The 134947-nt window shown below is 50.3% G+C and overlaps 11 protein-coding genes across 16 annotated transcripts in view; 10 read left to right on the top strand and 1 right to left on the bottom strand.

Annotated features, from left to right (window-relative positions):
* Positions 1-3052, top strand: part of PTMS (parathymosin) — a 3257-nt gene extending 205 nt beyond the window's left edge. The window contains exons 1-5 of the mRNA XM_064464564.1: positions 1-425; positions 1104-1175; positions 1950-2031; positions 2182-2246; positions 2863-3052. The exon at positions 1-425 is cut by the window's left edge and continues 205 nt beyond it. Of these exons, the coding sequence (XP_064320634.1) occupies positions 378-425; positions 1104-1175; positions 1950-2031; positions 2182-2246; positions 2863-2913 (318 nt within the window). The 5' untranslated portion in view covers positions 1-377 and the 3' untranslated portion in view covers positions 2914-3052. The remainder of the gene's footprint in view (positions 426-1103; positions 1176-1949; positions 2032-2181; positions 2247-2862) is intronic.
* A 16655-nt stretch (positions 3053-19707) lies between these two features.
* Positions 19708-25056, top strand: LAG3 (lymphocyte activating 3). Its single transcript, XM_009500779.2, has 8 exons — positions 19708-19762; positions 19939-20110; positions 20275-20501; positions 20775-21032; positions 21215-21508; positions 21856-22149; positions 22419-22534; positions 24946-25056. Exons 1-8 carry the CDS (start codon positions 19708-19710, stop codon positions 25054-25056), a joined length of 1527 nt encoding a protein of 508 aa, XP_009499074.2.
* Positions 25057-40277: 15221 nt separating this feature from the next.
* CD4 (CD4 molecule) lies at positions 40278-46992 on the top strand. The gene is made up of 9 exons (XM_009512683.2): positions 40278-41070; positions 42795-42953; positions 43043-43186; positions 43420-43695; positions 44139-44501; positions 44621-44863; positions 44954-45063; positions 45302-45369; positions 46608-46992. The coding sequence occupies exons 1-9, from the start codon at positions 41010-41012 to the stop codon at positions 46621-46623; spliced, it is 1440 nt and encodes a 479-aa protein (XP_009510978.2). The 5' UTR covers positions 40278-41009; the 3' UTR covers positions 46624-46992.
* An 8504-nt stretch (positions 46993-55496) lies between these two features.
* Positions 55497-62083, top strand: GPR162 (G protein-coupled receptor 162). 2 transcript variants are annotated; one of them, XM_064464585.1, is made up of 6 exons: positions 55497-55742; positions 57503-58019; positions 58548-59286; positions 60113-60302; positions 60878-61029; positions 61188-62083. In XM_064464585.1, exons 2-6 carry the CDS (start codon positions 58015-58017, stop codon positions 61713-61715), a joined length of 1614 nt encoding a protein of 537 aa, XP_064320655.1. In that variant the 5' UTR covers positions 55497-55742; positions 57503-58014; the 3' UTR covers positions 61716-62083. The 2 variants fall into 2 exon arrangements, with proteins under 2 accessions (XP_064320655.1, XP_064320647.1); XM_064464577.1 differs by having other exon boundaries at positions 55498-55742; positions 57503-59286.
* Positions 62084-63196: 1113 nt separating this feature from the next.
* Positions 63197-74134, top strand: P3H3 (prolyl 3-hydroxylase 3). Of its 3 annotated transcripts, XM_064464497.1 has the most exons (16): positions 63197-63693; positions 63996-64148; positions 64881-65070; positions 65199-65330; positions 66232-66365; positions 66654-66743; positions 67087-67139; positions 67345-67403; positions 68262-68309; positions 68602-68726; positions 68847-68942; positions 69923-70073; positions 70248-70365; positions 72786-72861; positions 73283-73423; positions 73719-74134. In XM_064464497.1, the coding sequence occupies exons 1-16, from the start codon at positions 63277-63279 to the stop codon at positions 73926-73928; spliced, it is 2193 nt and encodes a 730-aa protein (XP_064320567.1). In that variant the 5' UTR covers positions 63197-63276; the 3' UTR covers positions 73929-74134. The 3 variants fall into 3 exon arrangements, with proteins under 3 accessions (XP_064320567.1, XP_064320579.1, XP_064320574.1); XM_064464509.1 differs by lacking the exon at positions 68262-68309 and having other exon boundaries at positions 67349-67403; positions 68619-68726; XM_064464504.1 differs by lacking the exon at positions 68262-68309.
* Positions 74135-80908: 6774 nt separating this feature from the next.
* GNB3 (G protein subunit beta 3) lies at positions 80909-86669 on the top strand. Its single transcript, XM_064464485.1, has 9 exons — positions 80909-81003; positions 81573-81611; positions 81784-81890; positions 82002-82065; positions 82182-82344; positions 82446-82512; positions 83423-83624; positions 84796-85012; positions 85840-86669. The coding sequence occupies exons 1-9, from the start codon at positions 80947-80949 to the stop codon at positions 85944-85946; spliced, it is 1023 nt and encodes a 340-aa protein (XP_064320555.1). The 5' UTR covers positions 80909-80946; the 3' UTR covers positions 85947-86669.
* A 740-nt stretch (positions 86670-87409) lies between these two features.
* On the bottom strand, positions 87410-90056 carry CDCA3 (cell division cycle associated 3). Its single transcript, XM_064464469.1, has 5 exons — positions 89857-90056; positions 89639-89768; positions 89336-89542; positions 88200-88321; positions 87410-87794 (listed from the first exon to the last, which is right to left on the bottom strand). The coding sequence occupies exons 1-5, from the start codon at positions 89959-89961 to the stop codon at positions 87657-87659; spliced, it is 702 nt and encodes a 233-aa protein (XP_064320539.1). The 5' UTR covers positions 89962-90056; the 3' UTR covers positions 87410-87656.
* Positions 90057-90385: 329 nt separating this feature from the next.
* Positions 90386-105479, top strand: USP5 (ubiquitin specific peptidase 5). Of its 2 annotated transcripts, none has more exons than XM_064464285.1 (20): positions 90386-90545; positions 92003-92128; positions 92425-92491; positions 95388-95521; positions 95826-95971; positions 96274-96458; positions 97055-97149; positions 97687-97880; positions 98043-98114; positions 99371-99452; positions 99641-99766; positions 100201-100354; positions 100751-100925; positions 102293-102381; positions 102590-102712; positions 103292-103435; positions 103594-103739; positions 103826-103979; positions 104629-104713; positions 104875-105479. In XM_064464285.1, exons 1-20 carry the CDS (start codon positions 90438-90440, stop codon positions 104966-104968), a joined length of 2499 nt encoding a protein of 832 aa, XP_064320355.1. In that variant the 5' UTR covers positions 90386-90437; the 3' UTR covers positions 104969-105479. The 2 variants fall into 2 exon arrangements, with proteins under 2 accessions (XP_064320355.1, XP_064320349.1); XM_064464279.1 differs by having other exon boundaries at positions 102590-102781.
* Positions 105480-105690: 211 nt separating this feature from the next.
* Positions 105691-108592, top strand: TPI1 (triosephosphate isomerase 1). The gene is made up of 7 exons (XM_064464441.1): positions 105691-105867; positions 106716-106839; positions 106917-107001; positions 107132-107264; positions 107481-107566; positions 107674-107761; positions 108018-108592. The coding sequence occupies exons 1-7, from the start codon at positions 105756-105758 to the stop codon at positions 108134-108136; spliced, it is 747 nt and encodes a 248-aa protein (XP_064320511.1). The 5' UTR covers positions 105691-105755; the 3' UTR covers positions 108137-108592.
* Positions 108593-112687: 4095 nt separating this feature from the next.
* Positions 112688-119342, top strand: LRRC23 (leucine rich repeat containing 23). The gene is made up of 7 exons (XM_064464407.1): positions 112688-113189; positions 113266-113378; positions 114253-114506; positions 114602-114732; positions 117816-117952; positions 118511-118733; positions 118994-119342. The coding sequence occupies exons 1-7, from the start codon at positions 113070-113072 to the stop codon at positions 119030-119032; spliced, it is 1017 nt and encodes a 338-aa protein (XP_064320477.1). The 5' UTR covers positions 112688-113069; the 3' UTR covers positions 119033-119342.
* A 194-nt stretch (positions 119343-119536) lies between these two features.
* ENO2 (enolase 2) lies at positions 119537-129320 on the top strand. Of its 2 annotated transcripts, XM_064464213.1 has the most exons (12): positions 119537-119701; positions 122786-122877; positions 123815-123910; positions 124192-124250; positions 125282-125351; positions 125525-125658; positions 126343-126565; positions 127023-127220; positions 127349-127550; positions 127742-127850; positions 127988-128046; positions 128378-129320. In XM_064464213.1, exons 2-12 carry the CDS (start codon positions 122793-122795, stop codon positions 128445-128447), a joined length of 1305 nt encoding a protein of 434 aa, XP_064320283.1. In that variant the 5' UTR covers positions 119537-119701; positions 122786-122792; the 3' UTR covers positions 128448-129320. The 2 variants fall into 2 exon arrangements, with proteins under 2 accessions (XP_064320283.1, XP_064320293.1); XM_064464223.1 differs by lacking the exons at positions 119537-119701; positions 124192-124250 and having other exon boundaries at positions 122793-122877.
* Positions 129321-134947: the final 5627 nt, after the last annotated feature.

Genomic DNA, 134947 nt, shown 5'->3' with positions numbered 1-134947 from the left:
GCTGCGGTGAGTCCCCGCTGTCGGGCGGCCGCTGGCCCTTGCAGAGCGCCGAGCCCACATTGTTCTGGCTGCCGTGTTCCCCGCGGCTCGGCTCGGCTCGGCCCGTCCCTCCCTCCTTCCCTCCTCCGCCTCCCGTCCCTCTCCCCTCCCTCCCCAGGTCCCTCCTTCCGTCGTCACCGGGCGGTGTATAAATCCCCTTCCCCGCCGTATCCCCCCACCGCGGGAGACCCTGGTAGTTTGGCCCCCGGGGCGGGAGCCCGCCGCCTCCGCACCGCTGGGACCTTGCGCTTCTCGCCGCTGACAGCCCCCCTTCTCTCCCCGCGGGGCTCCCCTCGGACGGTTCCCACCGGCCTCTTCCCTTCACTGCCCGGGCCAGGATGTCGGAAAAACGCGTTGAGGAGGCGCCTGCGGAGCTGAGCGCTAAGGTGAGGTTTCGCCGGCCCGCTCCCCGCGGCGGAGGGATAGGGGGCAAAGGACACCAACCACCCCTATGCCTCACCCGGGGCCGCGCAGCAGCGTATGATGTGCCCGGCCGGCGGAGGGCGCGCGCGCCCAAGGGCCCTCGCGCCGTCCGGCCAATGGGGGGGGGGAGGCGGGGCGGGGGGGAGGGCTCGAGGGCCCTCGCAACCCCCGCCCCGCCCCCGCCCCCCCATTGGCCAGTCGGCGCGCGCGCTGGGTTCGCCTCAGCTACGATGGGGGGAGGGGATCCCGCCGGCAGGTCTCCCGTCTGGCGGCAGATCCGTTAGGGAACGGTTTAACGGCGGCGGGGTCACCGAGGGGCGGAAAGCTGTGTGAACACAAAGCACAGGCTACCCGGGTGGTGGTGGTAGGAGGGCCGGAAACCTCCATCCTACGGACGAGGTTCTTTTAAAGAAAAAAAAAAACTCTTACGTACTGCTTGGTTGCCACAAGTGTGTTGTCTAAAAGTAGCCCTCATGCGTTTTTGCTGCTTTTTCTTTCCCAGGAAGGGCAGATTTAACGCCTAATAACGCCTTTTCTCTCCTCGCCGTTATTCCACATCTCCTTTAAACCCTTTGTTTAGCATCCCAGTCTTATTTTCTTGCCACTGACCACCAGAATGTTTTTTCTGGTCTCACGTACAGGAAATGAAAGAAAAGAAGGAAAAACTTGATGAGAAAACAGTCCACAAAGAAAAGAAGAAGGAGATAGTAGAGGTGAGGTCCTCCTGGGGGATAGATTTAGAGGCACCGGGGAGGGTTTATAAGGGGTGGTTATCCTGGCTCGCTGCAGGTAATGAATATGAAGGGAATATGGGAGATAAAGAGAACTTGTAATGGCCAGGAGAACATGTAACGGAGAGGGGCAAATGAAGAGCAAGCTGCAGAATATATGTGGAGAATGAGCCTTGAAAGACAGCACAGTCAGCATGGCCCAGTGAGAAGAAGAAAAGGTCAAAGAAGGGAATTGAGGCAAGGGCAAGTAGGAGTTAGGAGGAAGGTGACACAGGAGATGTGGTCCTACACCTACTGAAGTATCCTGGGGTGCTTAAGGAGTAATAAGTTGAAGAAGGTGGGAGGTGGAACAATGAGGAAGTGCACAGATTGATGAAGGTCAGAAGGGTTCTGGAAGCGGATGTACTACAAGCATAGGCTAAGCCATTAGCCTGTAACCAGAGAGATGTTCTAATTGTTGGGATGGGATGGCAGCACCTTGTTGCGATGTAAGCTTGTGGAAGTCAAGGAGGTTCGTGTTGGTGGGGAGGGACTGGAAGGATTGGTTTTGGAAAGAAGGCAGGTTGGGAGGAGGGTTTTGGCTGGGATGGTGGAAACGGTGCTGTCTGAGTAACAGTGCAGAGGTCACTCGATGCACATCTGAGATGAGCATGAAGTGGTTGTAGCTGTGGAGGTTGTTCTTGCACTTGCAGCAGCAAGCACATGGTAATGTCATCCTGACGCAGGTTTCTGCTCTGACCAATTTGTTTCACTCAGGATGAGGAAAATGGAGCTGAAGAGGATGAGGAGGAGAACCCTGATGATGTGGATGAAGAAGAAGGTGGTGATGAGGATGAAGGTAGGAATAACTGGTGTAGGGAGAATGGGAGGAATCAGGCTATGGGGGAATAGAAGACCATGGAGGGAAATTCTTCCTCTGACTGTGAGATTACATTCCCTTAAATGCCACTTCAGTTAACCTGTGATTTCCTCTCTTGCTTGTGCTTAGAGGGAGATGAGAATGGGCAAGAGCAGGATGGTCATGCAGAAAAACGATCTGCAGAGGAGGAAGAGGTGAGTTGATAGAGCGGGAGAAATGGCAGTGAGAAGGAACTAGGTTACCTGCTATGTGCTGATCAAATCTGCCCGGATGCTGTTGCTGAACATCTCAAATTGGCCTCAGGTCTCATTGCTGCTTTAGCAGCAGATGGATGGGTAAACAAGCCTGACATGGCAAATGGATAATAAACCCCTGTAGGCTCCTTGTAGGATCCAGGTCCTTCCACTAGCAGTTGCAGAGCTGAGTGTTTGAGAGTCAAGGTGCTTGAGATCATGCTGGGCGATGGCCCCTCAAACACTGGTGATTTATGGGCTTCAGGCCAGAAGATGGACTTGTAAGGGCAGATCTCAGAATCTGTCTGAAGTGATGTGAGCCTGGGCTTATGCCTCTCGAAAGTAACGGTGCAGATGTCTGTCCAAATGGAGCTGTCCATGTCTTAACTATGACTGTCAACAGAATAGTTTTGTCAGGCACAGAAGGATCCTTTAAAGAGGAGTGGGTTTAGGGTGGGCTTAACAGAGTTTTCGATATGGAGGGAAGAGCAGCAGTAAGAATTTTGTGGAGAGATGAGCTGCCTTGGTGTGGTGGCTGTCCAGTTGTAAATCCTTTTTCTCTCTGTGTCCTGTGTAGGATGAAGTGGATCCAAAGAGACAGAAGACAGAAAACGGGTCTTCAGCTTGAGTCCTCCCCTCCCATCTCCTCTGTTCCGTCCATCTCTCCTCCTCCATTCCAGCCTGTGCTTGCACTGTCCATTAGCCTCTGGCTTCACACAATCTCAGATGAGGAAAGATTAGAAAAGCTCTCAAACAGGGAAGACAGCAGTTTCCTTCTCACCCGAAGATCTAGCCCATCCGTGGCATTCCCCAGCTGAAATTATCCCAGTCCCCCACATCCTTTCAGCTGTGCCTCATTTACAAATTATCCTCTTTCCTCAAGAATCTCATTGTTTCCTGGAGCCCAGTATGTAACCTTGCCAGGCCCGTGTACCAGGCTCTTCACGTGGCAAGCACTTCTCCTTCCGTTTTCACTTACCCTTCTTTTTTTCTCAGTAGTATGACTGAGATTCTCGACAGCTTCTGCTCCCCAGACCTGCTGTCAGACACCCTCCCTGAGTCCAGGAGGCTGCGGGCACAGAGCTCATGATGCGTTTTCCAGTCCTAGGCCTCCTCTCCTCTGCTTTCCTGTTGAACCCTGAGAGACAAAGAAAAAGAATATCACAAGCAAGTAATGGTTCTATTAAACCACACATGGAGACAGAATTTATTTTAAGCTTTTTTTCTTCCAAGTTTACATGACAGCAAGCTGGCCCTCGTGAATTTTTCAGAAGATAAGGGTTGTTTTTATATATGAATTTCATCTGAACTGTGTATTTTTTTAATTTGGAGGCTTTTTTAAAACAAATCAAGAAAGAAACAATTGGGGACCAAACTTTGATTTCCATGATTTCCCTTCAGATTTTCTTGTGACCATTTTGTAAATTAAAGGCAATATAGCCACAGCATTTTCTATGGCACAGACATCACGAGGATGATAGATATAAATATATATATTGTTTTCAACTAGCACTGTAAATAAAAGCATTTAAAAATATTTCAAAGGGCTTGTGTGGCCAGTTGTGTCTGTATGCTTTGGGTTACGTTCTGATCGGACAGGTAGAAGTTGGGTTGTGGAAAGGTGGGATGGTTTGACCGACAGCAGGTAGAAAGGGGGACTGTAACTTAAGTCAAAGGACCCACGTTAATAGTTCGACGAACTGCTGCATGCTGGAGACCAGTGTGGGTGGGTCCTGCTTCCACCCCCTGGCGCTGCTCCATCGGCCAGGCAAAGGCGAGGGCATGGCGCAAACATGAGATAAAGCGCCAGGGCTATCAAGAAGGTCTCAAAACTGCAATCACACCTCGGGGGTTCAGAAAGGGAGCCCTGGCTGCGGTTGCTGGATGCAGCTGAGTGCCGCTCTGACTATGCACTGCCCCGCGGCCTCCCCACCCCACTGGCTTCAGGCATGACCCACACAGTGTCAGTGGCAGCAACGGGGAAGTGCTTTAAGAAGTAAGAGCTTCAGTTCTTTGTCCCACTGGCTACTTAGGAGAGATCTGCCAAGCGTTTGTCTTTTTATCTTTGCAGACCTTTAAAGTTGCTGCTAGTGTTTGTTCCTTTTCAAACTCCTACCTTGGCAAGCACGCAACGGGCCACTGAGAGCGGCAGCTGTAAATAATGCCATCTTTTCTCTGAGCATCAGTGGCATTGTGCTTCTCCAGCTGTAACAACAGTTCAGATAGATACTGGAAGTGCAAACAGTTGCTTGTCTCCGGAGGGGCAAAGTGTCAACTGTCTTTTTCTCTAAGTGTCTGTGCTTGGCTGCAGGACTGCCACGAGGGCACAGAGGGACACAAGCGTGGTGCAAGCGGGTCAGCCCCTGCTGAGCCCTTTCCCACCTGCGAATGTCTCCAGGGGCACGTGCCAGCCTGGTGGGATCCCGCTGCACTGCAGAGTGTGGGTGCACCGCTCCCCCTGCACCCGTTTGCTGGTGGAGCCTTTGCTGGGTCTGGAGCCACTTCAGTGCAGGGGCCACCACAGCCCTGGTGCTCCTGTCCTGGCCTCTTCCTGCCTTCCCAGCTCGGTGTCAGGGAGGCGATTTGGGGCCTTCTTCTCCAGCAGGGATGGGCCTGATTCAGGCAGGCCCCTCTGGTCCTGGGACATCCCTGCCTCCAGCTGGAGCCAGCTGGGCTCCGCGTTCAAGGGCCTTTGCAGCACAGCTGTTGCAGACATGCCCTCCCTCTGCCGCCCAGGGTCAGCCTCAGCCATGTTTGCTGCGGCCCAGTAGAGCTCACTCGGCAGCTGGAGCCAGTTAGGGTGCCTTCCCCTGTGAACAGCATTTCAAAAGCAGGTAACTGCTGCCTGGGATTGACTTGCAACACCCCTCCCTGATCCTGCCCACCTCAGGCACTGTGATCAATGTGCTGCTTCAACCTGTGTGTATCCTTTAGCTGCGCTTTCGCAATTTTGTATTCCTGCTGTTGCTCCATTTTAAAAATGATGGATTCTAGTCTCTTTTGCGTTGGAGCAGGTCCTCAGAACTCCCCCAAACTTTCTGCTGACCAGTTGCGTGTTACTGTTCGGTACTGAAGATAAATTATTAGCGGATGATACAACCTCTGCAGAGGCTGATGACAGTTTTCACGCTTCTTCCCCACCACTGCAACAGTGCCTGACTATGAGTAGTGAAGAATGTACTTGCCAGTGAGAAGTTGTGGAGACATAACTCCACCTCTGCTTTCTACATGGGTGCAACACCAGTACCTCTGGCTCTATCCAGCCCATCATCCAGAATGAAGTGAGGCAGCACCTGATTGTTAGGCCAGCACTAGCTGTGTGAGCAGCCATCCCTCATTTCCTCTGAGGAAACACTGCAGCGCAGAGGGAGGTGACAAAGGGCTGCCAGGCAAGTTCCCAAGGTCTCTATGGACCCCTTGACTCCACAGTTTCTACTAGTTCTTCCATCTTATTCCATTTTATTGAACACCTTTGTCATCATCTATGGATAGTTAGAAGATACAGATATAGAAATAGAAGAATGTCTGCTTTGGTATTTTTTCATCTCAGTGAGCTGTGGGACATCATCACTGACTTGAGGTGAGGGCTACAGATAACATAATGGGAAATTGCAGTTTCTTCCCTTTCCTTAGATCTGCAAAGATCCATGATGTATCTGGTGGTGTTTTAGCTGACAAGGCGATCACTACAAGAAGTTACGTAGATTTCCAGAAAAAAATTGAGGATACAGCGTTCTGCACTGCACTTCATCTCAAGCCTGCCTGTGTGCTTGATTTGCACCCAAACTTGAAGATGCTCTTTACGATTCAGTCTAATTCTTCTTCCACAGTGAGATCAACGGTGTTGTGCTGGTGTCATCAAGGTAAGAGCAAAGCCCATCTTCACCAGTGATTCCTCAGAAGTAATGATACCATTCAGGGGCCTTATCCACCTTTCTTGGCTCTGTGCTAATTCTCCACTCATTTATTTTAATTTCTGTAACCTCATCAGCTGGGGGCAGAACTCCCTCAACTGTCCCTTCCTTGCTTCCAATGGCACCTGCTCCTAGCAGCTCTGGTCCTGCCAACCGAGTGGCACTGGAGATTTCCTTCTTTGTTGTTCCCCTCCAGGGCTACTTGCTTTGAGGGAGTTGTGGAGGTGGTGCAGTCATGCTCTTGCAAGCTCTGCTACACTGCCCTCTAGACTGACAATTTCTGCTTCTGATGGCCCTTTTGTGTAATTTAGAAAAGCAAATTCAGATGCCAGTGCAGGTATTGCTGCCTACTAGGTCTTAGCTGGGTCCCTGTCCTAGCTCTGACGAGTGAGTGACCCCTTGCTCTCTGGCAGGGACCACCTGATGATCCTGGACCCACCAGGGCTGTGATCTCACCATCTGAAGGCTGTGGCAGGGTGTGCCAAGCCTGCTGGGAGAGTGCTGGTGGGGTGTGAGCTGCTCCTTGTTGGGTGACCATGCAGGTGCAGCCTCCTGAAAGGACAGCTCTGACTGCAGTGGTGAGCTGCAGATGGCAAGCATGCCATGAGGAAGCTGATCTCTGTGTTGGGTGAATAAAATCAGTTAACACTTCCAGTTAAGCAGAGCAACCTGACCTAGCTTTGGAGTCAGCTCTGCTGTGACCAAGGGGATTGGGCTAGAGATCTCCAGAGGTCCCTTCCCACCTATATCTTTCTGCGATATATGAAGAAATGGAGGTCTGCCATGGAAAGTTTGAGCTGAGTCTGAAGATATTTTCAAGGGCTGAGCTCAGAAGTGAATGCTCTTTGCATCTTATAGCTGTCACCTCCTCATTTCCCCCTTAGGCAAATGATGCCCTCTGCCCAGCCTCTCTGGTGGTCTTTCACACCAGTTTTAAGCCGATAAATCAAACAAAACCAGCATAATCAAAACCATCACATGGGCAGAATCATGAACCCTCCTTCAGACCTGGAAAAAGTGAGCCCTCCAGCTGCTGCTGGTCTGGGAGGAAAACCCTTCTTGCTTCAGGAAAGTCCATAATCACCCTGTTGTACTAGCTTTAAAAAAACAGCAAAGACAAATTACTTCTCCCACCACCACCCCTTCCTCTGGGGTCAGGGGCTTCTTTAGGCCCTCTGGTTAGAAGACACATTGCTCAGTTTCTTCCCATATGCCATATGGGAAACTGAAACAACTTGCCTTCCCAGATTCTTAAGAAGCCCATGTACTTTTCCCTCCCACCTCTCTCCCTTATTTCAAGAGCAAAGTCAAAGACAGACACACTCATGGCTGATCCAGTCCGTGTGTTTTCTCAGGGAAGAAGTCTGTGTTTACATGTGTGGGCTCAGACTGGGGACATAACACAGATGGGCAGGACTGGAGCACTGCATATGAGTGGATAAGTTTGGGGGTTGTTTCCTGGTGAGCTTTTACGTTTTAGCAAAACTTGACAGTCACAGGCGTGAGGAGAGACCTAAGGTGTTAGTATTCAAGGGTCTCAGCCACACAAGATGGCTTATGGACCAAGCGTGGTGCCATCAGGTACAACTTCACCCTTGTGGGAGGCATTTTCTATCAGACACAGAAGAGGATGCTTTCCCATCTGAGGCTATTCAGGAAGCCTGAGTCCCAGCTGGAAGTATCTGTGCACAGCAGTAGCTCCTTAGCTGAGCCTCAGAGAACTGGGATATCAGAACAGCTATCCCCTTCACCTTGTCAGGTGTACCTGCACAGGCAGGCTATGGCAGATGACCAGGTGACTTGCTGCAAATCATCCATTAAAGAAGATAGAAGAGCATGCAACCTATGTATGTGCTGTGAGCGATATCTAGCTGACGCTACTTGTTGCTGGTGGGCTGTAGGAGCTGCACATGCTACAGATCTCCAGTGCTTTTTACAATGACATTTATTGTTCCCATTCTCTACTGTGGATCTTAAACACACTGTCACAAAAAGTCCAGCTGAACGTTTCCAATATCCTTGTGGGATTCAAGATGCTTTATTCTCAATAGAGTCGCTTAATTCATGAAGTGTCAGCAGGGTGTTTGGCCACATGTCCTGCAATGAAGAATCTTGTCCCTAAGTCCAAAATGTTACTGCAGCTTTGTGTGTCCAAGATGGAGGATCCTAAAATCAGTAAAGGCTGCAAGATGTAGCAGAAATAGTCAGCTGCCAGAGCTCTGCGATTACACGTATCTGCCAATACCTCTCTGGCAGCTCAGGTAGACTCATGTCTTAGACTTCCCTAGGTCTTACAGCAATTCGTCCATCGTTTTGGGATGCATTTATTAGGCTGCATAATTTGTAATGAAAATTTCAAAGACCCTTACCTGAAGTGTCCTTCAGCAGCTTTTCTGTTGTTGCACATCCAAATGACTTCACAAAAAGGTCTTTGCTAGATAGCACTCCACAGCATGAACTCAGGTAGTGCTCTGTTAGGCTCATCCCTAAGCACACCAGAAATCCCATCTGAAAACTTACAGCTAGTTGCTGTTTTCTTATGTGAAGGACAGTTTCTTAAATAGCATTTCTAATTTTTTTCCTATGTCAGATCCAGTCTTGAAAACAGCTGAGACTGTTGTATATGGCTCCAACAAACCTGAGCTTCCAGGATAGTAGCATGGTGGATATGGACGCAGATTTGAGCTGGGAATTTGCCAGTTCTCCACAAGGTAAATTTCACAGAAGATTCAGTAGGGAAGTTTGGGAAAACCAGTCTTGCAATTCAAATGAGTCATGAGGTTTTGCTCATAACTGAAGAAAATACAGACTGCTTCAGGGTCTGTGAACCCTTTTTCATAGCTGTAGAAATAAGCATTTTTGTAGACCACTGCTAACAGTGTGCTGTGTTGACTGTAGTTTCTTGTTGGGAGAGGATCATGTTCCACCTCAGCTTCTCTATGTTTTAAAGGGTTTCCAGATCAAATCCTGACTTAAGGTCTCCTATCTGTGGCAGGATTCCTATAGGTGTTCCCGGTATTCCCCAGTGCTGCTTTTGCTTTTCCTTCCAAGAGTGAAAAACCTACAGATAGATGACGGGATCCCAGACTGCAGACAAGAAGGAAGACTGCTGTCATGGAATTGGGATACAGTGGTGATACCTGTGGTGTCCCAATTGCTATTCAGTAGAACATCCCAGCGCTGTATGTGCTCTCATAGCTGAAGACTCCAAGGGAACCTCCAGCAGGACCCAGTCCTTCTGCATGACTGCACAACATTCTGCACAACAGCTGAGCCCTAAACTCTTCTGTCAAGACCTCTGCTTGTGCTGAAAAAGAGCACCACTCGGGGAGAATAGGCAGCACAACCAAATGCAGCTCAAACTGATACTTCTTTCAGCTTGGAGGGTGCACCTTATATTGCTTTCCTTGATCCTCTCGAACAGATCTATTACTCTGGGAGTAATCTCTGGAGTCCTTTAAGCATAGGTCTATGGCTTTCCTGCCTCAAGGGCCCCCTGGTGGCACCAAACTTGACATGTCTGTAAATACTTCACAGAAAGATTGTGAGCAGTCGTCATCCAAGTTTCTCTGTACCTGAAATGCCTGGCACAGAGCATGCTGTGAGCTGTCTGTTAGAGTGGAAGAACCAGGAATGCCTCTGATCACACCACCAGTTTTATGAGAGGCCTAACTCAAACCTGGAGAAACAAGAAGTACCTGTGTGTTCAATCAGCATCAGATTTGTCTTGGCTGAGTGTCCACAGTGTGATTTGAAGAGACACAAGGTGCTCTCTGGTTTCCAGGAGAAACAGTCCTTTGCCTTGAGAGTTCAAGGCAGGTCTAGGGGACCTGGAAGGAGATTCCTCCTCCCTTGTATCCACTCCTTTAAGTGGGACACTGTATTATTTTCCCAATATCTGCTCAAAAAATCTCTCCTGGCCCAGTACAGCTCTTACTATGTTTTGGGTTTTTTTGTCTGGAACAAGAACAATTCTGGGACAGAAAAGGGATATTTCATCTGGTGGGTCCTTTCTGAAAAAAACCAGCCTTTCTGGGTTGTACCATACTATCAAGTGCATCAGGCGGAGTGCAACCATACCCTCCTCTCATCTGTTGTTCTTATATGCTGTCAGAAGAAGGTTACCTGGAAGGTAAGGCTGGACAGAACAGCTCCTGTGAGCCTCTTGCACAACTTCAGGAGCCTTAAAGGACTTGTGGGAAGGCTCTAGTAATCCCAGGACTCACAACTCTTCTGTGGCCGGGGTTGATTCCACCCATGCAGGTTCCAAAGCTCCTCCACTAGAAAGGCATATAGACATTCACTCCACTGACAGTCTTCTCAGCTGTAGGTGATTTTGGACCCTTTCCCAGTAGCATTCCCTCCCATATTGGATCCCCTAGATAGAGCCTTAGAGTTTGACTGTCCTCCCTTAGGAAGTTAGGGGCCTGTTTTCCTCATTGTCTACAATTCCAGATAGTTATCAAGAACCTGTATTGAATGCCCAAGAGCAGTCCCAGTAACTGAGATCACTGCAACTTCTTGGAGAACCTGTTTTAGGGTTGTGAGTTGTAGAATTTTCTTGGGGAAATAAATTGCTGGGTTTAGCTGGCAGGTCCACAAGTTCTCAAGCAACCACAGCAACTGCCCCAGGTATCTTAAAATCTGTCAGTGCTGCACTGTCAGCTGGGTTTAGAATACTGCTTGGATAGTCCACTTTTCCCAGAGCCATTTACAGACATCAGCCAGCCATCCAGAGTGTAATTCTATGTGACAGTGATGGTATTTTAAAAGTTTTCTATACTTTCCACTCCTCAGCACAGTTTCTCATCACAGTTGTGCTAGGGCAGTGCCTGTAGGAACCTGCCATGGAAGTAATTTGATGTATTCTCTAGTCTAATTACACACTCACCTTTTCTTCTCCTCCACCTTTCAAACCAAATGTTTACATTGGTCTGGCTTATGGCACCATGAAGGACCATATTATCACAAATTGTGCAGGGGGGGATGAGAATGTAGCCAGGGGCAGTCATTCCCAGTGTCACTGAGACAGGAAAGCAAACCTGGGAGAGAGTCTCTTGGATCAGTTTCCTCATGACAGCAGCTAAAAGGTGAAATCCCACCCTCAGGCACCTGGGAACCTTCCAGGTCATCTTCCAACCCTTCAGTGAGCATGCCCCTTCACTTCAAAGAATTATCTGCTTTTTATATCCACCCAAAATATTTGTTTTTCACAAACCAGGGCAGGAACTGCTGTTAGTCTTGGTTGGTTTGTTTGTTTGTTTCTTTTGAATAACTACTCTTGGGCCAGTATTTTGACTGTAGCCTCCTTTTCCATTATTAAGGCTTGTGAACTTTACCTTGGCTCACGACTGGATCATTTGTCTGTATTTCTCCTCCTGCATAAGCTGATCTGGTCTTACCGTTCAGGTGGGGGCACACAGAACCCTTGAGATGACCAGTCTTTCAGAGTGACTTTTATTTTGACTTAATAAGCAACACACAAAAGAAAAATTATAATAATAAAAAAAAAAAAAAAAAGAGAAACCCCATACCTCCTTCAAGTCTGGAACAAGTGAACCCTCTGACCACCTGTAGCTAGGGAAAAAACAGCACGTCCTTGCTAAACTCAGGGGAAAGTCCCCACACCCACATACCCCCACCACCTCATTTCATTTGAGTCCAGGAGCCTTTTCCTTCCTTTTCCCTGTGGGTTATATGCCTCAGCTCAGTGGTCATGTCCTCTGCTGTTTCACAGCCCTGCACTGGAGTTTTCTTGGAGAGCAAGACCAGCTGGCTTTATTCCTGAGTCCTGAAAAGGACCCACATGCACTCTTAGGGAAGCCCTCCAGTCAGGGCTGTAAGTAAGTGAAAAGCCTGGGGAAATATGAATAGATAGTGGTTTATTCTCATTATGGTGATCAGCTGGCTTGGCTTCCTCATTCCTGCAGAGCTCCATATCCTAGGGCAGAGCAAGACGATGTCATCTACCATTTTTCACGTCAACAGTCTGCAGGTGGTGGAGAGGCCACCACAAGAGTTCTTCCCATGAAAGAACCTCACTGTGAAAAACATGTACCTCATTTCCAGCCAGATTTTGGTTTTAATTTCAAGCCACTGGTCATCCTTATGCTACTCTGCTGGAGCAGAGAATCTGCCACTATTTCACATCTTCTCCTCATGGGGAGAAAATATCAAAGATAGATTATGAATGTAAGCGTAAAAAGGGTTGTACCAATGGTCTCTCTAGCCTAGTGCTCTGCTATGGCTGATACAAGATTCCTAAGGAAAGGCACTGAGAGACAGGACATCACATAGAAGCTTCCTGTAAACAAGAGCTGAGGACATCCTGAGCTGGCAGGCATACCCAGGCCATCATATTCAGAAGCTAGTGAGGAACTGATCCTCCACAAATTACCTAATCCCTACTTGAACTCATTTATACTCCCAGTCTCTACAACATCCTCTAACAATAATTCTATGATCTTTGTGACATGAAAAAATGTATTTTCTTTTGTTTGCAGTGAAATCACTGCCTGAGCTTACCATTGCTTCCGTTGGATTAGGTAAAATAGGTCGTGTTTGTTCTGTACATTTGAAAGCAAGATCGCCAGGTCCCAACTCAAGTTTTTTTGTACCACTTTTCTAAATCCTTTTCCATTTTTTCCACATCCTTTTTCAAATCATGGACACATTCCAGTAACTTGTGCTGTAAACAGAGGTAACACAATCTGTTCACTCTTTGAGATCCTGTTTTATAGAGCATGCTATCATGCATCTCCCTCCCAGGAGTCTTGTCTTCCCAGGATACTGTATTCTGTTCTGGAAGTGTGATGCACATACTTTGTTCCTCAACATATAACCTTATGTTTTAATTCTAAGTGTGATTTTACCAGGAGTCTTAGAAGGCAGTTTCTTCCCGTTAACCTTGCCAAATGTGAAATGTGCACCATGCCAGGAGAGACAGTCACACCTGCAGAGATGTGAAGGCCTCCTAGCCACATTTTGGCAGCATAAGACAGCCATGGACATCAGAAAGCAGCTGGATGTTGAACAAATCATGTGGAAGCCTAGCACTGGAAACTCACAGAGTCTGAATTTCTAGGATGCTTTCATCTCATCAGCAAAGGGTCTGAAGTATTTACACAGGACACAAAAGCATTAGCTGCTTTATCTTCTACCTTCATGCACACTGGAGAGGGTTATTTGGTCTTTCATGGCTTTCTGAGAAAAATCTGGCAGAGAAGCCTGTTAGAGTGGTGAAAACACTGCTCAGCATAGCCGGCTCACCTCCTGGAGGCCAGGACCTGACATCTGGAAACAGAAACTTCTTAGAACCAGGAAAAATTATAAACAGCACCAAACAAACAAACAAAAAATTCAAGCTTAAGCCCATGTTTTCTTCACATGCCCTTAACTGCACCCAAGTGACCAACTCCTGGCAGAACTTCCTAATCTTCAGTTTTCTGGAGCTCCATCTTGAGAACTCAGATCTCTCCCAGCCCTCACTGTAACATGGGAGGTCCCACCCCTTCTTGGGAATTTTAAAGCTCCTTTACACAGGAGTATAGTTCCACCTCTTTGCTCTCAGCCTCCTTCGAGGGTAAAGAAGAGCCAGCCCTTACACCAGCGAAGCCTGTTGTATGTGCCATAACGATAGCCAGCCATCTTTCAGCATGGTGAGAATGGAGGTACCTTTAGAGCCAGCAGGGTCTCTTTGCAGTGCTGAAGACTAGGCAAATGCCGGGCTTCATTAAAAAGAACACAGCAAGCAGTGATTAATCCCATCTTCATGGCGCATGAAAAGCCACATCTGCAACAATGTGGGACATTGACACACTGGAGCAAGTCCAGCAAAGGGCCCTAAGATGGCTGTGGGGTGGAGGACATGATGCATGATAAGGGGCGTTTGTTCAGCCTGAAGAAGAGGGGGAACTTAACTGCTGCCTGCTACTACCTAAAGGGGGTTAGAGATGATACAGTCAGACTTCTCTCACAGAGGCACAGAGAAAGGGCATGAGATGAGGAGCACAGTTTGCAACAAATGAACTTATGGGACACAAGGAAAAGCCTCTTCTGTGAAGGTGTTTCAGCAGTGGAACAGGTTTTTGGAGAGGCTGGAGAATGTCCGCGATTGGAGGTGTTCAGGATTTGCCTGCGCCAGGCCCTGAGCAACCCAGTCTAGTTCTAGAAGCACCCTGCCAGGAGCAAAGGGATGGAGTGGAAAGCCCAGAGATCCCTTCCCACATGAATCTTCCTGTGGTGCAGTAGCTAGCAAGTGGGTTTATTTGGGTTTGCATTTTTTCTTAATGGGGCAGTAGAAGCTATCTTACAAAACGATGCAGGCTGCTACCTGCCATGAAGTGCCAAACGGAGAAGAAATTGAAAAAACAGCTCAGCTGCCACGACACTCTGAATTTCAGTCTGTCACACAATCACGTTAATCCAGCATAAATGTGTAGTGTTGCAGAAAGGGGCAATCGCATCTTTCCTTTCATCTTTCCTGCTGTCTCTCTTTTGTCAACATTGATGAGCATCAGAGAATTGATCCAGCTGAAAACTAAACTATAAAGAAATAAACCCATTTTGATTTACAATGAGCCCTTTCAGTTTAAAAAAAATGCACCATCTCCCTCCCTAGTTTTTTTTTTGTTCAAAGCAAAGTGGCTGGGCATCACAAAATCAGAGACTTTATTCTCTTCAGGAGTATTCTGGAGCACTACTGTCCCCTTCCTTGCTGAGCCATTGTCCACATGAACCTCCCTTGGATTGTATTCTTCTGCAGATGATTTCTCATAGTGTCACATGCTCCTTTAGTTACCCTCTACTTTTTTTATATCTAGCTTTCCCACTAAGAAGGAAATAACATGTTCTTTATTATTAAGAGTATGCCTGTAGCCTCCAGAGCACTGTAGTCAGAGCACTCCTCAGCTCCTTTCAGCCCATACTTGAGTCAAGGGAATTTTTTAGGACCATTCTGCTACTGCCCCAGTCACTCAGCAACACATGGCACATTGGGTCAGTGCCTGACTCCTTCACCTCAGCGTCAGGTCACTGTAGCTGAAAGCTTTCTCCTTACAGATGCCATGCTTCTCCCATCCCTTGCATGCATTGGGCTCCTGGGTACCCTCCTTGCTCTTGAAAAAACTCACTGCAGCCCTGGAATGCTTGGGAGGCTATCACATAATTTTCCATTGGATTAAAAGCATGGCATGAATGCTGCAATGAGAAGTGAATAAAAATGTAATCTAGCTTGCTGCATGGATTTTCGTAGTTGATCCATCTGACTGTCTATGTTGCAGAACACAGAGCTGTGGCATCAAAGACATCCTGCAGCATCAAAGACATTGCTTAACTAGATATTGGCCAGGATACCGATATCCATCACCATCTCCACAGGTAGTTGTGGATGTCCAAAGAGGACCCTGCAGCCTTTCCTGGGAAGGATCTGGAGGCCTTTTAAAACAAAACAGTTACACACTTCCCTACAGCTAATGCTGGGCAGATACAAGATGCTAGCTGCCAAATATGCCCATGAATGCTGCAGATTCTCTTCAGTAATGAAATCACTGGGGTTTTTTAGCAGAAATGCAGCCCACAGCTTCAATCAACACCCTACAATGTTGTTCCTGACTTTCTAATTCAGGTTTCTCTAGGACATTCAGCTGTCTGGTGAGGATTGTCATACAAAGGTTGCTCGCCTTTTAGCACTGTAAAGAAAGAGGCTGCAAAGACTCCATAAAGCTATGTTTCCTAAAGATGTTTAGGATTCTGTGAAGCAGGCCACTGCTAGACTCCTCTCAGCTCCACATCAGAGACCTGTGATGATCCAGGCACTGCCCATTCAGCAAATCCTCTAAAAAGGACCTTTTCCAAAGTAAAGAGCCTCCCAACAAATGTCAGGAAGCCAGCCACTCTTCCTCCTCCTAGCACTTCTGCAGAGGCACTTTGGTTTTGCCTGAAACTACTGGGAGATGTTAACTTCCTCTTTTCTAATCCTCTTCTCCTGAGCCCTTTTTGGAATCTGTCACCTCAGATAAATGGGTCCCTCCTCCAAGACCACTCTCTGATGCATGGGGCACCCAGGCCCTGGGAAAATAATATGCTGTTTCCAGGCACCACAGACAGACAGAAGCCTGGAGCAACTGCTTCCTCCTGTGGGAATGAAAGCACATTTGGTACCCACCGTGGACTTAAAGAAGCTGAGCGGTTTCATATATGGAGTGGATCTCAGGTTGGTGCCTTGGTAGGAATCATCACAGTCCTTTGTGGGGAAGAGTGGTTTGCATCCCTCTACCTCAGGGGTGCCTATTTCGATGCATTTCCCCATTGTGCATCTCACACAAAGCCTGCTAAGCCGTGGGCACCAACCCTTCTGGTTCAGGATTCTGCTGCTTGGCCCCTTCGCAGACACAAGGTGTTGACTCGGGAACCACCGCATCTGTATCTGTGCTAAGCCCCCAGAGAAGGACAGCTCTGTTACTTGACCCCTGGAGCTGAGTTTCCCAGTCAATGCCAGAAGTCTTGCAGTTAATCCCAGCCTGACCCCTGGAAAGCCTTTTGCCTGTCCAGGCGCCTGTCAAGTACCAACCTGTCTGGCAGTCTTTGCTTAAGCTACCTTTGCCAGACCTTCCCTTCTGCCTCCCCAGGCATGGCTGCTTTCTTTTTACAGCCCCTCACCATAAAGTTATTTGTTATCTTTTATTAGTAAGTAACTTCTTTTTGCTTGTTATATTTGCTTTAGCTCTGGGCAAACATCAATCAGGACATTTTGTATGAGGTCCATTTGGTGAGCACTCTATCTCAGGAACACCCAGACCAGCTGATCTCAAGTTGCACATCTGATAACCCAGTCTTCAGGTCACAGCGCAATTTCTTAGGTTAGTTAAAGACTGCAAATAAAATACAGAGCACCTTAAAAAGCAGCGTGGAGTGGAAGATTATGACTAGCTTCAGACTTGAGGCTGAAAGGACCAAAATGTGAAAGTGGAATCACTCAGACAAAAACATGGTATCACAGAAATCTGGAAACGCAATGGAAAATTCCTTCAGCAAGACTAACTCAATGATAGTGCAGAATAGGGTTTTCTATTCCTATTTTTCTTGGTAAGTGTACATTGCAAGGTCACTGCTGCAGGAAAGTCTAGAACCTGGCTGAAGCTAGTTAATGCCATTAGACGAAGGAGTATTTAGTGAGATCCTGGGCGACTCCTGTCGTAGCCTGCCCCTCATTCCCCATGGCTCTGCCAGGGTGCCACACGTCCCTCTCAGCCTCTCTACTCATTGAGCCCTAGGTGACCCACACACTTAGTTCTAAGAAGATGCCTTTGTGTTGATCTTTCTCCGGTCACTGTTATTTCTGCAGCGGGGTCCTGTTCTGGGAGATGACGAAAATGCCATTCAAGGCAGTCAGCATTTAAAATGGGTCGTTAGAGAGAAACGTCACAGGTGTCTTTGCTAAAGATAGTCTGGTGCTGAGTAAAACAGTGCCTCCAAAACCTTCATTTCACAACATGCTCACTCAGCATAATAACCCCTCAGCCCCAAACACCCCCCACTGCCAGACAGCTCCTGTCACTTTCCTGTGGTCTCCATCAGTCCCTCGTGACCACCCCTCAATGAGCGGCGCAGAATGGGAATACGTCTCTCTGCTTTGCCAGTTCTTAAAAGAAGCATTTCCTAGAGCATGGATTCAGTTAAGGGTGGTTTTGGGGGACTAAAGGAGAGTAGTGCCAGGACGGCAAGGCTAAGAGTGCAGAGTGGGTTGGGATGGAGGGGGAGATCCGTGAGCTCAGTGTCCCCCAGGCGAAGGCAGGGCAGGGAGAACAGATGGTGCTGGGCTGCAGAGCCATACATGTCTCCCCACCACAGTTCCATCTCCCTTCTCTCTCTCTCACCTTCACCCACACACTCACACCATTCTCACACTGCTGATTCAGGGGAAAGAGAGGTTGATGCTTTCTGCTTGGACTGGGCACCACAAACTGTTTTTCTTGAACAGGAGGAAAAAACACCTCCCGCCAACCGTCACAAGTTCTCCCCCATCTTCTCCCCTCTCTTCCTCTCTCATGAGATCCCATGGGCTGTGTAACACAGAGGTCACAAAGGGCCACTACAACGCAGTCCCCCAGGGACATCAAGGCACACAGGTTGCACCAGGTTCCCCTACACTGATCCCATTCCTCAGGAGACTGAAAAGCCGTGCATGATCAAAGAAATGAGAGCTGTCACCACAACAGGGAGCTGCTGAAGCAAGATGTACCACTTGCTCTCTTTTATCCTCCACCTTCACTACCCAGCTGAGGAAAACTAGAGAGCAAGCAAGGATCCTTTCACAGCAAAGAAGCGGCTGCTCTGAGTCACCTCCCTTCCCTCACCCCCAGGAAAAGCCCCAGCCCAGCCTTTGGGGGATGAGCTGCCAAGGGGCTTGGGTGTCTGACACCTGTCATGAAGGGCTGATTAAGTCTGAAAGAGTCAGAGCCAGTGGGTTGCTGGAAAGTGTGAGCCACAATAGTGGGGGTTCTCTGAGGCAGAAGGGGCCCCAGGATGAGGCACACAGATGGAAATGTATTGCCCTATGCAGAGCTCAGCAGCTACACAGGAGCTAGGATGATCCCACTCAGTGCAGGAGCTTGGGTGCGTTTTCCCCAGTGCTGCAGAAGGAGGAGGGTCCCTTCCTCACATCCCTCACAGCTTGCAGACCCTATTCTCAGTGCTGGTTTCTTCTCCTGGGTGCTCCTCTCTGTCTCCTCAGACCACCTCAGCTTTGTTCCAGATTGCCCTTAGGCTCTGGATTGATGGGTCACACATGCCCTGGCCGGAGCTCATCTCAGACCCTTTCCTCATGCTGCCTGTGAACTGGCCAATGAGAAAAACATTTGAAGGATTAAAGAAGGAAAAAAAACCAACCAAACAAACAAAAAAACACACACAAAAAACCCCAAACCCAACATCAACAACAAAAAAGAACAGCAGAAAAAAGACGAACACATTCTCAAAAGCCCTGAAACAATTAGAGAGAAGCTGTAAGAGGCGGAAAGATCAAACCAAAAAAGGTAAGAGATGAAAGAAAAACATGAAGGGCACTTGCTGGGAAGTGTCTTCTACACTTTTTCCACTGTCTATGTAGAAGCGAAACTTGTAAGAAAAACAACAGCGACCCAAAGAATTTCCACTAAAAGATGCTTAGAGCAGTGTCTCTGGTCCCTCCCTCCTCCTTCTCACTGGCTTCAGCTCTGCCTTCACGTGCCTCAGACTTAGACTGGTTTCTTGGTCGTGACGCATCTTCTTAGTGATACGAGGAAATTAGCTGCCCACCTGCAATATAAGGGCATCTAGGGAAATGCTTTGATCAGAGAGAGAGACAGCACGAGAGCAAGTACGTCCAGCTGACCCACCCTTGGTTCATCCACCCACTCTAACACCTTCTTTGCCCATGCCTCATTTTTGCTGATCTCTTAAAGCTTCGGACTGATCAAGCACGGACCCAAGTGGGAAGACGCAGCCCCTTGCCTCTCCTGGATACCACTATGAGGCCAGTGCCCCTGATGCTGTTCCTCACCTTCACTCTATTGGCTTTCAATGGTAAGAGGGGCTGAACATAACAAGGAAGGCAGAGTAGCTCAGAGTCTGGGTGTTACTTAGTCCCTGACAGGTGGGGAAGGGAGAACTGGTGCCCTTCTAAGCCCACTGAAGATGGCCAGATATTGCCCTCTGCTCCATGAGTCCCACCCTTTGCTCAATTCTCCATCTTCTTACAGCTGGCCACATCTTACCAGGAGTAGCAGAGTGGGAAAGCAGGGAGCAGAAAGTGTGGGCCAGAGCGGGGAGTTCAGCTGTCCTGCCTTGCCACCTGAGCCCCAGAAAGATGTCGAAGAGCTGGAAGCAGCTGCCTGACAAGACATCTGTCCTGTGGAAGCGACATGGGGGAAGGTATGCCAGGGCCAAGACAGATCTTTCCCCTTGTGGGAGGACTGGGGAGGGTGGGAGACACTTTGAGCCCCCTTTCTCCTTCTTCACATCCCCTCCTTCCAGCCGCCCTCCCCCCAATGTCACCTTTGCCTCTGGCACAAGCCGCTCACTTGTCCCACTCTCAGCGCCCACCAGGAGCCACACATGGTGCTGGAGGTGGGCTACTCTGGCCTTCAGAAGACGGCACTGCCCATGAAGCCCAGGGTGTCAGTCCAGGACTCTGCCTTACGCAATGGCAATTTCTCCCTGCGAATCGACCCAGTCCGGAGCGAGGATGCCGGGCTGTATGAGGCATGGGTTGCGTACAACACGAAGGTCCAGAGCTGCCAGGTGGAGCTGGGAGTAATTACAGGTAGGAGAAGATGGAAACCCTGGAGAATGTTGATTTTGGGTCCGGGGAGGTTGTGATGGTAGGATGGAGTGGGGCTGCTGTATTTGCCAGGGCAGGTTATAGCTCTGGCAGCAGCCCCCCAAAAGCGCACAGCCTCCTGCTGTCTGCTCTCAGCTCTGTAGAGAGGACTGCCCAAGGGACAAAGATAGGACAGAAGGGGCACAAAGGGATGGTTTTGTAGTCCCCCTGTGACCTTACCTTCCCCTGCCTACCCCTCTTTAATTTTTCTTGCAGTAACCCTCAGTCCACCCAGCCCTGTGGTAGAAAATGAGCCACTCTCATTGAGCTGCAACTCTAGCCACCGGGCCAGCCTTGTGGAGACACGCTGGTTCCACAATGGGCACCTGGTCCCCACCTCCACAACCTTCTGTTCTTCGCATGGGGCTCTCTCCATCCTCCGGCCAGCCATGAGCGATGCGGGCTCCTGGCGCTGCCAGCTCAGATACTCCGATAATGAGATCATTTCTGCCACGTACAACCTGCAAATTCTAGGTGAGCTCAGCTCTGTGTTGCTACTGCAGCATCCTCAGGTTGCTCCCCTTGATGTGTCTGACCAGCCCCAGTGGCTCCAGCTTCTCAGCTCCCACCCTGTCCTCACTGCCCAGGCCAGTCATTGCCCTGCGGACGAGCTCTTTCCAGGCACCACCCCACATTGTCCTCTCTCTCTGGCTCAGGTTTTGATGGCCCAACAAATCCTGTGGTCTATGCTGCATCTGGCTCTGCAGCTGATCTACCATGCACCCTGAGCTACCTTCCCAGTGCCTTTGGGATCAACGTGGTGACAGCCTACTGGAGCCGCCTTGCGGGAGGACACTTGAGAGACTGGGGCATCTCTCAGAATTTGAGCAGCAGAAGTTTCCCCCTTCATCTCCCTGCGGTGGGGCCAGGTGATGCAGGGCAGTACCACTGTGCTGTCTCTGTTGGCAGCAAGACAATCAACAGGGATGTGACCTTGGCAGTGGTTACAGGTGAGAGAAGAGACAGGGTGGTGCAAAACGGCTCTGGGGTCACCCACTGCTTGCAGATAAACCTCCCTGCATGTCAGTGCAGTGAGTGTGGGTTGCTCCTGCCCATAGGTCCTCACCCCGGTGCAGGAAACAAGGTCTCTATTCAGGGCATTGCACTGCACTGGACTCTGCTGAAAGCAGGGGTTTTCCTGAGTAACTTGATTGCTCATCTTGAAGACTGAGGAAGACAAAGAAAATAAATTAGAGGGGATAATGAAGGAGGGGTGTATTAGAAGAAGGAAGGATGGGGAAGAGATGTGGACCTCCCCGTAGTCTTTACTGAGGATAGTTTTTTTCCTTTGCTGCAGTCACCCCAAGCATCCAAGGACCGGTTTCTGAGGGGTCTCGTTTGATGCTCACCTGCAGCCTCACACACCCCTGGGGACATGAACGTTTCCAGTGGAAGCACTTTGGCTCAGCCCCCGCCGCTAACAGCAAGCTGACTGTGGCCACCTCCCATAACATGGAGGGCCACAGGTCCCAGACAGGCCCTACCTTGGAAATACCCCAAGTGTCACAAAAGGATACGGGCACGTGGGAATGCAGTGTATATGGCCCAGAAGGCAGACTGGGAGCAGTAGAGTACATGCTGCAGATCACAGGTACTGTGTCCCATGCACCTGTAACTGATCCCTTCTTCTCACCCTATTCAATTCACTGGTGCCCTCTCAGCCTCACCCTTTCCTTCTCCCCTTTGACCACTTGGATCCCATCTTCTTGTCATCCTGTCTTAGCTGTCACCAGTTCCTCCTGTTTCTCCTTCCAGCTCCCTGCACCCTTTTTCCAGTTTGCCACTCTTTGTGCAGTCCCAGCCTTGCCCCAGTACAAAATCAACCTTCCCCTCCTTCCTAACTGTGGTTCTTCCTCACAGGTGCCCAGGTCTCCAACCCTCCCACCATCTTCAGTGGGCAGGTTACTTTTGGGCTCACTCTCACCCTCTTCCTCCTGCTTATGGTCTGTGTTCTGGCTCTGGCCCTACAAAAAAGGGTAAGTGTCCATCACTCCATTCGGTTATTTTCCTGTACATCATCCCTTATTTTACCTTTCCCTGGGTATCCTAGAGACAGCATTGAAATGTCTCAGGGACACAGCAGACAGAGGAAGAATGGGGCCTAGGCAGCCTGCTGAGGGTGTTATCAACATGTAGTGAAAGCTGTATACTGGGCGTCAGCAGGTCTGGCTAACTGTGGCATTTATCTGGGGGCAGGTCAGACACTTCAGAGGAGGGGTAAAACCTTCTAGGAAACAATCACAACCCAGCCTTGAAAAGTTTCTTGTTTATTCTTGCAGAAATCAAGCCATGCTGGAATAGAGAAGGGTTAATTTCCAGGCTTTTGTAGATTTCCTCTCTCTTATTCCTTATCTGGATGCTTTGATGTAACAGAGTCTCCTGTTCCGTATAAATGTCTGCTGGTCCTCAGACACCAGTCTTAATGCAGGTCTGTTGTTGCTGGTTCAGCCCTCACACCTCGGCTGTCTACTTCTGGCAATTTACTGCCCTTCATTTGCTCAGCTCAATCCAGTATCTCATTTTCTGAAAACTCTGCTTTGCCTTTACCGACCCAAAGACCAGGCCAGGACTGATTCCTCCCCAGCATGCCACTGGAAAAAACTGTGGAAACAAGTCAGACCATTTCTCTGCATTTTTCTTACTGTTTCTCTGCAAATTAATTACATGGCAAATTCTTCATTCACAGTTTCTTTTTGCTGACAAGGGACACCTTTCATAAATAGCTGTGATGTAGTTGCCTTCCACTCAGCTTCTTGGGAGGGCCCACAGTGAAAATCCCCTTCAAGTACATAAAGGGCCAGGGGCTCAGAGCGATCTCAGGTTGGGAGAACTTGCCCTGGCGAAAGAGCTGGGTGCCTTGAACCTGCCTTGAGCTGAAGATGAGGGATGTGACAGCATTAATGCAAATTCTTAGCAACTCCCAGTGGCTGGAGGCTGAAGACAGGCAACATCGGAACAGAAGCAAGATGGGCATTTTAAAGAAAAACACTGCAGGTAGTGCTAGAGAGACTCGTGACTGGTTCTTTGTCATCGTTCCTTAATCAGCACTGATGGTAATCTAAGGCAGAGATCTACAGTTTCTGGGTGACTCTCTAGGCTGTGTAAGTCCAGGGCAAGATGATCAGAACCACCCTTTCTGGCCTAAAACCTTGGACAATAACACTTTACAGTGTAACTAAACCCTCAGCTAGGAGGAGATAGGACACCTGGGTCTCCAGCTCTGCTAGCTTAAACAGCTCTAATCCAGCCAGGATACCTACCACCTCAAAGCATTCGTATATGCCCTCACAGCCTTGCTTTGCCAAGTAAGCAAAGCTCCTCTGTTGCAGCACAGGTTCTCCATCCACTGATGGCCCTCCTGCCCTTCTCTGCACAGCCTCCCCAGTGGGCTCATCCTTTGTGAGAGTGCAGATGAGGTACCCTTGTTCTCCTTCTCTCTGCTGGCATTCTCTGAGATTACTTTTGCTCTTCTTGCATTGGTTGAACACTGGCTGCTCATTGGTATCCCTTCTTGGGCTATTGCCCATGCATTAGGGATTCCTGTTCCATCCCCTGAGCTTATCAATGTGCAGTTGATACTGTTGCATTTCATTCACCCTGTCATTCAGTTTACTGCTCCATTCTCCTAAAATATCTGGGTCTCAGGTGACATTTTCATCCTCTTTCTTCCAAATGAGGCTCCTCAACTTTATCAGCTACATAACTCATTAGCACTTTCACACGCTCTGTGCCACTAATGATTGCTCCCACAACTGATCTTTGAAGACCTGTGCTTATCAGTTCTCTACAGCCTGGCAGAGACCTGCCAGCAAAATCCCAGTCCCTTCGTCTTAGCTGAGATCACACCTACCATGCCATTCTTTTACTAGTCTCATCTTTGCACTTGTATTGATTACCTGTGTGTCACCATATACGTTACCATTCTCAGGAGCCTGGAGATGTACCTCTTTTCCATTGCCTAGAAAGTCACTTGTTAAAGCAAGATGTGAAAGTTTTTCTGTCTTTAATTTGTTCTTATCTCATTTTGCATGAACCTTCATACCTTTAATTATTCTCTCCGAAAAGGTGTTGTAAAACCTGGCATACCATTGAACCTGACAATGGCCTAACCATTGTCCAGATCATTCTTTGCTCTCTCTTAAGCATGTCCTGTCTTTGTTATTCCTTGTGCCCAAGACACCATAAAGGATAGTATTGAGCCAGCCTTCCCCAGAGGAAACTACATGTCTCAGGGAGTGGGGCTGGGGCTCTTCCCTGGCCCTAGGAGGGAATGGGAGCCTCGTGGTTGCAACCAGTAGCACTATGTCTTCCATGGCAGGGAGAAGCCCAGCCTTGTGCCATTCATTCTCCCTCCCATGCCTGATATTGCCCCTTTCTTCTCTTTCAGGCACGGTCTCCTGCCTTCCCAGCGCTGGAAGGGATGATAGCAGTCACTGTGCCAAGGAAGAAGGAGATGGAGGAGAACCAGAAAGAGAAGGTCCAGCAAACTGAGTGCTGATGGGAGCTGGGACACCAGGCCCAGTCTGCATGGGAGGATGAAACTCTGTGTGCCATGCTGCAGAGAGATGGGCTCCATGCAGAGCTCTCAGGAGGGTGTCGGGATGGCATGAAGATAGCAGGAGGCATGGGAGCTCTGTACCTGCAGAGGGGCTGGAAGCTGCGTAGCCTGGCAAGATGAGACTCACCACTGCAGTAAGGTGGCAGGCAGCACAGGTGCTTTGGAGCTATTGGGAGTATTTGAGCCAGTAGCTATTGCCTGCTTCAGTGCCACTTCTCTCTCCCACTCTTTGCCCCTCCTTCACGGCCTCTCTCACAGCCTTTCACTGGTGGGACACTTAAATGTGGAAGATAGCTGGAACCCAGCCCTCCTGCAGCCCAATGGTGTTTTCTCCCCCCTCCCCACTTTCCTCTCCCTCTCCCCACACTGCCCTGCTCCTGCGCTCATTCAGTGGCAGAGGGGACCCCACAGAGAACTGTACATGTTGCACTTTTTGAGCGTTTTATTTTATTAGACTCATTTTAGAACCTAAAATAAATCTGTCTGACAAAAAAAACCTGCTGGCCCCTGAGTGTGCTTGTGGACCTATTGATGGTGCCGGGTGTAGCTCTGCCTGTGTGAAGCAGCTTCTAAGAACTTTGCTGCCTTTTCTTTCTCTTTCAGTTCTGTTTTACTGAAGTTGCCTGTTCATTTCTGACATTTTGATGGTGGGGAAGGGGAAATTAAATGCCACTAGAGAAGAAAGCATCACAGGTTCAGTCTCTCCTTTTTGCTGTGTTCCAGAGTGGGTTACTTTTATCCCCCCTGTCTGGCTCTCCCTGTTAATTCATTCATGTATTCCTTCTCTCAGTCCTCACATTTTCCTCATAGATCTCCCACTGATGTTAGGGCTTTCTGTCACTCTCCTCCGGCTAAGGGTGTACTTACTAATGTAATCGTGAATCTGCCAGGTCTCACCCCCCATGATCCTCAATGTGTTTAGGTTTCATCTAGTTAGAGAATGCTCTTCATCTACTCTCTGAACGGCCATGGAGGACTGTGATACTGCTCTTGAACAGTGATTGCATGCCACCCCAGAAGAAAGCCTCACTAGTAAAGAGAGTCACACATGTAGTGACTCTCCCATATGGGTCACTGGGCTGTGGCTGTTCAAGCAAGGAGATGGTGGTACAAAAATGAAGCTCTCAGTGTTTAGGAAGAGAGATTTTCTTGACTTGAGCAGAGGGATTCACTACCAGGCCAGCTTTTAATTATTTCAGCAGGAATGTGAAAAGGCCTTCTTGGTATGTGGTCATCACCTTCCCCCAAGAGTTTCAGGCACACAGGTAATGAATGCACTGTGGGATCCCAGACTGCAGGTAGTGGAGCAGCACCCAAAAAGCCCAACTAGCCTACTCTGGGGAGCACATCTGGACTCCACAGCTATTTAACTACTCAGATAGCCATGTATTTTACTGAAAATTATACCCATTTCTCCACTAAATCCTAGAGAAATGCAAGCAGAGGTAGACTTGTCTGCTTCAACTGTCTCATGCAATTTCAGGCAGACACTGAAACAGAACCAACGTAAGGAAGGACAGTCCAGCCTGGTACCAGGCATTTTCCTAGGCAAATGATAACACTGCAATTTTTTCAAGTTGGGAGTGATCTATCTGCCTTAGACTTCTCTCTCTGCTAGATGCTTTGGAGATAGAGAAAAGGTAGGTTAGGCCCAGTGGGGCTAAGGAGCAATCCAAAATTGAGCAGGACCACATCATACTCTCAGTGCCTGACAGCGGTTTGCTCTCTCTTCTCATGTACAGTAGGATGCCCTCCTCCTGTAATAATTTTAGCATTGCCTGTTACCAGCCTGGATGTTCTCATTCCTCAGATGTGTGCCCAGTCTGTCTTTAAACCTTGCTGTTTTCTTGTGCTCTCTGACTTCCTCTGGCAATCAGTCCTCAAGTCTGCTTATTCACTGTGTGAAAATGGTTCCTCTTTATCAGTTTTTAATTCAAAGCTTTCCACTTTCATCATCTGTTTTCTTTTCTCCTGTCACAAAGGCTGGAAGCAGAAGGACTCCCAATCTATCATCTCTTTGCTGGTTATTATTCCGCGGCCTTTTATCACATCCCTTTTTTCTTACTTCCCCATCTCTTCCTGATTCATTGCCCTTCAGGTACAAATCCCAGATCTGGGAGACTTTCTCTCTGACAGTTTGCTCAGGCCCATTCCTACACCTGGTCAACTTTCCTCAGATCCTTTGTCCTGGAAGAAGAGGCAGCAACCCTGTGGGGCAGCAGCGCTGGCTTACATGGGGGCACGGTGCCTTTCTCTGTGTTACTTCCATCCTGCCCTTCATGGCCCCTGACATCTTGTCTGCTGTTCTGACTGTCATTGCCCACTGAACAGCACTGAGCTTGTACCGAGCTGTTCACTGTGTCCTCAGTGAAATGCCTGTCGTGATGCCCGGGGCTCTCACCTGACCTGGTACAGTTACAGTAAGCCAAAGCCTCAAAGTACTTATGCAGTTTACATTTTTCCCTCCAGCTACATGACTTCGGGAACAGTGATGCTGAATTTCATTTGCCTTTCTGTTGCTGATGAGCACAGCTTACATGTCCCCAGAGCCCTTGTCATTCTCTCATCTCCTGATGAATTTAAATAGCTTCATGTCATCAACATACTTGGCCGCCTTGCTGCTTACCTCCTTGAACACTAGGAACTCATGTCTTAACTCACATACTTTTGGGCCTCACTGCTCCCTCTGATGACAACTGGCAGTTCAGTCCTCCTCCTCAGTTCCCACCCCAGGGCCAGTCTCAGGCACAGAGCAGAGCTCTCCCACTCCTGTGGAGGGTCAATCCATTGCCCTGGTTAGCCCTGCAGCTCTAAGGGGGCAAGGAGAAGGTGCAAGCTGTTAGAAGATGCAAAACGTGAGCTGTGCACTGGATTATTTACTGTAACACAAGGTACTCTTGCTTCATGACTCTTCGCCAAGAACTGATGATACCTGGAGCCAGTTTAACCAGAGGCATTCATGCAATTATGTATGCTTACGCTGCAAGACCTGTGTATACAGTAGACACCTCAATAATCATTGTAATACCTGTAGCAGGTCTTGGAACTACTTTCTTTGTAATAGAGAGGGTGATGGTGGCTGAGGTGCATAATCTGTGTAGGTTAGGGTGACACCATCTACAGAGACTATGAGGCCTCAGACATGGTTGTATATAAACACAAATTCCACCAGCTCTGGGGCGCTGAGAATGGTATCTGAAGCTTCACAGATGTTGTAATCTTGCTTTTGTAACCAGCAGAGCACTTCACACAGATGAGCATTACTGACAAAATACAGACACCAACAAAAGTGACAAGCATGGCCATTGAGCTGTTTTGTTTGACAGACCTCAAGGAAAAATGCTCAAAAGCCAGCTGCCTCCAATGCAGAAATAGCTGTCTATGGCCCCAGGAAGCTTTACTTCCCAAATGCTGCAGGATAAAGAATGGATCAATGCAACACTAGGGAGGAGGTAAATATTTCTGAACGCTGAGGGAATCAAGATGGCACAAGGCAAATCAGTACAGCTGAAATGGAAGGACCAAGAGTCTGTACAACAAAGCAAACAAACCTGGAAATCTGTCAATAAGTCAATATTGTGAATCAATAAGCAGGAGCAGCAAATAAAGCAAATGTCATATGAAGGAAAGAGACCCAATGCTTTTCCACAAGGATAGAGCTACAGGTGCAAAAATCAGATAAATATTTTCAATGTACCAGAAACAGAAAGCTTGAGAAAAACACAGGAAATCCAGTGGATTCCCTTTTCGCAGAGGGTACTGGTCAAAGAAGGCAAAGAAAGTACTGCCCATACAAATTCCTTTGCATCTGACACCTCGAAAAAGAATGGGGAGAAGATCTTTAATCCCAAATTAATCTTTTTTTATAAGACCAGCACTATCAGAAAAAAATCATTACTAGGTCCAGGTGTTCTGCATCCAAGATTTCAAATGAGAGGCTAAATAAGTGCTAGCAAATAGCGTAATCAGGCAAAGAAACAAGTAGAAACAACATGTCTGTTGGCGTCTTGGTACATTCTGCACAGCCTTTTAAAAATAATAAAAAATTAGAACCAGGTCTCGAATGACCTGGGACACTAAAGCACACTGAGTTTTATATCTACTTGGCAAATTGGTGGGAACATTATCAGCACCAGTTCTGGGGGGAACAAAAAAACCAAACCTGTGCCTCGTGACTCCGCTTGGATTTCTTCAACAGTTTGATGCAGTACTGAATAAAACCAGAATATCTGGGATCATTCGTTTAGCCTTCCAAAGATTGCCTCAAACCAAGCTCCTTACAGGAATGCTGTACATACTGCATTTTGTGCCATCCACTGAGACCCAAGGCATCTTGGACAGTCGTTCCATAGTTGTTGACTGAATCATGCTCAAGAGCTTCTACTCCTAGGTTTCCGTCTTGCTGGCCTGCCGGTTCAGTGCAACTCACTACAGCTCTCGAAAGCGTATGGCATGCCTCGGAAACGTCTTTCGCTCCCACCTGAAGGGATGGGTTTCAGAGGATCTCAAGGTAAGAAGACATAGGACACTCTCTGTGCTTAGGAAAAATGGCAGGAGGTGATGCACAAGGGCAGCTTTTGGAAGGACTTGTTATTCCTTATTCATATTGAGGTTTCTCATGTTCTTTCACAAACACTGTGTCTTCCTCTCCTGTCACCAGGCCAGCATCCCCCTTTTTTCATGGAAAACAACACAGATTTTCGGACTGAGGAGGAGGAACCAGCAGGCTCCCTAACGAGCTTAGGGAGCTGGCACGAGCTCAGCCGGGACCCTCCAGCCAGGCACTCCCCAGCCCTTCGAAATCTCACACCCAGGGGAGTGCAGGCACCGAGGGTCCCCCGAAGGGTCCCCCTGCCTGCCCCACCGCTCAGCCCCAGGCGTCCCGCAAAGCCCCGGCTACCCGGTGACGGAGCCTTGTGCCTCCACCACGCGTGTCTCACCAGCCAAGGGCCGTCCTGGGTGGGCGGCAGCCCGGGGGGAGGCACGGCAGGGTCTGGCCGGCCCTTTGCCCCTCGCCGGGGGGGCTGCTACGGCGGCCCCTCGCCTACCCCTCCCCAGGACAAGGCGCCTCCTCTCCTTGGCCCGGGTTTATGCCGCCATCTAGTGTCCACGCACGACGGGGATTTCCCGCCCACCCGCGCTTGCATGATCAGGAGCATCCATCATTTGTTCCTTTTATGCTGTGAACGCCCGTGACTCAGCTCTCCAGTGACTGGTTAATACGCCCAGGTCCTTCTCTCCCTTTGCTTTCAGCTAAGGAAGTTAAAGCAAAAATTATTCTAATTACTACTCTGAAGCAAAACCTTACAGCATGTGCTATTGAATTGCATCCCACTTTAATGCTCTGAGCCTCAAGCTGCTTTCAGTGCGATATTCCAAATCCTCTGCACTGACGAAACCCCTCTAGTTGTGCATTATAACAAATATTGACACCCACTTCTCCCCTTCCTTTTGCCAAGGTCATTCATAGTAAGCTAGTAAATAATATCCATCCCGTATAGGTCCTTCAAAACTCCCTCAGCCACCTCTCTCCTGCCTGTTGCATTTCTGATACATCCTTAACATCAGCTTGGTTTTGTTTAGGCTCACTTTAGCCCCTGTCACTTTCAGAGACACACTTCTGCAGTTGGCGATTCTTGGACCATCCTTCTCTCCAGTGCCCCTGAGCAGTCCCTGACTTCCCAGCATCCCTGGCTAGTCTTTCTCCATCAGACTCCACACCTCCTGCCAAAATACAGGGGACCCCTTGCTCATAAAGAACATTTCTGGAGTTTTACTGATTTTCCTCTGTGATCAGCAAATGAACCTTCATGATATCTGCTTAGAGAGTCCTCTCTTCCCAATTTAAGCTTCTGCAGAGAGACTCCAAGCACCTGCAGAGAGGTACCTCCCCCCAGCACAACCTAGGAGCCTTCCTCCTTTCTGAGGTACGTAGCTGTGCTGGGGCAAATCACCAGGCCTCCTTGCCAGATGGCTGGTTGTTTCTAGCTCCCTGCATCTAGCATTAGAAATTCCCCTCAACAAGCTCAACAGGTGTCAGCTATTCTGTTGCAAAAAGAAAACTCTCGGCCTTTGAAGCTGCTGACATTCAGGCGTCTGAAGATATGTTTTTCATGTTGTGTTCAACCCTTGTCCTTCCTTCTCTCCAATACCACTAAGCAATCACTAATTCTTCAATACATCTGGGTATCCTTTACCCACCAGAGTCAACAGGCACATTCCTAGCCCTCACTGATGTGTAGGGAGCTTGGTTTTAAGGAGACCATCTCTGGAAGGTTCTTTGGCTTTCCACTGGAGTCAGTGAAAAGTCCTTCTCATCATCTGATTTCTGAGACCCTTTTCTCCCTTTTTCATACTTCCTCAGAGAGACTTCGTGTCCCTGCAGGCTGTGACCTCCAGCCAGCATAGCCTGGGAGCCTCCTTTCTTCACTGAGGTCTACAAGAATCTGCTACTCGCCAACCCTTTTTTGCAAAAATATTGCTGGTGATAGGATTAGAACAAAGAGAGACGGTGTGGGGTGGGTGGGGAGTATCTCTGCAGGGGAGGAAACAGGGAAACATGACAGCCACAAACTTGGCTGGGGGGGAGTGGTGTGTAGTGCTCAGGCTCTCCTTATCACTCTGCTGCAGGGTCAGTGTGTGGTGCTGGATAAGCCCCACGGTTGCAGTACAGCAACTGTCCCAGCAAAGTGAGAACCAGACTCGCATGGAATTTTAAAACCAGTTAAATATTTATGAGAAATATTATATTCAGGAGAGCGACTGGCTGGCTAATATTATTCATCCCTCCTGGATTCTGTTTAATTAATGCTTGCAAAGTGCTTTGAGATGCTTGGATGAAAGCGATACAAACACGTCACTGCACGCTGTGACCCTTGGTCCCAGACGTACCTGTTCACCACACAGCTGTAGCAGCTCTGAGAGATGAGGGTCCCTCCTGAATCCCTCCCCTAGGGTCAGAATGGGTCTGTGTTGGGGCCAGGCCTGCAGCTTTGTCACCTCAGACCCACAGCCCTGCTTCTCCTTGCAGCTCTGCAGCAAGTTCAAGTGCATTTTGGAAGCTTTACCCCCTCAAGGAATGCTATTTCTGGTACATATTTGCAGTGACATAAACCAACTGTTTAAAAACAAGCCAGTGTTTCTGAATTACAGCATGCTGGAAAGACAAAATGCAAGCCAGAATCTGTGTGAGCTGGAGCATCAGCTCAATCTCCCAGAGCCCCAGTCCCTGAGATGCCAGGGTCTTACAATCCCAACCTGACTTTTCTCAGCTCTGTTTTTCCCAGGACAGCCCCTCTCTGGCAGCTAGGGACCAGAAGGGACATTTCTGTTTGCAGGCACATGAGAACCTGCATGAGAGATGAAGATATGAATGTGATGCAGCAGGGTCTCACAGGAGAGCCATGTCTCAGAACAGGACTTTTGCAGTCTCTGGACACTGGCAAAGCAGGGGCCCATCCTGTCCCATAGCCTGTATCCCCCACTGGGAAGTTCCTGTCTCACAGGAGTGGTTCTTTCCCTGTGATGAGACAGCTTCATCTTTCTCCAAAGACACAACCAATGGAGCAGCTGTTGTGCTCGAGGCCTGATCAGTGCTGTTCCTTTCACACTTGGTGGCACGCTATGAACCTTGGTGCTCTGTCTGTCTGTCCCTGCTCCTTCATGCGTTTGTCTGTCCCTGCTCCTCCAAAGCCTAGTTTTGTCTCACACCCCCACCCTCCAGACAAAGGGGCAAGTGACTGCCAGGAGAAGAAGAGAGGGCGGCACAGAGGGGAAATCTCAGCCATGTCTGGGGCTCAGTGGGTTTCCGCCGTCTTGGCTGAGGCCAGGATTCAGAGAGAAAGAGACACCAAATGTGGGTGGAAAACCACAAAAGCCCCCTCCTCCACCCTACAGAGAAGGGAAACAGCTGAGATTCAGTAGCAGTACAGGTTACCTAAATGTAACCTTGTATTGAGCTTGCATGGCAAGGTTTTGGTAGTGGAGGGGCTGCATGGGTGGCTTCTGTGAGATGTGAGCAGGAGCTGGCCCCATGTCAGTCAGAGCCGTGTCCAGCCAGCCCCAAAACAGACCCACCACAGGCCAAAGCTGAGGCAATCAGCAATGCTGGTGGTGCCTCTGTGATAACTTATTTTTAGGAAACGGTAAAAAACACTGCACAGTAGCTGTGGGAGAGAGGATTGAGAACATGTGAGAGAAACAGCCCTGCAGACACCTAGACCAGTGAAGTAGGAGTGGGAGGAGGTGTTCCATGCAGGCACCAGAGCAGAGATTCCCCTGCAGCCCCTGGATAAGACCATGGCGATGCATGTTGTCCCCCTGCAGACTATGGAGGATCACATTGGAGAGGATATCCACACTGCAGCCCCTGGAGAGTCCATGCTGGAGCAGGCTTCTGACAGGAGCTGTGGCTTGTGGAGAGGAGCCCAGGCTGAAGCAGGTATTCTGGCAGGAGCTGTGGCCCATGTAGGATCCACACTGGGGCAATCCATTCCTGAAGGACAGTACCCCATGCAGAGGATCCACACTGGAGCAGTTAGAATCATCAAATTATAGAACAACCTAGGTTGGACAGGACCTCAAGGGATTATCTGGTCCAGCCTTTCATGGGAAAGGGGCCCTCAATGAGATTATCTAGCACCCTGTGCAATCCCATCTTGAAAGCCTCCAGTGATGGAGACTCCACCACGTCCCTTGGAGGTTGTTCCGGTGAATGATTGTTCTCACTGTAAAAAATATCTTTCTTATGTCAAGATGAACATGAAGAACTGCAGCCCAAGGGAAGGACCCACATTGGAGCACTTCATGAAGGGCCCATGGAGGAGCAGAGGAACAGCGTGAGCGGGAAGGAGCAGCAGGGATGAAGTGCTATGAACTGACCACAACCTCCACTACCTGTCCCCTTGCGACACTCAAGGGGGAGGAAGGAGGGGCAAAAGAGTCAGGTATACAGTTGACCCTGGGAAGAAAATGGGGGGGTGAGAGAAGGTGGTTTTAGTTTTGTTTTTATTTCTCACTGTCCTAGTCTGGTTTTAATTGGCCATAAATTAAACAAATCTTTCCCCAAGTCGAGTCTGTTTTGCCCATGATGGTAACTGATGAGCGATCTCCCTGTCCTTGTCTTGACCCATGAGGTCTTTTTCATCTTATCTTCTCCCCATGCCTTGCTGAGAAAGGGGAGTGAGAGAGTGGCTGGATGGGCAGCTGGCAGCCAGCCAAGGTAAACCCACCGCTCCTATAAAGAAAATATCCTCTTGTCTCACCCCAAATCTCAGCCATACTCCACAGACTGGTGCCCCTAACATATCGTCAGGGGTCCACTCTTCCTCTGTTATTACCCCTGTGCAACTCCTGCGGTCAGGTCCATGGCACACTCCTCAGAGGTGCCTCCTCTTAGTGGCGATGCAGCAGACAGCCTGAGAAATGGTGATTGGCTTGCTTTTGTCAGAAGCACAGGCTGGGTCTGGATCTGCTCATACAGTTAATCTGCAAGCTTTCTTTATTAGTAGAGCAGAACCACTTTCCAACCGTTTGCTTTTAAGTTTCAGCCCCGTCATGGCCTCCCATCAGCTGCCATGTGCCCAATAGGCTGTCTCTGTTTTACATACTCATTCTCCCTAGGTGCTGCAATACATCACCTTCTGTTAAGGTCTCCATTTATGTTCACAACCAGAGTCAAAATCACATGCTTCTGGAAAATCACCATCTACCTAGAGAAGTCAGCGGATGTCAGCAGAACCTGGACTGGCAGGAAGACCTTGCTGATGCTCTGGCTGGAGAGGAGGAGACATCAAGGCTGACATCTGTTGAGCTGCTTTCTGAACATTGACTTCATTCTTCTTTTCTTTCAGCTGTAGCTGGGTGAGATCAATTACGGCAGGTCACAAACACAAGGAGACAGAAACACAGAGGCAGAGAGAAAAGAAAAAAGGTAAGGTAAGTTTCTTTCTTTCTCGGAGAAGAGGCTAATCTGCTTTCAGGGTTTTTTTTTTATGTTACGAACTTTACTATTCCACGCGAGTTGCTGTTTCAGCATGGATGGTTTGGTTTTGCCCCACTTAAAGGTCCGATGTGAAACCATCTTGAACCTTTGACTAGATAATACTTCTGGTGGTGCAATTCTTCAATGCTTTCTAGTTTCAACTAAGAATAGTTTGTTTCCTTGGATTTCTTCCTGAAAGGGACAAAAAAAGGGAGCTACGAAAAGCTCAATCTGCCTCGGAGCCTGGGGATCTCACAGATATTTTAAACCCACGTATAGGGAAAAATGTTCAATATGAGGGCCTGTCACTGGTGACCATATATCCCCAAGGGCTGGAAACGCACTGGGGAGCAGCCCTCCACCAGCTGCCTCTTGTTATTACCTTCTCCACATGCCCTCCAGGAAGGGGAACTTTATTCTAAAAATAAAGACTGAAAAATAAGATGCCGGTGTCTAGCTAACTAGGAACGTCTGCTTACATCTGTATGTGCTGAGACCAGAGGGTTCTCTTCTGCTAATCCAGGCTGACTGGCTCACTGCTGGACGCTGGCTGCCGATGCAGCCTGATCCACTAGCTCGGGGCTGAGCGAGCAGGATTGCTTGGAGAAAGAGCAATCCTTTCAATTTAAGGACACCAGAAAGGAGACTTGCCTGCCTCTTCAATGGGCTACTGCACTGTTGAAAATGGGAGTTTAATTTCTGGTTGAATGTTTCAACTTTCAGGTGGTGTATCCTACTCAACCTTTATCAGGCACCTCAGATATTTCTCTACATGATGCGTTAAGGTTGAGCTCTGGTTACTACTTAATGTCTCCACTATAAACTGAACGGCCCTCTTAAGTTCCTGGTGCACGTTAGCCTCAGATCAATTCACAGACTTTACCTTTATCCTCTCCAGTGTTTCACAAACATGGCTGCCAAAGCTGCCTGCAGTGCAGTAGGGCTCGCCTCATCTAAATTGAGTATCTGTCCCATTCCTGCTCATGGTTCTCGAGCACCCACGGATGGTGCCCATGCAATCTGCTGCAGCCTCACATGGGGACCCTGTATTCACCAGGGAAAAATTAAGGAGCGATGCATTTTTGCTCTGAATGGACAGATATACACCATTTTGCTGTGCTCACCTTATCAATATGTCTATAGACCCTTTTCCTGTCTGGGCTGCATGTCAAGTAAACTGCATGGCAAGATTTCACTGTTCCTGTTTTGGCAGCTGCATTAATGATACCTGAACATCATTCTAAGCATGCACATGGCAATGGAGGGACTGCCTTTGGAGGGCATCTTGATGCCTTTGCTAGTCACAGCCTGGGCTGCAGTTTTCAACTACAGGATGAAAGATGATTTGCAGAGCCAAAAAGAGGAGGGTTAGGAGGAATGAAGAGGGGCTAGGCAGAGGGGGAAAAGCTCAGAAAGCAAGTTCTGCAATGCCTGTAAGGCAAAGGCAGGTCTTGGCTTCCCCTTAGGCTGCCAGAGGGGTTAGAGGCTGTAGGGAGCAGCCCAGGCTGCAGAGACGGAGCTGCTTCTCTTGGCCTCTGCATGAGTCCTGGCACATGGCTAGGCCAGGGGGACTTTATGGGTGAGGAGAGCTCGGCTGGCACTGACACAGTGGCCTCGCCGCCCTTCCTCTTCGTGACGGTGGGACCTCTCTCTGGGGGAATCGGCAGCTTTCACCTGCCTGGCCCCTTGGACCCTGCTCTAGCGGCAGCTCCAAATGGTGGCAGCTGCTTTCAGACGAACGGCCAGAGGCGCTCAAGGGGAAATCAAGACAGGGTTGGCCAGTCTCGTGGGGACAGTGAGGCCCATGAAATGACCTTCACTGCTATTGTCTCTGCTCTATGCTGGGCTATTTTTGTTGCATTTAGTCTCTTACCCTCCCTGCTGCTCACTTACATTTGCTTTAACGTTAGTAAGTAATTTCAAAGAAACTGCTACTAGGTAAAATAGCCAGATCAGCTTTGCTTTAATGTTTAAACTGAGAAGAGACGTGATCCTCTTACAGAGGATCTTCCTAGAGCCCCAAAGCCACGACCAACTGATGTGCAGGGACAAGAGGCAGCTGTGTACCTCAACTCTCGCCTGGCAGCCACCACAAGGGGAAATGCAGTGCAGCAGCAGAGGCTGAGGTGTGGAGCCCTTGTGCGGATGCATAGCTGGGAGGCCCCCCCCACCCTGGCAGAGCAAGCTGCTGCCAGATCAAAAGCGCAGCCACAAGCAAGAGCGAGAGAAGAAAACAAGAAAACCACACTGCATGAAAGAGGCACAGGAACACACTGAGAGAGGGAGATGGCTTACCCTGCATCAGGAGCGGTTTCTGAGTTTTTGTTGCTTTTGTTGTTTTTTTTTAATTTCAGTTTCCTCCTGTGTCACACTGGTGGCAGCCTCGGGGAGAGCTCTCTGTAGCCATCGCCCACTGGGGCTCAGTGCTGGAGGGAGCGAGGGGCTGCTGGCCCCTCTCCCAAGCAGATGTTCTCCAGGCCAGACTTGGTCCTGCAGGCATCATTCCCCAAAGCAAGACCACTCACTACCTCAGCTCTCCTTTTCCTATCCCTCAGAGAGGCAGGGATTATTAAACTAAGTCAAGAAGGAAATTAAACCAGTTTAATAGAGGGGGAAGTTAAAATGAAATGGAAATCAATGTTCACTTGGGAGAGAGCCCTTCTCCATCGCTGGACGTGCTAATAAATCAAGTATGCCTGGACTGTTTCTGGCACAGAGGCCAACTGGCATGAGATGGTCTGGGCTATTGAACTCACTTAACCTCCAGAATTAACTGGCTACATGCCAGCTGCCTAATGGGAGTGGTCTCTGGCCCATGTGAACACCTAAATGCATCCCAAGAGTTGCTCGGGAGAGCAAGAGTTGTCCCGTGCCAAAAAAGTGTCAAGAAATGTTCTAGCAATTTAACAGGGCTGATGAGTGTGTTCCAGTGCCTGGGGACATTCCCTGACACCACTTAATTTATGAGTACCACCATAAGGTACAGCTGGGCTGCCTGTAAGGAGGCTGTGGGTCTGCTACAGGCATCCTCTAATGACAGTGGCTTGCTCTGTTAATATAGCAGAGCCTCGCTCACCAAGATCTGTAAAATCCAGAGTAGCATTGCCTATGATCTGGCCTGGAGGGATACAGAAAGATATAGAAAGACAGGGAGAAAATAGGAAGTGGCAGGCATGAGAAGTAGAGATAAACAGGGAGAGAAAGTGTATGAAAGAAGTACTAGCTCAAGGCAACCCATTTTCCCCACTGACTTGTAACATGTACATGGTAAACATCATATTGTAGAGATCAGCCACAAAAATACAAAGATTAGTGTGAATGAAGCAGGAATACAGAATGTGTAAAACCACGAGAAGAAACAGAAAAACAAAGGCACATCAATCTGCATCTACCAAGCTGCACAAGGTCAGCAGTTCACTGGTCCCACGGTGCTCTGGTTGTGTGGTTTTGCTCAATAACCAGGTAGCAGGAAGGCAGAAAACAAACTGAAGACGTAAGATGACAGAAAAATAGAGATTCTCAGCCAAAACAAAATGACGGTGTGTGACTCAGCAATTTTGTTAATTTTAACCTGTTCTATTACCTTCAGGTTTTACATAGATTTTAATGACTTAAAATATTTGAAACCCAGCAGTGACCCTGTTAATTTGAAGGTATCACTTTGGAGTGGGGGATGACTTTTCCTGCTGGTCCCACTGGGACAGGTGATGTGAGTGTTCACAGTGGGGACGAGGTATCTTCTGTCATCTCAGGAATGGATCTTACTCAGGGCCCTGCGCCAGTTCTCAGTTATAGATGTTTCTTCAGAGTGAGATGCATACAGATGCCTTCTTGTTGCCTCTTTCTTTATTCTGTAGCATAGCCCAGCAAACTGCTTGAACATTGCTACTGCATCTTGTTAGAAGTGATCTCCAATCACATGCACTGGCTCCTTTGTTTTACTATTCTCACGCAAAACAGCTTACGCAAATATTTGCTGGGGTTGGGATGGGTTTTTTGCTTTGCACGAGGCAAGTCACAAATCTTCTGTGACTGTGCCTTTGCCATCCGTTTCTCTTCTGATGGTACACATGGCTGCTGTCTTGCTTTTGCACCTGTATTTTTTCATATGTGCATGTGTGTACTTCTGTCTAACTTTCAGATTGTCGGTCATACTGACCTGATCTCCATGTAAATGTAGTGCTGATGTTTTCATCTACTCTTTGATAGTTTCATGTGCTCTGATCATTTAAATTAATTTCAATACTAAATTATCCTCTAATAGAATATATTATACTTAATATTATACATAATACATATAAATATTTTATAAAATTATTCTTGCATTTCTTTTGGGTTCAATCCCATTATGACTACAGCCTTCAGTTTATCACATGGTTGGCATGGGGAATGTCTGCTTTCCGAGAACTGAGGTTGCTTCTCTGCTTTTGCTCATACCCCAGACTAGTTAATCTGCTTGGCTTCCTTTTTGTGGTATATGCTTTGGTTTAGGGATGGAGGGCTCGGTAGTCTCCTTGCACCAGCAGTCATGGTCCCCTGCACCTTGTCAGCCCACCCAGCTGCAGCTGGTACCAGCACTTGGTCTCTGTTACAGTCAGATACTTCATCTAATTTGATAACTCACCTTAACATAATAGTTAAGTCCCAGTTCCCACTTAAGGTTTTGTTACCATCAATGCAAATTCTTTCGGACCTCATTCCTCCCTTCTCCCCAGATTTTCTGTTGAATAGTCCTAAGAATTCAAGCAAATCATTCCAACAACATCAGACTTGGTGGTTATTGAGATTTTTAAGGTAAGGAATAAGTAGATGAAAAACAAGGTAAAGAAAAATATTAATGACAGCCTAAAGATGGCCTTAATCATAGAATCATAAAATCACATAGAAATATTTAATGGCAAGGGACCTCTGGAGTTCTCCAGTCCAACCTCCTGCTCACAGCTGGGTTGACTCTAAAACTACAACATGTTGCTCAGGGCCTTGTCCAGGGAACTTCTAAATATCCCCAAGGGTGGAGATTGCCTGACATCTCTTGGCATCTATTCCGATGCTGACCCACCTTCAGTGGGATGAAATTTTTCCTTATATCTAGTCAACAGTTATTTGCTGCAACCTATGGCTGTTGCCTCCTGTTCCTTTCCTGTGCATATCTGGGAAGAATGTGGCTCCTTCTTCTAGGTAATATCTTGTAGATAATGGGAGACTGAAATTAGATCCCACCTATCCCTACCAAACCCAGCTTTCTGTCTCTCTGGCGTAAGTGAGAGTGTTGGGACCATTGGGAGGCTAGGCAAGCGCAGAGCTCGTCTTGGTGGGGCTGTGAAAGGGCTGCCAAGGGCTCCAAATTCCTCACTATGACAGTAGCCCTCCATTGGATTCTGTCCAGTTTGTTGGCATCCATCTTGTACTGGGAGCCCCAAACTGGATCTTGTATCCTAGATGAGACCTCAGGTGTGCCAAACAGAGGGAAATAATTACTTCCCTCAGCCTGCTGGCTGTGCTTTTGCTAACATAGCCCTGTATGTGTTTAGCCTTAATCGCTGCAAGAGCGATGATAACCCACTTTAGAGAAGTAAAAAAGCGCAGAACTCTTGGCAATATAAACACTTGCAGTCCGATGAATGCCAGAAACCTAGGTACGAGTAAAATGAAATGTTTAATACCAAACTCTAGAGGGAGCACTGCAGCTGGATTCTTTGCTGAAACATGGGACTCTTGGACTTTACCAATGAGTTTCCACTTCGGTGCACTGAAGGGTAGTGGGTGCTGACTGGGAATGTGGACCCCATCCACCGAGGTCTGAAAATCAACCATTATTATAGAGCATTTGGGTCTTCCAGGATAACATCCCTTGGCAGTGACAGTTTTTCCAGCCCTGCAGTCCACAGCAGGGAGGAGCATTCCTGCAGCAATGGAGTCACGCGGCACGGTGGTGAGCAGCACGCTTGCTGTCTTCTTGATTCTGCACCTGGGTGAGTCCTCAGCTCAGAAAACCCTCCCAGTTCTTACCACCTTTCCACAAGCCTCACAAAATTTGGGGTGTTTTTAGGCTCCTCCCTTTTTGCCATATAACATACCTCACATGGTTTAGAGCAGGCTCATTCCAGCCATGAAGCTGTGACAGCTGCCTTCTGGCCCACTCCTGCACTGCACAACAGCTCTCTGTGGGATCATGCAGTGGAGATTAGGACAGAAGGGCTACAAGCGGAGAGGCTCCCTACATCCATGTCCTGTTCAGAGGCATCACGGACAGCTTAAGCTTTGGGAATCAGGTTGTTCCCAGACTGCCTGCTGAGCCTGCCAGCCAAAACCAGGTGTCAGGAACATCACCAGGTTTGGGGAGCTGCTCTGTAGAGATGGAGGAGTGGGGTTCCTGTGAGAGCCAGGGTGCACACTGAGCACAGAATGGAAAGTACTGCCCTCCACACTGCCTCCACCCACCTGGGCAAAAGCATGTGTTTCTCATCACAGATTTGACCTTACAAATGTGATGCTACTCACTTGCTTAGTTTGACTGCTAATGTTATAGGGTTTGGTGCACTTTTTTGTGCTCATTTTCCAAGAAAGGAAGGCAACAGAATAAGGCCAAGCCTGCATTTCTCAGGTACTCAACTTTGATTTCTCTGGTTGCAGAGGAAAGACTAGAAATCTTTTATGAACCCTAGAACCAAAAGCAAAGAAAAAGATACCAACTCTTATTAATATAATTTATAATTTCATGATTTAAGACAAAATCATCATTTTTTGTGGTCCCATGCACGATTATTGAAAATATGTATTGGCAATGTTGCCGATTACCTATACTCTTGAAGAAATATGTAACTTGTGGAAAACCCTCCATTAAACTAATGTCAACTTTTTATTTTGCACTTCTGTGGCTCTCTAGTACTAGGGTCACCCTGGGGGATCTGCAGGTTAGGCAGCTCTGAGAGCTTACCAACAGTGAGGCAGGAGACCACAACCTCCTTATTCCCAATCATACCCCTGGCAACTCCATCGCCTTCTTATGGTCTCCTGCAGAAATACTCTTTACGGTGAAGGAAAGAAAGCGGTTCTTCCAAAAAACCACTCCTAATGTTTCTTCAATGTTACACACCATACTTCTTTTACTCTCATATAGCCCTCATCCCAAGAACAGGAATCTGACGTTAGGCCAGCCTTCTTTCTTTCTTTTTAATTTTATCCTTTCATTTTCTTGGGCTTTCAGTCTTGCTCCATGCAAAAATTGGAAGAAGGGGTGAGTAAATTTGTCAGTGCTGCCTCAAATCTTGACTGGGGAGTGAAGGAGGGCTGGCAGATACTGTCCTGCCTATGCTACCAGTAGACCAACTAAATCTTGACCAGTAGAAAAAGATTGTTTCAGTAAAGCTATTGGCATCTCAAAATTGTAAATTATGGTGAATCAACCACAACCACTGGTATTTTCCCTATTTCTGAATGTATGTGAAAGAGAATAGCCATTAGCCAGGTAAAGAGCCCAAACTGGAGGGGAGGGAAGCTATGGAGCTGAAAAGAAATGGGATTGATTGATCGATTTATGAGACAAAGGAGTGAAAAATTCAGAAATTGAGGATAATCTTCCTAGTATCTGGGAAAGGGAGGAGAAATACCTGTGTCTTTCTGGAGGGATGGGAAATATTCATTGAGTCACCCTTCAGAAAGTGACTATGCCTTTTTTGGTGGGATTGACTTTCAGGTCTGATCCCTGTTATGGCTCAACAAAATGAACTACAGGTAGGAATTGCAGGACAAGAGGTGCACCTGTGCTGCAGAGGCATACCTCAAGACTCGGCTGTGACCTGGAAGTACAATAGGGTTGTTATAAGGCTGATTGACCATTTGAAATCTTTGAAAGGTAAGGCTTCCAATTCATCACCCCTTCTCCCCAGTATATATATGGCTGAGAAACCTCTTCCCTCCTAACCAAGGGTTTTTTTTCAAAAGGCAGAGCTACCATGGCCGATCGATCTGAAATCAATGCCACCAGTAAACATCTGAAGGTGTTGGACTTAAGGCTCTCCGATGCCGGCACCTACACCTGTGAATATGGCTCTCACAGAGTCAGTATCTCACTGCATGTCTTTCAATGTGAGTGATTAGAAGGCTTTTATCCATGAGGGGGGGAAGAGACTGTTCTGCTTGGAGAGACACCTGTGCTGGGATTCTTTATCCAGCTGCCATTTCTTCTGGCCTGGGCTATCATAGTTCATTTCTCCTCCATCTCTAGGGCACAAAGTCTCCGTATTCTCTTTGCTGTGATACTCATCCCGCTCTCGCAGGAAGTGGGGTTGACTTACTGGCTGCACTTTTTCTTTTCACAGTGACTATCTCTTTAGATGGGCACTTCCTGCCAAATGAAGTCCCTGAGCTGACTTTAATGCAAAATTCATGCCATACTCTACCCGATCTCAACATCACACTGTTTGGAAGTAACCATAACATAGTAAGACCAGAACTCTTACGAGACAAGTCCCTGCAAAAATACACACTGAAGTTAAAGCAACTGGAGACTACAGACAGTGGGACGTGGATGTGTCATATCCTTTCAGACTCTCCATTGATTTATAAGACCATCAGATTCGATGTGAAGGTATTAGGTATGCAACAACAAAAATGCAACTCACACACAGGCTTGGGAGTCAGTGCTCCCTTCAGCTCATGAGCTCAGCTTTTACTTTCCAGCATCCCAAGCAATGGTGCTCCAGGGTTAGTTTCCCAGGGCTTCCAACACTGTAGCTTGGGGATTGCTCTGCTACCTGAGCTCTGTTCCACGCTTGCTCCCATTTTCCTCTTCAGGCTTGGGGAGGAGAGGATCCTCCTCTCCTTGGGGTCTGTTCTCAGCTCTGGTGAGCTTGGGAGCTTTGGCCCTTTAAACCTATTCTCAGACACTAACTTTATCCTTCCTGGGGTAACTCCTGGCTTTTCTCCAAGTCCTCTTTCAGCTGAGCACAGTGTGCATCTCTCCAGATCAAGGGTGGACATGCGGAAGTGTAGCCATGGCTTTCCCTGCCTCTGTATTCCTTGTCTCTTCTGAATTCAGGTTTTCAGAATCCAGATTTTGAAAGAAAGTATGCAACTGTTGATAGCAGTGTCATCTTGTCATGGCATCTGAACATCCAGAAGATAAAATGGGAAAAAGGTTTGACAGGACAACTGTATTGGAAAAAACAGGAAAATGAAACCATTCATGAGCTACTTGATTTCAATGTCACAGCACAAGGACAGCTGCATGGCACAAAAAAAAGCAGTCACTTTCAGTTTGAGATACCTGAAAGCAAACCTGGAAGTACCATAGAAGTGAAACTCCCCACAGTCCACTTTGACCATGCTGGGCAGTACCAGTGCCAGCTGGCATACAAAGGAAGAAACACACAGAGAAAGATAGAGTTGGTGGTGATGAAAGGTGAGAGAAAGAGAAGTGGGTCAAGAGATGAGGAGCTGCAGAAACCTGGAATCCACAGGAGCATGGGTGGACCCATCTTTCCATCCTCTCACTCACGTGTCCTTTTCTTACCTTTACAGTCTCAGCTAACCATGTTGGACCACTCCCCAGAGGGGCCCAGATAACCCTGACCTGCGAGGTCTCTATTCCACTCCCATCCAATGCCCGCTTGTGGTGGGAACGTGTGAATGGGACTGAGAAGGACATAAAGAAGTCAGAGCCACATGAAGTAAAGGTAGAGGTGAATGTCAGTGCTGCAGGGCTGTGGAACTGTCACCTTATGGAAGACAATGTCAGGAAGATCAGCCTTAATTACCTCGTGGGTATGGAAATTAGCACCACATCCCTGCATCCACCCAAAAACCTTAAAATTCTCTTTGCTTCTGTGTCTGAATACTTTTCTCCTTACACAGAGGAAGCTCCTGTTTGGATTAGATATGTGGTAACTGGAACAAGTATTGGAGGCAGTGTATTGGTGTTTGGCCTTGCATTCATCAGTGGTATAACGTGGCACCGTAGGAGGGTGAGTCCCCTGGTCCCTGTGAAAGGTGAAGAGATGACAGTCTCCCCAAACCATAGGAGAAGTCTGATTTTCTGTCTGGGTGTGGGGCAGAACAGATAAAGGGTCAATCCTTACACTCAAAGCAATGTTTAGAGATGGACAGTCTGCAGATGCCAGACAGTACTTTACTACCACTTCAGAGGAAAGCATTTGAAGTATAAAAATACCCAGTCATTATTTATCCCTTCTCTCCTGGCAGCAACGGGCAAAAAGGATGGCACAAGCAAGACAATACTTGCTGGAAAACAAGACATGTCAGTGTCAACAGTAAGTGGCAATGAGGGCACCCAGAATGGGCAGACTCTGGTTTCAACACAGGGGAGCTGGATGGTTAAGTGGGGAGAAATGGAGCTTGAGCCTGCTTGGTGCTACAGCACAGCTGCATTTCACCATTTTCAGCTCTTACTCACATTAAGTCATGCTTAAGGTTTATGAGCTATGTTTAATGAATTTCCTAATATGCCCCAAATCCATGGTAGCCCTATGCTGGGAAACTTTTGAGCAGAGAGGTTTCACTTGAATTACCTTGATGTTGAGAGGTGTTAGCTAAACCCAAGCAGGATCTCCAGAGACTTTTGCTAGGTTCCACAGTGGACGTGGGACCTGGATATCGAGGTTGTGGAGGTGGAAGGCACAAAATCAAGCTCAAGGATGAAACCCAAATTTTAAAAATCTGTGATGTACCTAATGTGCTGGACTGCAACCTGTGAAAATTGCCAATAACCTCCTGGAAGCAAGGAAAGATAAGAGAAAGTCACAGAACTCTGTGAACTATGCCCTCTCCCAAAGGCCTTGGGTGATATGAAATACACCATCATGTCCTGGCCCTTTTCATAGGAGCAAAGATTTCTCAGCAGAGAAGCTGCCCTTTTCCAAGTCTTTAAGCTTATATGGCATCAGGCAACAGATGCAGCTGTGGAGAAATACTGACAGCTATTCTGTTGGTGGAAAGGGAGAGCTAAGGACAGTATAAATGATTGCATGAATAAGTTCAATGAATGTATAGGTACAGAACTGGACTTCTGCTTAATTTTCACCGTTGACAGTGGCAAACTGATAGTTTCACCTGGTTTTTTTTCCCTATCACTGAGAATTCAGTGAGAAAGTTTGTTGGCAAATACTACTTCATAGCTGCAATGTATATGTGAAGAGTTGGTTAGCATAATGTGTCAAAGAATTCACCTCATTTTCACCTACTTTTTATCAAGGTTAAAAATCCTCAAAAGGGGAGGACAAAACCCATACTAACTAAATAAATCAGTGCAATACAAGCGCTGATGCAGTTGTTCTTTAACTCTCTTTGCCAAGTAAGCAGCTCAGTGTTACTGAAACCTGAACTGCAGCCATGGGGATGCACAAGTAACTGTTCGCATCCTCAGCTACAGAGGCAGGCAGTCATTTTCTACACTACAAAACAAAGTGGGGGATTGGCTGGCTTTGGGGTATCCAAGTGAAGCCTTTCATCTCTACAATACTGGTACTCACGTAATACTTTTCTCTTGCAGCCGGCTGAATAAGTAGTATTGCAGCACTGGAGTCAGAAGGACCGATGAAGTCCCTGCCTGTACCTAAACACCTGCCAGCCCATAGTGCTCTTGTGAATCCATCTCCCTTTCTCCTCTTTTGATTTAATTCTTTATTCCTTGATCATTCCCCAAGTCTAACACCATGAAGGGATGTTGTCTGCCTAGGAGTCGATGGACAAGAAAAGAAACCCTTAAGGGTTGTGGTTGATCCCCAGTTCTATAATGAGAAAAACTGAATATAAGATAGATATAGATATATGCTTATATTTTGCTCATGCACTTAATTTGACCTTCTTGTGAAACCAATTTTATGCTCTTCTTTTATCCGCCTGAGCTACAATAAATTACTTCAGGGTTGGGGTTTTTTGTTTTGCAAGCTGGACTAAATTTTTCCTGAGGCACTCTTGCCTGGTTCAAATCCACATTTCTCCCTTTCCTGCTAGCATGTGGAATCCTGATTTTCACTCTCTCTCACCTCCCTGGCTGTCACGAGCACCAACCCTCTGCTCTCCATGAAACCTATCCATCCTCATTCGTCTTTCCTGGGCAGTATGAGCCCCACAGTACCCTCCAGACCCATCCCTCAGCCTGTAGTCTTCACCCCTCCCACAACATACCAATGCACAAGTGAAGACACCAAGAGCAGTGGGATAATTCTGGACTTATATTGTTGGGAAGGTAGTTCAGGATACCAATAGCTTCTGAAAATCAGAGCCTGAAGAAGTTGTGAATGTTGATCTAGAAGGTAAGTTTGGGAAGGGGTGACAAAGTAATTTCCTACCAGAACAAACATGCCTTGGACTGAGCAAGCCCACAGTGTGTAGAGAACAGATGCTTCTGAAAAAGCCACCCAAAATTATTCTCACCATAATGACTCTTTGTTGGCTCAAAGAGATGGATTGAAAAGCCCAGGAAATTTGGGATGGAAATAAAAGCGTATTGCAGAGATGCCAGAACGTCCTGAAAGAAAAATACTGTTAAAATATGTACACAGAAGCCTTGTGTTTATAGAAGTTATTCTACTGTCTGCTAGCAGTGGGTCAAAAAGGCCTTGAGGTCCTACAGCTATTACTGGCTGTGATCCAGGTTTGTTCCTCTGCTCTGGGCTTGCTAGGGAGAGGCAGAGGGGGACACTGGGCTGTGGGAAGGGTTCCCCGTGGTGGAGACTCCCCCCACGCAGGACACCTGGTGCTGGAGGAGGGGGTTTCTCTGTAGCAGTCATGCTAGCATCATGCCATTATTGACAGAGAAAAGACAGGTGGCAACAACCGCAGAGACAACACCTGTGAGCTGGGGGAAATCTTCCCCCCCACAAACGCCTCTCTCCCCTGGAGTGGGGACACAGCCCCAGGCAGCTGTGGCAGCAGGTGTGGGCCACCACCAGTGTCATGCCTGCTCCTCTGCCATCATCCTCACACAAACAGGAATGACAAAGGGCTGCCCTAATGCCATTTCCTTCCCACGGCTTGTGTTGTGCAGACAAAACTACATTCATTTTGGAAAAGCCTTGGTCCATATCCTGGTGCATGCAGTCACTCCTCCTGCTCCTGTCCTGTCACTGAACTGCCAGCATAAATTGGAAGCCAGATGAGGCCCATCAGTCTGTTAAACAAGGCATCATCAGGGCTTAAGAAGAGGTCAGTTTTGGGAGCTGTATGAGGGAAAATGAGTGCAGGGTCAGTGATGGTCCACATAACGATAATGACAAAGTGCTTGGCATAGTCCCCTCAACCAAAACCAACCCCTGCTCCTGCAGTCCAGACCCTTTTCCTTAAATAACTGCTTGAGTACCCAAGTCTGGTCTTCTTTCCACTAGACAGTTGTCCAGAGCAGAGAGATTATCCTGTATCACCAGATCCCCGAGTGGGGCAAAGCAGCACACTGGGTGAGCGTCCATCATGACCTCCTCTGGCACTGCAGCCATCTCCAGCAGTTCAGATGCTCACCTGAGATTCTGGCAGCTGAACCAACCACCTCTGTACTAAAACACACAAGCCTTGACTTTTTCAGTGAGACAATCAGCCTGACAAAAAATGATTAAGTTAACAAGGCCTGCCTGGCCTCCAGCATGGGTTCCATCAAACCTGGTCTGTCTGGGATGAAATGCATGGGTAGCAGAGAATGCCCACACTGGTAGCTCGGAGAGCACGGAGGTGCCTGTGCAGCCTGACAGCACTGCCTACAGCTGTCAAAGCCAGGAGGCAGCACACCTGCCCCAGCACAGCCCTGATCTCATGCTAGCAGGCAGTGCAGTCTCCAAGCCAGGCTGGTCCTCTCATGGGGCAAGGAGTGGCACTGTGTGGACACATGACCCTTAGCTCAGCAACCACAGTACCATGTTCTGCTTTCTTCCAAGGGCTAGAAGAGGCATGCTGAGTCCCTGCAAGCAACCAAAGGCTGTATCCCCACTCACAGCTGGGACTGACCTTCAAAGCACACTCAGGCTCACACACCCACCATTGGTGAAGGAAGTCCCTCCACTCATTTCCAGGTGGCCTGGCTGGTGTTACAACAGACATGCTGATGCCACAGGAATGCCTGTGAGTACACAGCCATGTCCACAGATGCACAGCTTCCAGTTCTCCCATCTGAATGGGCGTAACAAGAATGGTAAGCCTTCCTCAGCACTGCACATTTCCTCAGCAGGTCTCCTGATCACAGCAGTCATGACCCTGCCCTACTCTACTTGAAACTCACCTGCAAGCACAAACCACTCCAGGCTCCAGACTCATAAATCTCTTTTTTTGGCAGCTCTCCTGTCTGTATCTTCTCACATGACAAGCTTCTTTGTTCCCTGGGTGCACAGACTGCCCTGATTAAGAGAAAAGTCATCCACAGAGCAAGTCCTAGATGGGCTTTGCTTTCCATCTGAATGCAATACTGAAAGCTTCAGTGTGGGCTTCAAGGCAGTACAGAGGTGGAGGCTCAGACCAGATAAGAACAAGCTTGCACAAAACATAAGTGTCAATGGAGATGTACCTGATGAGCCCCCAGCTGGAGTGGATTGCAGTAATATCTTGCCCAGGCCTGGGCTGCAGTAATACAACAGCACGCTCCCTTTCTGACACACACTCTGTCTTCACAGCCTGTGCAGCAGGTAACGCTGTGGCAACAGCGCTCATATGCAGCATTGAAGACCGATGAGAAGCCAGGTGTCCCTATCAGATCACTTTTGTGTGGTCCCTTCCTTGTGGCATCTCAGGGCTTTACAGGCTGTGTTGCATGTATCCTGGTTCTCCTTCTCAGGAGGCATTGAGGACTTCTCCCTTTGCTAGGTGTGATGAGGGTGTATCTACACTATGCAATGGAATAAGGCCTCTGCATGACACAAACCACAGTGATGTACAACTCCACAAAGCAGCAAACACAATAACAGACATATTTTATCATGTGGTGACAGCTTACCAAAAGTAGCCCTGAGATGATGGCAGGACTCAGAAAGGCATATATGGCAATACTTACAAAATTACAATGGCAACCAGAGCTCTGCGCAGTGATATAGAAACATCACGAAAAAGCAAGAATTTAGAAAATATGAGAAGTGCTGTTTTTCCCCAACATGTTGGTCTTTCTAGTACTACTGTTCCCCATGTTTCTGGGCTGCAGAAGGGATAAAGCACATGCTTCAGTCCTTTGGACCCTCCTCCAATGCATGGTCCCCTGCCAGGACCCACAGACCTGATTGCCATAGCCCTACCTCCCCAAGCACCTCCTGCTTCCTAGTTTATTTCTGCCCTTTGAGTGTAATGTGAGGCGGTGACTCGGTAGATGCTGTCAGCCCGGATCTGCTGAGGCAGTCCATGTGACTCACACTCCCTGCAGGCTCTGCAGCAAAGCATTCACATCCCTCAGCCTTCAGAGCCAAATGACCCTGTATGTTTCTTTGCATGCTCCCAAGGTCTAGAAGGGAGGAAGCTGTGCACTTCAGCCTCTTCTAATTTCTTCTTATCTCAGAGGGACAAAAAAGAACAGTTTTCAGCATCTGTCTGAGTGGCTCATCAGTCTAATTCAGCTGCAGAGAGAGAGTAGCTTCCATTGCCCTTCTCGGAGGTGAAGATAGAGTAGGAGCACCAGACCCTTGCAAATGCTCAGCTCTGGACTGGGTTCTTTCTGAGCATATTCCCACGTGCGTGTTTACTAGGAGGGACCCCAGGTTTGCTAGTACGCTCATATCTGCAACACCTTCAAACACCTCCAAATCACATTGGACTGCCTTTGCTTCAGGTGTGTCAACATCCTTCCCCAGCATCCCCCCTGAAGAATTCTCTGGCTCTCTTCCTGTTCATTTTCTATCCAGCTTGACCAAGCCTTAGAGGTGCTTCCAGAATTTGGAGAATTAGAGAATTGCAGAATAAGAGGCGGTGGCAGAGGCAGCCTCACTGGCAAGGAATCAAAAGGGAAGAGAGGAGAAACCCCAGCTCCTCAATGCTTTGGCACCATCTGGCCTGTTTCAGGCTCCAGTGCTGGGAAGTCCCTCCTCTGAGTTTGCCTGTGTGCTCTGTGGAGGTGAGGTCCTGGAGATGAACAGTAGTAACAGTGACCCTGGCTCTGTGAGGGCTATGGCTCTGGAGGGGCCACCACACCAGCTGGAACAACAACAGGAGCCAGAGAGCTTCCCTGGCATGGGCCTACTGCATCCGGTGTGTCAGCAGCACTCCTGAAATCTCAGTCTGGTTTTGAATTAAGAAAAGATTGTTCTCATCTTGTGAAACCTCAGATGTACCTAGACAAGCTAGGGGAACAGGTAGTAAAATGAAAACTGCAATTCTGCATTACAAATCCAAAGAAAAGAAACAATTTCAGCTCCTTCCAGATATCATAGTTTCCCAGATTAATGATTCAAGAGCTCCTAATTATACTTTCTGTATATAAGAACAAACAAGTAAGCATTCAGCGATTTTGGAAAGTGGGTAATGAAATTCTGAAATGGCATTTTTATATCCTTTACAGACTGGAACTCACTGCACTGGGATATCAGTAAGGCCACAAGGGGAGGAGGGATGAAAAAGGGGTCAGTAACATAGAGAAGAGAAGAACACACAAAGCATTACATTGGGCAGGTAAGGGGATGGGGGAAGCAGGAAGATATATACACCTCTGTCAAATGGCACTCAGCGTCACAACCACCATATCTTTGACAAGCATACCCTGCTACTTCCTTTTCTCAAGGAAAATATCATATACGAATATTTGTGTCAGGAAAAAACATCTTTTAGAAGGTACCCAGCTGTGTAAGGAAAAACTTTCAGCTGTGAACAAGCGCCTACGAGTTCAAATCCTAGTTTTTACATTGCAAGCCCTTAATATTTCTATGTAGCTCATGACCAGCATTAGTCTTCTGTCTCCTGATGTGATGCTATTATCACTTGCCCATTTTGTAGATTAATTATCTGAGAAATCTCACTAAATCTTTCCATACAATGCTAGAAATAGAATCTAAGGTTTGGATATGACAAAGCTACATTGCAGTCACTGTCTTTTCTGAAGGAATACGCTAATGTATATGCTTGGCTGGGTTCTTGTTAGCCACTAACCACGCCCTGCTCAAAGAGCCAGGAAGGATGCCAGGAAACCTGCTTGCAAGCACACCAGCTTAGCCTCACAAGAGGCTATGTAAGCCATGTTGGGGCTCTGAGGATGGATTTAATTGCATCCATGATCCGAGAGAAATGTGTGAAACCTCCCATGGTCACTATCAAAGTCCTGAGTAAGAGCTGCAAACCCTCAAAGCCCCGTGAAGTCAATTTGGCTATTCTGTTGACGCTTTTGCTTTTTTGATTCTGGTGTTTGTTCCTTGGTTAATGAGCTCTGTTCCTTTAAGAATCCAGGGCACCTCTGGGAAGAGCATTTCCCTGGACCTGCAGAGCTGCTGTCCAGAAATAACTGATCTTTATGCAATGAACTTTTCCAGAAAACATTCCTTACCCTGAGATTGTAACAGTGCTGTTTCTCTGGGCCTGGATGCCTTAGGATATTCTAGTGAGCTACTGAGCAGATCACCAGTCAGAGTCCAGTCTGGCTCTATAGGAATTAAAAATCGCTTCCAGCTCTGTGAGTCCTAGGAGATGAGTTTGCGGAGGGTCTCACCTCTAGCCCGAACTTCCTAGATACACAGGGAACCCTGCACCTGCAGGGGACCCTGCACTATGGGCTTCAGGATTTCCAGATCTGAGTGAGCATTGGTGCTCGTTTGCATGCACACTGTCAATATACAGCACATATGCAGTTGCGACTCACCACTTATCAAAACCAGTGAAACCAGGTGTCTGGAAATCCTGGGCAAATAAAGAGGGCCTTTGAAATCCATTTAGATGAGGTAGATAGATGGATGGATGAGCATCTGCTTGGGAGTATGACAGCCCTAGGGTAAATGCTCCTCCCTTTCCACAGAGTGCATTCCACTTCATAGTAAATCTTCAGTTTTGAGCTTTCATTCAAACTAAGAACCTAGCCACGTTTGCAAACACAAGAAGCCTCCTCAGGATAGGAGGACTTGTCCCCATCCAGCTCTGCTCACCAATCTCTGGCAGGTGTAGCTCAAGCCATGAAGAGATGCTGGGCTGCAGGATGTCCCTACCCAAGCGGAGCTGAGGCAGGCAAGCAGCACAGAAAGCGCCAGAAGCTTGGTTTGCTGTTTCTCTGAGATAACAAGAGGATTTATTCACCCACGCAGGGAGGCTAACAACTCACACTAAGGAGACTCAACTTCTGAATCAGAAGAGGATGGTAATGTGGAAGTTATCACATTAAGTAATTCATACAAATGACACGATTGGAGCTCCACAAATGTTTACATTTGTGGATATAGGCCTTCTTACTTCAAGGCACAAACCTCCCACATACAATAGAAGTTGAAAAGGAATGATTGAGGAGGGCCATACCATCCCTTCTCATGTCTCTGGCTTCTGACATTGCTGTACTGACCACTGAGATGAACCACCTTGGGGCTGTTCCACTGTGGCACCTCCTGCATGCCAAAGAATAGCCAGAGCACAGCAGTATCGGCACAACCCACCTTCCTCAAAAATCTCTTATCACCCACCTGACACAAAGCCAGATCTATTCTGGTGGTTCCTGATTCTACTCACTGTCTCTAAGACAGGCCCCACTCACAACAGCCAGTGCAATGCAAACAGGTCTTGTCTCAGAGACGATCTCTTTGATACCTTTAGATCTGCCTTTGCTGGTGCCCTGGACCTAAGAACCAGCAGTACCTCCAGCTTTCTTACTGAGGAGTCTCTCCTGCTGACCATACAAACCTCAGATGAAATTCCTTGGTATCCAAGGCACTTGGGATCACCTCAGATGATATTTAGAATGATGTATGAAATCTGCCCTGCCAGAAGGGGTGATAAAGCTGAGCAGAGCCTGGATCTGTAGGGTCGGGTAAACTAGCAAAGAGGGTGACGCAGCAGGAGCAGATCTGTAGAAGAAAACAGCTGGAGCATCTCCCTTATAAGGAAAGGCTGAGAGACCTGGGTTTGTTCAGCCTGGAGAAGAGAAGACTGAGGGGGGATCTTATCAATACTTATATATATCTGAAGGGCAGGTGTCAAGAGGATGGGACCGGGCTCTTTTCAGTGGTGCCCAATTACAGGACAAGGGGAAATAGGCACAAGTTGGAACACAGGAAGTTCCACCTCAATATGAGAACAAATTTCTTTACCATGAGGGTGGCAGAACACTGGAACAGGCTGCCCAGAGAAGTCGAGGACTCTTCTTCCCTGGAGACATTCAAAACCCGCCTGGACGCAGTCCTGTCCATCGTCGTGTTGTGTCCCACCCCCCTCTAGGTGTGCCTGCTCAAGCAGGGGGGTTGGACAAGATGATCTCCAGAGGTCCCTTCCAACCCCTACCATTCTGTGATTCTGTGATGCTGAGGACTTAGTAGCCACACTGTAAATGCCTGGGGGCTTACTTCAGACTAACCCTAGCCCACAGCAAAGCTGAATTCTCATAGTTCTCAGAGCATATTTGCTGCAGATCTTGCAAGTACTTTCACCTAAATTGTTCACGTTCTCCAGCTCCAAATTGAGGTGCTAATGCAACTGCACCCTAACTGTCAAGAAACATGAACTCCCATCCCACCCCAGTTTTGAGGGAGGAAAGGGGTGTGAAGATTTTGGCAGACATCCGTTCCTAAAAGGAATAAAGACAAGGAAGGTGTTTGTGACTTAACTTCAGTATCAAGACAATAACAGGAAAATTAGATGCCTGTTGTCTTGTGAAGACTTTCTAGGCAGGTTTGCCCTCACTGAGGTGATACAGCCGGAGGAGGAGCTTTACCCCTCTGACATGTCCAACCCATTCCTCTGAGCACTACTCCTGCTCTGTCGCCTTCCCTCTCTTCCCCTTTCCCTGTTCACGGGACCATGTTGCTGGCTGGTGATGGAAGAGACCATCAACAGCAGCTGAGCAAACTGAGTCGGCTCTGCTACCACGGCTCACCCTGGGCAGCAAATGTCCTGGTCACCCTGCTCTCCAAGGAACCCTTGCAGGCCCTTCTGTTAGCACTAGCTTTGTCTTTCCCCTCATGTCAACATCCATCCTCCCGACATCTCTGACGGCCTGGGTACCTCCTCATAAGCCTCTTGCTTTGGGAATGGGAACCCGGCACCTTCTCGTCCCGCAACTCGTACTCCTGGGGGCGGCCAGGCTTGCCCCGTGGGGGGGGAGGGATGCATACAAGAGTGAGCCGGCCGGGACCCGGCAGCAGCAGCCCCTGGAGCTGGGCTCTGGCCAAGACCAGCTTCGGCAACCGCTTGTACCCCGGCACAGCCTGTCCCCTCAGCCCGCGCCCGCCGGGACCGCCGCCGGGAGGAGCCGGGGCTGGGGCCGGGGCCGGGGCCGGGGCCGTGGCTCCCGCGCCCGGTCGGCCGGCCCGCCCCCTGGCTGCTCGGCCCGGCGGTGCTCCCGCCGCCGTCTCCCGCCGACGCTCCCCGCCCCTCGCCCCTCGCCGTCGCCCCGCCTGGCGGATGGCCGGAGCGTGGGGCCGGGGCGGCTGCCTGCGGCGTCCGCTGCGGCGGCGGGGGCCGGGGGCCGGCACAGCCGGGCGGAGGCGCGCACAGCCGCGCGGGGCGCCCGTCGCCATGGCAGCGCTTGCTCCAGCGAGAGGTAAGATGGGTCCCTCCGGCCCCCGCCGCTGCCGCGGTCGGCCCCCGCCGCCGCCGCCGCCGGCCCCCGCTCCGCCGCGCGCAGGGCGGCGCCGCCGCCGGTCACAGCCGCGCCCCGGGGCGCCCCGTGGGCTCCGCGGCCCCAGCCACCGCCCAGCCCAGCCCAGCCCTGCCCTGCCCTGCCCTAGCCGCACGGCTTCGCGTCGCTCCGCCGCCACCGGGCGAGGCTCGGGGCGGCCCTGCCCGGCCCCCCTCCGCCCCTCTGGCCGTTGCGGCCGTATCCGGGCTGCCGGGCGGCGGGCAAAGGGAGGGGGCGGCGGGGGCAGCGCCGCACCTCGGCCCCGGGCCGGCCGGCTGCATCCCCCGGCAGCCTGGGTTCCTCCGCTCTTCTTTGTAATTATTCTGGGTCAGAGCCCCCGCCTTTGCCTGCCCCTGAGTCACCAGCCCCGGGAGTCTCTCCTCTCCCCGCTAGCGGGATGGGTGGTGGGATGAAGCGGGGGGCTGTGGCCGGGGAGCTGGGCCAGGTGAGGATGGGTTTCCCTAACCTGGGTATCCTGCATCAGCTCCGGGGCTCTCCCATCTCTGGGAGTGGGAGGACCGCAGCTCAGAGCAGAATTGGGCCCCAAAGCCAGCAGAGGTGGCAGGGTTCCTGCCTCATTGAGGGAACACAGCGTGGGCTAGCAGAACAAGCAGGGTTGGAAGGACAGCAGAAGGAGGTGTTGCAAGGAAATTCGTTCCCCTGGGATTATCAGGGCCGGCTAGCTTCGTAACTGTCTCCAGAGGCCGCAGGCCTAACTGCAGGAGTGATGGCAACAGGGGAAGAAAGATGAACCAGGGCAGAACAGGGCATCACCAGTCCAGTCATGGCAAACTGCTACAAGCAGGGAGGAACAGAGGAAAAGCCTCAGGTGGTTACAGAGAGGGTGAGAAAACACAGAGAAGCAGTAGCAAGGGGAGGGGTGGGAACTGAGCCACTAGCTCAGACTGGGGGGCCACTGGTCCTCCACAGAAAGATTAAGTTTACATCTGCTCCAGTCAAGGCACAGAGCAGGCCTATACCTTCCTGCAATATACTGCTTGGGCATCCCCTATAGATTAAGACAGGAGAGGGGGTCTGAGCTGGTAGGACCAGGGGGCACTGGCAAAGGTGAGTAGTCTCAGGACTAGGTTAGCAGTCTTCGTTCACTAGGTTTGGAGCCATGGGGTGTCTGGAGACCAGAGTTGCTCTAGCAGAAATGTGCTAGGAGGGTGAGGCATGTGGCCGAAAGACTCGAGCTTCAACACTGCAGAATGGCAGGGTATTGCTGGAGTGGTTGCGTGTACCTGTGGATGAGACGGGACGAGAGCGGCAGAGAAAAGCTGAGGTCCAAAGACTGGCAGAGCTGTGGGAGCTGTACGTCAGGAGTGAGGGGTGTCGGAGCGGGTGTGTACAGAGGGCAGGACCTGCATGGCAGGGAGCGATGTGAATCAGGTCTTCCATTACAGAAATGGTATTCATAATGCTTTGCGTTGAGAACCTCAGACTGGAAGAGCAGGAGCACAGGGTGTCTCAGCAGCACTAGAAGGAGTTGCTGGGGGCCAGAGTCCAGCCTGAGGTATGTAGGGACTGGTGCAGATCTGGCTCTTCTGTTCACTGAAAGACACAAGGAGTGTTCTCCATAGCCTAAATCATGACCAGGTGTTTGTGTGGGCAAGGAAAGAGAGAGATCTAGGGAGATAGAATGATGTTAAATTACTTTTTCTCTTTTTTCTCTTTTACAGCAAACCTCGTGCCCTGAATCTCCAAGGGAACCTTTGGAAAGGATCTTCCCCTCCCTGCCATCTCCTTATTGTTTGCCGGCTCTGCCCTGTGCTGTGCAGGAATCTTGAAAGAGCAGGCTGAGCCCTGGAGAACAGCAAAAAGGACAATGTAGTGAGGGTGCCGTGAGGTCTTGGACAGGGAACCCTCTGAATTTTGTTCCTCACCCTTCACTCTCCACTGATGGCTCTCTGACAGCCTTTGGCAGAAACCTCTACCTGGCGACGAGTGTGGCATTTGGTGAGAGGGGGATTACACACGGTATATGCACCAGCCTCACCATTTCCGCAGGACCTTTGTCCTGCCTCCCATCTTCTCTGAAGCTCTTGGCTAGCTCCTCATTCACTAGGACGCTGGGCAGCAGGCGCCTGCTACTACCAAACTGATTGGACTCCCCAGCAATCCCTGTTTGCGTGTGGCCTTCACCAGTCCCAGCAGAAGGTGGTCCCTGAGACAGAAGGTGCCTGTTGGGCACATGAAGTAAGGAGAGATTTTTCTTTGGGGGAAGAGTGGAGGAGGGGGATGAAATAGATGGGGAGGAAAAAAAAAAGTGAGCCCAAGCGAGTGAGGGAAGAAGCACTGGCAAGCGTTCATGAGAAAGAGAGAGAAAGAAGGTGGAAGAAAGAAAAAGAGAGAGAACAAGGGAAAAAGGTGGAAAAGTTAGAACAAGGGAAAGAAATATAAACAAGCAGAAGGGGAAGGGAGGACTGAAAGTGAGACAGAGTTGACAGCTGTTCCGCCTAGCACCTGGTGGCAATGCCTTGAGGAACCCCTCCAGCGTGCGTACACCTCGCATTGCAGCAGCAGCAGATGAGGAGGGACGTGGCTCCTCCAGCGTGGAGTCCCACTCACCCTCTTACAAAATCCCAGCAGCAGGGACAGGGTGCAACTTAGCAGGGGTGGCAGCATGGGGGACTCTGAATCAGAGTCCACCTTACACAACAACTCACTGTGGTGGCTGGCATGTGGGATGTTAGCACTGTTGGCCAACTCTTGGATTATCCTCAGCATCACGGCCAAACAGCAGAAACACAAGCCCCTGGAGCTGCTGCTATGCTTCCTTGCTGGGACCCACATCCTCATGGCAGCAGTACCCCTCACCACCTATGCTGTGGTGCAGCTGCGGCGTGAGTCCTCTGACTACGACTGGAACGAAAGCATCTGCAAGGTCTTTGTCTCCACATACTATACCCTGGCGCTGGCCACTTGCTTCACAGTGGCCTCCCTTTCCTACCACCGGATGTGGATGGTGAGATGGCCAGTCAACTACCGGCTGAGCAATGCCAAGAAGCAGGCTCTGCACGCGGTCATGGGTATCTGGATGGTATCATTCATCCTCTCCACCCTGCCCTCCATTGGCTGGCACAACAACGGCGAGCGGTACTATGCCCGTGGCTGCCAGTTCATTGTCAGCAAGATAGGGCTGGGCTTTGGTGTCTGCTTTAGCCTCCTGCTGCTCGGAGGAATCGTCATGGGCTTGGTGTGTGTGGGTATCACTTTCTACCAGACCCTGTGGGCACACAGAAGACGCCGGCGGTGCCGCCATCAGAGGGCAGAGGAAGCGTCATCCTGCTCTTCATCAGCACACACCACTTTCAATGTGCCAGCCATTGTAGTGGAGGATGTACGAGGCAAAAGGAGGTCTTCACTGGATGGCTCTGAGTCAGCCAAGACCTCCCTGCAGATGACCAACCTCATCAGCGCTATTGTCTTCCTGTATGACACGCTCACTGGGGTGCCTATCCTGGTAAGCAACGAGTTCTCCCTTTCCCTTCAGAGTCTGCAGTTAGACTAGATTTCTGTTTCTCTCAAGTTTTAGAGAAGACACTCTGTCTTCTTTCCACCAGCCACAGAGTTTCCACATCTGAATCTGTGTTATTCTGAGGGCTGGTTTTAAAAAGATTGCAGTAATTGTGTCATCGTTCCGCAGCAGCATTTTCTTAAGACAACTCTAAGCCTGGGGAATACACGCCACACAGCTAAAACCACTGTGAAAGTTTTAAGTGGCTAAGAGGAGAGGAAATTATTCTGCAAACTTACAGGGGGATCTACCTCTGCAGAAACAATGATGTTTGTATTTCTCCTGTCTCCTTCTGGAGAACTGATACACCAACTTTAAAAGCTGTTGCAGATAGTTTTCATCTTCCTTCTGCTTGTATGATCGTGGACAGCATTCAGGTTTTGGCTGGCTGGTTGATTCGCTGCAAAACTGGAGAGCTGGGAAAGTTCTCAAAGGGAACCATTAGGAGAACAGAGGCTAGTCACAGCTCTTTATTTTTTCAAGCGGCCGTGTCCTTTGTTAGCACCTATTTAACTCCAGCTCATAATAAGCACAGGGAAGAAGTGGTGCTAACACCAGGTCTCGTGCTAGTGATATGACAACTTAGAATATGGCCTAGCAAACTTGGGGCAACAGCCCAGGAAGAGTTTTTCAAAGTGGCATGGGGTAATTACTTGATGAATCCTTTATAGACAGATTATGTTCTACTACAGAATTGACTCCCATTATCTTTCTCCATTGATCTCCACTTCTGTCTTCTTTCTCAGCATTGTTTCTCTGTCTTACCTCGAAGGTCGTGAGCTTTTTTAGCCTGCGCTATGATACGGCCCCCACCTGGATGGTCCTGGCTGTGCTCTGGTGCTCCATGGTGCAGACCCTGCTGCTCCCCTCCTTCATATGGTCCTGTGAGCGCTACCGAGCAGATCTCCGCACCGTGTGGGAGCAGTGTGTGGCTATCATGTCTGAGGAAGATGGAGATGATGGTAAGCTCCTCACCACCCCACAGTCACCGTTATTCACTAACCCCCTCCCCAAAATATTACAGAGGAAAGAGAGGTCCGCCTTGAGAGGAGGACCTGATGGCACTAGGCGTAGTTGTGTGGGTGGCTAAGTGGGATTCGTGTTATAGCTTGGAGTCAGCAACCATGAGAAAATTTATTCTGGAGAAGGCTCTGCCACTCACTGGCTGTCTTAGGGCTCACTGGCATCCAGGAAAAATTAGTGCAACATCCTTCACAGTAGATGCAAAAGTAGAGACGATATGTACAGCTGCCAAACCACAGTGAAAGTGACATGCTGGGCTTCAGCCCAGCTCACTGCTCCAAAGGTCCAAGTTCTGGCAGTGAGTGATTCAAAAGCAAGACAGAAGAAACAAGGCAGTCTCTGGGTGCTCTAGTGCTGCTGCAAGCAGAAAGATGAGGTCCTTGTTCAGAGGTGAGCCCTGAGGGCTGCAAGCAGGATGGCAGAAGTCAGACAAGCATTAGGATGGCGTCCAGGTGCCCTAATAACACTCCTCTTCTGGCTGCAAAATGTTGACTGCCGTTCTCTTTGCCAACAGATGGTGTATGTGATGATTATGGTGATGGCAGGATCTGCAAAGTGAGATTTGATGCAAATGGTGCTGCAGCTGTGAAGCGGGACTCCCGGGACATCAAGCTGCTACCCATGCACCACATGTTGTTGCCCCAGGACAAGGTGCACTACCTGCAGGTGAGCTGAGAGCTAGCAGGGGCAGCCCCACAACCCACTTCCTTTCCTAACAGTCTCCCACGCTTTCGTGTCCTCTTGACTCTCTTTGAGAAAACCTCAGCTGCTCCCCTCCTGTCTCTTCAAGTCTTCCATCACCTGCCTCGTTCTCTGTTTTCCAGGTCCCTATCTCCCGGAGAATGTCACATGATGAGACTAACATCTTCTCCGCCCACCGCTCTGCTCCATCCTTCCTACACAAGTGGTCTTCATCTGACGACATCCGCATTTCCACACCCCGCAAGCCTGGAGGCCCTGGCTTCTTGCCTCCTCAGCTGCATGACTACCAGCACTGCCGGCAGCCCCCAGAAGATGAGCTGACGACCCTACGGCAGTTTTTGGAGGGGGGGCTGATGCCCCGGGCCTCCAGCTCCAGCGCCTGCTTCTTCCGAGATGAGATCACCATGTTCATTGACGAGACACCACAACCCACCCCAGCCTGCAGCCCACGGCACTCCCGTCTCCCGCTCGCATCACGCCGAGATCGCCGCCTCTCCCTTGGCAGCAGAGAGGAGGAGAACGCCAACCGGCCCCGGCGCTGTTCCTTGGCTGGCAACGGAGCCTGGCATCTGCAGGATGGAGAGCAGGCACCATGTGAAAGGACCCTTGAGGCCTGCGAGGCAGAGACCTTCCAGGACCCCAAACTATGAGAGACAGCATCAAGAACATTCAGTGCCATCACGATTTTTAAATAAAACTTAAAGTGTTCCCTTTGTCCCGGGACCCGATCACTAACTTGCATTCTCATCTTTCTCGCCAGCAGGCAGGAAACACGGCACCCCACGCTGATGGGGGAAAAAGAAGTGGGACAGACCTGCAGAAGGGAGCAGAAGGGAGCTCGAAGGACAGATGGACAGCCTGGGCCTGCTCTCAGGTTACAAACGCACCCACTGCTGCCACTGCCACTTGGCACCCTCGCCAGTCCCGTCCCTTTGTGAACTCCACCCTCGCATCCGCCCTGCCCTAAGAGACAAGGCAGGCACAGAATGGTATTAAAATTCTATATTTGGAGTGTCAATCGTGTGTCTGTTTTTAAAATAATATATTAGTAATAATTTTGTTTCCATAGAAACAAAATGACTGGTGCAATGTTTAATGAAGCTTCACAGGCTTCTGGAAGGGAAATGGGGAACATGGGAGGCTCCTTTCCTCCCTCTGCATCCCTTTCTTGTCAGTGCAACTGGAAGGCAGCAGATGCTTAGCAGCCCAGGGAAAGGAATGAAGACCATAGAGGAGTTGTCATGGGAAACTGAAGTCCGTGGAAGTTTTCCTGTCCATTTCAGGGGAGACTTAGACTGTCTACAGCTACGCAGGAGGGGCCTCTGTGCTTTCTAGTACCGCTTAGCAGAAGGTATTGCTTTGAGGCAGCCCCAGGCTTGAAAATCATTAAAACGCTCTCCAAAAAGACCCTGACCGTAACGTTTTATTTCACTGGTGCAAACTGTTGTTTCCAGTGCAAATGTTGCACGAAACACAATGTCCCAAACTTCTCACCCAACCGGGAAAGCTGATAGAGCCTTCCAGAGGGAAGCCCCCTGACTGCCCACGCTGTCAAAGCTGGGGGTGGTGAGGTCTGGAGCAGGCTCTTGTCTCGCACAAAGCTCTTGGAAGGGAGGTGTGGAGGTAGCATGTGGGAGATGGACTGTCTCCTGCCCAGTGCTGGCTGTTGTTCCAGCCATGGGCTGCATTGGAGGGGCTGGGGAGATAGGGGATGAAGTGCTTCTCAATGTGATGGGACTTGGTCTATGAACTACCAAAGCATGCCTTGCTCCCGGCATGGATGCTGATAGATTAACCATAAGGTCTCTCACGAGACAGCTCGTTGGAGGGATCTGGGTGACCCGCACCCAAGGGATCGTTAGCACTGGGGGATGCTCGGCGGACGCCGGGACGACGGACCACTTCAGACAAGGTGGTGCCGGGGCTCTGCAGGCCCGCGCAGGGACAGCACCGGGCTGGTCCCGGCGCCCACGAAGCGGCGGCGGGCCTCAGCAGGGGCAGCAGGACCCACTCCCCTGGGGGGACGGACGTGGGGACGGGAAGGGCCTCGCCCCCGGTAGCCGCCCCCTCCCCGCACCCCCACCGGACCGCCGCGCTGCCCGCCCACCGCGGCCCCGGCCCGGCCCCCTGGGTGGGCCTATCCCGGGGCCTGCCAGGACGCCTGCCCGCCCCGGACCCCCTCTCCTCCTCCCCATCCCCGGCGGCTCGGCCATGGCTTCCCTGCTCTGCCTCCTCCTCCTCGCCACCGCCACCGCCACGTCGCCAGGCCGCCTGGTCCCCTACGACCTGCTGTACGCGGACGGGGTGCGAGCGTACTTTGCCCGGGACTGGGGGCGGGCGGCCGAGCTGCTGCAGCGAGCCCTCCACAGCTACGCGGGGCTGCGGGCGGCCCGCCGCGCCTGCCGCACCGCCTGCTGCCGGGAGGCGGCCTTCCTCGGCGGGCCGCTGGGGACCGGGCCCTGGGAGGCCGCCCTCTTCGGCCGGGTGCTGCAGCGCGCCGACTGCCTGCAGCACTGCCTGGGGCGCCGGCTGGGCGCCGCGCCCTCCGCCTACCGCGCCAGCCAGGCCATCCGCCGGGACTTCGACCAGAGGGAGCCCTACAACTACCTCCAGGTGGCCTTCTTCCAGGTGGGGACCGGCCCCGGAGGCGCCCAGGGGCCCCGGTGTGGGCTTTCCCCAGTCGCCGCCCCCGGGCAACCCCGAGGGTCCCGGTCGCACGGGTAGGGTGCTGCCTCTGCGCGGCTCTCCCGGAGGGCGCCGGCCGGCTGAGGGGGCGCTGGGCTAGGGCTTGCCAGCCCGGGACACGGGCTGCTGGGCGCAGGCGCCTGGTGGGTGAGTCCAGGGGGCAGCTGGGGTGTGAGGAGAAGCAGGGTGTGAAAAGAAGTGGGGCCCGCAGGAGTGTGACAAGCACGACTGCCTTTTCTCCACAGCTGAAGAAGCTGGATCAGGCCGTGTCTGCTGCTCACACCTTCTTCGTCGCTAATCCCCAGCACCTCCAAATGCGGGAGGACATAGAGAAGTACCGTCGTATGTCAGGGGTGAAGTCGGACAACTTTCGTGACCTGGAGGCCATGCCACACTGGGTGAGGGTTTGATGCAGAGCCAGGCATCAGCAGCTCTTATCCCATCCTAGGGACCAGTCAGGGACCCTGGTCTGTTCCCACGCAAGGGCCGTGGCTTGGGGCAGGGCCACCGAATATGGAATCACAGAATGGTTTCACAGAACGGTTTGGGCTGGAAGGGACTTTTAAAGATCATTTAGTCCAATCCCCTGCCATGGGCAGGGACATCTTTCAAGAGATGAGGTTGCTCAAAGTCCCGTCCAACCAGGCCTTGAACGCTTCCAGGAATGGGGCATCCACAACTTCTCTGGGCAGCCTGCTCCAGTATCTCACCACCCCCATCATAAGAAACGTCCTTCTTATCTCCAATCTAAATCTACCCTCTTTCAGTTTAAAACCGTTGCCCCTTGTCCTGTCACAACAGGCCTTGGTCAAAAGCCTCCCTCAGTCTTTCTTATAAGCCCCTTTTATATTTGAAAGGCTGCAAGAAGGTCTCCCTGAAACCTTCTCTTCAGGGAGACAAACCATTGCAAGTGCGACAGAGAGACTTTCTGATGACAGTTGTGGCAGGCTGCAGAGCCTTGGAGAAGTCTATTTGGCTTAAATCCAGAAGATTTGCTGTCACTGCATGGTGGGCTATGCATGATCAGGCAGGCCCCTAGGTGTCAGCACTACCCTGTGAGTGACCCAGAGTCTCAGGGTGACCTTTGGTGTCACCCACACTGCATAGGGACCTGGATCTGTCCTTTGCAGGAAGCATATGAAGCTGGGGTGCGGCATTACAATGCAGATGAGTACCTACAGGCTGCGGCCAGGCTGGAGGAGTCACTCACAGAGGCACTGTCAGCACTGGAAGAATGTCGTGCCCTGTGTGAAGGGCCTTTGGAGGATGAGGACGAGGAGGAGGAGGAGATGCAACCTGGCCTGTACGAAGCCATTGCAGGTAGCGTTAGAGGCACAGAGGGTTGAGTAGGAAGGCCATGCTCCCCACATTGGACATGCCTCATTTCCCAGCACTCCTGTCTGGAAGAAGTGTGAGCTACTGCCCTTTCTTGCTCCTCTTTCTTGCAGCCCATTATATTCAGGTTTTGAAGTGCAGACAGCAGTGCGTCCTTGAAATTGCCACAAAGCCTGGGCGTATTTCTGCCACGGAAGATTTCATACCATCTCATCTTGATTTACTGCAATTTGCCTATGATCAAGGTGAGCAGAGCCACAACCCAGTGGGTTATGCTGTGGCACCCCTAAGTTTACCTTTTACCTTTGGAGCTGTGGGCAGCATGTAATGGGGAGAAGTGGCACACTAACCTGAGCTTTACTTCTCTGCCCCCACGTCTGCTCCCCAACTCTTCCAAGAACCTCTTTTCTTTTGCTCAAGCCTGTGGCCACCTTGGGAGAGGTCCCTTGTGGTCCACTTCAGTCTTCTTGCATGTCTTCTATAATGTGTGGCTGTTCCCACTTCTTTCCTCCAGCACTCTTCATTTCAAGTCCTTGCTCCAACTATCTGCTATCTATTTTATACCCTCCTTTTCAGTTTGTGGCTCCAGATCAGGCCCCCGCTTCCAATCTAGAGCATGTGCATGCATCTCATCTCAACAGTGGTGTTACCTCTGAGTCAGCCCTGCCTACCCTCGCTGAACTGATGGCCTGTCATGACACTGGTCATCCTGTCACCTTCTCAGTTTCACACATCCCTCAGCTCTTCTCTTGGATACCTCTTCTCCTTCCCACACTGATGCAACTCTCATCTCCTCTGTTAGACCATTGGTAAAACTTGTAACTCAGAGAAGCCTCCAGAGCACAGACACGCATTATGTCTTTTGGGTGAGGGAGGTGGGATTGTCTTTCTTCTGAATATATACTATTTTTGTCTCCTCTGAACAAGCTCCCAATAAGTATTGAAATTGGACCCATTCTTCACCAGGCTCATTCCTTGTATACTCTGCCCATCATTGGGTAGAGGCCCAACTAGGCAGGGATTGATGTGTACTCAGTGTAAGGCCTCCTGACTGGGGCATTGCGTGCTGCTGGCCTATACACATTTGCTGCTAACATCAAGTATTTCGGTGACATATCTGTTTTTCCTGTTCTGTCCCTGCCCAAGCTGGGAACCAGGCACTGGCTGCTGAATGTGCTGCTTCCTACTTGCTCTTCTATCCCACGGATGAGCCAATGTTGGAGAAAATGAAACAGTATCGCACAGAACTGGGAGAGGACACAGCTGTCACAGCTAGAGAGGTAGTTACAACCCCAGGTCTGCACTTTTTTCCTGTCCCCTGTCTCATATGACAGGATCATAGTCCAGGAGTCAAAAAGGGAAATGTGTTTCACTGCAGATGTGTGCCAAGCCTAGGACTGAAGAAACTGGAGCCTGAGTTTACCTATAGTCTGTATGAGGCAGGGTCCCTTCAGGACAGACTGGGCTTTCATAGTGCACAGCAGTGTGTTGGGGCAGTTTTCTGCCCTGGACAGGGATGGAATTATCTTTTGTGGGGTCATTGTTTGACAGCCTCTTTGCTTCCTTAGAGTATTCAACATTATGTGCAGAGATCCTTGATGGAGAAGAAGTTGATTTATTATGCAGTGGAGCATCTAGGAGGAACTTTTGACGACCCTGTGAGTAATGACATCTTAATCTTTCTGCACTGATTTCACCAAGACAGTTACCAGAATTCAATTCGGTAGCACATGATGCAGAAAGGATCAGGTGCTGATGAGAAGGACCCCCAGGTCCTTACAAGGTGGATCTTTAAGGCCTTTCTGCTGCTCCAGGACTGAAGTTAGTTTGAAATTTCTGCTGTAACCATATGCATTAGCCCAATCTGGCTGTTGTCAGAAGCAGGCCAGAAACATTGGTCTGATATTCACTGGAGAAGCAGGACAAGGACCTGGCTGTTTGACATGATCCAATGTGGGATAGGTTTGTTGTGTACTGAACAGTCTGCATTTGTTCCTACAGGATCTTTGGACTCCAGATGAGCTGATTCCTGAAAACCTAAAGGAGAAACACAGGTAAGGTTGACCAAGTCAACTAGGACTGAAATATAAGTGTTGGAAGTAGGAGATGGGGTTGGACTGTTGGGGTGGTACAAGGAATAGTACTACTGAGGAATGGGCAAAACAGGAACAGGAAGGGTGTGAAATGCTGCAGCAGAGGAGGGTTAGGCATAGCTCTGTACTGACAGCCCTGGTCTCTGTTTTTTGCCTTGCTCCCGAGAGAGGATCAGGAGAAGGAAAAGCAGGAAAGTCTGGATGTGGAAGAGAGGGAGAAGAGGGGTGAGTAAAAGAGCTTGAAGAAGGACTTGGATGCAGTCAGCCAGGCTTAGTCAGGCTAAGTGCTGTCTTTTCTTCTGTCCTCAGACATTTGAATGCTAGCATAGTTGCAGACTGACTCGAATGGCTCAGCAAGTCTTCTCACTGTTTCTTTTCTCCCTCTTTGATGCATGTGTAATCTTGCAAAATCTCACTGTGTACATCTCTGGGATGGGAACTCAAAGAGCACTGTGGCTGGAGAAGCTGAGAGCAGTGGTGCCTGAATACGTGACAAGCCTGTGGACATGCAGATCCCTGTTCAGTGTGGCAGGAGTGTCTACACGAAACCTGGTTGAACTCCACCAGCCCAACTTCAAACAACATTTTTCTGAAGGGGACAAGGAGAGAGGGGTGGGGAATGGAAGCTGGAAACAGATTATTCAGCTTGGGCAAGTCTCTCCCTGAAAAACATAAGTCCAAATGGTTTGTGGCTGAATACTGTAGACTGCAGTGCAGAGTCCCATGTTCTTGCCGGTCCTCTGTTCTTATGTGTGGACACACAGCCTCTTGCAGGGCCCTGTCCTGGAGTCTTTGCTTGAAGTGACCCCAAGTGGTTCTCTGTTATGACACATGGGAGACCAGATCATCCTGAGGGTCTGAGTGCCTTGGCATTCATGACTATCCAGAGGTCAGAGGGGGGCGGGGAAAAAAGGCTAAAGATCAAACGATCAAATCACCAACTAATACCCATTGCTTCTCTTTGGGGCTGAAGAAAGAAAGATTCACTGGAGATAAATCTGGGGAAAGATGTGTGATCGAAAGGATTGATGGAGGTGTTGGTGAAAGGGTTGATGGAGGTGTTTACCTGCTTCTTTTCTCCAGAGCCTCATCCCAGTAGGCTGGACCTGTTCTGCTGCTGCGATCCACAGTGTACTCAACTTTCCCCAGCTCCCTGCTGCTCTCCTAGCAAGCCCCAAGTTTCTGCTGGCTCCTGAAGCACTCGCTGTAGGCCAGCTTCCCCAGCTGATGCTCTGGTTCCCCTGAAGCATGTGAGGGGTGCAAGTGGCCCAGGTCTGCGAGGAATGGGCACTTCTGGGGAACTGTCCTGTCTTCTCAGAGAATGTATAGTGTCTCTCCACTTCCTTATCCAGGCTGGGGGTTGGTGTCTGAGGGCTTCTTGTCCAAACCTTGCTCATGCCTATCTGTACTTCCTTCTCAAAAGGTCCTTTGCCTTTTGAGGGTATTGCTGTCACAATGGATTCCCGCCAGATGAATGGAACCCAGAGGGTTGTGTTCGACAGAGTGCTGACTGAGAGTGAATGTAAGGACCTTCTCCGGCTGACAAAGGTGAGGCCTGGGTCTTGTAGGAGCTCCTGTATGTGTACTTTCCTCTTCAGCAGGCAGGGTTATAACATTTCCAAGGTGGAGAAATGGCAGCAGTGTGTCATCTGTGACCTTCTATTCCAGGCAGCAGGAGAAGCAGGAGATGGCTACCGGGCAAGACGGTCACCTCACACCCCACATGAGAGATTTGAAGGGTTAACCATTTTGAAGGCCATGCAGGTAAGTGGCTCTGTGAGCCTGCCACCTTCTTGATTGTCCAGAAGGAGTGTTTGCCAACTGAGCATTTTTCTCTGTGAAGTGCACTCTGGATGGCGTCATGGGTGTGTTATCTTCCTCACAGCACATGTACAATCTCTCCCCTGACTCTCTTCCTCCACGATCTTGTTGAGGCACATTGTACATGGAGGACTTGACAAGGGCTCTTTCTCCTGTGAGACAGGGTTTCAGGATTGCCACTTGTCCCTGTGCAATAGTCTTACGGACATACTTAGCTTAGAATTGGAGAATAAATTAAGGTGGAAAGAGCCCCTGGAGATCTCTAGTCCAACTGCCTGCTAACTGCATGGCTAATTCCAAAGCAGATGAGATCCTTCAAGGCTTTGCGCAGGCAAGTCCTGAATGTCTCCAAGGGTGGAGATTCCCCAGCCTCTCTGTGCACCTGTTTCAGTGCTGTGCCACTCTCAGGAGGATGAAATTTTTCTTTATATCCAGCCAAAATTTGCGTTGCTGCAGTTTTTGCCTGTTGCCTCTTGGCTCTTCAGTGTGCTGCTCTGAGAACAGAGTGTCTTATGTATAACCCCCTTTTAGCTGACAGGAGACTGTAGTTAGATCCTCCTTTGGCCTTCTCTAGGCTGAAGAAACCCAGCTCTTGCAGCCTCTTTTTCTAAGTCTTGTGCTCCAACAACCCTGCCATCTTAAGAGCCTTCACTGAAGACTCACTCCAGTTTCCTAGTGTCCCTTGTGTACTGCATGACCCAAAATGATGCTGCATTCCAGATGTGGCTTCATGTTCTGAGTAGAAGGAAATGCTGTGCTGTACAGGTATACTCCTGACTTATATTTACATGAGAAAACATGTTATTTTCTTACATGTGTGACCACAGGACTTTACATGGGTCCTTTAGCTGTACTGTCTACATGTATCAGTTATTAGTGTCTTTGTATGTAAGTATTCTAACAGTCCTGGTTTTCACTTGTAGCTGGCCCAGAATGGGGATGTGGACTGGAGAGACGCCAAATTGCTTCTGCAGGCCAGTGAGAAATCACGGAAAATCATAGAGTCCTATTTTACTCCTGGAAAGAAACTCCATTTCTCATTCACACACCTTGTATGCCGCACGGCTGTAGATGGTAAAGGATCTTCCACCCTGTTAGTCCCTGTCTCCTGGAGAGTCTCCTCAGTCCCAGCCACATGCTCTCAGGAGACTCTCTTCCCTTTATTCTCCCTGTGCCCCTTTCTCTCTGCCCTGGTCTTTCTTGAAACTGAAAATGCCCATATTCTTTTTTTGTAACTTCCCTTTTCAGAGGAACAGGAAGGTCGCATGGATCTTAGTCATCCTGTCCATGCTGACAATTGTCTCTTGGATCCTGAGGGGCAAGAGTGCTGGAGAGAACCACCTGCCTACGTGTACAGGGACTACAGGTAAGAGAAGAAGGGGACCTGCATTAGATCATATGGAGATCAGAACATCTCCCTGGCCCTGTCAGAGGGTGAGTTCAGCTTATAGAAACCAGGTGATGGGTTGTTGGCTCAAAGCCAGCCTGGACTGTAGCATTAGGCAGAAGGCTGCATTCAGTGGCTTCAGAACAAGGTGTAAAACACCTTCCCTAGGCTGGGAAGAAGATCTGCACTTTCTTCCTCCTCACAGCCAGCATTAATGGAGAGCAGAACAAGGCTGGGAGGCTGCATGGACTAGAACCATGATATCAAATTATTGTCTTGTGGGTCTACCACAGTACTACAATCCACTGCCAGTCCTTATCACAGTCTGTTTCTTCTAATCAAGTTCTGTCTTTCACAGTCTTCTGGTGCATTACAGCAGAGGGAGAAAAGCTCCCTGTATTTCCTTTGTTTGGGCAGTCAGTGTACTTTGGTGACTATTCTCTCCCTTCAACTCTCTCAAGATTCACTGCCAATACTTTGTGTTGGGTTTTTCCACTCCATGTGAGAGTTTTTTTCCAGCCTGTAGTAGGTTTTGTTACTCTTGTGTGAAAGGACCTGAAATATGTTTTAAAGGTGGTGACAGTAGTTGTGTACTGCAGCCAAATGAGGTCAGTTTACTACAATTGATTCCTACTATTTACCATCCCATGCCTGGGCATCCAGAAATCTTGCTTGCCTTCTCTTTGAGTGGTAGCTGTAGCCAGAGCAGAAATCTTCTCCGAGCAGCTTATGGTAAGGATGTTGGACTTAAAGGGAGTTCCAGTATCATTGAGTCCATTTCCCTTCTGATGTAGATGTTGATTTGGTATAGTCAGATTGTAAAGTTACCAGGCTCTGTCGTGTAAGTGGTTAGATCTCTGTCCCCCCGTGGGGAAGCTGTCCTGTCACCTCATTCCTCCCTGAGCAGTGGGCTTCTCTGTCTTCTACTTGAATGTATGTGGGATCTATGTCACTTAGCTATTTCTAGGAGTATTCCTGTGCTCTTGCAGAGTGAACTGTGACTGACCAACCAACTCACAAGGGCTGAGCTCTTCCAGTGTCCTTTTGAAAGAGGTCCCCATACTCCAAACTTCCTGGATCTCTTCTCTGTATTTGTGCTATGGTTATTAATGAAACTATTGAACAGGATTGGGCCCAGGGGCCCGAGGGTCCCAGTGATCCTCCTCCAGGCAAACAGTACTCCTTTCTGTGCCAGTGGTGCACTAGTCAGTGTGTGCTGTTCACATGCTCTTCTTCACCTTCTCTGTGTTCATTAGTAATTTCTCTAGTGGCACCATTCTGAGTACTGTTTACCAGAGTCCAAACTGCTGAGATCAAGCATGTTGTCTTTCCCTGGGAAATCAACTGTTTTGTCAAAGATCATGTGGCTAGCCCCATCTGCTTTTAGTACCCCCATGTCACATTGTAAGACCTTTTTCCATTTACCTCTTGTCCTTCAATTTATCCTTCTCCTCAGAACTGGAGTCTAAAGCCCTGCAGGCTAATGAGGTCAGGCTCACAGGCCTGTTTATGCTTCAACCATTACCACAACACTTCATGCGTCTGAGAGTTACCCTTGCTTTTCTCCAGTCATGTTACCACCCTGACTTCACAGTCTTGTTAAAACCCTATGGCAGAAGAGCTGTAACCTTGTAGGTTTCAGGGTAGGTAATCCTCTCACTGTCCTTAGGTCCTTAACATTTTGCTTCAGCAGCCATAGTGTTGATTTCTGTTTCTTTCTCCCCGTCCCATTAATGAGCCTCTCTTGTTCCTCTGACAATTTCTATCAGCTTAATTGAATGCCAAGAGGAACTCAAATAGTTTGTGACCCATTCTTTTGCGTAGTTGACTGTGGTCTCACCTGCACTGCACAGTGGCCTCACTACTTCTCTTTTTCTCTAATGTTAGTAAAGAAATTTCTTGTTTTAATTTTCTTTTCTGCATGTATTAAACCTCTTTTTGGCCATTCATATGTTATCCTGAAATTCCTTGACCTTAAGACATGGCTTTCTTTGCTCATCAGTCTCCCAGGCTTTGGATTATTTCCAGTCTTAAAACATAACATCATGCCAGGTCAGAACCAAGGTCCGTCTAGCCCAGGGCATTGTCACAACAGTGCTGCAGATGCATGCTGCAGGGGATTGGGGAAAAAAAAAAAAAAAAAAAAAACCCAAACCAGGACAAGCACATAGAGCTAACTCCCTGGCATAATCTCCTAGCCTTCCACGGCCTGCAGCTCGGGGACTCCCCTGAGTTAGGCACTGCTGTGTTTAAGAACACCAAATGGATCCACCTGTTAACTGGTCTGGTCACTTTTTGAACCTGTGGTATCATTCAGGTGCCAGTGTCCTCTGACAAGGAGTGTGGGGAAGTACCTGGGAGGAAAGAGCTTCACCGTCCATCTTTCTTTTTGTCCACAGTGGCATTCTCTACCTCAATGATGACTTCCAAGGTGGGGGCCTGTTCTTCACTGAAATGGACACCGTGACTGTCACAGTAAGTCTGGGACTGGCCAAAAGAAGGAGGGAGGACTGAGGGTGAGACTTAGTCTGGGCAGGAGGAAACTAGTTGTTTATTGAATCCCACCACTCCAAAACCAATCCAGTGCTGGTGCTGTGGCAGATTCAAATAGAGACAGCTAAAGGCAAATTGAGGCAAATAGCAGATAGAGGAGAGGTTAACTCCTTCCTAGCTGAAATGTTGCAGGTTCTTGCAGTCTGTGGGTGTCTGTGATGTAGGTTGTCCCATTGATTCTCTCTGTCTCTCCTTGAGATCTATCTTGCTCATAGACTGGCAGTGGATGCCTAGTAGATCACTGTTTCATGGTCCCAGAGGCAATGTTAACATATGTACAATGACCATATACCCCAGAGCAGGGGGCTGCTGCCTTCATTGTCTCTTCTCTGTCTCCTGGCAGGCTGAGGTGCATCCTAAGTGTGGGAGGCTGGTGGCCTTCAGCTCTGGCAAAGAGAACCCCCATGGCGTGTGGGCAGTTAGCCGTGGGAGGCGCTGCGGCATTGCTCTCTGGTACACACACTCCAAGGAGCATGCTGAGCAGGTAAAGGACTATGCTGGAGATGTGGATACGAGTACGTCCAAGCTAGATCAAATCCCTCTGAGGAACTGCTTGTGGGCTGTCCTATGGGGCAGGACCTAGTGCAGCAGCTGGGGGTTGTCCTCTGGCAAGGTAGCTGGTGGAGGGGCCAGCCTGCAATGGGTCCTGCAAGAGAGATTGGGCTCAGGGGGGGTTGGATGGACATAACAAAGACAAGATGTGTCTTGTCAGCCCCTGCAAGCAGAACAAAGGCCCTAGCAGGGAGGGGTTCACATCATCTCTGTCTCCATGGCTGCAGGAGCGGGTAAAGGCAGAGGAGCTGTTGGAGCAGAGGGCTATGGAGCAGGACCAGCCTGATGGAGAACGTCAGGGGGATGATCACAGTGGCAGATCATCCTCAGAGCTTCCTGATCACAGTGGCGGAGCCAGGCTCACAAGCCGGAGACACAAGCCTGGCTCAAACAGGACGCAGCACCCCAAGGAATTGCGGGCCAGAGATGAGTTCTGAGTATGCAGGATCCTGGGGGCAGGCCTGGCACACACTATGGCCTGGCAGGTCTTGGTAGCACCAAGACTTCAGAGGCCTGGAACAGTGTATTAGCATGCTAGAGCCATAGTGATGGGGAGGGATGCAGCTTTCTTCTCTGTGACATCCCAGCAGCTGAAAAATGGGAACAGGGACAGAGTATTAAAGTCAGTGACACCAGGAACTTTCTTCACTGCCTCACCAACGTGTTTGTGTCACTCGGAAGTAAGAAGGCAGGGTCTCCTCACCCCAGTCCTCTCAGTGCCAGCTTCTTGGTCACCCAGGGCCACATCCGAGATGGGGAGAAGGAGCCTGGGGTCTTTCAGCAGGGGCTGTCTCACATTCAGGAATTCAAAACAGAAGCCTCTGAATTTCCTAGGCATCTGCAAACTCCAGAAACTCACAGCTGGTGTGAGAGAGGGAAGGTGAGGGACTGTGAATATGTGGAATAAAAGCAAAATGCTGGACACAGGTCCCGGTGGGAACTTGAGTCTGTACACCAGGAGGGAGACGTGCACACTCATTGCTGATGGAAATTTGATTAACAAATGGTGGAAGGTGATTGAGGCCTCACTGAAAGAAAACAAAGTATTTGCCCAGATGCCAGCTACTTCTGATAAGGGAGAGCAAGAAAGTCAGCTCTGCCATGGTTAACCCCTGGAAAGGGTGGGGAGAACCTTTAAGAAAAAGCACTGTACGCTCACATTTCCCTGCAGCAAGGCCTCTCTTCTTTTTTTTTTTTCTGCTCCATGCACCAAATTGCCCCTGGAAGCAGAAGAGAGATTTTGTTTTTCATTTTCCACCCTGATACAAAGGCAGTCTGCTGCCACTGCCCAGGGGATTAGTGTCACGAGATGGGATTATATTGTAGTTAAACAGGAATTGAATGGGGTGGATGTGGAGTATCAAAAAGAGCAGTGACTTCCTAGGAAGCAGTAGAGCCAGAGCTCAATCTAATCTGTGGTCATGGCGTACTCAGGCCTTGATGAGAGTTGTGCATGGAGACACCAACTACAGTTCAGACAGAAGAAATCTGTAGCGCCAGGGCCAGTGGCGTAAGAGGTGGGTGATCCCCCTCATCACTGTTGGCACTGGGCCTCTGCTCCATGAAAAGGGAACTCTTTCCTCAGTCTGAATCCTGGCACTTCCTTAACACACAAGCTTGGATAGCCTGCATCGGCCACCTTTTTTACCTCCTGTCTTACCCAGGGTCACAGGAAAAAGAAATTTTGATGCATGCATTTCAAATTTCCTCCCCCTGGCAGGACGTCTATCTCAACCTACCACACACAAGTCAATATGGATGATTTATGATGGGGTGCTGGATGGTTCCTGCTTGATGAGGGTGTGTTGGGGGGTGAGGGGACAGTGTCCACATTTCTGGCTTGCTTTGCCCAAAGGTGGCTTGGGTGATTAGACTGATGGCCTCCTGACGTCAGATGAGATCCGTTAAAAGGTATTTATCTGGGGCTTGGGCCAAAGCTGCAGGAGAGATTAAAAGAGATTGAGGCCAAGATAATCCCCTCGCAGCATCTCACTAAAGTGGCTGCCAAAAGGCACACCACCAAATCTTTTGCCACCCCGGCCACTGTGCCCAGTTCTCTTTTCTGCATGCAGAGCCCAGTTTGCTGCCCAGAGAGGGTGTGACCCCAGCCCTGCCATGGGTTTCTCCCTTGGCAGGGCCACTGTGGATGGCACCATCCCTCTTCCTGCCCTGCCCAGGACACAAGTGGCACACTATCCCTGGGAAAACGTGAATTCCTGTGGACTGTGAGACACAGCAAGCCCTGCCCCAGTGGCTGATAATCCTAGCCTGTTCTGGCTAATCTTCACTTTATTAGTTTGCTGCTGATACAAACAGAGGGAGTTCAAATCTGCCTGTGATGGTTTCTTTCCCTTCAGGAGCAGCATGCTACTCTCTCTTTTCACCCCTCCCCATCCACCTGCTTTGCATTACATCCCAATCCGATTTCCCCAAGTCTCTGGTGTCTGATTTAATTTGCCTGACGCTGCTCCTGGAAACAGCCCTCCCCCAACCCCTCCCGTCCACAGCTCCCCATGCGGAGATCAGTCCTGGGAGAGGCTGAGGAGCAGAGACGGACCAAGGGACTTACTGGGTGAATGGGCAGGGCTGACTGGAGACCGACCACACAGGGACAAGGGGCTTCTGGACAGCAGGAAGCCATTCCTCCCCAGTAGGGGAGGCAGGCTGTGAGGGTCCCATCCAGGGAGGACTGCAACTGACCTTGCTCTACAGATCCTGGTAAGGATGCTGCCTTGTGATGCCGGAGGTCACCTTGGTGAACCTGGCTCTTGGGACCCTGGGTTTCTTGGCATGACACTGTGGGGAGTTTTTGTACATGGGCTGATCCCATCTGAGGTTGTGGGAGGAAGGATCGTGGTTGGGAAGGGATTTGGGGTTAGCACTGAGATGTCTTTATGATGATGATGAGGGGCTTTGTACTGGGTTGGGGTTGCTTGTTCTCCCCTTGGCAGGTAAATTTCACCAGTTTCCAGACTGGAAAAGGAGGGTAACACCTCCCCTGAGCAGCCTCACACTCATTACTGGTACATAGTGCTGCACTCCCGGTGTGCCCCTGTGCATACCTCTTTGCAGGTGGCTGCTTTTCTGGATGGAAAAGGAGTGCTCAGAAAACAAGGAGCAGAGCAGGGTAATTCTACCTTGGCCTTTGATCTCCATCACAGGAGAGGGGGATCATCTCTGTATCCGGCTCTGCAAGGAGCCCAGGATCACCAGGGCGAGCGTACGGACCCAGGAGTGCTGCCTGTTAATACTCAAAACACCCCTCCTGCACCTTTCCCTTTTCTACTCACAGCCCTCTCCCAGCATCCCACACAGGGACCACTCCCTCTCTAGTGTGGGGAAAGCTACCCAGAGGATAGGAAACAAGGAAGTTCACCTCCCCTTTCTTCCCACCCATCACTTGCGCCCCGATCCCCACAAGGGAGCAATGCAGGTAGCTCAGTAGGACAGCCCCTGGGGTGTTGGCTGGGCCCCCGCCGTGGCATGGTGCAAGAGACATAGCCACTGCCCTGAAAAGTCATGGTGTGGCAACAAAAGGCAGAAGATAGATGATTCTAGATGCCCCTCAGCTTTTTGCCACAGTAGAGGCATTTGGTCTGCTATGAGCAGACACCCAAGGGCTCAGGGTGGGTCTGCTTCCCCACTGACAGGAGTGCTACAGCAGGTGCCTCCAACAAGTTCATCAGAAAAGGCAGGAGGGGAAAGAACTGTCATGCTGGAGAGCAGAAGAAACTAAACATGGTTTCAAAAGCCAGGAACTGTGAACTGGATGAGCACAGCCAAGGCAGAGCTCAGAAGAGGGCAGGCGTGAACCAGCGGAGCACAGGCTTTGTTTGGCTGTGCCGTTCTCCTCAGTGATGTTTGTAGGAGACACAAGTCTGGACCAGTGCTGGTGCCAAGGTCCTCCTGTCAGTAGCTCTTTGCAATGCTGAGGGGGTGGTGGTGAATTGCTGCTTCAAAGGTACCTGAGGACTTTACCTCTACTGCTTAGCATCCACCTGAAAGAGCATGTACTTCCAGAAAGCACTGAGTGTGCACCATTTAGAAGCCTTTTCCATTAAAACTAGGCTGGGCAGCTACCATGAGCAGCTGTGAGCTGATCCATGGATCTACAGGAAATGTGCATCCCTGAGCTCCCACTGGTCACAGCAGGAACATGCCTTGGCCAAACTCCGACCCCCTTTCCCCTGTTCTTCCCCCATTTCCTGTCCTAAATTTACATGGCCATGATGAGCTGCTCTTTTGCACACCTGCCATGGGCCTCCTGGGAGGCAGCTGCACTCCACTGGGGACCAGGTAACTCACTCTCCACAAACTGCACTGGGACATGATGGGTGGAGGTGACAGGCTAAGCTGCAGCTATTATTATCGCTCATCTGTGGCTCCTTGTCCTTCTGAGGCTGAAAACAATTCCCAGATTCATTCAGAGTGTTCTCTGAAAGGGATTTAAAGGTTTCGACGGAGTCCTGAACCTGAGCTGCACCTTCTCTATATTTAGCCCTTTTGATCCATCCTCGACATCGCGCCCCTGCTCTTTGATCTGCCTGCCAGCTCCAAAAGCCCCTCATCTGGTTGTGCAACTTCACAGAGCAGGTGCCTGTGAAGTGGCTCTCCTGTGCTAGTGCCAGCATTGAGAAAGAGACACCCAGGGAAGGGAAGGGGATGATAATAAAGCAGGACACATGCAAGGAAGACTGGGGACACGACAGGTGGTGGGGAGGTCATGTGCAGCCAGCTTCACCTGGAGCAGAAATTGGAAGGAGGAGAGACCAAGGCTCCCACCTCTATGCAGGTCTGGGTGGGCAAAACCAGAAGTCCACAAAGACAGATTAGGACAGGTGGCTGGATGATGATCTCAGATGGCCAATTGTCTGTGAAACAACAGCCTGGAGAGCAGAAAGCCAGGACTGTTCCAGCTAGGAGAAGCTCTAGGAAGGAATTACCATGGGGAGACCAGACCTTGGGGACCAAGCAGAGGATACTGGAAGGAGAGAGTAGAGAGGGAAGATGCAGCCCAGCAGGAGAAGGCAATCCAACACTTATAGTGCATGGAGGGGACGTAGGATCTGTCCTGGAGAAAGCTGAGAAAGTGGAGGGCGTGGACCATCCTACCACTGTAGGGCTGGAAGGGTGGCTGGAAGTTCAGGTTTGCCACTTGGTGTACTGGGAGGCAGCAACCAGAGCTGGACACAGTCTCTGTAGCTTGACTGTGCACCAAAGCTGAGGGGCAAATAAGGAGAATGTGCAGCCTCTTACTGAAAGCTGCAAGGCTTTCCCCAGCATCTCCCCAGTCTGACAGCTAGCTGAGAGATGGAGTGGGGAGCCCAGCCCCTTCACAAAGGTGGAGAAGTGCATTCAGGTGGGTTTTCATGGCCAGCGTCACTCAACCAGGTGCAGCTATGTATCCTTGCTGGGAAGAACCCCCGCATCACTGCTCTGTCAAAACAAGAAAAAAAACAGGGGAGAGAGCTCAGCTCACATGCTGGTTTGTCCCCATTCTTCAGTGTAGCTGAGGCTGGCAGCCCCAGGCCACTTCTGTGGCACCTGCCTCCAGGCCCTGGCACTGTAGCCGTGGGTCCCTCTCCTGCTCCCTCACCATGTGCTGGGGCCAGCAGCCACATCCAGTGCATGGGCAGGGAGCAGGGAAGAGGCAGCGGTGCTGTAGCTCTGTTCAGGCTGGCAGGCAGCAGGTACAAGTCTTTCTTTGCAAAGTATAGCCTGAAATAGCCTCCCTCTGGAATAAGCTCATGCCTCCTGGGAGTTGGGGGAAACCTGTATCTCCCTGTTTTTGCTACACTCACGCCATGCCTTGGGAGTCATTGACCAAAGAGAAACTCACCCTGACTGGAAGATCAAAAGAAAGCCACAGAGATATTCGGGGGAAAGAATTCTGGAGGGAAACTCAAAGAGTTCTACAAAGCAGCGAGCAAAGGTGGGACTCAGGTGCTATCTGAGAGCAAGAGAGCAGCCTGACATGGAAGGACCTAAAGCCCCATTGGCTGGAAGAAACAAGGCCTTCAGGCAACAGGCCAGAGGGGTGTGGAGGTGATATGACTCACAGGGACTAGAAGGAGAAATTCTGCGGATGCTGCTGAAGCATTTCTTGGCCTTGGGGCAAAGCACTGGTTCTAATGATGAAGAACATCCAGAGCACACCTGGACGTTCACACCTACCCAGGAGAAAGGTTGAAGCAATAAAAACCAGATTGTCTACATGACTGGGAAAAGCTAGAATCACTGGTGAAGTTCTAAGTGCATGTGACAAGAAAGAAAGAACAAAACAGAGATGCTGTATCATATGGTGCACCTGTCTCTTGAATATGGATTATAGTTCTGGTTCATTGTCCTGTCTGCAAAAACTTATCATTTATACTCTGTAAACAGCTGAAAAGGGCTTAGAGAACAACAGAGGTAACGGGATGTAATGGCTTACATGGGAGGAATGACTAAGTGTGCTCTGCAGCCTGGAAAAGAGATGGATGAAGATAGATATGACAAAGATCTATTTAAAAAACCAAGTAATGCAGAGGTGAATAGAGACCAATTATTTGCTGATTCTGCCAACTCAAAAGCTAGGTACTAGCAAGTGGAACTAGCACCATTTGGGAATAACAGAACCAGGAACTTCTTTGCCGAACATGCCACTAAGCTGTGGAAGTTCTCACCAGGGAGGACGCTAAATTTCATCATGGGTGCCAGAAGTGTTTGGACGAACATATAGAAGAAAAATCCACCAAGAACATGCATACAGGACTGCTGCCTCTAGCTGGGTCTAGGAAAGTAGGAGAAATACCATTCTCTGTTTATGTTATTTTTAGGTCATTCCCTAGGTATCCACCTTTTCTTTTTTTTTTTTTTTTTTTGGGGGGGGGGGGGAAGGGAATGGGAAACTAGTAGGGAACCCTGACAGAGCACCTCAACTGCACCCAGACTACTTTGGTGGTCAAAGAGCTGGTGGGCACTGACTGGTGATGCTTGGCCTAGGATAAATGATAGAAAGTAGCCACTGGGCTCTTCCCATCTAGTTTTCTCCTCCTGGAGCTGAGATCAACAGCTTGGCCATGGACAGGAAGAAGCTGATGAAGAGAACCCAGGACTTGGTAGGTTGGAGTAAGGAGGTGAGGGGAAAAGTGCAGCCAGAACCTCAGCAAGAGCTTCTGGGGATCTTCAGCTTCCCAGTGTACCTATAAGCAGGATATAAGACTAAATGGACCTTTGATAAGGTCCAGTACTAACTTTCCAAACAGGAAATTTCTAAGGGGTTTGACAAGATACAGCATGGCATTACCAACCATTCAGCCAAGAAATGGCTGCTAAGCCCTTATCAAGGATGCCTGCATTTGCATAACTGAACAGTCATATTAGTGCCCTTTCTACCTCACACCTCTCTCCTTTGATTTGTCTCCCCAGAATCAAGGCTGAGCCACGTGGAAGAGCCACCCCTAGGTCAGAAAGATGGGGGAAATAGAACAGATGAAGCAGGAGGCTGAGCAGCTGAAGAAGCAGATTGCGGTAATGCTGGCAACAGTCATGAAACTGCTGAGAGAGTGTCTACCCCCGTGTCCAAGTTCTCTTCATCACAGCTTGGAGTTGAGCTTTCTCCATCTACATCCTTGGGGCCCTCTGCAGTTCTGCACAGCCCTTTAAGTGCTAATGGAGATTTTCATAATATGGTGGGGGGAAGAGGGGGAGAGAAAGGGTGAGAAAAGGGGACTCTACAATGGTAAGAAGAAAGTGGACACAGGCATTGTGTCTGCAGGGGAGCAAAGAGTGTAGTGTGTCCCCAGGACCTCCTCCATCTGGGAGGCAGCTGGTGTTCTGCCAGGCAGGAGGATCCATGGAAAGGGTGTAGCATGGGGAACTAGCTGCTGAGTAGCTTTTAACTCAGCTTCCTGATGCTTGACTGGTGTCAAGGTACCCTGGTCACAGACCAGGTTCCCCCTGTGCTGGCCACAATCCAAACACAGCAAATCCACGGTTCCTACCTCTAGCAGGTTGCAGGCTAAGTCCCTGAATTTCACATGTCATTGCCTTGTCACATGGCTTTTTTTCTGTCTCATCTGATCTTGTCTCTTCTCCAGGATGCCCGGAAAGCCTGTGCAGACACAACACTTGCTCAGGTAAGGGACAGGGCTGGCTGGGCAGGTGAGTGTGTATGGGTCAGCTAGCACCACTCCAAGGGGGATTCTCTCCAGCTGGGAAGCAGAGTTAGGATGAGTTAGAGATGTGGGGAGCAGTAAAGCTCCTGCCAATCCAAGATTAACTCTTTGTCTCCCCTCACTCTTTCCTCAGATTGTGTCTGGAGTGGAGGTTGTTGGCCGCATTCAGATGCGGACCCGAAGGACCCTGCGTGGACATCTGGCCAAGATCTATGCTATGCACTGGTCCACGGACTCCAAGTGAGAGAGATGCTGCTGATCTGCTGGGTGCAGGGCAGCACAGGGGTGTGAAGGGCAAGAAGGCTCTGATGGGAAGAGCGCTACTAACATGATCTTGTTCCTCTCTCACAGACTTCTGGTCAGTGCCTCACAAGATGGGAAACTCATTGTGTGGGACACATACACAACTAACAAGGTAGGAGCCAGGTGGCTGCAGCAAACCAGGATGCTGGAGTGGGTCCCCTCGGAGCTACTGCTCTTGCCCTGCTCTCTCTGCTGCCAGAGTCCAAACATGCTTTCTTGTCCTCCCAGGTTCATGCCATCCCTTTGCGGTCTTCCTGGGTCATGACCTGTGCCTATGCCCCCTCAGGCAATTTTGTGGCCTGTGGGGGCCTTGACAACATGTGCTCCATCTACAACCTCAAGACTCGTGAAGGCAATGTCAAAGTGAGCAGGGAGCTCTCAGCCCATACAGGTGTGTGTGCTGCCTGCCTGCAACCTCAGTACCTTCTGCTTCCAAACCTCACTCTTCTAGACCTGCCCCGTTTCTCATATTTCCTTGTTCCCCCTTCCCAGGTTACCTCTCCTGCTGCAGATTTCTTGATGACAACAATATTGTGACTAGCTCTGGAGATACCACATGGTAAGTGTTACCTTCTGCATCCTAGTGACAGGATCTCTGGCTCTTAGAAGCTCACCTCACATCAGCAAGTGCAGTCCTTTTGCTCTGCAGCAGTCCACTATCTAAGGATGAATTGCTCCTGCACAGAGAAGCCCTGCGGAGTGCCTTAGGAAGCCAGATCCATTCTTTCTTCCCTTGGCAGAACAGGTGCTTCTTTTCCTAGCTGAGGTCAGGTCAAGATGCAGATCTATTGGTGAGGCAGTGGGGACCATGTCATCAGCTTTCACAAAGCACAGTGTCATTTATCCCAGGACACAAAACATTAGAAATTTATGTGAAGCCCACATACACACTCCACTTCTCAAGTCTTACCCTGGATCCTTTGGTTCCTGGCTCTCAGGCCTTGCTGTGCTGTGACTCTGAGCAGTGATGAGTCTTTATTCACCCTCAGCCCATCCCAACACCTGCTTTGGAAGAACGTTTTGACCGAGGACAAATCAGGATGTGGCATTTCCATCAGAGATCGAGGTTACATGGGCCTTGTTCGCCTGGCTGTGGGATCCCAGTGAACACAGCCCATGCATCCTACAAGCATAGATACAGCAGACCTTTTCCAGCTGTTTGCCTGTGGGTTCCTCTTACCTCCTCTCAGTATTCCCTTCAATTGTTGCAGTTATGGAAATAGGATCAAACCTCTCACACCCCCAGCCTTAGTCTAACTCCATTTTGGCAAAGGTGCAACCAGCAACAACGGTGAAGATATCGCCTGTTGTGTATATGCCTGATTCCAGAAACACTATCACCTGTTTTCCAATGCTGTAGCCAGGCCCATGGCTTCCCTCCTTTTGTTTGCAAGTAGGACTGCTCTTCAGCCCAGCTGTAGATCTGCTCTGCCTGGGCTGCCTCTGAGAAGTTCTCTCCTCTCCCACAGCGCACTCTGGGACATTGAGACAGGGCAGCAGAAGACTGTGTTCCTGGGTCACACTGGAGACTGTATGAGCTTGGCTGTCTCCCCGGACTTCAAACTCTTCATCTCTGGGGCCTGTGATGCTACTGCCAAACTGTGGGACGTGCGGGAGGGCACCTGCCGTCAGACCTTCTCAGGACATGAGTCCGATATCAACGCCATCTGTGTACGTATGCTGTCTGCACAGTGGTGGGGAGGCAAGGAAAATGGAGGGTGGACCAGCTCTGAAACAAGGAACTTGTCTTGGAACAAGGTTGAAAGAAACAGTCATGTGGGCCACAAGGGTCTCAGGAGACCTTGGGTCAATGATCCAGCCTAAAGAAGGGAGGGCCTGAGTTCACTTAAGTTTGGAGTCTGGTTCCTCCCAGGCACCTGGGCACCAAAGCATCTAGGTCTGACTGCCATTTTCAAAACAATGCTTGGACTCAACCAGCACACCATGGTCTGTGGAGCTCAGCACCCTAACTTGGGTGCTGGCACAGCTTTGCTCACAGCAGCTGTTGGAAATCACCATTCAGGCATGCTCCAGGAACCGTGGTGCAAGACACAAATGAGGCAGCAGGAATACCTAACTCAGCTGAGGGTCTTGGTCAGCTCCAGACAGCAGAGGTGGTAACTTGGGATCATAACGAGATCTTGTGAAGATAAAACCTTCAGAGCAGGCAGGTCAGTCATTCGGGGGCAAGTATCCCCCTCAGAAGCAAGGATTCAAACCAGAGCCCTAGAGGTGGCAGGTCAGAAACTTGTCAGTTTAATCCCTTTCTGCTAACCAAATGAGTCTGCCAGCTTCCTGCAGTGTCGGCTGCTTGAACAATCCTGACTGACTTCAATTAGTACAGCCTTTCTCACCTGTCCCATGGCTACCCTGCCAGCCATATGGTTTTCTGCTACACCTGCTCCTGAGGAGCTCTTTGTTGCTCCTCAGAGCAAGGACACAAAAAAGGAGCGTGTATGAGAAGGTTGGGGTATGAGGATCAGACAGAGGGAGGCTCTTGTAGCTCTGAACCATGCCAGACCCCATCTGGGGCATAGCAGGTGGACACTTGTCAAGCCCTGAACTAACAGCTAAAGAGACAATAATCCTTCCTCAAGCACTGGGACATCTTGCAATAGCTCTAGCCTCTAGATCATTGGCTTTCTTGAAGTGGAAGGGGACTACTCAGTCTTAGGAGAAGCATCAGTCCCACCCTCCAGCAGGCTCAGCTTTTACAATCCAGTGTCTTGTCCCACTGGGTTTTGCTACCTCCATGGCTTCCTGGTGGTTAGCAGGGAGGTGAAGATGTCAAGGAAATCTGTAAGGCACAGCCTGATTAATACCTGATGTGTGCCTTCCTCAGTTCTTCCCTAATGGTGAAGCCATCTGCACTGGCTCAGATGATGCCACCTGCCGTCTCTTTGATCTCCGGGCAGACCAGGAGCTCATAGTGTACTCTCATGAAAGCATCATCTGTGGAATCACATCAGTCGCCTTCTCCCGCAGTGGGCGCCTCATGCTTGCTGGATATGATGACTTCAACTGCAACATCTGGGACTCCCTGAAAGCAGAGCGTGTGGGTGAGTGGCTCCTGGAGGTCCCTCTCTCATTGCCTACAAGGTCTTCTGTCCCTACCAAGGCAAGGAAAAGGCCCTTATTTTTTCCTAAATGTGACACATCCTATACTGATTGAAATCCAAAGCAGCTTCCTCACACTTAAGCAGCACACCATGAGAAGTACAACTATGTTTTGTGTAGAAGAACTATTGTTTTTAATGTTAAGGAAGTCAAGACTTTAAACCACATCATTGTTTCAAGGGGGAAAAGAGCATTAAGGTTCCTATTCGTTAAAACTGCTCACAAGCACCAGTAGTATTTCCTACTTTCTTCTAGCTTCTGCGATTTGCCAGATCCAGCTACTTGCAGTGCCTCTTGGTGGCTAGGCACTGAGCTGAGCATGGACCTGGCCTTCCATTCAACATCTTTGGATACTCTGAGATGCTCATGCACAGAATACACCCAAGTGCCATTTTTCTCTCAGATGTGGCCCCTAGCCTCTGGAAATTTATAACACAGCCCACCAATAGCATTGCAATTTCTCAGTCTTATCAAGGACACCACCCTTTCTTAGCCCTACCATTGCTCCAGGGTGAAAGCAGTTGTATGAGGATTCAGCCAAACAGACCTTCCCAAGAACATTGTTCTTTGGCCAGTCCCACGGGTAGTAGTTCTTCTGAACGTTTGTTCTTATTCACCACGTACTGATTGTAACAGGTTGTGCAGGAACAGACAGCATGATACACAGAAGCACAGGTGCACAGCCTATGATGGATATCCTTAGCATCGTCAACCCCTTCATCTTTCCTAGGCCTCACTTCTTTTCCTGACCTCTTCTTTCCCCCCTTAGGAATTCTCTCTGGCCACGACAACAGAGTGAGCTGCCTGGGGGTGACAGCAGATGGCATGGCTGTTGCCACCGGCTCCTGGGACAGCTTCCTCAAGATTTGGAACTGAGGATGGCTGCAGAGAGGGGAAAAAGCAGTGGAAGCATGGCTCACAGCCCAACAGCACAACAGAAACGGCTACCTACCACTCCCACTTGTTTCTAGACACAGGTCACTTGTAGAGGTCTCCCAGAGTGAAAGGGAGAGGTCAGGAAAGGGGAGCAGGAGCACACACACTGGCCCTTCTCTCCACCTCTAGAGGCCCAGCAGTTTCCAGCCTCATGCAGGCTTGAAGACCTGCAAAACACTATTCATTTTGTCACAGGACATTACAGTACAGTTCAAACACCTCTACCCACGTTGATACCCATCCTTCAGAGGATGTCTCCTGCAACACCTCTGCCACAGGTTAGTTAAGCTCTGTCCCTGATTTAACTCTACCTAGCTTGGCTGTGCAGCTGTCCTATATCCCTGCAGACTGCCTCAGAGATGTACTGGGTTTGAGATTTCTATCATGCAACTTCAAACAAAAAGGTAATGTAAATTGGGCTCATTTTCCATTGGGGAAGAGGTAGCTCAAGTCTTATCTATGCATAAATATGGGAAAGGCAGCCCTCAGACCTGCCAGAATACCAAGGAATATTATATTTATTCCTATTTATTGTCTGCTTCTTGCTCTTCCTTCTCTTTTTGACTCACTCCTGCATTGTGTGGTGACCCTGTCTAACCAGTAGCCACCAGCCTCTGTTTTCAAGTCTGTTCTAGATCATCATAGTCCAGGCTAATAAAGAAAGCTCACATAAGCACGACAGGCTGTGTTCTTTCCAGCATTGCTATGAGTTACTGCAAACCTACCTCTCCTCCTGTGAATACTGCCTACTGACCCCATTCAGAGAACATCTCGTCCACAGGCCTTACTCTACTTCAAAGTCCCAGAGGAGGATATTCTTCACCTATGTTTTAGCTGAGAGGCTGTTAGTCCCAAGGCTTGATGCCCTAGAGTTGGGCTAGAGCTGAAAAATGCATCCTTGCAAAACTTGGATATTTGAACTCAGCTACAGGACACAGCCCCTATTCCACTTGTTGGCTCATAGCCACATCCTGCAGTCCCAAGGTTCTGCTGAAGACTGAAGGCCAACAAGGTAAAGCGACTTATCAACAGCAGGGCAAGATATTAATGGATAACACTATCTCATCCTATTTTGGTTCTCATCCTCATGCAACTGGCTCACAGCTGGATAGTCCTTTGTGTGTGTTAGTTTCAGGTCAGAGTAGGTACAACAGAACTCCAGACTTACACAAGATACATCAGTCTCCTGCACAGAGCTGCCAATCCCCAGACCAGTCTGCAACACATGGGTTCAGGGTCAGACCCTTCTCAGACCAGTGCCACATTACAGGCAGGGGACAGAGCTGAGTTTTAGGGCTAATGGAAGGCTAAACTATTTGTTCCTAAACACCTGTCTGCAAAGGAAACATTGCACTGAGCAAACAAGGGACTTCCACTGTCCTATCAGGACATAGATACAGTCAAAGGTTTAATACAAATTTATTTGCTACAGCTAAAAACTCTAGAGGATATACAACAGAAGAGTCAAAGTCTGTACTATAAGACATGCAAAGCCAGAAGAGAGAATGTGCTCTTTGCCCTTTCCCCAACATGGATAGGTGAGAAGAACGACCACAAGTCTGGAGTTTCGGTCTATTGCAGGATTTCTCACTCTAGAAGACTCTGAAAACATAGAAGTAAATTACAGCAAGATCCTGGAAAAGGAAATCTCTAGTTCTCCACAAAAGGACATTGTTGGTTCTCTTTGTTCAAATCACTCCAAGCACAGTTCCCAGATTTGAGGCTCCTGCTCAGATCTGTTACTTCCTTCTTCTCCCCAAGGCTCTCTCCCAACACATGCCTCTTACCCTAGAAAAAAAAAGAAACAATACCCAAACATACAGTGTAAAACACAATTTAATTGAGGGTTCGTAAATTTTCAGTGGAACATATAGCCCATTTTCAGGCCATTAAGCTTTGGCTCTTTTGATAAAGTCTAAGAGTGATGGACTTCTTTCTACAGCATAAAGAGAAAGGATGTACTAAAATGGGCAATATCACAGTAAGGCCAAAGATTCAGACATTGAACAAGACTTGGAGGCACCTAGGGACAAGACTGACGCACAGAAAAGTACTTATGAAATCACCAGGCTCTACAAGCATAGGAGGCCACAGTTTCAAACTGGGGCCCTACAAAATAGAGATCAAAGGGTTTGGGTTTTTGTATTTTTTCAGCCCATTCTCCCTCCTACAGTATGATGCACCAAGCTTTACCTGGCGAGGGGCAGGAGCACTGGGGGAATTATCATCTTGTAGGATGCTGAGGGGAGAGCGGCCAGTTCCACCAGATGTTGCCATGATTTTGTTGTTGGTCTTGCGTCTTACAGGCTTGCTCCCTAGTGACAGAAGCAAGCACATCAGTGTATCACAACAAGGCTAGAGGGTCCTGGATTTTAAATACCTCCTGGCCTTTATGATCTAGCTTGCTTGCCTGTACAGCAAAGACTGTTACCCAAGGACTTCCAGGTAAAGGGATCACAGAAATGTTGATGTTGGAAGACACCTCTGGGGGACATCTGGTCCAACCCCCCTGCTCCAGCAGGGCCACCTGGACCACATTGCCCAGGACCATGTCCAGACAGCTTTTGAATAGCTCCAAGAATGGAGACTCCATAACTTCTATAGGCAGCCTGCTCCAGTGCCTGGAAATGCTCACAGTGAAAAAAGTGTTTCCTGATGTTCAGATGGAGCCTCCCGTGCTCCGGTTTGTGCCCATTGCCTCTGGTGTCATCACTGGGCACCACTGAAAAGAGCCTGGCTCTCTCCTCCTTACACCTTCCCTTCAGGTATTAATATATTAATAAGATCCCCCCAAGACTTCTCTTCTCCAGGCTCTGCTCTCAGCCCAGCTCTCAAACTCTCCTCATAGGAGAGATGCTCAGCAGTTTTCTGAAGCATGGTCTGTATTAAAGACTCCCAGCACCACTCAGTCGTAGTACTTTGATGTGCCTCCTACCCTCACTCCCCAGCTCTTCCCAAGCAGAAACTGCAAGGTCCTTCTGAACAGGACAATTACAAGAGCATCTCAGAGAGGAGAAGATGATATTTACCTCTTCAAGAGCTACATTTACATCTTGATTTTGGCTACAGATTGAAAACAGCTTTTCAATTCCTGACAGAAGCCAGTTCGATAAACAAACATTTCCCAAAGGAGGCAGCTGCAGAGCCCCAAGGCCAGGCTGCTAGGGTGGTGGGAGACAGCTGAGCTGGGGGATATGGACAAGGTCTCCCTAAGCAAGCCCGGAGAAGTCCCAGGGCGCTGGGAGCCCTGACCCACCTGTGCCAAGGGCAGCACAGCTCCCCCGGCACCCGGGCCCTCAGCTGCGTTACGCCCAACACCGAGCACTTACCCGCGGGGAAGCCGAGCCCGGCAGCGCGGGTCGGCCAAGCCGGGCCGGCGCTGGGAGAGGGCGGCCGCTCCGCCTCTTCCCCCGAGGGGGCGGCCGCCTCCGGGGAGCTCCACCGGGCCGGCTCCTCTGCCGCCGGCGGCAGCTCCTGTGGCGCGGCCTCAGCCCTGAAGGTCTCGCTGAGCTGCTTCACCAGGCGGTCCACGCTGTCTGCCGGAGAGGAAGGAAAGGAGGGAGGACGGGCTGAGACGTTGGGCCGCGCCACACCGGGCTGCCCGCCCACCCACCCGGAGCGGCCCCACTCACCACTCGACACGGCTCTCATGGGCGTGCGGGAGATGCCGGGTGTGGGCGAGCGTGGGTCCCGGTCCTGGCTGGAGCTCGCCACCGGCTCGGCGGGGCCGGGTTGAGGGCTGCCCGCCGGGGAGCTCACCACCTGCGGAGAGGGCAGGCGTGGGGGCGGCGGGCCGGAGCCGCCGCGGGGAGGAGGCGGCAGCAGGGGCCGGCCTGTGAGGGGCGCCTACCTCGATAGGCGTGCGCAGGATACCGGCGCTGGGGGAGCGGGGGTCGCTGACGTGCGCCAGGTGCTTGTTGTGGGGGGTGACTGGGGCGCTGCCAGAAACCCCCATGGCGGCGGACACCCAGCCGAACCCCGCAGCTCCGCTCCGCTCCCCTACCCCGCACCACCCGCCGACGCCGCGATTCAAATCTCCCGCGCGTCAGGAGGCGCCGCCTCATTGGCCCCCGCACGGGGGCGGGGCCCGGACCGCCCCGCTCCTGGGCCCGCCTTAGGACGCCCATCTCTCGCGGGGCCGCCGCAGCACCCACCCAGCACGTCCCGCCTCGCCCGCCGCCGGCGGCCCTCTGTCAATCTTCGGGGAGCTCACCGCCCTCGCCCCGCTCTACGCCGCCAATGGCCAAGGGGCCCGGCACCGCCTCCCGTGACGGCAAGAGGCTGGCTACGATTGGGCGAACTGTCAGGGCGGTGCTGCGGGCTCGGCCCTTAGCCTCGCTGCCGGCGCGGATTGGCCGGAGTCCGTCAGACCACGCCGGTCTCTGATTGGTCGGGGTGGGGCCGCGGGCGGTGCCGCAGTGAGCCGCTGTCATGGCGGAGCTTAGCGAGGCGCTGCTGTCGGTGTTGCCGTCCATCCGGGTGCCCAAGGCCGGCGACCGGGTCCACAAGGACGAGTGCGCCTTTTCCTTTGACACGCCGGTAAGCGCGCCCCGCGGCCGGCCCGCCCGCCCAGCCGGGCCGCCCCCCGCCCCGGCCTGCTCCCGGCCCGCCCGCCCGCCGGGGCGCCGCCCGCGCGGGGCGCCATGGGACTTGTGGTTCCGCAGCGGCGGGAGCGGCCCCGCGGCCTGCTGGAGAACCGGGCCCTCGGGGACTACAGCACCCGGCGTGCCCCGCGCCCCGCCGCGCCCCTCACGCCGCCGGCGTACTGGGGGCTGTAGTTCTGGGGCCGGAGCGGGCGTGGGCCAGTCCGTCGCCCCGTTCGGCGGCGGCGCGGCCCAGGGGGGCGGCTGGGGAGCTGGTGCCCCCCCCCAACCTCACCCATCCCCGCTGCAGGGGCACAACGGGGCTTGCAGTCCTGCGTGGGCATGCTGGGCGCGCCCCGTGGTGGCGGGGGGCGGACCGGGGGTCCCGCCCTGCCCGGGCCCGAGCTGCCCCTCCGGCCTCGTCGCCCGGCCCGGCGGGCGAGGGGCGAGTCGGTGCTGTGTCATTAAGATGGCAGTGGTCCCTTCTCCGGCCGTCTCCACCCTGCCGGCATCCCTGCTCCTCCCTCCCTCCCTCCCTCCCTGCCCCCGCCCGACCGAGGCGGGCCTGGGGAGGTCGAGGCGGCGGGAGGGCGAGGTGCCCCCCTCGGCTTCTTTTACGGGCGACCGGCCGGGCCGCGCCCCCGCCCACCAGGAGTCACGGGCTGCGGCTGGAAGATATGAGCCCTTCGAGGAGGCAGCACACAGCAGCCTTCCTCCTCTGTCCCTTCCTGAGCCCTGCCGTGGTGCCTGTCGATGCGCTCCCTGCTCTGACTCGGTGCTAGCTGCTTAATGTTGGGAAGCAGGCTGAGGCTTCTTATTGGTTTTCCTATCTTCCAGCATCTTATATTTGGGTCCCTCACTTCTCCGATTTAGAAAGGGTATCTCTGCTGAATGAGTGTGCTGCTTCCCAGGTGCTTGTGGGATGGGGAGGACTTACTCTGTATCCGTTCCAGAGCTACTCACAAGGTTTTGAAAGCAGCAGCAAATATAAACAGTGGTCTGCTAACCTTCCTCATGCTGTAGTTTGGCAGAGTTCCCTATGGTGCTGGGAATTATGCTTTCGGATAGGGTGCCACAGTTTCGTTGGTAATGATTGTGATGTGTTCCGAACATGTGAACTGTGGCCTTTTCTGAGAGAAGCTTCTGGGGAAGCTCAGGGTTTCCTGATTTGGTAGCATCCTGCCATAAATGAACAGGCAAATACATCTTGACGGGAGTACCTGTTCTTCTGGGGCAGCCAGGGTGGGGCTTGCCATCTTATTTCTGACTAGCTACTAAGTGGCTACATACGTAGGAATGAGCTGTAGCCATGATTTAATTAATAGTGTTCCTAGAGGTAAGCCTCTGCATATCCTAGCAGTTAGAACAGCATTCTTTACCACCTCCCTTTAGTTTTTATCTCTTTCCTTCCAGGAGTCAGATGGTGGCTTGTATATCTGCATGAACACGTTCCTGGGCTTTGGGAAGCAGTATGTGGAAAAGCACTATCAGAAAACAGGACAGCGGGTCTACCTGCACCTCAAAAGAACACGTAAACCGGTAAAAAATAAAAATACATACAATCACACTTGTTCTGAAATTGAGAGCTGGGCTATGCCTCTGTATTCAGTCAGATACAGAGTTTTCTCTCCTCAAATACAACTGATGTTTTTCTGGGTGAATCAAGGTACACCGTTTCTTCAGCTCTGCTTATGTGGAATTGTTGTATGGATTGCCCACACTATTTCTGCTTGGCCTTTTTCTGTTTCCAGAGTAACTTCATTTCAATCCTTAAGGCTTACCACAGCTTGCCTGTCCCTCTAACTCTATTTCCCTATTTCTTCTCAATGCAACAGAAGGAAGAAGACACCAACTCCAGTGCTGGGGATCCCCCAAGAAAGAAACCAACTCGCTTGGCTATTGGTAAGAAAGCACTTGTGTACTGTATCGTCCTTGTTGTTTTGGACTAGTCCTCTGGAGCGCCTGCGTTCGTGGCACATCTCTTTTGCCTTTCTTCTTCTGGGTTAGTTGAAGGTAGTATCCCCAATGGAATTTGAGCTTCATGTTTTCTAGTGTCTCTTAGGTGGGCGTTTACTGTAAAACAGCTGTTGAGGTGGTAGTTTTGCTCTGTGTTCAGAGTTGCACCATCTTTTCTGTAGATAAATATGCTTTGCATCCTCTCTTAACTCTGTATGCCTGATCAGCGTGGTGTGCGTATAACCAGTGTGGGGCTGTTGCTTTATATGAATGCATCCAGTGTGGGGTTCACATAAGTCTGATAAAATGTGTAGGTCTGAAAAGTAAGTTTGAAGTTCCTGATAGAAAAACATTTTTAAACTTCTCAGAAATTGAACTAGATATATATATGGGGAAGAAATTACTGGTAAATTACTGGTAAATGCTGTTTTTACACTTTTGGCTCAATACTACTTTGAAATACAAGGCTGATACTGGAGGAAATACATGTGAATGTTAAAATATTAAAAACAAGCCCCTTTTTTTGGAAGAACAGGGTTGGTGTTCTGTTACTCTCTTGCACCGACTGTAAAGGCTGTCATGGCAATCGGTGAAGGTGCTGCTTATTTGGAGCAGTCTCAGCTAGTAATTTCTGAACCATTCTGGAGATCCATAAAGCAGAGGATAGGAACATTTTTTTAGCAGTAACAGGTTCTTGGCTTGCTGGAAGCTGGCCACTAGAGGGAAATCCAGAAGCTGGACCATGCACATCTTCCTTTTTGCTCACTTTTTCCCTGGCTGTGCCATGGTGTAGCAGACGCCTGGTGACTCCACTGCTGCCACAACAAACACCAACATTAGGACTTTCAGCTGCTCCCTGTTTTTATGGTGAGATGAATGGAGCCCCAGAGGTCACTTCTAGCAAAACTGAGACTAGAACCTACATTTCTTCAGATAGCCAGTGCTTTTGTGTATATGACTATTCTGCCCAGTTTGCAGTATGAGTTATTTTTACATCCTCGGTTCCACACAGGTCTTGAGACAAGTGTTGTCGCTGGGTCAGCAAATAGCTGCCTGTGATAACAGCTTAGTGGTGTGAATGAAGCAGGAGAGAATAAAAAAAAAGTATTAGCCCTGTGAGGCAGTGATCTTAAAGCCAGGAAAGATTTTTTTCCCCTCTTTTTTAGCTAAACTATGGTGGTTTAGCTAATCCTGACATGGGAGTTTGTTTTTTTTAAGTACTAGAAAGATTTAGGAGCAAAATGTCATTGGCTGCAAAATGTAGCCCTTGATCTGTCTGTACCTCAGCTTCCCTCTCCTTGGGAAGAAAAATCTATATTGTTTGCCTCCTATGCCTGCATGTTGGTTGAACAACTTTTGGAGTTTATGGTGCTTAGATACAAAAGTGAAGAGGGAGGCAGTGTAACTCATGTCAAGTAGTTGGCTCTGTGTCAGGGGGAAGGGGCTAGGAGGCAGTCTGCTGGCTAAAGACCCTCTTCCTCATCTGGAGCCTCAAAAGGTTCACATAACCGCCCTCAGGGACCTCAGCAATCTGTTTTAGTGTGTTTAGAGTTCAGGAGTTTTGTGATACCCTGAGGGATTTTGTATTGCTTTACTCTGTGAAGTGATGACAAGAGATCTCTCTGGGATGTGCTGAAGAGGCACAGAAGAGGATTATCTGGGTATGTTGTTGCATGGTGCTGGTGACAGTTTTAACGTATTTCTAAAATCACTCAGGCTTGTGGCATCTGTATTCATACATGGCAGTTTGTGCATAGTCAAAAATGTGGTATTTGAGGGGAGAGTTGCAAGAGATATTGTGGGAACCGTGTTGTTTTTGTCAGTGTTTTAACTAAATGCAGTAATGGTTATCAGAACTGTGTCATACACAGGATTCTTAAGGCTGAGGCATTAAACAGCAAAAAGTCGTATTCCTTTCAGAGATTTGTTGTAGCAACAGATCTTCAGAGACCTGTTGCAGTCATAGCATGCCATTTTTAAAGAAATAAAGGAGATTCAGTTAAAAAAAACATAGGGGGTTAAGGCTGCTAGTAAGCAGTGTGTCTTCTGCCTGTTTCCTTCTGGGATGTAAGGTGTCAATCAACACTTGGAGAACAGGAAAGGCCAAGGTTTTTTCCTGAGTACCTGTATAAATCGGAAACTGTTCCCTCCACTGCAAATGTTACTTTTTAGTGACCATCCATCATGACTCTTGACAACTGGCAAATAACCTGTTATGTATGGAACTCCCATTTCTCTTGCAACCTCTGGAAAACATGGCTAGGTAGGCATGAGAAACTACTAGCACTATACCTTTCCTAAGACTTTTTATGTAATTCTGGATGTTCTGGTTCCAGAGGAGCTGGTCCTCCTTGCTTAAGCTCAGGACTCTGAACTCTCCTTCCTGGAAGAGGCAAGAAGCAGAGCCAGGCTTCTTAAAGATGCTGGTAGGCTAGACCTTTGAACAGGGTTAGAACATGAACTCTTCATGCACATCTCCATTCATCATCTTGGAGGTACTGTGAAGGATGAACAGCAGTGCTTTGTCACGGCTCTGTTCTGACAACTGTCTCTCTAGAGCGGGTCTTTTTTTCTGGTTGTAGTCAGGGTCTGGAGATTCCTTCTAAGCATCCGTCAAAAGAGCTGGTAAAAGCAAACCTATTGTTCCTAGGCTTGTATTTGCTCCTGTGAAGTCCACACCTCCAGCAGAAACTTTGGGATCCAGAAATAGAAGAAAGATTGTGGATCGTTGATCTAGAGCTTTGCCTTAGTCATGGTGCCTTATTCCATGTAAGCTATGGGCAAAGAGACCTCGGAAGACATTTAGTTTTACCTATTACTGCAATATTTTTTCTTCCTATAGGTGTAGAAGGTGGATTTGACATCACAGAGGAAAAATTTGAATATGACGAAGATGTAAAAATAGTAATTTTCCCAGAGCATTTGGATATTCCTCGTGATGGACTGGAGGGACTACCAGACATGGTCAGAGACAGGGTATGTTTGGGTGGAGGCTCTGTGTTCTCTTGGTAAGGAGGAAACACACCATTACAGAGAAGGAACTGCTGTCCTGTAAAAGGGATCCTGCAGAGCTGCTGTGAAGTCTCAGCTTGGAGTAAGCAGGGTTCTTCTACACTTGCACAGTGCTTTATATTACGAAGCCCTGGCTTGTGACTGAGGCTCCTGAATGCTGCCCTGGCACAACTAACTTGCCAATCTGAGCCTAAATGTGGAGTGTTGTCATACTGGAAGCTTCCCTCCTTGTGCCCTTCATTTTTTTTTCCTGATGTCCTAATTCCAGATTGCCAGTGCAGTTGAGGCCATCCTGACAGCAGATTCAGCCTCACGGAAGCAGGAGGTGCAGGCTTGGGATGGGGAGGTTCGGCGTGTATCCAAACACGCTTTTTCCCTGCACCAACTTCAGAATGATGTCCGCATCCCACCATGGTGAGCATAATACTGAAACTAGCTGTGTTGCTCTGTATCCCAGACCCACCCCCATCAATTTCTTCTCCTGACCTGGACTGCAGCAGCAGATGAGACTCTTTTTGTGAGTCTCTGAGTGTGCCTTGTCATAGTAAATTCAGGGGAAGTAGCAAACCAAGGTATTTCAGGATGCCCAGTGCTCTGAAGTAAAAGAGGAATGAGATTGCTTATACTATGGTCAGCAGGCAGTAATGGAGAGGGCTTGGGAGGTAGAACCCAAAGGTTTTCACCCTAATCTCTTTTTCTCTGTTCCTTGTCCATAGTGGCTGGAAGTGCAGCAAGTGTGACATGAGGGAGAACCTGTGGCTGAACATGACCGATGGAGCCATCCTCTGTGGTCGGCGCTATTTTGATGGCAGTGGTGGCAACAATCATGCGGTTGAGCATTATCGGGAAACTGGCTACCCACTGGCTGTGAAACTGGGAACAATTACTCCTGATGGGGCTGGTGAGAAGGGGGATCCTGTGAGGCTTATAGATGCCAGGCACCACTCTGACTGCGGTTTCTGACAAGGGAAGTCCGGGGGGATTTCCAGGAATTAGGCTGGTGTTGACCATCTTATGACCTGGAACATTCAGTGTCATCCTATCACGAACTTTCCCACTCTGACCTGCTTCTCGTGGCAGGCAAAGAACCAGCTGATAAAACCTTGCCTTCCTCCTCCCCTCCCTTGGAATTTGGAGAGTTTTAGAGTAGTTATCCAGGCTGCTGACTTATATGCTGTGGTGGGATATTTGTCAAAGAATTTTGTGTGCCATGCCTGGGTAGAGAGTATATGGCACAGTAACCCACTTTCCTCACTCCAGAATTACGTGTACCTCTGTACCTTGATCAATGACAAAGTTGTTTGTCTTGTCACGTCTTTGGAGGAACTTCAATATTCTGTCTTGTCATGCTACTCTCCTGAGAAAGGAGAGAAACCCCAACTACTCAGTTTGTCAAAACTCCCAGTTCAGAGCAACTCTGTTCTCTTCATCCAGCAGTGAATGTTAGATCACAGGAGTGAGAATTATAATAATTCTCTCCTCTGTGTTCCTGCATAGATGTCTACTCCTACGATGAGGATGACATGGTGTTGGATCCCAACCTGGCAGAGCACCTTGCTCACTTTGGGATTGACATGCTCAAGATGCAGAAGGTGAGGGGGGAGGGAGGGTTGGGGCCTTATCCGCCATAGGCCCAGAGCAGGAGAGAAGCAACTCTGAGGTGTCTTAGCTGGACCCCAGCTTTCTGTGGCTATGCAGAACCCATGCCTTGTCAAGAAACCCTGACTTTTGTCAGGCAGAGAGTTGTGTCATCTGCCTCTCTTCTTTCATTGCTTTTTTTTTTTTTTTTTGGCTTTCTTTCCTGTCCCTCAGTTTTATTTCCTTGGGGTTCTGTATCAGTACTGTGGACAGGGAGGTTCCCAGGCACTGAGCTTTGTTCCCTAGATTCAGTGCTGGTGTGTGATTTCCATGCCCCTGTACAGGGGATGGTTCAGATTTCTCCCGTGTTTCTTAGCATTCCTCTTTCTGTCCCAGGTATTTAGATACAATTTAGAAACAATTCTTGTATCTTCCTCCTCTTCTAATTTAATAAAACAGAATGGATTTGACTCTGTTTCTATACACTTTTCACACCTCTGATGTTCCCTTGAGTCTTCTTTGAGGGTTTTTCCTGTTCTTTCCCTCCACAGACAGACAAGACAATGACAGAACTGGAAATAGACATGAACCAGCGCATTGGGGAGTGGGAGCTCATCCAGGAGTCTGGTGTGCAGCTCAAGCCCCTCTATGGGCCTGGGTACACTGGTATCCGTAACCTGGGCAACAGTTGCTACCTCAATTCAGTGATGCAGGTGCTGTTCAGTATCCCAGACTTCCAGAGAAAGTAAGTGAGCTTAATCACTCCTTTCCATTAGCCTGGGATCCCCTGGGATCAGTACAAAGGACTCCTAGAGCTGGGAGCTTCTGTTACAGTAATCAGGCTCAGAACTGTGTCTTTGCTAGATGAACCCCTATGTCCCTTAGATTGCTCCATTTTGCTTTGCAGGTATGTGGACAAGCTGGAGAAGATATTCCAAAGTGCACCTTCGGACCCCACACAGGACTTCAGCACACAAGTGTACGTAGAGTTTTGGTGAGAGAAGGAAAGCTGAGGCTGCCTGGGTGCGTCCCCTCTGCGCTGCTACAGTGTGCTTTGCTGCAGGTTTCTCCCTCAAGCCTTGCCTCTCTGTTTCTGTGTCCATCACCAGAGACACTGATCCTCAGTGATCAATAAGGATCTAAGCCAAGAAAGTTCAGCTGAATGCCCTAGATTGAGAGGACAGAGTGCACCTCAGTGTTCATGAGAGGCTCTTAAATGTATTATGTGGGAACGCAGTACCATCTGTTACCACGGGGGGATTTCTGGTAGGCATATTCTATCTACATAACAGCAAAAGGTCCTTGCACTCTGCAGTGGAGGGAGATGGCTAAGAGCAAAGAAATACAAAGATTTCGGCAACTTTATTCCCAGTGGATAATTTATATATGCTTAAGGATACTTGCTGCAAGAGGTATTATGCAAGCAATAGCAGAAGAAGGAACACAAGGTTGGGGAGGGTGTTGCATTTTAAATACATGAATTCTGAGCTACATCTGCTCCAAAACAGCAAAGCAGTATATGGAGGTTTGGGGTGGAGGAATGGAAGGGTGGCATTTATGGAAGGGAGTTCAGCGGTAAGGGAGGATTCTAAATTTGGACAGCCTGGGGTGAGGCATTCACTGAGGAGGGGATTAAGCTGAGACAGCCAGAAGGACTTTTGCCTGGGCAAAGGGAGGGACTGGAGTGAAGTGGAATAGTAGGAGAGTCTGAGCACAGGAGGAAATCCATGAACGTTACTGTTGTCCATTAAGTGTCTCATGCAGTTATTCTTGATCTTTCCCCTGGTAAAATGTGATCTGTCTGCTCACAGCAATGCTATTTCTGGCTCAGACAATTTCACTTTGTCCTGTTGTCTTCTGAACAGTCAATTAGATACACTGCTACTTTACCCACGTCAGGCTGCAGCCTAGTTTGGCTGTTGCGCAGCTGCTGGATGGCTCAGCACCAGCTGCCCTTCTGTGGAGAAAAGGAAGCTGTTCCTGTATGTTCTCCCCACTGTATAAGCAATGGTTGAGATCAGTGCCCAGAAAGCCTAGTAACTTTCAAGTCAATGATGTCTCATGGGACCAGAGAGCAGACCAAGCTAAGATGATCTTGGCTGGTGCAGCAGAGAAGGCTGATGTCTGTGAGATTGACAGACCATGGCAGTGTTAAAGTTGGATGGGTTGATGTGGCTCCTGGAGTATGAGGGATTGCAGAAACTTTTGATGCTAACAGTGACTTCATCATTCCAGAGCTAAACTGGGCCATGGACTGCTTTCTGGGGAGTACTCAAAGCCAGCTTCTGGAGATGGGGAACAGCAGCCTGATCAGAAGGTGAGGCTTGGATACCACATTGTCCTGATGTGTGTGTTAAATGGGGATGGGGAGAGAACCCTTTCTGAAGACATTGTTCCAGGGCCCTGTCACCTGAAGAAAAGCATGGCTAAGCGTAGAGTGCTACGTGCCAGGACACATGCTTAGCAAATTATGACCACCTTCCTATTTCACCTTGTTATTTGCAGGGTATGCAAAACGGCATTGCTCCGCGCATGTTTAAGTCCCTCATTGGAAAGGGCCACCCAGAATTTTCCACTAACCGACAGCAGGATGCCCAGGAATTCTTTCTGCACTTCATTAACATGGTGGAGGTAATGGTTGAGTATACCTGTCAAATCATGGAAAAGCCCAGCTTTGTTTTCTCCCCACAGCAGGGCGTGAGGAGTGGGAGTGAGAAGCTGACAGTCGGAGCAGAGAGAGGGAGAGAACACAAGGAAGTGGGCCAGCTAGCACCTGCAGGAGCAGAGAAGGAGAGATGCTTGGCCATGTTTTCAGGGCTGATTCCTTAGAGGAATCTCTTTTGGGAATGGCACAGCTGGAGATGCAAATTGTCTTTAGGAGCAGGAATGGCATGGGTTCCTGGGGTACACAAGTTGGCTCTAGTTTACTCTTTGCTGTCTTTTCCAGTGGTCTGGGTACAGAAATGAATACTTTTTAGCCATGTCCTGTGCGGAACTGCTGCTACGGCAGATATTTATTTCTGCCATTCTGATGTTCCATCTATCCTTCTAATCTCCTTCTTCAGAGGAACTGCCGCAGCTCGGAGAACCCTAATGAGGTCTTCCGTTTTCTGGTGGAGGAGAAGCTGAAGTGCCTCGCCACAGAAAAGGTGAAATATACCCAGCGTGTGGACTATATCATGCAGCTGCCCGTGCCCATGGATGCTGCACTCAACAAAGGTCAGTAATGTGCCAAGGCCAGAACAGCAGCAAACATTATGTTTAGATATTGTACTTTTATTACAGAACAGCTTAAATGTGAAAGAGACTTCTTCAAGGACTGGCTTTGCCACTTCTGAAGCCAGATCGATCCTTTACCTACTTTTGTTGGACTGGGCTGTGTGACACAGTGATGTCCCTCTAGAACCTTTCCCTCCAACACCACAAGGTGGGCTGTGATTCAACAGCGAAACAGGACTGCAGTATCAGAACAGCACTCTGGCAGACATTGTCTACTTTGTGCTCCATTCTTGATGGCGTGTGTCTATAGGCCTGTTCTGCCTCTGGGTGTAGCTTGCACCAGTTGCTTTGTAGGTATCTAGAGGTGGTCCTTGACTCCTCTGCTTTATTTTCTAGATGAACTACTGGAATATGAGGAGAAGAAGCGGCAGGCAGAGGAGGAGAAGCAGCCACTGCCTGAGTTGGTGCGAGCCAAGGTGCCTTTCAGCTCCTGCCTAGAGGCCTACGGAGCTCCAGAGCAAGTGGATGATTTCTGGAGCACAGCCTTGCAGGCCAAGTCTGTGGCTCTCAAGTGAGTGTGTGTGTTACCAGCCAGGCTGTAACAAACTGGCGATAGCTGCATCTCTGGGGACTTCTTTTAGTTGCTTGGGAAAGAAGCGTTACCAAAGCTTTGTAGTTCTCCACACCCCAGGCCTGAGGAACATTGAAGCAGTGGGGGAACCAGTCTGCCAGTGATTGCCCCCAAGGGATTAAAGTGGGCAGAACAACAGTGCTAGTGAAATCCTTACTATCAGATTTCAATTGCTGAGGGGCTATGAAAATTCAGTGATATTCCAGGAAGCTAGCAGCTTTTACTGTAAATTCAAAATCTAGCTTTAAAACCAGTACTGACAGTATGGCAACACTGGTCTTGCATGGTCTCTAGAATTTCTTTGAAGGAAATTTTTAGCTAGCAAAGTTTGAGCAATACACCAAGTCTAACAGATGCATGAGTTATTTTGAAGAATGCTAACTTTAATGCTAATAGCAAGTTTTTAAAAACAGCTTTAATTTATCTCACTTCCTGTAGCACATGTGACAGTGCAAAGGTGTGGTGAGAAGATTACAAGCTTAAGCAGCTTCCTGCTGTGATGCTACTGACTGTTCTTCTGCAATGAAGGAGTAGTCCTCAAAGAACTGGAAGTGCGTTTCTAACAAATATTCTGTTATTAAGGAATAGCTACTATAAACGAACAGTCAGTAGCGTGATCACATTGAAAAGTAACATTTTGTTTTGCTTTTAAGTCATGAATTGTGTTCAAACACTTTGTAAGAATTAGCATAGAATATATACCATTGCTTAAATTAATTTTACGGCATGTTACAATTATCTCTTGATAATAAGAATCTGTCTCTCTTATTACTGCTTCTCTCTTCACAAACATTCCCCTCTGTTTCATAAATTCCAGACACCCTCTCTCTCAAAATATCTAACTAAATAATGCTCAGTCAAATTCAGTTAGCTTAAAATTCACTGCTTCTGCTTTGTATCTGAAGAAGTGCTCTTGTCCTTGAAAGCTTCTCAGTTCCTGCAGCTGTATCTGTTGGTCTAATAAAAGATGTTATTTCCTCTACGTTCCTTAAGGGTTAGAATTCTAATTAAAATACTAAAATAGGGGAGGCTTGTAAAATACATGATTGCAAGGTAGAGAACATGTACTATTTTTCCTCATCCCCCAAGAATTTGTCTACGTTGCATTCTGTCTCATCTTGTCAGAGCATTTGCTTTAGAAATGGTTCTGTGTTTGAGGAGCTTTAAGCTCAACATAGGAGAGCTGCATAGATATGTGTATCCCCCCTTAAGACATGCCTCCGCCCTACTCACTGTTTTCTTGAATCAACTAGGTGCCCTCAATCATTGCTGCCAAAGTATTTAAAAGTGTTATGTATCTCTTTCAGAACAACACGGTTCGCCTCTTTCCCGGATTATCTGGTGATCCAGATCAAGAAATTCACTTTTGGTCTGGACTGGGTGCCCAAAAAGCTTGGTAAGAAGGATGAGAAATACCGAGCATATAGGTATTGGGAGTCATGTATGGGTATAGTGGTCATTACTACAAAGAGGAAAGTAACTACCCTGAAAGGAGCTGCAGACTGTAGTGTATTGCATCCCCAGGGACTTACCCTTCTAGATCTCCCAACCGAGTCCTTTGTTTCTGCCCCTGTGGGGAGGCTGAGCAAGACTGTATCTTGCAGATGTCTCCATTGAAATGCCAGAGGAGCTGGATATCTCTGCACTGCAGGGAACAGGGCTGCAAGATGGAGAAGAAGAAATGCCAGACATCGCACCCCCACTGGTGACACCAGATGAGCCCAAAGGTAGCCTGGGGTTCTATGGCAACGAGGACGACGACTCCTTCTGCTCCCCTCACTTCTCCTCTCCGACATGTTAGTGATTCTTCTCTCTTCCTGATGCCTCATTTCCTTGCTCTCCTTGTCTCGTCTCCCGTGCTAGCGGTTTCCACCTGCTCAGACTTTCCCTGTTCCTCTGTCAGTGAATGCTGGCTGCCTCCCTTGCACGCCTGTTATGCAAGGGTGTTATGCAAGGGCATTTGTTGATTCCTGTTCTGTGGAAGGGGGGGAGATGACATGTCTGGTGCATTTAGAGGGGGCAGAGGTATTTTATTTTCACAAAGTGCAGTGGGAGGTAGGGTTTGGAGTGTAGGGAAGAGCCAGTGTTCCTGAGTTCATAAGTTGAATCCTTTTGTTCCCTGGGGTGCCTGGGTGTGAGACTGTGCTTCTGAAGAAGAAAGGTAGCAAAGGATGAGAAGAGCAGAGAGTCAGAACTTGAGCGAAACGAAGCCAGGAAATGGTGGCATGGGGGGCTGTGTGACACTAGAAAACAGAGCAGGCGGGGCTGGGTGGGAGTGGGTGGCTCTAATATCTGTCTTCCCACAGCACCCATGTTGGATGAGTCAGTGATTATCCAGCTAGTGGAGATGGGCTTTCCCATGGATGCCTGCCGCAAAGCCGTGTATTACACAGGGAACAGTGGGGTTGAGGCTGCCATGAACTGGGTCATGTCACATATGGATGATCCAGGTATGAGACCACATGGCCATGGTGAAGCTTATTGCATCTGGGCCATCATACTTCCTGTCCCACTGCTGCAGTGGAAAACTGAAGTAGTTGGGACCTCAGGCTGTATCTCTTCCAGAGAGATCTGGCTGCTCAGAGCTGCATTCTGTTTTCTGCTGCAGACTTTGCTAACCCGTTAGTTCTCCCTGGATCCAGTGGGCCAGGGTCAACTATTGCCTGCCCAGACCCTCCTTCAGAAGACAGTGTGGCCACCATTGTCTCCATGGGCTTCTCCCGGGAGCAGGCTATGAAAGCACTTAGAGCGACGGTGAGAGGCATGGGTGATGTCCAAGTGAAAGGATATTCTCAGGAACAGGCATTACCAAGTTCAGTGTCTTCTCTTCTTCCTTCCAGAGCAACAGTCTGGAGCGTGCCGTAGATTGGATCTTTAGTCACATTGATGACCTTGATGCAGAAGCTGCTATGGATATCTCAGAGGGGCGCTCGGCAGCTGAGTCCATCTCTGAATCTGTCCCTGTGGGTCCTAAAGTGCGCGACGGGCCTGGAAGTGAGTTCCAAGCAGTAGGAATGTGGATTTTAGGGTGCAAACTCAACATGGCTTTATCCTCCCTCATCCATGCAGTACCACAGTTTTAGCAGCAGCAGCAGCTGCCACAGAGCTGGTCTGGCTGTTGAGGTAGAATCAGGGAGGACCAGGAGAGTGATGGCAGAGTAGGGTCTAGACCCTTCAGGCCCAGGATTACCTGGAAGCCAGTAAGAGAGAGGCAGAGGAAGCATCATCAAGTGAAAGACAGGAATGGCTCTGCTGCTTTTTCCCAGTTGTCCTGGGAGGCTTTTCTGTTCCTTAGGCTCCCATTGAAAAAACAGGTTCCTGTCTCTGTGCAGAATCGGTGCCAGTGCTGCAAGGCTGCTGGGTGCTGTTGGGAGGGGGGATCTCTGCCGTTACACACCCAGCACCCATGGGCCAAATAAACTGTTGGAAGAGGGAAGACTAAATAGCAGTTGCCATCTCCTGTTTTACCTGCACATTTGGCCTTTAGACCAAATCCTTGCAGTCATGCTTGATGAGGACCCATTTCTAAATTATGCAGCAGAGCTTCCTTCAGGGATTCTTTTCTAGAGAGGGTCTTGCACAGGGTGTTTCGGGGTAAGATGCCTTCCTTTCTCTGATCAGTCCTCTCTTCCCTTCTCTCAAGAATACCAGCTGTTTGCCTTCATCAGCCACATGGGCACTTCAACTATGTGTGGACACTATGTTTGTCACATCAAGAAAGAGGGCAGGTAAGAGGGATTTTCACAGTGTAAGGGGAGTCTGATGTACAGCTTTAAATCACTGTACTGCAAGAGGTGTTGGGGGGTTGGGGATGAGAGCAGGCAAGGGGAATCAAGTTGTATCTTAGCTGCAGAAAGGTGTCCCTGAGCTCCCCTTCTCCATGTTGCAGGTGGGTGATCTACAACGACCAGAAAGTCTGTGCTTCTGAGAAGCCCCCCAAGGACCTGGGCTACATCTACTTCTATCAGCGGATTCCCAGCTAGAACATCGTCTTGCCATGTGCGGTGGGGGGAGAGTGGGCTGAAGGCGGGGGAGGGGGGGGCAGTGAGGATGAGAGTGGGGTCCTTCTCTCCCTTGCTTCTCTTTCCCTACTCGTCCCTTTGTGGCCTCTCTGTGGAGACACGTGGGGAGACAAGAGTTCTCTGAATAAATAGACTGGGGGCTGGAGCCCCCTGTGGACATGAGCGAAGGGGGTCCGGGGAGGGGTGGGAATATCTTTCTATAGGAAATGTCCTCACTGTCCCCACCCCGGTGTGACACACAGCCCTAGTGCTTTGCTGCTTGGTGGGATGATGCCACCTCCTTGCTGACCGGAAGGGGAGGAGGGGGATTGTGTGTATGTGTGGCTTGTGTATGGGGGGTCCCTCCCTCCCCCCCCTCCCGCCTGCCCTGTTGGGGCGGGTGCGGGGCGGGCGGTGAGCAGCACACCCCCCTTGTGTGCCCTTTACATGCCAAAATACACGAGGGACAAAATAAAAGTCGAAATACTCCCCCGCTGGTTTCTGCCTGCCCTCTGCATTGCTGGGGCCCTGGAACACGAGTGGTCGTGGTGGGTGGGCGCTGACGGTGCGGCAGGCTCCCCTCCGCGCCCCGGGCCCCCTCCGCGCCCGGCCGCACGGGGGCGCAGGGCGGGGCCAGAGGGGGGAGAGGCCAGCGCGGGGCGGAGCTCTGAGGCGCTGCCGGGCGATAAAAGCGGGCGCCGGTATCCGCCCGCGCCGCTGCCGCTGACCTTCGCTTCTCCTCCGGTACCGGCCCCGGCCCGCTCTCGTCATGGCGCCCAGGAAGTTCTTCGTGGGGGGTAACTGGAAGATGAACGGCGACAAGAAGAGCCTGGGCGAGCTCATCCAGACGCTGAACGGGGCCAAGCTCTCCGCCGACACCGGTGAGGGCGCGGCCGCACGTAGCGCACGTCCCGCGCGGCGCCTCGCGGCCCGGCGGGGCCCGAGGCCCGGTCCCGGGTGGGGAAGCAGCAAATGTCAGAGGGCGGCGGGGGCCTAAATATAACCCGGCGGCGGCGGAGCTAAATATACCCGCGAAACCGGATCCGGGGCTGCGGGCCCGGCGGACACGTGCGGGCCGCCACCCGGGTCGCCTCTGGCTGCACCCCCGGGCGGCGGGACCCGGGAGGAGGCCTCTACCACCGGCAGCGGGCGGCCCAGTGCCCCCGCCGCCGAGGCATCCGGTCGCCCGACTTCCCGGGCCCCGCGCCTCGGCCTCGCCCTTGCCGGTACCCTGCCCCGGCCGCTCCCATTTCCGTCTCCCGGCCGGGACCGGGAGTGTGGAGCTCCGTGTTGCAGCCGAGGACACCTGAAGCGGCGCTGCCGGTGCAGGCTGCGAGGCCTGCCCCGCCACCCTACCCGGTTGCAGCCCCAGGCATAACCTGGTGCTGCCCACTCCCCCGGCCCGGGTAGCAGGGCAGGACTCCCACCCGGTGCCTCAGCTGCGCCCTGTCCAAGGGACCCGTGTGAACCAGGTGAGGGGCCTGGCCATCCCCTGGTATCACCTGTCTGTCCCCTGGAAAGAGCTTCCTCCCTGCTGTTGAGTCATCAGATAGCGGGGACTTTACTGCTGCACAGAGGGTCCCCCAAATGTCAGCGAGGGCAGGCAGGCTGAGCCCTCCCAGGAGTGCGGGAGGGGAGAGGGATGATCTCTTGGGCCTTTGGGTTTGTGGCTGGGCACAGTTTCTGCCTGTTGCCTGTCTCAAGGGTAACCACCTTCTTTGCCTTCCAGAGGTGGTTTGTGGAGCCCCCTCCATCTACCTTGACTTTGCTCGTCAGAAGCTTGATGCAAAGATCGGAGTTGCAGCACAGAACTGTTACAAGGTACCAAAAGGTGCTTTCACAGGAGAGATCAGGTGAGCCCACAGAGAAGAGTAAAGCCTCTGGGACATGAATTTCCTCCAGAGGTGTGAGTAATCTCCTTTCTTCCCAGCCCAGCAATGATCAAAGATATTGGAGCTGCGTGGGTGATCCTGGGCCACTCTGAGCGAAGACATGTTTTTGGAGAGTCTGATGAGGTGAGTGTCCCTGGGATGGAGAGATGGTCCAGCTCAGGTGTGCTTGCAAAGGCTGGAGGGATGAACAGTTAAAATACGACTACAGGAGTAGGTCTGACTATCAGTTAACTTGTTTCTTTTCCATTCCCAGTTGATTGGGCAGAAGGTGGCTCATGCTCTTGCTGAGGGCCTTGGAGTCATTGCCTGCATTGGAGAGAAGCTGGATGAGAGAGAAGCTGGCATAACAGAGAAGGTGGTTTTTGAGCAGACAAAGGCCATTGCTGGTAAGAGAAGAAAATGGATGCTTTTCTTCTGCTTTGAACACTTGAGAAATGGCCATTTTGGCCTTCCTTTTAAGGCTCACAGATACGTTGCTGCAAATGTCCACATGCAGTAATGATCATGTTAATAAAAGGCCTGCGTGTTCCAGAAACCTTTCCAGCTCTACCCTTCCCAGCACGGGGTACCGTGCTTAGTTTTACCTTCTCTCTCCTCCCCAGATAATGTGAAGGACTGGAGTAAAGTGGTTCTTGCCTATGAGCCAGTTTGGGCTATTGGAACTGGTAAAACTGCAACTCCTCAGCAGGTATGAGCAGGGGAAAGGTGGCTGACTAAATGGTCAGCTGACCCTTCCCACTTGATATCATCTTGAAGTCTTTCTCTAAAGATCCTTCCAATTATGCTCTGTTGCAGGCTCAGGAAGTTCATGAGAAGCTGAGGGGGTGGCTGAAAAGCCACGTGTCTGATGCTGTTGCTCAGTCAACTAGGATCATCTATGGAGGTAAATGAAATTGAAGCCACTTATGGTGTAGGAAGCAGTTAGTTTATCTGCTTGTTGCTGCAGCTATAAAACATTCTCTGCTGATGAGGAAACCTGAGGTTGTCAGAGCATGACGAACCACCTATTATCTTGTTTCAGTAAATGGGAGGCTGTTTTACTTTCTGCAGAGTAAGATGTGGCTCATCTTAGCTTTCTGCCCTGGCCCCTTTTCCTAGAGCTGGCCACATCTGACCTTAAAATACTGCTCCCTCCTTAGGTTCGGTCACTGGCAGCAACTGTAAGGAGCTGGCCTCTCAGCATGATGTGGATGGCTTCCTTGTTGGTGGAGCTTCTCTCAAGCCAGAGTTTGTGGATATTATCAATGCCAAACACTGAAGCAGCCTGTGAGGAGCAGTCCCTTGTGGGTAAGAGCAAGAAATGGAAGCAAGAAGGGACCTTCCATTGCACATGTCTCAGTACAGAGGCCTCCTCTGAGGCTTCTCCCCTCCACAGTCATTGTTCTAGCTGTGCTGCTAACCCCCACCACCATGTTGGAGTCCTGTAGCAGGAGCCTGTCTCAGCAGAGTCTTGACAGCCTCCTCTCTGAATTGGCAAAATCCTTGGTGGCCTGTTGACCTGTAAGAGCCCACAGTCAACCTGGCTGGTGCCTCCCCCTTTCTCTGCAGCACTGCAGGGAGAGAGGGCCACTGGTGCTGGGGGAAGGAAAAAGGAACTAGTCTTTTGCATCCTTCAGCTTCATCAGCAAGGAGCCCATCAGCTTAGACCCTTGTGAGATGTCTTACCTCACCTGTGTCCTGTACTGAACAATAAATGGAAAAAAGAAAAAGCAAAGGTGTGTCCTGGATCTCATTCAGAAAGCAGCTGGGGACAAGCAGTGTACAGATTTTACTACTTCTGGAGGTAGTTGGTTGCAGAGAGGGTAGTGTAGGTTTTCTGGGCTTTTCTTTGAGGGCCTGCTGTTGCCCCAGTAGGCACTGCAGGTTCAACTTATGTCTTGCTATCATAGGTTTCACCCCCAGCATGCCCTGAGCATCTTGCTTCTGTCATGTTACAGCTTTTCTTTGGGCCCATGGTGATTTGTATGCATCTTTTCCATGTGTGTCTCTATTCCAGTAGCTGCTGGAGCACCTGGCTGGCCCATTAGTGAGCTGATCTTTCCAGGCAGGCTTGGTAATGCACTCATCCCTACTCTGGCTGTGAGGACTGGTGGACTGTGGACTTTACTGCTCATTAAATGTAGAGCAGAGCAGCTCCCTACTTTGCAAGGAAGGCTTTTAGGCCATGTGCTGAGGCTGTGCTTGCTGCCTGCTTGCAGCCCTGTGTTGATGGGTGAGAAAGCAAGACTAGCTGTTACATCCCAGCTGCTGCACCAGGTAGAGGATTTTTAGGTAGTACTAAGGGTAAGAAGAAAAGAAATGCCTTACAAGTAGCTTAGCTCTGGGACAGTATGTCCTTGGTAGCCTACGGGCAGTGCTCTGGTATGGAGCAGACATGCAAAGGGTCACTCAGTCTGTTCATGCACATCTGAGAGGTCCTCTTCTATTTCATGTTTCTGGTCTGCAGTTGTGGCCTGAGAAGGCAGAGCCTGGCTGCAGCACAGAGCTGACAGCTGCTGGCTTTCAGTGTGTGCAGAGTGATGTGGAGAGGAGGATGCTTCAAAGGCAAAAAAAAAAAAAAAAAAAAAACCTGAAAACTATGTGGTTTCTACAACCAGAATAAGAGTTTCTGAGGGGCTTCTGGGGCATGACCCTAGTTTGGTGCCTCAGGGCATTGGGGTCAGTATGACCAGAGCAGTGGTGACTGTGGTGAAGGCTGCTGGGAGCAGGTAGCCAGGATCACTCACCGGGATCAGTCATGGGCTGCCCATGTCACTGGTGGTTCCTGGTGCTGCCCAGCCCTGTGCACAGAGCTAGGCAAGAGCCCAGGAGAGTGACCTACATAGAAGAAAACCAGATGGGAACTGAGCATTGATCTTGCTGCTTTGAGGAGAATACAGAGGCATGAAAGCATTTGTTTACTGAGATATAAACTAATGGAAAATAATTTTTGCATTGGCAGGAATGCCAGACCTTGTTTTTCTTCTTTTTGTCTGCTTTCTGGCAGGACCACAGCTCTGTGGAGTGGAAATAGTGCCAGATACTTGCTGCAGATTGCAGCGGTTGGATATTAAACAGGTTGTTGTTGGGGAAAAATGCATTGTGACAGATGTGACAGCCTGAGGGAAGCTGCTGCAGCTCCATGTCTTCAGCTCCAACCACTAGCCAGGCTGAGCTTGTATTCCTGCGGTACGCACACATAGATATGCACCACGCAAATACACAGCTAACCATGAAGATAAGGCCAGCCATACAGAGCACTCACACGAACACAGCACCAGCAGCCTCATCCCACTCCCTCCTCTGGCTGAACAGGATGGAGGCATGCTAGTGAGCATGCATATATATGTGTGTGTATTTTTATATATATATACATATATAGACATATGTACAGTGTGGCTTCCTCCAGCAGCTGGGCTCAGGCAGCCTGCCCAGTAGCTGCCACTCAATCCCAGTCTCACCAGTCCCCCTGATCCTCCAGTAGCCAGCTTCCCCTGTGGTGCTCTGGCCCCCCAAGGACCTCCAGCCTCTTTGGCAGCTGCCAGGACTCCCCATGTCCCCCAGGCAGCTGGCTCCTCTCTCACAACCCCCTCCTGGCCCATCGTTGGCTGCATCCTCACTGCTCCCACACCCTTGCTCAGGCACAAGGGCCTTAAGTCCCAGCCCAGCTGCTGACAGCCAGACCGCACACACACCCCCTGCATGTGGCAATGAGAGTCCCTCACCCAGGGCAAAGTGTGAACGGAGTTTAATGAGAAGATGGGATGGGCTGCACTGATCAGGCACAGGGCACAGCCAGACAAACCATAACAAACCACTTACATGCAACTGGCCCTTTTATTGTCATATTCCTCTGTTTTACCACACTTGCTCTTCTACAAATCACCTAGATCCCTCCTTTTCCTGCCTTTGGTTCCTGCCCTAAACATGGCCTAAATGAGTCTTGTGCAATCCCCACTCTTCCCTGTCATGTGTCCCACACCCCTGAACACAGCGACCCCCCAAGCCCTAAAGGTGCTCTGAGGCTCCCCTGGACAGCCCTGGAAGGGGTCCCAACCAGGTGTCCCTTCCTCTGAGTCCTTAATTTGGGTTCCCACCCACCATCGTGCCCCTGTGCTCCTCAGGGTGTGTGGAGATGGGCCTTTGGTGGGCTGGTGGCTCCTGGTGTGGGCCTGGGAGCAGCCTGGTGGAGTGCTGTTTGGGCTCCCCCTCCTGCTGTCATCTGCCTGTGCTCCTTTGTGGGTGTGCAGACAAGCTTTTGTCACACAACCTCCTTAATGATCAGTGTAGTTAGGTTTGGGAATTTTTTTTTTTAATATAAAACCTACATAAAATTTCTCTCTTTTAAAGGTTTGGGATTCCGTGTATAATTTCTCTTGTTTCTTGTAAGTTCTGTGGTCATCTAGAAACAAAGCAATCGAGCCACATGTTCCTGTCGCAAGACCATATAAAATGTGCCTAGAGGCATACATGACTTCTACCAGTCTGTTCTTCAGCATAAAGGAACAAGGGACAGGAAGAAAAGCATGTTGTCACTTTTCCTTCAGCACTGATTTGCTGAAGGGCTCCTTAAAACCTTGGAAAGCAAAGGCAGGAGGAGCTAGAGTGCTTTATGTGTAGAGAGGTTTTTTTGCGGGGGATGTAGTGGAAAACCACATCATATGCAGGTTGAGGACCAGAAAGTGAATTCAAATGGAGAGAGTGTACCACAGGAGAAGAGGTCAGTGCTGGTGAGTAAAGCGGGATGAGGCAGGGGACATGGGCAGCAGCTTGCCGTGCAGCCCTGAGCACAGAGGGGTGGTTTGCAGGAGCGGTGATGGCTGGCACACATGTTGTGAGAGAGTGAGACTCATGTCTGATGGTTGTGTGTCCAGCTCAGCTTGGACCAGCTTATCTAACACTGACACTGTCCAGGGGCTGCGAAGGAGCAAAGTGCACTGGAAGGAAAGGGAGCAGGGCCTTGGACTTTGGTACTAACTTTTGGTACTAACTGCAAAACACTGGTGGCCAGCAGCTCTGAGCAGCATTCCTGGCCAGTAAACACCTGGCTCTGCTTGGCAGCCGATGAGGTCACAGCCACCCACATGCCCAGGGCTGCCAAAGCTGGGCCAGCACTGATGGCATCTGCTGGGCACTGGCAGCCTCAGCCCTCCCTGGCTCCCCAGCCTGGAAGAGAGGGGCTGAAGCAGCGTTGCTTGCAACAGGTTGGGGCACCGTACTCCAAAAGCCGCTTCCTGGCATCCGGCAGATCATGTCACGGAAGGTTTCATGCAGAGCCTGAGCCTAATTCTGCTCAATGTGTTAATTAAACCTTTCCCAGAGGGAATGTCTTTCCTCAGAGATATTCACCACCTGAGTGACCGCCACCCTGTGCAGCCTGACTTAACTTTGAAGCTGGCCTCAATTTGAGCCAGGGAGTCGACAGGACAACGTCCAGTTGTCCCTTCCCACTGAAATTATCCTTCAATTCTTTGGATATACTAATAATTGCGGCTGCTACCCAGCTAGGAAGGGCCAGGAGCACTTGGGAAGGTACAGTAACATCACAAAGTCCTTCTGGTGAAGGAGAGACGTGCTTTTGAGATGTCCACGTGGAATTTAATACCAAAAATGGGAAGCTACTGCAGTCAGAGCAGCAAACTAACACAAGTGGTCAGTGGGGAGGAGTATTGCCAGCAGGATGATGAAAAAAGAAACCACGGGGAGCTCGGGTGGCCGATGAGCGGCAAATCAGCAGCACCCACATTGCTGCAGGAAATGGAGCGTTAGCTGTGGGATGCACTAACAGGAACAGTGCCTATGAAATACAGTAAGTCTCTTTTTTTGGGGGGGTTACTCAGAGCTGACGTTGGATTTCACATTTGACCTGTCTGAGGCAGCAGAGAGGCCCGGATTAGGGGGGGCAGGGGTAAGGCTGGTGAGAGAAGGGATGTCTCTGGGAGAGCGCAGAGGACGACGCCTGTGGGGATGAGGCAGAGGAAGGCTGCAGCGCCCTGCAGCGCCGCCCGCTCTGCGCCGGCGCAGGAAGCAACAAGCCCCGCCCCCAAACCCCGACGCTGTCACTCCAGCGCGGTGGCTATGGCAGTGGCGCCGGGCTCCGCCTCCCCAGTTTCCATGGCAGCGGGTCGCAACGGCCCGCACAGCCCTGGGTGGCGGCGGCCGCCGGGCCTGAGTGAGCTCCCTCAGCCGGGCGGGAAGCGGGACTTGTGGGGATGGAGGACGAGGAGCTGGAGGGGGACGAGTACAGCCTTCAGGAGGAGGGGGGAGAGGAGGAGGAGGAGGACGAGGAGAAAGAGAAGGACGAGGCGCTGTCGGAGCAGGAGGAGGAAGAGGTGAGGGAGGGGGCCTCAGCACCCTCTGGCTGTGGTTAGGCCAGCCCTGGCTTTGTGCTCTCTCCTTCTCCCCCAGGTGCCAGGCCCCTGTCCCCTGACGGAGGAGGTCCTGAAGGAGGGCCTCTCTCTCCTCTGCAAGACCAGCAACGGCCTGTCCCACGCCTATGTGAAATTTGAAGCCAGATACAAGTGAGTGTGCAACACCTGCCCCAGGAGAAGGCATCCTCCTCCCTGGGCATCTACATGGCCACTGATGCCACTGGTGACCGGCTGTGTGGGGCAGGATTGTTTCCAGGCCATGTTCTCCAGCTGTCTGGCTTCCAGTCTGTGCCTCAGTGCAGCTTGTCCATCCTCAGCCCTGAGCTGGGGTCTGCCTCCGCCATAGCCAGACAGACTGGTGGGAACATGAAGGTCCCCCTAGGCTGAGGGGAGCCTGTCCATGCCTCTGGACTGTGGTCTCCTAGGAGGACCTGAACAGGGTGACCTCCCCACAGTCACTTTAAGAAATATCCATTAAGCATCTCTTCTGTTAACTGCTAACCTTTAAGACATGCACTTGTAAATACAGTGCAACAATAGCCTGGGGATAGTTTGGAACCCCAGCCCCTGTCAGTACACCCACATAACCCTAGACGTAACTAACAGGTTTCAGTAAGACTATGTCTTTCAGCAGCCTCATAGGTATCTCAACCAGCGTTTTCCCACTAGGAAAGTCCTTCCATGCAATCCTTGGTATTACCATTACTGTCTAAAAGACCCATCCTCCAATCTTACCTTCTTTTCTGCTCTTGTTCTGCCCTCTCTTGACAGCTACAGTTCAATGGGAATAAGTACCCCCGTGCCAGGAAAGCACGTCCAATCTTAACATTCAGCCTTGTTGACACACAATCTGGCCTGTCCCTATCACCTGCCTTTTTCCTCCTTCTCTCCAGCAAGGCTTCCTGGGGAAGCAGGGAAGTGGGAGATGAGGATGCCATCCCTCCAGTAGTGGCCAGGAGCAAACTGAAAGGTGGTGGCAGGGAGAAATATGAGCAATGTTTTATTTACATCCTCCCTCCCACAGGGACTTGACAGACATCAGCCTCCTGGAATGCTTCATTCATCTGCGGTATGTGGATTTGTCAGAGAATAAACTGCAAGATTTGTCCCCACTGAGCATCCTAACCCACCTGCTTTGGCTGAAGGTGGATGGGAATCTGCTTACCAGTGCCTGCATGCAGGAGCTCCCCTACCTCCAGATCATCAGCTTTGCTCACAACCGCATCAAGGATATGGAGGGCATTACTCACCCCAGCTTAGCCAACCTCAGCCTGAAAGGTGATACAGACTACCTCTGCTCATTCTTGAGCACATAGGTGCTCTCTTTGGGTGGGATTAACTCTCTTCTTGTTTCTTCTTCCTCTGGCACTCAGGAAATAAAATCCAGACAGCGCTGGGCCTAAGTCATGGTCAGTTGTTCAACCTGCAAATCCTGGAGCTGCGAGGAAACATGCTAAAGAGCACAGCGGGGCTTAATCTTCCCAAGCTCAAGAACCTCTATCTGGTAAGGGATCAGCCAGGTAGGGGAGTGGGGCAGAGCTTCTGCAAAGCCTGGAACCTCCAGTCAGTGGGAGGAAGGGAGGAGGCTGTCCCCTTCAAAGCAGCATAATTTTTGTGCTAGCCCATTCAGTTCAATATTCTCAAATTTCAGGTAGCTGTTTCTACACTGTCTGCCCAGATAGTGCAAAGGGACTAGCCACTGAGCAGTGATTCCTCTGCAGAGAGCGGAGGAGTAGGCAATGTTCAGTGCATTGGGTTCTTCCCTCCTGGCCTTCCATGAGGGAGAGTGGTATTCTCTTCTGGCAGTGTTAGCAAGCCTGTATTCTGTGGGTCCCAGGACCCATGGAGGCCAGTGGAGAAAGCAACAGGTTTGCTCTGAGTGGCAGGGGGAGGTGATGCCTCCTTCCCCTCTCTGACAGGCCTAATCAAATACTGGTTTAAAAACAGCACAATTATATGATTCACACCTTCGGCTGCCAAAAAGACACTGATTGAACATTGCAGCAAAATTAAGATAGGAGAAGCAATTTCCTAATACCATAAACAATTGCTTCAGGGAACATTTACTCCTAGAGATGCAACAGAAGAAAGTATGTATGGCTTAGCCCCATGCATCACACAGTGCTACAGCTTGCGAAGACTGGATAGGTGTTCTGAGTCACTACCTCTTAAAAAACAGTTAAAGATGAAAAAAGCTTTGAAAAGCTATATGGTTTCTTTTCATCAAAAGACTCCGTGGCAGAAAACACTGAGGAGACTGCTTGCTCAGATTGTCTGCAATTTTCTGGTAGAAAACTGAGATTTTAGGGCTAGAGGTGCTGGAAGAAGGGATGAAGTGGATAAGTCACTAGACACAATACAGAATTGCAAAGTAAAACCAGTCACTTTAGTGAATGATTGGAGGGAAGCAAACACTGCACCTATATTTAAAGAAGGTTCCTGGCATGACTGAGAAATTTCTGAGCTGCACATATGAAGTGGGCAAATTGCAAGATGTGATTATTAAAACTAGAACAACTGACTCATTTCTCAGGAATCTTTGGGGCTTGAATTTGTCTCCCATGTCCACCTGCTCACTAAGTCATTTTAGAGGGGGGGTGTCTCCCAGTACAGCTTTGCTTTCTGTATAAAGATTTTGGTACTCCTTGAGCTGTGGGTATATGAAGCTGATGCCTTGAGGACAAGGTTCAAGACAAAGGGTTCAATTTAAAGGACCTGAACCAAATTTGGTTAATGTATGACATAGTCACAGATTAAATTTAGCATTAAAAAAAGTTATACCTACTAGCAGGAAGACTACGAGCTGGCTGCTTACCATGTGGCACTGGTGTCAGTTTGAGGATCACTGCTGTCAGCAGGGCTGCGTTGGTTCCTGGTCATTGTGCAGCAGTGGTGACAAAGGCTAGCTAGAGCAAGGTCAGGTAGGCAGGAAGGGGAGTGGGAATTATGAGGAACTTATCATAGTAGTTTCTGTAAGAAATGGTGGCATCACCTCTATGTGAAGAACTGGTTTCTAAGGTAAGGTGATGATGTGAGCGTTTCATTAAAGGAGTCATATGGAATGTTCTTCGGTTTAGGGGGAAAAAACAACCCTCTGAAAAAAATCCATTCTGCATTTGCCCTGTTAGTGCTTGCAGGGCCAGAGCTGTTGAAACTATTCATACTGAAGTCATGAAGAAAGTGAGAGTGATGGGAGGTTACTATTCATTTTACAAACCAGTGGTCTGTGAGCTCCTCACCCCATTTCCCACGCCAGCTCCTGATCTCCTCTGAGGTACAATTTACTGACCCTTCCTGGTTGTTAAATCTGTTCAGATGACCTTCGCTACATCTTTGCTCCATTTCCCCTTTTTGTCCTTGTGTGTTACCCTCTTTACTTGGCCCAGCTGGTCCAGACTTTTCCTTGTCCAGTCTCCATTAGAGTCCTCCTTTTCTATGAAATGCCCTTTTCTTGAGTGACCCAGTCCTAAACTGTTCTCTTATCCCACCAGTTCAGCCTGTGCCCCTTTCATTAGTCTCAGGCACTGGCCATGTCACTTCCTGGGTACCAACAAGGAACACAGAGCAGAATGGCACCTTGCTCACCATTTCCCATGGAGGTGTCTGCACCCTTAGAGACTGCAGCCCTGAGCCACAATCGCAAGTGAAGCCCTGCTCAGCTCCACGCTGGAGAATGTGGCGCAGTGGTTGTAGTTACCGGGGATGATCCAAACTTGGCTGCACAAGGCAGTGAGCCGTCTGACCTAGCGTTGGTGCTAGCACTGCGGTAAGGCCAGCGTTGGGCAGGAGACCTCTAGTGGTCTTTTCCAGCCAAAATCCTCCCGTGAAACTTGCTGTCATTCAGAGATTCGTATTTCTCCATCTCGTAACTCACATCACAGTGAAGTGAATGAAATTCGATGATGGGGAATTTCAAACAGATAGGACACATTCTTCCCACCATAAGATTGTCAGATTTGTTGCAAGAAGGTGCACTTATGGATGGATAGCAACAATTATACTAGGAAACGCTTAAAATTCAACCAACCAACAACCCCCACCCCTCTGCAACCTCTCTCAGGAACACTCAGCCTGCTTCTGCTCCTAGAGGAGTAGAAGGGAAGACTTCTTGGTAGTAGATTTCTCCCATAAGAGAAGTGGCTGACACTGGAAGATCCCTGGACTACATGGACTATGTGACTGAGAGGAGCTGGTTATTCATCCATTAAATACACTTGTTTCTGGCTCAGGTCTATTCTTTCCCCTCCGAGCTGTTGCTTCCTGAGGCCTTAGGGACTCAGATTTGGCACTGCCATAGAAGGGGGTGCTGTGCTGGCAGTGGAATATTCGTCTGGGGTGGTTTTGTCTCAGTCACTAAGTGATGTTACAGGAAACACTTCTTCAGCAAACTTTTGGTCCTTGAATCTGAATACTTAGAACCCATTTGGGCAAGACCCTGAGTAACCTTATCTAGTTTCAGAGAAGGCTGTGTTATGTGTGGTAGGGAGTCTGAAGGGTAGAAAGAGCTTTAAAGGTCAGAAATAACTGCTGTTCCCTCTCCCATGTGTCTCCTTTTTCCTTCTCTCTTCCTGCCTCCCTGGTGCTCAGGCCCAGAATGCCATTCAGAGCCTTGAAGGCCTTGAGCAGCTTGGGCAGCTGACAAAGCTGCACCTGCGTGACAACCAGCTTGAGACCCTGGACGGATTCTGTAGTAGCATGAAGTGCCTGCAGTACCTCAATCTACGGTAGGTCCTGCCTGCTTTCTGCCAGGACTAAAGACTGTATTCCCATTTAGGTCTTTCAGATATTCTGGCCCCTCTGGAAGTGGAAGACCTGATGGGAACGGGTTGATCTTTACCATCCTTAACTGGAGTTCAGTGCTCAGCTGTCTAGGAGTATAACAGCCAAGACCATTCCTGGGCTTCTCAGAAAACAATCTCTTCAGTCACTCTTGGACCGCACCTTGCCATAACTCCTCTGGAGCCCTCTCTGTGTGTTCTCTGTGTCCTGGACATGACTGCAAGTGCCCTTTACTTTTCAACATTTGCCATACAGGCCGATGGCAATATCAGACAATTCAGTGGACTGTTTAAGCACAGAGAAGTCCAGAGGTGTCCCTTTTGTCCCTCAGACTGGGGAGCTGCAGACAGATCTGGATCTCAGATCACAGGTCTGTGATCTAAGGTCTATGGTCTGTCATGCTGCTAAGTTTTGCTTTGTGTCTTGTCACCGTACTGTTTCCAAGGGACCTCACTACTTGCATGTGTCTCTTTCCCCTGCCTTCTGTGTTTCCTCTTCTTCAGGAACAATGGGATCTGTAGCTTTCAGGAGGTGGCAAAACTGCAGGTCCTCCCCATGCTGCAGGCACTGGTGCTGTTGGACAATCCATGCTCTGATGAACCCAATTACCGGCTGGAGGTCCTGGTCCTGCTGCCGCACCTGCAACGCCTTGACAAGGAATTATTTGAGCAAGATGAGCGGGCAGAGGCGAACAAAATCTGTCAGAAGAGACAGGAAGAAGGAAAGGTGAGAGCAGCATGGTATGGGGAGGAGAAGGAAGCGAAGGGAAAAAGAGAGGGTCAAACATGCTGATCAAGCCTCTCCTCCTCTAGCTTACATGAGGAGAAGGCTGAGGGAAGTCAGTCCCAAGGGCAGAGGAGCCTGAAATGGAGACCAGGCTTCACAACCCTAGTGCCACTCCCATCCCCACTAGCAGAACTGAGAAGTGAAAGGGGAAAAGAAGTCAGGCATGGAGTTATTTAACTTCTCCCTCTTTCCTTCTTCAGGAAATTGAGGGATCTCTCCAGGGTGATGTGAATGAGTGACCCCTGGTTCTAACACCTGTTCCCAGAGCCAGTCAAGATTTGCTTTCCCCTACATGTGTGGCTATGAAAGTGACCGCTGCAGGCAGCAGAGCTACCTTCACTTCATTTTGCTCCTGGAGAAAAGAGGAGGGCTACCCACCCTGGTCTTGGAAACTACCCTGAGGTACTGCAGCGTGTTTTGCAGTCACTGTTCTCATATGCTCTACTCTCAGCAGGCCCAAGAGTGAAAAGGAGAGAGTTACAGGTTCTATGGCTCGATCTATGGCTCCCAAAAATCCTACAAGATTTTCTGATTTGAATAAAAATAATTAATGAGCCTGGAGTGACTGGAATTGTTAATCCTGCACATCCCCTCCTATTCCCTGGCTCTCCCACCCTCGTCTGTCTGTGTCTGTCTCTGTCTGTCAGTCTCGCGCTCGCTCGGTCGCTCGCTCTCCATCCTCTACGTGCTGTTTGCAAAGCTTCGCTAAATCCTGACTCATCGCAGCTCTGGGTCACATGCTGCCGGCCCGGCCCCATCAGGGGCGTCTCCATCCTGCTGCTGCCGCCGCCGCCGCCGCTGGCTCAGAGGACACATCATCTCCCCTTGAGGTCCTACATCCTCAGCTCCGTCCTCTATCCTTTCTACCAGCACTTTCTCAGTCTCACCTTCACCCCTGCCCTAGGAAGGTAAGTGTCTCCCTACGGCCAGCACCTCTCTCATCGCATGCAGGTTTCTGCTCCCCACCCTGTGCCCTCCAAACCCCACACGCACTTTGGGGTCCCTGCGGAGTAGGACGGCGGTGAGCGGCATTAACAACTAAACTCCCCTCACTTCCTCCCCCTGCTCCTCCCACCTCTTTCTCCTCACACCCGCCCTTCTCACTTTTCTTTCATATTTTAATTCCAGGTACTCCCTCCTTCCCTACCCGCGGCAAGCATCGTTTCAGATGTGAACCTAGGGAATTGCAGGAGGGAGGCAACCAAGGATAGGCGGTGCTCCCAAGGGCATTGCCGGGAGGTGCTGCAGGATGGAGCTTTACATGGGGGAGGGGGGTGGTACTGGGGAGGAGGCAAAGCTCAGTTTGGGCGCTGCTGGGGAAGGGACCCAGCCTCGGAGCAGACCAGTCCCCCGGTCTCCCGAGGTGCTGGCATAAACACGGGCGCTCAGCCGGGTCCCGGGGAGAGGGAGGGAGTAGAGGGGGTGTTTTTTTATCTGCACAGCCCCACATCACACAGGGGAGGGGGGGCAGCAGGGAGAGGAGGTGACAGTCAAGCAAGCAATAGCTGCATCAGCCACGACACTGCAGCAGTGCGGGCTTCCTGGGAGCAGTGCCCAGCCCGGGGGAATCGCAGCAGCACACGGGACTGGTGGCGGTGGCTTGGGGGGAAGGTCTTTGCCATGCTGGCCTGCCTGGTGGGGAGGAGAAATTGCTGCAGCAAGAACTCCGGGGAGATGATGCCCTGGCGACACGCAGTGCCACGAAGCAGTGTCCACAGGAAGGCACTGCAGCAGTGCCAGTCTCCCAGGGTGCCCTCCCCAGCCCCTGTTCAAGGGAGGCTGCCCAGCCTCCAGCCTGGCACCTCTTTCCGCCTCACTCTGGTGTATGGGCTCCTGGCTATGGCTCCGTCCCAATCCCTTATCCCTGCTTATCCGCCTCTGACCTCCTTTCAGGACAGTGCAGCTGATGCCAGGGATTTCAGGGTGGTTCTTTGAGCTGTTCAAAGGAGGGCAAACACAGGGGGACACGGGGCAGCCACACAAGTGGAGAAAGGGGTGCGAAGGACTGGAGAGGAGAAGTGATCAAGTGAGTGATGGGGTGGGGCAGGCAAGGCTGGATTTGGGCTTGTCATTTGGCTTCCTTGGAGCTGGCCCAAACAGGGGCAGGTGGATGCAGGCAGAGGGATGTGACCACAGGCAACATGACCACATAAGCAGAGAGGCACTGCATCTGGCATGGGTCTTGCTGTCAAAGATCACTTTAATGGGGTCCTGTTCCTCTCTCCTCTGTGGAGGCTGTTGGGGTATGGCCAGGACACTGCTGCAAAGGAAGTTCGCAGCTGCACGGGCATGGCTCTGGAGGAAGTTCCCGCGGTGTGTGCCAGATGGCGTGAGGAGCGCAGCCAAAGAGGCTGATAGGGGATCCCAGCCCAGATGGACATGGTGGAGGGCCCTGCGCAGGCTCCAGAGAGCCCTGGTGTCGCTGACTGATACTCCCCAGTACGGGAAGCTCTTGCTGAAACTTCAGAGCAGTGCGTTGTCCTCATGCCCGTGTGATTTCCACCAACCCAAGGCAATGGGGTCGAGAGCCAACTCTGGCTTTCCCCAGCCTGCTTCTTAGCTCCCCTTGGTGCTGTGATGTGCTGTATCTGCAGCACCCCCACCCCCCCACTGCACCGCCCTCCCCCTCCCTGTGCTGGCCATACCCCTGCCAGATGCTTACATGCACCATGGCGTGGTACTGACTGGGGCCCTGTGGTTACCCCAGGCTCAGCCTCTGCACTGAGTTTTGTGTGGGACTGGTCCTGCTCAGGGCTGAGTGAATCATCTGTGGGAGCCGGAGGAGAAAAACTTGGTAGGGCTGAGACTGTGGGTTGACATGTACCTCGCTGCTGCTCCCTCTCTGGGGGGATGCAGCTCCCTGGCATTGCACGGCCCCACGGCTGGGGAAGTAAGAAGGTGGGATGCGGAGGAACGAGATGTTTTGGACCCCCTAGGGAGCAAATTTCAGCAAGAGGTGCTCCTTCAAACAGCTGTCCTCACCCACCAGCCTGTTTTCCACTTCAGGTTTAACCAGGTGCCCCAAAACGCCAGGTTTTCTCACCCTCCTCTTCCAACAGAGATGCCTCCCAGTCTTATCTGTTTCCCTATTACAGGAGTGGAGCAAAGAATCAGGAGTTGGGCCCAGACCCTCTGTTCAGGCCAGGCCAGATTCCCCCTCCCTTCAGAGCCCTCTCTCCCACATCTGAGGCACTGTGGCCTTCAGCAAGATGGCTCCTCGGGCTGCTGGCCTCCTCCATGCTCTGGTCGCTTCAGCACAGCCTGACCTGGTGGCTTATGGGAGAGACAGGAAGGCTGAGCCAGGCGCTCAGCTGGGGGGTCACTGCTGCGGGCCTGTGAGAGCCAGGCTGGGGCAGCTCCCCTCCGCTGCAGGCTGGAGAGGGGCTGAGAGACCCTGCCGGCTGGCTGGCCCCCCGCCCTGCCTGGCTCTGCCCCAGGCAGCTGCCGCGCTCAGCTGGCTCCCTGCCCACCATGCATGGATGCAGCTGCCGCTTGCTGCCTGGCCCTGGCCCAGGCTGTCCTTGCCTCCCGGCAAGGGGAAGGGAGGCACCGGGAGCTAGTGCCCTGTCCTTGGAGCTGCGGACAGGGGCACCTCCCGGCTGCACCAGCTGATCCCTCCCTCTCTGCCACCCGTGGATGCTGTGGCACCCTCCCCATCTCTGCCACCCGGGCTTGGATCAGGAGCCCTGAGAAGGGGAAGTGCTCAGCTGTGGCACAGGAAGAGAGGGAGAGAGAGCTCCCAGTTTGTCATCTTCAGCAAAGGGACAGAATAAATTCAAATAGATAACCTGGACAAAACATGGGTAGATTCCCACAATGTGGGTTTTAATAGCAATTTCCAAATTACTTTGAGCTTGAGTTTTATCTCCAGCTTATAAAGTCACTCTTCCTTGAGCTCCCTTCTCTCTGTCGGTGTCTTGTCTAGACATTAGAAGGGTGAGCACCACAGCCTGGGACCCCTGAGAGCTGAACATGTCCTCTCCTCTCCACAGACTTACCATGGCAGTCGAGAGGATCCACGCCCGTGAGATCCTGGACTCCCGTGGCAATCCCACTGTTGAGGTGGACCTGTACACACACAAAGGTATGTGGGCGGTGACAAGAGATGGAGGGGAAGTCCTGCCCATCACAGTGGAGCTGGTGCTGCATGGCAGCCTGCCACATTCCACTGAGCTTGGAGGGTCTTCTCCGGTGAACTCCTGAAAGACAGCAAGCCAGGGGAAGAGGCAGAGACCTCTGCTTGCAGCTCTGCTTGTGCGTGTGCTCAGCAGCTCCACACACGTGCTGGGCAAATCACGATGAGACAGCTGGCTGCTGTGTATCTGACTTGGGCCATGTGCCACTAGTAGCAGTGACAGAAGGTTTCATTAACATAAATATACTTACTTTCTTGTTGTATCCCCGCAATGCCCTGCTGCAGTTATGCTTTTTGTGGGACACAGTACAAGTTTGGAAACACATCCATGGCCAAGCTCATGAGGCAGGGGGAGGTTTGTCCCTGAGATGTCTGTGCAGGCAGACATGTAAATGCACATGTGTCTCAACTGGACAAGTTGCATCTGCCCTAAGCCCAAAGATAGGTGGGCTGAGGGGTGTGGAGCAGTGAGGGGCCAGAGCAGGCATCCAACCAGTCTCTTCCTTCTTTACAGAGGCAGAAACCCAGCCACACTCTGAGGGGGAGGAAGCCACTGGCGGCTGTGGGTTAGGCTGCCTCTGGAACCAGGAGGAGGGCTGAGGAGCCAGACTTCCACCCTTCATCCATAGTTCTGGGATCAGTGTTGACCTCTGTGTGCCCGAGATCCAGATTTCTCAGTCTGGAAGCCCTGTGTACATTTATTTCTGCCACCCTGGTGCTCCATCTCTGAGAAGACCAGCATGAGCAGCCAGCCAGCAGGTCCACCGATCTGCACAAGCAGTTACCACATCCTTTTCCACAAAAGCAGGACAGAAGCAGGTACATGAGGGGTTTGCCTCCTTTTCATCCCCTGCTTGTCTCACACCTGTGTTTTGCCGTTTCCCAGGCATGTTTCGAGCAGCGGTCCCCAGCGGCGCATCCACGGGTATCTATGAGGCACTGGAGCTGCGAGACAATGACAAGTCACGTTTCCTTGGAAAAGGTGGGGAGATGCCTGCTCTGCACCCTGTCCCTGGGGCTGCCTGTGCGTGGGGCTCTGCTGGAGGGTACCATTCATCTGCTGGTGTGATGTGGGTGTGTCCCACTGCCCTCAGAGAGACCACAGAGGCACAGACCTAGTGTGAAGATCAGGCCTAGATCTTCCCTCACTGTCTCCCTCTCTCAGTCTCTCTATCAGTCCTCTCCCTCCCTCTTTGCACTTTCCTCTTTGCCTCACCCTCTCTCTCTCTCTTTCTCTCTTTATCTGTCTCTTCCCTTCTTTAGGGGTCCTGCAGGCCGTGGATCATATCAACAGCACTGTCGCCCCAGCTCTCGTGGGCTCTGTAAGGATTTCTCTTTGTTCTCCCTTGTCCAACGCTTACTCTGGTCTGTCTCTGTCCCTTGATCTCTGTTTCTGACTCTCTTCATCTTACTGGCTTAACAGACATAGTGATGCTTTCTGTGAACCTGGGCACGCCCCTCCTGCCCTCCATGCCTGTATGTGTCCACAGTGATCTTTTCTCTGGGCAGAAAGGATTTAACACTATCTGGTCCACTGCAGCATCTGTACCCCCTAACTAGTCCCCTTGATGCTCCCTGTAGAGCTCTCTCCCTCTTTCAGATGTGCTCCTCCTCAAGCATTAAACTTCATCCACATGTCTGTGGCCTCACACCTGTTCACCCTGCCCAGCATTCATGTTGTGATGAGCAGTGACAGTGCCATGCAAGGTCTGGCAGGCCCCCAAGCACAGCCTTGTGGTGTGGTGGTGTCACATCTGCAGCCTGTTTACACCTGAAGACCTGGAGCCTGCTCTGAGGAGAGCTGGGCTGAAGCCACACATTACACCCCATGCAGCCCGTGGCGGGGTCTGGCTGAGAGCCCAGCTCACTCCACCCCTGAAAAATACCCAGTCTGGTGGAGGGTTGCCTGTGTTGGGCCTAATCCTGCTCTCTACCTCGCCCCCGGGGATGGCTCCATCCAGTCTACATTCGCTTGTTTGGGGTCGAGCATGTACTGTTGTTCTGCCTAGCTTCTGTGTGGCCACAGCACCACAAAGCTCCCTGGAAGCTGCCAAAAGGCTGGGTAAATCCCCAAGGGAGTCCTGTGTCCCCAGCAATGCATGGCCTTGGCTGAGCTGCTGCCGATCCCCTCTCCAGCGTGGGTACCTCTACACTGCACTGCAGCAACATCATTGTGGTTACCTAACGACTATATCCTGAGACACTAATTTCCAGAGCTTTGTGCGTATATGTTCTCCCACAAGCTAAAAAGGTCCCTGTACCCCCAGCTCTCTATCAACACCTTGTTCCTCACACACCAGAGCCAACAGCTCTTCTCAGCCTCCCCTTCTCAGGAGTTGTTTCTTTCTTGCAGGGCCTCTCTGTTGTGGATCAAGAGAAGATAGACAACCTGATGCTTGAGATGGATGGCACAGAGAACAAATGTAACTAATTGCTTTCATTTGGCCTGGGAAGTAAAGAGCATGGGAGGCTGCAGGGCTAGAGCAGGGCGACACTACCATAGCTGTGGTGAGCCCAAGGCTGGGCTGGCAAGGGCACCTGCTGGGCAGGAGGTTGCTGTCTGTGAAGCCTAACTTCACCTTGGTTTTGCCCACAGCCAAGTTTGGTGCCAATGCTATCCTGGGAGTTTCGCTGGCTGTGTGCAAGGCGGGAGCTGCAGAGAAAGATGTCCCCCTGTACCGGCACATTGCTGACCTGGCTGGCAACTCTGATCTCATCCTCCCTGTGCCAGTAAGACTCTTTTGTCTTTGATACCTACCTTCAGAAACTTCAAAAGAAAGTTTGTAGGGTGTGTTGGGAGGGATATAGGACTGAAACATCAGCTGAGTGCACTGCACTTCTCAAGGAATAAAACCAAGGCCTGAGATTTGTCAGGTTTCAATATGGAAGAGAGGGGGATGAGGAGGATACGGCAGAGGTTGTGGTGTGGTTTGACTGAGAATCTCACTCCTAGCACAAGAACCAGAGGGCATCATGTGAATCCTCTGGGACACAGTTCAAAACAAGGGAATGTGGGTCTTCACACCAGGGGTAGCTGCCCTGTGAAACTCCTTCACAAACGGTATTGTGGGTGCTAACATTTTCTCGGGGTCAAGGAGAAAGATCTTGGAAGAGAAATTGATGTAGCATTGCTGGTAAACACATACAGATAAACACAGCACAGATAAACACATATAGCTCAGGAGATGTCTGAGAGGGAAACAGTTGGGAAAGTCCTCTACAACCATTTGCTTTCAGCCACTGTTGGAAGGAAGTCACTGGGCTGTACGTGCCTTTGGTGTGATGCTTTGTAGCCGATGTGTTACATTACCCTGTGGGATGTGGCATGAATGAGCATGGTGACTCATCTGCAAGTCTCCTCTAGGTGGTGCCAAGACCAATTCCTTCAGCTCTGATTCTCATGGACTCTTCCAGGCTTTCAACGTGATCAATGGAGGTTCCCACGCAGGCAACAAACTGGCCATGCAGGAGTTCATGATCCTGCCTGTGGGAGCTGAAAGCTTCCGCGACGCCATGCGCATCGGGGCTGAAGTCTATCACAACCTCAAGAGTGTCATCAAGGAGAAGTATGGCAAAGATGCTACCAATGTGGGTGACGAGGGAGGCTTTGCCCCCAACATCCTGGAAAATAGTGAAGGTGAGAGTCCTGCAGAGATGGGGAACCTCTGCCTGCAATGTTGTGGCTTCCCACACCCAGCTCACAGCATTCCCCAAATGCTGGTCGAAAATATTATGTCTAAGTGTCATTGGCCTCCTGTGTTAAGGAATGGTTTCTAGGCTCCTTCTCCTGGGGATTGCTTCTGTCTGTCACAACCTCTCCAAACAAACCTTTCATGTGTGCACAGACTTTTCCAAGACCTTCCCCCAGCTTGTTGCTGAGCTGTGGATTGTATTTTAATTCCTCCTTGTCCTTTTGGATATGGCCTCCACAGCTCCTTGGTATGTTTCTGTTGTGCTCTGGGCTCCCTTCTACCTCTCCCACCACACCATCAGGCTCTCAGTGGCTCTCAGGACCCTCCCAGGGGAGGTTCCCACTGAAAGTCGGAGCTTTCTGCACAGGCTGACTCTCATGACTGCAATTTTCCTCCTCCCAGCTCTGGAGCTCCTCAAGGAAGCTATCGACAAGGCGGGCTACACAGACAAGATTGTCATCGGTATGGATGTGGCAGCCTCCGAGTTCTACCGTGATGGCAAATATGACCTGGACTTCAAGTCCCCAGATGACCCAAGCCGCTACATTTCTGCTGATGAGCTGGGCGACCTCTACCAAAGCTTTGTACGTGATTATCCAGGTGAGCTGCTGTGCCTGGCAGTAGGGAACTGGCACTGGTGTTGCATACTTAACAGGTGCATCCCCTCTGTGTTTTTGGGTTGGGAAGGGTGGCATCTTTGACTCACATCTCTTCTGTTGTCCCTTCAGTGGTCTCCATTGAGGATCCCTTTGACCAAGATGACTGGGAGGCCTGGTCCAAGTTTACAGCCAATGTGGGGATTCAGATTGTGGGAGACGACCTGACAGTGACAAACCCCAAGCGCATCGAGCGAGCTGTTGAAGAGAAGGCCTGCAACTGTCTCCTGCTCAAAGTCAACCAGATTGGATCCGTCACGGAGGCCATCCAAGCGTAAGTCCAGCCTGCTGCCTTTGTCTTTTGCAGGACAACCCTTCTGCAGGATTGATGATGAACCACAGTAGGGGCTCTACCAGAGTATAGAATGCTGAGGGTGGGAGGAGTGAGATCCAAGCGGATCTCACTCTGTGCAGGTGGTGATTATAGGAGTGGGAGCTACTGACTGCATTTCTCACTCCTTGCAGCTGCAAGTTGGCCCAGGAGAATGGCTGGGGTGTGATGGTGAGCCACCGATCTGGGGAGACTGAAGACACCTTCATTGCTGATCTGGTTGTAGGACTGTGCACTGGGCAGGTAGGTGAGACTCAGGCCATGCCCAGGCCTGAAGGAAAGCAAAGGGTTGTGAAGACAGAATCCCCTGCCCCGCCATGGGAAACTGGTGCAAGTCTTAACATCATCTTACAGTATTTGTTTTGGGGAATGCTTTACAGATAAAGACGGGTGCTCCCTGCAGGTCTGAACGCCTGGCTAAATACAACCAGCTTATGAGGTAAGGGGCTCCAGAGATGGTAATGCAGAAGAGAGAGCGGGGGAGTGACTAATTGGGGTGGGAGAAGCTGAAAGTCCAAGGGTAGATGGGGCTTGTGGGGGAAATGTTATGAAGACAAGGCACAGAGATGACAGTAGGATCCCAGGGAGATCTCTGGAGCAGACTCCTTCCATCCCCCTTGGCATGAGAGTGCAGACCCACAGGTGCAGAATCTGCCAGGAGCTGAGCTCCTCCAGCCCATGTCAGCTTCCTGGCTGATGCACTGCCACTCTGGCGCCTCTGATGCTCCCTCACACAAGGGCCTGACGTGTTGTCTCTCTCTCTCCTGCAGGATTGAGGAAGAGCTTGGCGATGAAGCACGCTTTGCCGGACACAACTTTCGCAATCCAAGTGTTCTTTGAACATTGTCCCCAGGGCACAGCTACCCTGCTGCTCTTTCCCACCTCACAGACTCTGAAGCACCCTTCCCTCCATTGCTCCCTTTTTTGCTCTTTCTCCCCCCTCTACAACCCAGTTCCCTCTCACCTCAAACCCACTCAAGTTCAGGTGTCCCTGGCTAGAGGTACCCAGGTGAAGGATGAGAGAGAGGCCTACACCCTGTCCCTTGCTTTGGGGTCATAAGCATTTCTGGATCTAGGCATTGTGTGTCTTTTGTTTTTTGTGCAGGGCCACATCTGAGCCACTCTGTTCACGTGTTAGACTACAGGAGCATGCTGCTCAGTGTGTTTCCCTTGTACGCCGAAGCATGTGCGGTGAACATATGTGCGTCGGCTGGTGTGTTTGGACAAGTGTCACACCTGTAGCTGTGTTTGGATGAGTGTTGCCAGTGGCTCGCTCTTGTTGTGCATGTGTGTAGGTGTATGTGTACTGGCCTACGGTGTCCTTGTGCCCCAGGTGGGTGTTTGCGCTGAGCCCTGGTGGGACCCGAGTGTCCCCTCCTTCCACCCCGAGTGCTGTGCTGTGTTGGGCTGTGCTTGCCAGCAGCTTAGCATTGAAGTGCACTGCTGTTCCTCACTGGGTGTGCATGTGTGTGTGCTGTCAGTCTCTGGGTCAGCACGTAGTACTGTGGGGTGATGTATTAAAACACATCCGTAAACAAACCCATGCTCTCATTTGCTTCTCGTGACATTTTTCTCTGTTTCCTTCCCTCTTGCACTCCTTCACCCTCTCCTCTGCCCATAATGTCTGCTTCACCTTCTGGACAGCCCATGCTCAGCTGAGCAACAGACAAACTACAGATCCCTTAAATCAATTAAAATGTATTTCACACCTGAGTTGCCTGGCTTGGCCTGATGTTTCTCTCTATGTGCCAGTGTTTGGGAAGTGGGGACATTTTGCCATCAAAGGAGGAAAGGCTTGTGCAGAAAGGTAATCAAAACAAGCAGAGGGGACTGGCAAGAGAAAGAAAAGGCCCAAGTACCCCCACCTCCTTCCACAGCCTTGTCCCACAGCCAGACTGCTCCGTCGGCCACCCAGCTGGGGAATGCCAAGGGGAAGGCAGGTGGGAGGGTGGGAATTGCCCCCACCATCTCCACCAAATGACATCACGTGAAGATCTGCTTGCAGGGATTTTAATCGTGCCCTCCACTGATGTAAGGACCTCAGGACTGGCCACAGGCCGGCTGCCCACTTGACATCAAGTGATGGCACACTGGAACTGCAAGTTTTTGGGAGAGAAAAAGCTGATCCCCCTCCCCAAAAAGGGGCTTGTAGAGAGCAGAGGAGTAGGTGGGATGTCAGCCTCTCTCAGCTTCATCTTGTTTCACAGGGGCAACACAGCAGTACTTCATGAAATATTCCAGCTCCAGCTGGTGCCCCAGGAGGCTGAGTGCCAGCAAGCCCCAGCGCCTGCTCAACAGCATTATTCTGGACAGGCTCCAATCAAAGTGGGAGGCTGGGGGTGCTACTGTGAGAAATCCAACCCAAGCTATGACAGAGAATAAATTGATAACAACACCCTGCCCACTGTTACCAGCTCATGTCAGTAGCCCCTCCATTCACTGGGGCACACTCAGGTCCTGCAAACCTCTTGCCTCACTTCACTACAGAAGGCTTCCAGACCCTCACTTAAGCCACACTGCCTTGTCTGTCATGATGAGCAAGGATAAGGGTAAAGACTGAGGTTGCTCAGCAAGTCCTACGCCCCCACAACCATGTCCTGATGCAGACTTTAAGATCAAAAGACAACACTTGAAAACACTGGCATTTCACTGCTGATTCTTCACTAAACAGCAATAGAAAAGGGATAAAGTTCAAGAAGGGAAGACAAAGGCTGTGGCATACATGCCCAGAACAGAAAAGGGGGTGGGAAGGAGAATGTGAGGGTAGAGACAGGATTGGTTTCTAGGTGATCACTAGTGAATACAGAACAAATCTCAGCTTGTGTCCTAGCTGCAGGCCATCCCTCTCGCCCACGGTCTCTGTGAAGTACCCCCCTCGGCCTCTCCAAGCAGCAGCGTAGCTGCGGAGTAAAACTCACCCCAAACTCAAAGGCTGCACCTAAAAGACTACGTGTCCGGCTCCACACCTCATGCCCACGGGTGAACAAACCCAAGCAAACCCCAAGACGCTGGGAGGCACACGGAGTCCGTGTCACCGGCAACAAAGGAGGAAACCTCCCGCGGCCGGGCGGCGGGGCTCGTCGCAGGACGTCCATCCCGGGGGAGGCAGCGGGGGACTCCCGCCACCAGCACGGGCAAGGGGACGGGGCTGGGGACGGGGCGGGGGGCCACGGGGGCCCACGGGCGGCTGCCAACCCCGCACGGCGGCCGCAGCTGCCTTCTGGGAGCTGTAGTCCGGCCGCCGCTCGGGGAACGCTCCATTTTCCCGCGCCGGAGCCCCGCCGTCCCGCGGAACGCGGCCCCCCGGGGGGGGGGCGGGGGAGCAGGAGCACCGCGCCCGGCCGGGAGGCGGGGGGGGGGGGGCAGGAGGGGGCGTCCCGCGTTCCGGGCGGGCCCCGTGGCGTCCCCTGCAGTGTCCCCCGCAGTCACGGCTCCCGCGAGAGCGTTCGTGCGCGACAGCGCTGTTTCTGTGGAGGAAAGCGCGTTTTGGGTGCGCGCGTGAGGTAGAGGGAGCGTGCCGTTTTTTCCAGTTGTGCACCCAGCTGTTCTCTCCCTTTGTTTTAGATGCTGGGATTTTTCAAACGGTCTGGCTGATGCTAAGGAAGCAGGGCAGGGGTTTTTTTGGAAATAAAGTTTCTTAGCTTTCATATTCCCAAGAGCACCTCCCGTCTTCCTCCCCAATCCCCGTTTGGCTTTTTTTGTGCGAGGAAGGAAATAAGTACCCAAGGTAGCCTGTGTTGCCCATTCAAATGCAGCAATGCTGCAACAGCAGGGAACCGGTATACATTGTGGTAAGAATTTTTTAGTGAAGAGTTATCGCCAGTGACGTATTGTCACGTCCCTGTGTCAGAGAAGACGCGTGAACGCACTGAGGTGATGAGAATGCGTTGTGCTGTAGCGGTGCCTCACCTCAGTGTGTTTTATAAAGGAAAAAAGAGTTTGTCACTGATGGCACAATGTATATAAGGAATATATGACCCTGGTATGTTTGCTAGGTCACTGCAAATACTTAGCCAATGCATCATAATGCTTTTTTCTCTTTGCCTCAGTGGCAGAGAATTGGTTACAGTTTCTTTGTGACAGAAATGTCCAAACGCTTTGCTATTCCTGCACCTGAGGACTCCTGTTGTATAAGCTGATGTCTCCATCAGGTTGTCATGCTGTACTGTGCATTCAATCAGAATGTGAGGAACAGCACAGAGATGGGCTGGAGATGTGACAATAACTGCAAAGGGAAACATTTGTTGGATTGGTTTTCTTTTAACTCTCAAATCATAGTCTGTTTAGATGACATTTTCAGAGCAATGCCAAGCTGTTAAAGAGGTAATTTAACACTAGCCTTCCCCACTCCCCCAAAGCCTGCAGAATTGCTCTTTCATTTATAAATAGGTGTGTGTCCATGAAGGAGCTGGAAGGGGAGATGCCATTGAATTAGGCTTGTTGTACAGTACACAGTGAAGCCTAATGACAAAGAGCTACTGAATTTCTCTGGTATCTTTTTGCCTCTTTCAAGAACGATGGGGTGGTGTCCAGTCTTGGGAAACCAACATCTTTAACATAGGAGGCTGTCACAGACACTATTCTGCTGAACATCTGACAAGAGGTCCAAAAATTTGGGTGCTAGGTAATTCCTATGAAGTGCTGGGCACCTTACTCGAAGAGTATTTGGCTCTGTTACTGGGAGACTGAATGTGGACAGCTTGGACAGGGTGCCAGGAGGGTTAATACAAAGCTTGCTCTCTAGACAAAGATCAGCTTGTCTTGGTGTGGAAGAAGCTGTAAGTCTGTGTTTATGCCATGTAAGGGGGAGATAAACCACCTCTGTGAATGATGCAGGTGCCACAGTTTTGGATAAACTGTGTGCATCTTAGGGGTCTCTGCTAGCGCAGTGCACATCCTGCTGTGCCTCAGCAATCAGCTGTGCAGCCATGACATACTGGCACATCTAGTGGACAACTTAGCTGGTTGGTAACCTTAGGGTGGTAACCTTACCCCTCACTTCTAGAGGATGCCAGAGTGCACATGAATAAACCACCACAATTAACACCTCTCTGAGCTGTAGCCCAGGCCCAACCAGCTTGATTAAATGGTAAACTGAGGCAGCTCATTATTTTATTACCAGTCACTGAGCCATCTCGCCCATGGGGACAGCCATTGCTGGGAGACTGGTGAGACTGGGCAAGGAGGTTTATAACCTTCCCAGTATATATATATAAAGATTTCATTTATCAACAACCCCAGTTCACAGCTCTTACTTGTGTGAATTTGAGAGAGCAAGTCAGGAGAAGCCATCCTGGGTGGCCCTGGCTGGGTTCTGGCTTGAAGAAAGCCTTTCCCCAGGCCCAGTGCAGCCTAAAGGGCTTGCTTGGTGATTCTTTTCATCAAGGAAACTACTATGTGCTGTGTGTCTGCACTGTTGAAAAGGGAAATGGGCTCTGTGTATTTTCAGAATCAGAGTTTCATAGGAAGATTGAGATGAGAAGGGACTTCTAGATGTCTCCACTCCAAACTCCTGCTCACTGGAGGATGAGCCCCAGAGCTAGATCAGGCTGCTCAGGGCCTTGGCCAGGCAGTTCCTGAACATCTCCAAGGGGGAGATTCCCCAGACCCTCTGGGCACCCGTGCCAGTGCTGAAACATCCTCAGGGAAGAGGTTTACCCTTTATCTAGTCAGAATTTCCCTTGTTGTAAATGTCATAACTATTTCACTACGCATCCGTCAGAAGAGCTTGCCTCTGATTTCTCTATAATCCCCTACCCCCCACCCCCCCCAAAAAAAAAGCTGAGGAGAGTAATTAGTTCCCCCTTAGCCTTCGCCTTCTCCAGGCTGAAGGAACTGGCTCCTGCAGCCTTCCCTTGTATGCCATGGGCTCCAGCTTCTTAACTATCTCATTGCCCCCACAGGACTCTGGTTTATCTGCATCTCTCTTGTGCTGTCTTTCTGTAAGAAAGCCACATCCCAGCCAAGGCCTCTTGTTTTGCAGGCTACCGTTTGTCCCTGGTAGAACTGGAAAGCAGTGGGATGGTGTGGCTGAAGAGACCCCGAGAAATGGCATGGCCCATCTCCCTGCTCCGAGGGAGGACCAGCTGCACCCTAGCAAGCTTGGTACCTGCTTGCCAATCCTCCTAGCTGGCTCACAGACTCCCCAAGTCATTTATCCATCCTGAAAAGATACAGCTAATAATGCTCTTGATTTGCCCAAGGTCTTCAATCTGTTGATTTCAAAGGTGAGACCATTTTACTTCCTGTGCTCTGCAGACAGTCCACCTTGGTCTCTCTGCACGATCACACACGACGTCTTGTGTTTCTCTTGTTTATTTTCTGCTTATATTGACTGTCTTGAATTGGAGTAAAAAGTGTGGCTTTACCTAGCAGCAATTTGGCTACGAGGATTTCTAAGCAGGGAAGTGGAAACAGTTTGTCACCTTTGGGAAGGTTCACAGCGCCTGTATCAACCTTTCTAACAGCCCTCTGGAAGCTTCCTGGTCACATCCTCCCATCCTCAGCCAGCTGCAGACCCAGAAAAGGTCCTGACCAGCTGCACTTGTCTTCAATCACTCATCGTTTTTCATCCCACTGGCCAAAAACTTCAGCCTTATTGGTGGAGATGCTGCTTTTTGTCCACAAGTAAGCCCTCAGAAGTCAGGATCACACAAACGCAAATAATTACCCTGTCCCCCTGGTCCTGCTTCTCTTTTGAGTCACCTCCCATGTCTTCTCATAAACTTAAGACTGCAGGCTTTAGAGGAGACAGGCCACCTTTGGCTGGCTTCTTGAAATAATGATAAACCTAGTAAGATTTTCATAAGGCATTGGGGCGTCTGCCTCTTCTCTTATGGAAATAATAAATGACACTAAAATCTTGATAATAAATTTAACATTTAAGTAAAATTTTTTACCTCAAGCAACTGACCTGGTTATGGGAGATGATGACATAAACACCATTCAAGGCTTGACTCTGTGGTTGAACAAACTTGGTGTCACATGTTACTGATCCAGAAGACCCTGGGACTGAAGCAACACCGACCACTGTAGCTTTCACAGCAGCTTTTCCCCAAATCACAAACCTTAGGGGTATGGGTATTTTGTTCAGCATCCAGAAGACAGGGATTTTGACAAGCTCTTCCTCCTTCATGAATCATTACTTTAGCCTCTAAAAGCCACACTCATTATGAGCTTGGGACGCAAGGCTGTCAGCTCCTAAGGTAAGAGTTTGAAGCAGCCGTGACAACTGCAAACACTACTACCTCAATAGCAATAATAATATTCTTTCTTGTTTTCTGGGGCTCAGCTTGGTGAGACACTTTGTGAAGGAGATGATACTTACCTCTGTGCTTGGG

Source organism: Phalacrocorax carbo, chromosome 1, assembly GCF_963921805.1.
Source record: "Phalacrocorax carbo chromosome 1, bPhaCar2.1, whole genome shotgun sequence".
Taxonomy (NCBI): domain Eukaryota; kingdom Metazoa; phylum Chordata; class Aves; order Suliformes; family Phalacrocoracidae; genus Phalacrocorax; species Phalacrocorax carbo.
Note: the sequence above shows the minus strand (reverse complement) of the source record. Positions and strands in the feature narration are given on the sequence as shown.

Coding starts and splice junctions, on each gene's coding strand:
- P3H3 (XM_064464497.1), top strand. CDS start 63,277: ATGGCTTCCCTGCTCTGCCTCCTCCTCCTCGCCACCGCCACCGCCACG. Junction 68,310..68,601: donor CTGCTGCTGCGATCCACAGT/GTACTCAACTTT, acceptor CCTTCTCAAAAG/GTCCTTTGCCTTTTGAGGGT. Junction 68,943..69,922: donor CCATTTTGAAGGCCATGCAG/GTAAGTGGCTCT, acceptor TTTCACTTGTAG/CTGGCCCAGAATGGGGATGT.
- CDCA3 (XM_064464469.1), bottom strand. CDS start 89,961: ATGGGGGTTTCTGGCAGCGCCCCAGTCACCCCCCACAACAAGCACCTG. Junction 89,543..89,638: donor CATGAGAGCCGTGTCGAGTG/GTGAGTGGGGCC, acceptor CCTCTCCGGCAG/ACAGCGTGGACCGCCTGGTG. Junction 87,795..88,199: donor GTGCTCCTGCCCCTCGCCAG/GTAAAGCTTGGT, acceptor TTTTTTTTCTAG/GGTAAGAGGCATGTGTTGGG.
- LRRC23 (XM_064464407.1), top strand. CDS start 113,070: ATGGAGGACGAGGAGCTGGAGGGGGACGAGTACAGCCTTCAGGAGGAG. Junction 114,733..117,815: donor AGCTCAAGAACCTCTATCTG/GTAAGGGATCAG, acceptor CCTGGTGCTCAG/GCCCAGAATGCCATTCAGAG. Junction 117,953..118,510: donor CTGCAGTACCTCAATCTACG/GTAGGTCCTGCC, acceptor CCTCTTCTTCAG/GAACAATGGGATCTGTAGCT.
- TPI1 (XM_064464441.1), top strand. CDS start 105,756: ATGGCGCCCAGGAAGTTCTTCGTGGGGGGTAACTGGAAGATGAACGGC. Junction 107,002..107,131: donor TTTTTGGAGAGTCTGATGAG/GTGAGTGTCCCT, acceptor TTCCATTCCCAG/TTGATTGGGCAGAAGGTGGC. Junction 107,265..107,480: donor GCAGACAAAGGCCATTGCTG/GTAAGAGAAGAA, acceptor TCTCCTCCCCAG/ATAATGTGAAGGACTGGAGT.
- CD4 (XM_009512683.2), top strand. CDS start 41,010: ATGGAGTCACGCGGCACGGTGGTGAGCAGCACGCTTGCTGTCTTCTTG. Junction 42,954..43,042: donor CCATTTGAAATCTTTGAAAG/GTAAGGCTTCCA, acceptor TTTTTTCAAAAG/GCAGAGCTACCATGGCCGAT. Junction 45,064..45,301: donor TAACGTGGCACCGTAGGAGG/GTGAGTCCCCTG, acceptor CTCTCCTGGCAG/CAACGGGCAAAAAGGATGGC.
- USP5 (XM_064464279.1), top strand. CDS start 90,438: ATGGCGGAGCTTAGCGAGGCGCTGCTGTCGGTGTTGCCGTCCATCCGG. Junction 95,522..95,825: donor CAGACATGGTCAGAGACAGG/GTATGTTTGGGT, acceptor TCCTAATTCCAG/ATTGCCAGTGCAGTTGAGGC. Junction 95,972..96,273: donor GATGTCCGCATCCCACCATG/GTGAGCATAATA, acceptor CCTTGTCCATAG/TGGCTGGAAGTGCAGCAAGT.
- LAG3 (XM_009500779.2), top strand. CDS start 19,708: ATGAGGCCAGTGCCCCTGATGCTGTTCCTCACCTTCACTCTATTGGCT. Junction 22,150..22,418: donor GTACATGCTGCAGATCACAG/GTACTGTGTCCC, acceptor TCTTCCTCACAG/GTGCCCAGGTCTCCAACCCT. Junction 22,535..24,945: donor CTCTGGCCCTACAAAAAAGG/GTAAGTGTCCAT, acceptor CTTCTCTTTCAG/GCACGGTCTCCTGCCTTCCC.
- ENO2 (XM_064464213.1), top strand. CDS start 122,793: ATGGCAGTCGAGAGGATCCACGCCCGTGAGATCCTGGACTCCCGTGGC. Junction 126,566..127,022: donor CATCCTGGAAAATAGTGAAG/GTGAGAGTCCTG, acceptor TCCTCCTCCCAG/CTCTGGAGCTCCTCAAGGAA. Junction 127,851..127,987: donor TAGGACTGTGCACTGGGCAG/GTAGGTGAGACT, acceptor AATGCTTTACAG/ATAAAGACGGGTGCTCCCTG.
- GNB3 (XM_064464485.1), top strand. CDS start 80,947: ATGGGGGAAATAGAACAGATGAAGCAGGAGGCTGAGCAGCTGAAGAAG. Junction 82,345..82,445: donor GGAGCTCTCAGCCCATACAG/GTGTGTGTGCTG, acceptor CCCCCTTCCCAG/GTTACCTCTCCTGCTGCAGA. Junction 83,625..84,795: donor CCGATATCAACGCCATCTGT/GTACGTATGCTG, acceptor TGCCTTCCTCAG/TTCTTCCCTAATGGTGAAGC.
- GPR162 (XM_064464577.1), top strand. CDS start 58,447: ATGGGGGACTCTGAATCAGAGTCCACCTTACACAACAACTCACTGTGG. Junction 60,303..60,877: donor TGAGGAAGATGGAGATGATG/GTAAGCTCCTCA, acceptor CTTTGCCAACAG/ATGGTGTATGTGATGATTAT. Junction 61,030..61,187: donor ACAAGGTGCACTACCTGCAG/GTGAGCTGAGAG, acceptor TCTGTTTTCCAG/GTCCCTATCTCCCGGAGAAT.